The following is a 144,179-nucleotide window of genomic DNA, read 5'->3' as shown; positions in this document are numbered from 1 at the left end:
GCACGCGGCCGGCAGGTGGAGCTCTGGCGCCCCCAACTGGAGGCGGGAAGCAGAGGCCTCCAAGAGGCCGGAGGCTGGTGAAGGCATGCGCAGAAGAGCTAGGGACCAGATGGCCACGGGGCGACGGTGACGCGACGCCACGCATGCGGCCTTTGTGACACGGAGCCCTGAGTCACGCCCAGGCCGCTGGGCACGGAGCGTACTGAGGATGACAGGGCGGAGCGTGTGCCCGCCCAGACCCCCGCCCCTCGGCCCCCGAAGGCACCAGCCAGGGAGCCGGCCTGTGTGCCTCCTCCTCCGGGGTGGCCTCCGCATCTGGAACCTGGTCTATTCCCGGCTATCACCTGCCAGGCCATGAGCCGGAGGTCCCTCCTATCACACAGCCCGTGTTGCCTTTCCCGGCCGTCCAGGGGGACCAGGCTGCTGGCACTGGGGAATTCCAATGCAACGGCTCAAGAGGGTGACCCCCTGACCCCCGGAAGCCTCACCCGGCCCTTTCTTAGTGACCCTGAAGGAAAGCCCTGGAGCCATTACCTGGTGCTCCAACCACCGCCAGATCGCTGTGCCCATGGCCTTCCCGCATTTACCCGAACGGTGGCGAAGGGTGTCAGGGGGCCGCCCACCAGGATCCAGGATGCAGGGGCTGCCTCCCTCACCCCCTCCGCGCCCGGACTCTCCTCAAAAGAGAGGAAACACACACACATAACTGGCCTCAAATTAGCAAAGAGCCAAGGTCCCTGGCCACCCCACGGTGCCTACAGAGCTACTAACACAGCCCCAGGGAGGTCCGGGATTCGGACTCGGTGGCATGCCAATGGGCAGGCCATGTAGCCTACACAGTGACTCGGGGTAGTCTTTCATCAAAGCCGCTGGCAGGACTTGCTCCCGCTGTACTTTCCTCTGCCACACCCTTCTCTGTCTGGCTCTCTTCCCATCTTTGCTTTCTCCTTCCTTGGGGGACTCTCGTGTCCTCCTTCCCTCCTGCTCTAACTGCCAAGGATGTCAGAGCTCCAGCAGAATGGTCCACGGAGCCTGCTTTTATCCACCTTCCTGAGGAGCTGAGGCTGCTGGGCAGCTCCACTGCCTTTGGTCCCCCCACTGGCTGCATGTTCCTGCTGTGTCTGTCACCGAGTGGACCACCTGCCTGCGAGGGGATATGGCAGCGAGCATTGGCAGCACACGTGCCCTTTCTCCGGTACTCACCAGGTCCTTCGGGACAGTCCCACGCCTCATGGCGGTCCCCACCTTGGGTGAACATTGAGGTGCCCGAGGGATACCGCCTTGAGTGCCAGGAAGGCCGCGTGGGTGATGCCAAGGCCGCGAGGGTTAGTGTTGCATTGTGGGAGGGCCTCATTTAAAAGGAATGGGTCTGGGCGCCTGGAGGATTTCAACCGGAAAGGGGCAGGAGGGTCCCCCTTGGGGTAAAGTGCAGGGCTTTTGGCGGTAGCACGTTTCAGTGTTTCAAAATCTGCTTGTGGACGCAAACGAGGAAGGGAGCAAAACCAAAGGCCATATGGCGGGAGAAGCAAAATTTTCTAACACCGTCCCTGAGACAGCCCAGACGTTGGAGTTACCACTACAGTCCTAAGTACACTAGCTCTTGTCATGTTGCTCGAGCCCCTGAAGGAAGCTCCTGAGGCAATACTGCACCAGAAGCAGCACAGCCATGGAAATGGAGAAGGCTGGGGGCTCCAGGTGATGGGAGATGGGGAAGAGAGCAAGAGGGGGAAGAGAGGGAGAGTAGGACTGAGGAGGGAGGAAAAGGGAGGGAGGGGAAGGAAGAGAGAGGAGGGAGAGAGGGGGGAGAGGGACACAGAAGGGAGAGGGGGAGGAGAGGGAGAGGGTGAAGAGAGGGAAAGGAGGGGAGAAGTAGAGGAGGAGGGAGGGGGAAGAAGAGAGAGGAGGGAGAGAGGAGGGAGAGGGACACAGAAGGGTGAGGGAGAGAGGAGGGAGAGGGAGAGGAGGGATGGAGAGGAGAAGCGAGGGAAAGGGAGAGGGAGAGAGGAGGGAGAGACTCTGCAGGGAGAGAGGAAGGGAGAGAGGGAGAGGGAGGGAGAGGCGTCAGCTCATGCTGACCACCAGCAGGCACAAATGGGAATGCCAGGAAGAGGTGGGAGAGAGGAAGAGGCAGCCAGTGCATGAGGACCTAAGGTGATAAAGCTTTGCCACTTTGCGGACAATGCTGACTCTGCACATCCAAGGAGCCCAATGCAGTCCTAGGGGAAGGAAGGATCCAAAGGGATGCCCAGGCCAATGGGCTCTTGTGTTTGGTGCAAAGGCAAGGACAGGCCTCTCGGCAGCCCACAGAGGCGGGACTGACCCATCACACCCCGGGGTTCCTCAGTGGGAGGAAGAGCCAGCTTCCCCTTAGGATGGACGGTGGCCAGAAGGCAGTGGGTGATAACCTTCAACACGTTCAGGGAAAAAGAGTGTAACGTAAAGGTTATGGTCGCCAAGGACGCCCGAGAAAATATGCACCAGGCATCAGGAGAAGGAGTGAGAGGATGAGCCTAGGGTGGTAGGGAGAGGGCCGTGGGGTGGCGGTGGGGGTGTGTGGCTCTAAGATAAGCAGAGTCCTACCCGCTGAAAGGAAGCCGGTCACTAGACCCTTAAGTCAAAGGGCTAGCCTGAGATACAAGGCATCCCCGTAAAGTACTCGCAGAGGAAACAGGAGAGCAGGATTTGCCTATGGAACCACGCTGCGTTGCCTGTGTGGCCTGAAGGACAAGTGCATCCAAGCAGGGGCACGTGTAGGATCGTCGGCTCAGCATGCACAGAGCTGGGTCTTGTAAGCTGTGGGAACGTGAAGTGGAGTCACGACACCCAGCCGGGAGCAGGCCCCTCGCCCACTACGTCAACCAAGTCCACGTATGGGCAAACCTGGGTTCCCCCAGGCTGGGGTGTTCCCTGCAACTGTGAGTGGGGAGGGCCCCCAAGAAGGGGCGTTCAGCGTAGAATCGGTAAAGCACTGTCTACCGTGGAGGAAGCCAGCGCCTTCCCAGAAGGAAGCCTACGGGTGGGAGCACCCATGTGTAGGAAGCTAACAGAGCCAGAGGCGGGAAAGCAACCCCAGGGTAGAGCAGTGGTGACGGGGTGAACGGGGTCGGGGTGTGAACACTGAGTTCCGCCCGGCGCAGGAGTTCTACCGACCCAAGGTGCCCCGGGCCGGCAGGTGGCAATATTGGCTGCGTCCCTAGCGTTGGGATCAGCCAAGCGTTTGCAGAGGAATTTCAGAACGAAGGGGCAGGAAGGACCTCTTGGAGGTCCCCGCATGTCCCTGACGGTGCCTTGGGTACCTCGGTCACGCACAAGGTCTCGGAGGCCTAGCGGAGCTCGATCCAGTGGTGCCAGAGATGTCCGCCTGTCTCCCAGACACACGAAGCGGACAGCAAAGGAGGACGTAACGCAGGAATTGAGGATGGAAAGGGGCATGGGTTACACAGAAACCAAGTACTACAGTGGCGGACGTCAGTCGGTCCTGCTCAGGAGCAGGCTACGCGGCAACACAGCAAGATGGGGACGGCAGCAGGACGTTCTGCCTTTGAAAACCTGCCCACATCAACGCACTGTGCAAGAGACTGAGGCCACAAAGTAGTTGAAAGCGGGAAAAGGGAGAACGATGAGTGACCTTCGGCCCTAAGCGGGGCGGCTGAGGACCCTTTGGTGAGCCCCTCGCTGCCCGGCAGGAGGAGCTTGGCCCTTCCTCTGTTTCCAAGGAGGCGTCACTGCGCCACCCTACGGTCCAGGAAGTGAAGGACTTCTCAAGACTCACCAAAGATTCCTAACGCGCCCCCGTCGGAGGAGGAGAGGATTCTGACCCCAAAATGGATGAAACGGGGTCCAATTCACAGGTGGACAGACTCAGAGACAGGAACCCTTACGCCAACACATTGGCAGGCCAACGGCCCGGCAGCTGTAGCCAAGCAGAGACTCGCAAAGCCCAAAGCACTCCTAGAGGCACAGCTGTGCCTATCTGGGCTCAGCACGGATGCGAGATGGGAGACCTGACGGCACAGGCACAGCCGGGCCAAGACACGCCAAGGCATGTTCGGGAAGACAGACTAACACGGGCAAAGAGGGACGCTTTACACAGACAAGAACACGAAGATCCAGAAGGGCCAGGGACACACACGTGGTTCAGAGTCATGGAGCCAGAACGCTAGTGAACTCCTGATGTGGTCCTCTCCGATGAGACAGCAGTCTGGGATCCAGGACTGTGGGTCCCTCAGTGCCCGGGTTCTCGGTCATGCCGTGTCGTGGAAAGGAGATGTAGTCCAGAAGAGGAGTGGTGGGCAGCAGGGCAAAGTTTATTCAGCAAGTGTACAGAGCTCCCCAAAGGGTTGCTGCGTTCCTGTTCAAGTTTAGGGGGTTTGGGGCGCCTGGGTGGCTAGACGCTTAAGCGTCTTGCCTTCGGCTCAGGTCCTGCAGCCAGGCTCCTGGGATCGAGCCCCGCTTCGGGCTCCCTGCTCGACAGGAAGCCTGCCTCTCCCTCTCCCTGGGCTGTTTCCCTGCTTGTGCTCTCTCTCTCTCTCTCTCTGATAAATAAATAAATAAATAAATAAATAAATAAATAAATAAATAAGTTTAAATAAAATAAGTTTCAGGATCTTGGAAGCCATGGTAATGTACAAAACAAAAGTTTAGGGAGTTGGATAAGCTCTTTCCAACCTGGAGTGTGGGGCCCTGTGCAATCCCTGATAAGGTGTTGCAATCACGGCTTTGATCCTGCCCCTACCTATGGGGTTATTGTTCACGTGTGGAAGGGTCTTGTGGGCTGACACCTGGAGACTAACTGCCTCAGCTTGTGACAGGGACCAGTGATTCGTGCCTCTTGGTGGTGCTTACCTTGTGGGGTCTTCAGCGGAGAGAGGGCCTTGGGCAAACGCCTTAAGCCCATGTGGAAACAGGAATCTCAGCACCACAGTGGTCATGGGACAGACAGCACACCGCTGCGGGGACTGGGCCTTGCCAGTCCTGAGGAACCATACCACCCCTCCCGCACGCCTCCGCCTCTTTGTCGTCTGGGGGAGCCCAAACGAGGGCCCTAGGGAGTCAGGGCACTAGAGATGCCGGCAGAGCGTGGCTGTGTGAGCTTGTGTGTGCCAGGACAAGTGAGGGAGTGGAGTGTGGGGGGGGGTGGGTGACTGAGGGTGCACCTGAGTGAGTGTGTGTGTCAGCTTGTGGGTGCGGCTGTTTGAGTGTGTGTGTGAGGACGCAGTGTCTGTGCACCACTGTGTGTGAGCGTGCGTGTGTGTGTGTCCCCCTGCAATTTCTCCTTTCTCCTGGGCCCTTGTGCCGGAACGAGAGGGTCATGTTTCCTACCCTCCCAGCTCCCTCTGTCCCCTCTCCCACAGTCCCTCCATACAGCCTGGCCCTCACTCCTTAACGTGGTTGCTGGTCCTCAGAGCCTGACTGTGTCAGCAGGAGGCTGTGTGCGTTCCTAGACCTGGGGAGAGCAGTGGCACTGGGTTCGACAGAGTCATGGACCTTGAGTCCTCCCCCCATGGAATGTGCGGTGGGTGTGTCTGAGGCCATCCACCAGGGAGCATCCCTGGAGGCCACCATCGGCGTCCACCTAACCTGGCTACTGGACGTGTTTGTCCCTGGCTCGTTATTCCCTTTCCTTGAACTCCCTCATTTCCCCAGGGAAGAGATGAGCCCCGGTTGGCTGGCCTTTCGATCAGGTCTTCTCCCTGCCCAGCCCCCCTGGGCCTGGGGGAACGGTAACTCTGCCCCCTGGGATGCAGTCCCAGACCATGCGTGTCCTAGCCCTGTGGGCAAGCCTACAGGACAGGCCGATCCACAGACTGGGGAAGCCCAGGCTCAGAAGGAAAACACCGACATGCAGCCGCTGTGTTCAGTCAGTCCCCTGGAGCCCCTTCCAGGAGGAAGAGTGCGTGTGCCAGAGCACACAGACACACACACACACACACACACACACACAAACACACACACACACACACACGGAAACACACTTGACGTTGTTTATTTACATTTCGATATTTCTCCAGGGCTCCCGGGGCCTCAACAGGCCGTGTTTCACCCCGGCACCTGTCTTCAGTTATTTCCTGCAGAGAGGAAGCGGGTTGACCCTTCGGCTCCTTCTGAAGTTTCCGGACTGCTTTCCGTCAAGTGCGATGGTCCTCATCCTCACTTCAACATCATGAAGCTCCCTAGACGAGATGGCACACACACACACACGCACACGCACACGCACAAGCACGCACGCGGGGACACACGTGCACACGGACACAGGAGGACAGCAGTGGGTATCTTCACTGGGCCATACTTAAGGTTGCTTGAGGGTTTCAAGGTTCTCGTCGGGAATGGCGTTCATTCTCCCCTGGCCAAGCCCCTGCCCCCGACTGTGATCGCTTTATGTTTCCTCCAGCCACGTGTTACCGAGCCTGCTCCTTCATGACTGCCCGCGGGCCAGTGGGCTTGGCAAAGGAGATGCCTCCGGAATTTAAGGGGACAACTGTGGTGATCAACACAGAGAAGGGACGGGAAGGCGGGGTGCGGCTTTGCACCAGGACACCCAGACATTTGGGCCAAGGGTGCCTCTGGTCACCCTTGTAATGCGCTGCTCGCAGACCTGAGGCTGGGGTTCACGGGCCACAGAATGACAGTTGCCGCAAGTGCAGCCGCTGAGCCGGCTTTGCTTCTCCGGCTCTGCTCCATGACGCTACGTGGCCTCGCCTGCCTCAAGCTTCCCCAGGCACAACCCGTTTGGCACTGCACCTCCCCACGTTCCATGTCAGGGTGACGTGCTTTGTCCCGGGGTCGCTGTCTCGGAGTGTTCCTGTGAACCTCAGTGTCTCCCTTTGTGTAGCCCAGGGCCCAGGGATCCCGACAGCACACGTCTCGGCGCCCACGCCCTGGGCTCCTCACCTGTCGTCCTCTCAGTTCCCTCTCCTGCTGCCTTCTTGCTCACATAATACTGCAGGGGATTGGGCCACAGGTCGTCCATGAGGATCTGGCAGGAGAAACGGGGGCAGGGCTCAGGTGTCCATCCCAAGCAGCTGGAGAAGCCAGCAAGGTCATTTACGCTGTTTGTCACAGGGCCCCACCTCAGCTATCCTGCTAGCCCCGGCAAAGCTGTGGTCAGAGAACCAGTTGAAGAAGTTAAGGCTGCTGTTGTGGTGCCTGCGGCTGTGGGCCTCTCGTTCGAAATCCTGGTGCCACTGGATGGGAGGGGAATGAGATGGCCCGTACCCTGCAGGAAGACGAGTGTGTGAGAGGGTGCTGGGTAATGAGTCGGGGAAGGCAACCCGCCCTCCTCCACCTGCCACCGCCCATCCAGACAGCGGCCTCTTACCAGCAGCGCTGACGACATACTCCTTCACAACCACTTCATTCCGGAAGTAGGAGTTCTTGCGAAAGAAGAGCAGGATGTGGCGGCACTCACGGGGAAACCGCAGTTCCTCCACCTGCCCGGCGGGAAAGTGGGGCAGAGGCGTGAAAGCTCTGTCCAGCAGACCTTGACCCTCCTGACTTTGGGGAGGACTCACTTTGGCCACCCTCTCCTCTCCTGTCCCCCACCCCGGCCTCAGTCTCCCGGGCCAGACCTTCAAATCCGTCAGGTAGCCAAGTATGCCTTCATCTTGCTCACTGATCATGGCTGACATCTGCGAGTGGTTCACAAACTGCTTTCGGTCAAGGATCTCCGAGGGCTGGAGATGAAAGAGCTACAGCAACAGAGCGAGTCTGGACAGCAACCGGGCACTGTCTCCCCTCTCCGCCGCAGGGTCCCACTGCCTCCGCCCCGGCTGCCTCAAGGACCACGGCGCCCCGTGGTGCTACATATCTCAGCACGGACACAGGCAGCTGGCACCCTGAGAGACACCCCTCCCGCCCCACACCCCCTCCACAGCTCATCCTCGTGTGCTGATGGCTAGGCAGAACTAGCGCGTTTCCGGACAGCACACATTCCTGCCTCAGGCTGACCGGGTGGGCTCTCACCACCCCTTGCCTGCAGCATTCTACCCAGGGGAACCCGTGCTTGGTGTGAATGTGTTTTGGGTGAAGAGACCCTGCTGCTATTCCTGACTCTGACCCGAACCAGTGCTCCTAGATGCCCAGCGGAGTTTCAGTGCCTCGTGCGACACCCAGAGCACCCTGCGGCCCCCACGCCCAACCGGAACCAGGATTTCCAGGCTGTCTTGATCCCCACGGCATGAGCGTGTCCTCTGCAATGCTGCGGGGCGTGAGGGGGGTTCCCCCCCATGATGCATGTTGATAGTCAACAGCCCCCTCCCTCTCGTTCCTCACGCACTGGCCCAGATACATCGGAATCCCTCAGTGACAGCATGAAGGATACAGCCTTGGCCCAGAAGCCAGGGATGCCCCGGATAATGGCGCTTCGGTGTTCCAGGTGACGCTGCCGCCTCTGACATGACTTGAGCTTGAGCAGAGAGTAGGACCTGCTGGCTTGCTTATTCCCGGGCTCCAGCTCGGACTGCAGGGCCCCTAGAGCCTCGAGCGGGGACAGGGATGGACCCCGCCGTGCCTCTGGCTGTTCTTCCCCTTCCTGCTTCTCCTGCGCCTCTTCCTCCTTCTGGCCCTCCTCCCTGGCCTCCTCCTGCACAGCCACCTCCTCAGCCTCTTCAGCCTTCTCCCCTTCCTCAGGCTGCTCCCACTCCTCGGCCTCCTCTTCCTCAGCCACCTGCTCTTCACCTATAATTAGTTAAAAGTTCCTTCTGTCCCTCTCTCCTTTCCTAATTTTATGGATCCCCAATTATTATTGTCCCTATATGGTATCATTGATCTCTTGAATCCTCCCCTTATGATCCAGTAGTTGTTTTTCTCTCTTTTTTCAGCTTCCCTTACTTTCCATCATTTTATCTTCATATCACTGACTCTCTTCTGCCTCATTTACCCTGCAGTTAGAGCCTTCATTTTAGACCGCATCTCAGTAATAGCATTTTTAATTTCAGACTGACTAGGTTTTATTTCTTTTATTTCTCAAATAAGGGTATTCTAGTGTCTTTTATGCTTCTTTCAACCCTAGCTAATATCTTTATACTCTTTATTCTGAATTCTATCTCCAACATCTTACTTATATCCATATCGATTAAATCTATGGGAGATGGTTTTACTTCTGCTTATTTTGTTGTGAATTTCCCCTCTAGTCATTTTGTCCAGGAAGAAACAGGAGGGAAAAAAGAAGAAAAAGAAAGAAAGGAAAAAAAGACAAAAATGAGCAAAAATGATATCAAGAACAACAACCATATCTTCAGAAACTGTTTGTGGTATATACTGTGTACACTCTGCTGTTGTGTTTTGGCTGCTCTTTCCCACTGCTCCTTCCTCTACAGAGTTCCACCTTGCTTGAGGTGGGGAGTGTTTGGACCTTTAGGTAGGTGTGCTTTGATTCATTTGTGAAATTAAGCCTGGAAACTGATGTTTTGGAGGTTTCTTTAATCAGTAGACTTGATAATTGCTGTGGTTTATGTTTGTGAGAGTTGAGTATGTCCAGAGCTACAGAAATCCTGTATTATAGCTCTGGCCAGTGGTTGGGATTCAAAACTCCAAGGTTTAAAGGGCCTGGTAATGTGCATACCCACTCCCATCCCTAGTAGAGAAGCTTAGGGTGTGTCCAGCACCATTCTGTCTCTGAAAACCCTTCACACAGTGCCTGCACAGACTAGAATTTATTGTAATGCTCAACAAAATTCTGGAGCTATGCTATCAGCCATCTGCACTTGACTCATTCCCCTACTCTCAGCCCCATAAAAACCTTCACAGAGGCTTGAATCTTTTGTGGCTCAGAGCAGAAAGCACTGGCCATGTTATCAGGGATCCACTCCAGTCTCTGTGCTGTGCACAGCCAGTCCCAGAAAAGCAGCTGCAAAAGCACGTGCAGAGAGATTTAAGCCTATTGTGGCTCACACCCAAAATTTAAAAGGGTTTATCCCCTCTAGGTGCCCCTTTGGTCCCACTGAGTAGCTCCCCTCAATGGATTCCTGACTATCCCTGTGTCTCTGGAGAGGACAAATATGCTCCTAAAATGCCCTCCAGAAAGGAAAGTAATCTCTCCCTGAGCAACCTAGGGATCCACTCACCACAGCGTATTGAGGGGTTACAATTCTCTGCAATCTTTCCAACTTTCTCCCTCTTCCTGACTTTACTTGGTGAACCATGCTTCCTCCCACTCCTACTGCTGTGACTCCCCAGTCTCCCAGTTCAGGGCTCTGCTTAATTTATTGGCATGTAGTTGTTGATAATAGTTTCTGCTTTGCAGAAACAGCACACTAAGAAAAACAAGAAAGAGGCTGCAGAATATGGTAAACTTTTGACTAAGAGAATGATGAGGCCAAAGAAGAAAGCCAGGAACAAATTGCCAAGAGACAGAGGTTGTCCTCTCTGAGAGCTTCTGCTTCTGAGTCCAGTCAAAAATGAGATTTTCTGAGTGACAAATACATAAGATCAAACATTTTTTAAAAAGTTTCAATGTTTTCCTTCTATTTCTATCTCTTTGAAACAGCTTCAGTAGAATAGGTATGATTTCCTTCTTAAATATTTGGTAGAATTCCCCTAGGAAGCTATCTGGTCCTGGATTTTTGTGTTTTGGGAGGTTTTTGATGACTGCTTCAATTTCCTTGCTGGTTATTGTTCTGTTCAGATTGTCTATTTCTGGGGTGCCTGGGTGGTTCAGTTGTTAAGTGTCTGCCTTTGGCTTAGGGTGTGATCCCAGAGTCCTGGAATCAAGCCCTGCATCAGGCTCCCTGCTCTGGTGGGAAGCCTGCTTCTTCCTCTCCCACTCCCCTGTCTGTGTTCCCTCTCTCACGGGCTGTCTCTCTCTGTCAAACAAACAAATAAATACATAAATAAAATCTTAAAAAAAAAAAAAAGATTGTCTATTTCTTCTTGTTTCAGTCTTGGTAGTTTTAAAGTTTCCAGGAATGCACCCATTTCTTCCAGATTGCCTAATTTGTTGGCATATAGCTGCTGGTAATAAGTTCTAATAATTGTCTCAATTTCCTTGGTGTTAGTCATGATCTCTCCTCTTTCATTCATGATTTTATTAATTTAGGTCCTTTCCCTTTTCTTTTGGGTAAGTCTGGCTAGTGGTTTATCAATCTTTTTAATTCAAAGAACCAGCTTCTGGTTTCATTGATCTGTTCTCTTCTTCTAGTTTTTATTTCATTGATTTGTGTTGTAATCGTAATTATTTCTCTTCCCCTCCTTGGTTTAGACTTTACTTCCCATTCTTTCTCCAGGTCCTTTAGATATAAGGTTAACTTGTGCATTTGGGATTTTCTAATTTTTTAAGAGAGGCTTGGATGGCCATGTACTTCCCGCTTAGGACCACCTGTGCAGTATCCCATAGATATTGAACCAATGTGTTTTCATTTTCATTGGTTTGCATGAATTGTTTAAGTTCTTTTTAATTCCCTGGTTGACCCATTCATTCTTTAGCAGGATTCTCTTTAGCCTCCAAGTGTTTGAGGTCCATCCAAATTTCTTCTTGTGATTGAGTTCCAGTTACAAAGCATTATGCTCTGAAAACATGCAGGGGATAATCTCAATCTTTTGATATCAGTTGAGACCTGACTTGTGACCCCGTATGTGATCTATTCTGAAGAAAGTTCCATGTACACTTGAGAAGAATGAATATTCTGTTGTTTTAGGATGGAATGTTCTGTATATATCTATGAAGTCCATCTGGTCCAGTGTCATTCATTCATTCAAGGCCCTGTTACTTTGTTGATCTTCAGTTAGATAATGTGTCCATTGCTGTCTGTGGGGTGTTGAAATCTCTTACTATTAACATAGTATTATCAATATGTTTCTTTATTTTGGTAATTAATTGGTTTATATAATTGGCTGCTCCTATGTTGTGAGCATAGATAGTTACAGTTGTTAGATCTTGTTGGATAGACCCTTTAAGTGTGATGTAGTGTCCCTCTACATTTCTTACTACAGTCTTCGGCTTAAAATCAAATTTGTCTGATAAAAGGATTGCTACCACAGCTTTCATTTGTGGTCCATTAATGTGGTACATGTTTCTCCACCCCCACACTTTCAGTCTTTAGGTGTCTTTCGAACTAAAATGAATGTCTTGTAGATAGCATATGGATGATTCTTGCTGTTTTAACCAATCTGATGCCCTGTGTCTTTTGCTGGGAGCATGCAGAACATTTACGTTCAGAGTAGCTACTGAAAGATATACATTTAATGCCATTGTATTGCCCGTGAAGTCCCTGTTTCTGTAGATTCTCCCTATTTCCTTCTGGTCTATGTTATTCTTGGGGTCTATCTTCACTTACAGGATCCCCCTTAATATTTCTTGCAGGGCTGGTTTGGTGACTTATTCTTTCAATTTCTACCTGTTCTGGAAGCGCTTTATCTCTCCATTCATTAAAATGACAGCCTTATTAGATAAAGAATTCTTGGTGGCATGCCATTCTCATTTAGCATCCTGAACATGTCTTTCCAGCCCTTTCTAGCCTTGCAGGTTTCTGTAGATGTTACATTGATTTTATTCTAATGTTCCTCCCTCCATATGTTAGAACTTCCTGTACCTGGCTGGTAATACGATAGCTCCTTTGGCTCTAAGATTTGCAAGCTTCACTATTATAGCTTGGACTGTTGATCTGTTTTTATTGATTTGGGGAGGGATCCTCTCTGCCTCTTGGGCATGCTTGCTTGTTTCCTTCCCCAGTTTAGGGAAGTTTTCCATTATCATTTGCTCAAATATACCTTCTAGCCTTCTTTCTCTCTCTCCACCCCCTCTGGGATCCTAATAATTCTGAGATTGTTTTGTTTCCACGAATCATTAATTGTCAAAGCTTTTCTTTATGGCTATTAGTTGTTTTTCTCTCTTTTCCTCAACTTCCTTCCTTTCCATCAGCCTGTCCTCTAGATCATTTATTCTCTCTTCTGCCTTATGACCTAGCTGTTAGAGCATCCAATTTAGACTGCATCTCATTCATAGCGTATTAAAATTTGGCCTGATTAGATCATATATCTGTCTTTAGAGATTCTGTATTGTCATATATGCTCTAGCTAGGGACTTTATGATTGATATCCTGTATTCAATCTCTGAAATCCTCCTTATATCCATATTGATTAACTCTGTGTCTCACTGGGTGGACAAACAGGGTGACCTACTTGTTACTGATTGAATTTAGGGTGTGTGTTAGAAGACACTAAATCCCAGAGAAGGGACTTAAGATGGCAGAGGAGTAGGGGACCCCTTTTTCGGCCGGTGTCCTCGAGTTGGAAAGGTTCCAGACCAGCCTGAACATCCACGGAATCAGCCTGAGAAGCAGGAAGATACATCTGGATCTCTACAAATGAACACCTCCAGCACAAAGTATTGAGGTACAAAGTGGGGAGCCATGAAACTTCACACAGATATCGGAAGACAAATGGAAGGGGGAGGGAGCCGCCACATTCAGGCGCCGGGAAGCAGTAGCCACCTGCACAGGGGAGCGAGCGGACTCGTGGACCGGCACCCATGAGAGAGCAGACTGAGACTGTGAGCCAGGGAATGCACGCCACCAGAATTTTCACAGAGCTCCGACATGCTCACTGGAACCAGACTGAGACCAGGAGATCCAGGAGCTCATGGGGGCGGCTGGTGGCCGGAAGCTGGTGGCTGGCGATGTTAGAAATACAAAGGACAGAGATGCACCAGCCCTGGAAGTGAGGGCTGGGACACTGGATGTGGAGCGCATATAACGGGATGATGCAGGGTTGAGCAGCACCAACAGAAACAGAGTTAAAGTGGCCAGACCATCAGTGGAGAACGGTCAACGATCCCTCTGTTCTGAGACAGAGGCTGAGATTTGGCCACTGCTGCTCCGACTCTCAGAAGAGGCACAGCAAACTGCCAGGGAAAGCCACCAGAGAACAAAAGCCTGGAAATACCGGCTCACAGTGTGCCCATCACCATTCCCCCTTCACAGGTGACACAGAGACTCTACCCAAACAGGGTTGCCTGAGTATCGGCGTGGCAGACCCCTCCCCCAGAAGGCAGGCTGAAAAATCAAGAAGACCACATCCCTAAGATCCCTATAAAACAAGGGCTCAAGGCCTGGGTCTTGGTCAATAATTTGGGCTCTGGACAACCCCGCAGCCTCTACTCATCAGAAGGACAAGAAGGAGAAATCCCCCCAAGCAAAGAAAAGACAATGATTCTGTGGCTTCTGCCACAGAACTCATGGATATGGATATAACCAAATTATCAGAAATGGAATTCATAGTAACAATGGTCAAGATGATGTGTAGACTTGAAAAAAGTATTAAGGAAAATGTTAATGAGAATATAGAATTTCTAAGAGCAGAAATGAGAGCGAATCTGGCAGAAATTAAAAATTCTACGAGCCAAATGCAGTCAAAACTAGAGGCTCTGACGGCCAGGGTGAATGAGGCAGAAAAACATATCAGCACATTGGAGGATGGGTTAGTAGAAAAGAAAGCTAAAATAGAATCTGCACTCAAAAAAATCCATACTCAGGAATGTAGGTTACAGGAGATTACTGACTCAATGAAACGTTCCATGTCATAATCATCAGCATCCCCGAGGGGGTGGAGAAAAACAGAGGTCTAGAAGAGATATTCGAACAAATTGTAGTTGAAAACTTCCCTAATTTAGCAAAGGAAACAAACATTCATGTCCAAGAGGTAGAGAGGACCCCACCCAAGCTCAACCATGACAAACCTATGCCAACTCACGTCATAGTGCATTTCACAAATATTAGATCCAAGGATACAGTATTGAAAGCGGCCAGGGCAAGGAAATTTCTCACGTACCAAGGCAAAGGTATCAGAATTACGTCAGACCTGTCTACACAGACCTGGAATGAGACAAAGGGTTGGCGGGGGGGGGCATTTTTAAAGTTCTTTCAGAGAAAGACATGCAGCCAAGGATCCTTTATCCAGCAAGGCTGTCATTCAGAAATGATGGAGAAATAAAGACTTTCCAGAATTGCCAGTCATTGACCAATTTCATAACCACGAAACCAGCCCTACAGGAGATATTAAGGGGGCTTCTATAAAGGTAAAAAGGCCCCAAGAGTGATACAGAACAGAAAGTCACAATCTATAGAAACGAAGACATTACTGGCAACATGGCGTCATTAAAATCATATCTCTCAATACTCAGTCTCAACGTAAATGGCCGGAATGCTCCCATAAAACGCCACAGGGTTGCAGATTGGATAAAAAGAAATGACTCATCCATTTGCTGTCTCTAAGAGACTGATATCGAACCCAAAGATGCATTCAGACTGAGAGTAAGGGGATGGAGTACCATCTTTCATGCCAATGGACCTCAAAAGAACGCTGGGGTAGCAATTCTCATATCAGATAGATTGGATTTTAAACTACAGACTATAGTAGAGACGCAGAAAGGCACTATATTATTCTTAAAGGAAGTATCCAACAAGTGGATATGACAATTATAACTATCTATGCCTCCACCAGGGGAGCAGCAAGATACACAAGCCAACTCTTAACCAGAATAAAGACATATAGATAAAAATACGTTAATAGTAGGGAACCTCAACACTCCACTATCAGAAATAGACAAAACACCCATGCAAAATATCGACAAAGAAACAAGACCTTTGAATGCCATACTCAACGAGTTGGACCTCATAGATATATATAGAACACTACACCCCAGGACCAAAGAATACTCATTCTATTCTAATGCCCATGGAACATGGTCTATTCTTGAGAATGGACACAAAACAGGTCTCAAACAATACCAAAACAGGTCTCAAACAATACCAAAAGACTGAAATTATTCCCTCCATATTCTCAGACCACAACACTCTGAAATTGGAACTCAACCACAAGGAAAAATTTGGAAGAAACTCAAACACTTGGGGACTAAGAACCATCCTTCTCAGGAATGACTCAATAAACCAGGATATCAAAAATCAACTTAAACAATTTATGGAGACCAATGAGAATGAAAACACAATGGTCCAAAACCTATGGGATACTGCAAAAGCAGTCCTAAGGGGGAGATACATGGCCATCCAAACCTATTTCAAAAGAATAGAAAACTCTAAAATGCAGCTTTTATATTCTCACCTCAAGAAGCTGGAAGAGCAACAGAGGGACAGGCCTAATCCATGCACGATGAAGCAGTTGACCAAGATTAGAGCAGAAATTAATGAATTAGAAACCAGGAGTACAGTAGAGCAGATAAACAGAACTAGAAGCTGGTTCTTGGAGAGAATCAATAAAATTGACAGACCACTGGCAAGACTTATCCAAAGAATAGAGAAAGGACCCAAATTAATAAAATTATGAATGAAAAAGGAGAGGTCACAAACAAAACCAATGAAATTGGAAGGATTAATAGAAACTTCTATCAACAGCTATATGCCAATAAAGTAAGCAATCTGGAAGAGATGGAATCCTTCCTGGAAACCTATAAACTACCAAGATTGAAACAGGAAGAAATTGATTTTTTAAACAGGCCAAATAATTACGAAGAGATTGAGTCAGTGATAAACAACCTTCCAAATAAGAAAACTCCAGGCCCAGGCGATTTTCCTGGGGAATTCTAACCAAACATTCAAAGAAGAAATAATGCCTATTACTCTAAAGCTATTTCAAAAAATTGAAACGGAAGGAAAGCTACCAAACTCATTCTATGAGGCCAATATTACCTTGATCCCCAAACCAGGCAAAGACCCCATCAAAAAGGAGAATTACAGACCGATTTCCCTAATGAATATGGATGCCAAAATCCTCAACAAGATCCTGGCTAATAGAATCCAACAGAGGGAGGGAGTTAAGATGGCGGAGGAGTAGGGGACCCCTTTTTCAGCCGGTCCCCTGAGTCGAACTGGATAGGTACCAGACCAGCCTAAATAACCACAGAATCAGCGTGATACGCAGGAAGATACATCTAGATCTCTACAAATGAACATCTCCAGCACTGAGTATTGAGGTACAAAGAGGGGAGCCATAAAACCGTGCACAAATATCAGAAGATAAACGGAAGGGGGAGGGAGCCTCTGTGTTTGGGAGCCGGGAAGAGGCAGCCACCTGCACAGGGTAGCGGGCGGACTCATGGACGGCACCCGCAAGAGAGCAGACTGAGAATGGTGAGCCAGGAGCGCGTGCCACCAGGCATCTCGCGGAACACTGGAATCCCAGTGTGCTCACCGGATCCAGACTGAGACCAGGAGCTCCCGGAGCGCGCGGGCGGCTGGTGGCTGTAGGGCCACTTGCACGGGGGAGCGGGCAGACTCGCGGTCAGCACCCGCGAAACAGCAGACTGAGACCCTGAACCGGGTGCACACGCCACCAGGCTTCTCATGGAACTCCTGAATCCCGGTGTGCTCACTGGGCATAGAGTGAGACCTGGAGATCCGGGAGTGCGTGGGGCGGCTGGCGGCTGGCAGCGTTAGAAACACAAAGGACAGAGATGCGCTGGCCCTGTAAGTGAGGGCAGGGACGCCGGGTGTGGGGTGCAATCCCGGGACGCTGCAGGGTTGAGCAGCACCAACAGTAATGGAGTTAAAGTGGCCTGAACATCAGTGGAGAACGGGCCGCAATCCCTCTGTTCTGTGACAATTCAGCCTCTGCTGCTCTGAGTCTCAGAAGAGGCATAGCAGAACACCAGGGAAAGCCGCCAGAGAACAAAAGCCTGGAAATACCGACTCACAGTGTGCTCATCCCCATTCCCCTCACAGGAGACATGGAGACTCTACCCAAACAGGGTTGCCTGAGTATCGGTGCGGCAGGCCCCTCCCCCAGAACAGAGAAGGCAGGCTGAAAAATCAAGAAGCCCACAACCCGGGGTGCCTGGGTGGCGCAGTCATTGAGTGCCTGTCTCCGGCTTAGGGCGTGATCCCGGCGATCCGGAAAGGAGTCCCTCATCGGGCTCCTCCGCTGGGAGCCTGCTTCTTCCTCTCCCACTCCCCTGCTTCTGTTCCCGTTCTTGCTGACTGTCTGTCTCTATCTCTCAGATAAATAAATAAATAAAATCTTTAAAGAAGAAGCCCACATCCCTAAAATCCCTATAAAAAAAGGGGCATGACCTGGGACCCAGTCAATAATTTGGGCTCTGGACAACCCTTCAATCTCTCCTCATCAGAATGACAAGAAGGAGAAGCCCCCCCCAGCAAAGAAAAGACAGTGAGTCTGTGGCCTCTGCCACAGAAATAATGGATATGGATGTAACCAAATTATCAGAAATGGAATTCAGAGTAACGATGGTCAATATGATGAGTAGAATTGAAACAAGTATTAACGAAAAGGTTACTGAGAATATAGAATTCCTAAGTACAGAAATGAGAGTGAATCTAACAGAAATTAAAAATTCTATGAGCCAAATGCAGGCAAAACTAGAGGCTCTAACGGCCAGGGTGACAGAAGCAGAGGAAAGGGTTAGTGAATTGGAGGATGGGTTAATAGAGGAAAAAAATGAAAATAGAAGCTGGTCTTAAAAAAATCCACACCCACGAATGTAGGTTACGGGAGATTACTGACTCAATGAAACGATCCAATGTTAGAATCATCGGCATCCCCGAGGGGGTGGAGAAAAACAGAGGTCTAGAAGAGATATTTGAACAAATTGTAGCTGAAAACTTCCCTAATCTAGCAAGGGAAACAAACATTCGTGTCCAAGAGGCAGAGAGGACCCCTCCCAAGCTCAACCATGACAAACCTATGCCACGTCACGTCATAGTGCATTTCGCAAATATTAGAACCAAGGATACAGTATTGAAAGCGGCCAGGGCAAAGAAATTTCTCACGTACCAAGGCAAAGGCATCAGAATTATGTCAGACCTGTGTACACAGACCTGGAATGAGAGAAAGGGCTGGGGGGCGGGCATTTTTAAAGCTCTTTCAGAGAAAAACATGCAGCCAAGGATCCTTTATCCAGCAAGGCTGTCATTCAGAATTAATGGAGAAATAAAGACATTTGAGAATCATCAGTCATTAACCAATTTCGTAACCACAAAACCAGCCCTACAGGAGATATTACGGGGGGTTCTATAAAAGTAAAAAGGCCCCAAGAGTGATAGAGAACAGAAAGTCACAGCCAATACAAACAAAGACTTTACTGACAACATGGCAGAATTAAAAGCATATCTCTCAGTACTCAGTCTTAACATTAATGGATTAAATTCTTGCTTAAACGCCACAGGGTTGCAGATTGGATAAAAAGAAATGACCCATCCATTTGCTGTCTACAAGAGACTCATTTCGAACCCAAAGATGCATTCAGACTGATAGTAAGGGGATGGAGTACCATCTTTCACGCATATGGACCTCAAAAGAAAGCTGGGGTAGGAAGGGAGTTAAGATGGCAGAGGAGTAGGGGACCCCTTTTTTAGCCGGTCCCCTGAGTCGAGCTGGATAGGTACCAGACCAGCCTAAATAACCACGGAATCAGCCTGAGACGCAGGATGATGCATCTGGATCTCTACAAATGAACATCTCCAGCGCTGAGTATTGAGGTACCAAGAGGGGAGCTGTAAACCGTGCACAGATATCGGAAGATAAATGGAAGGGGGAGGGAGCCGCCGCGTTTGGGCGCCGGGAAGCGGCAGCCACCTGCACGGGGGAACGGCGGACTCACAGAGGGCACCCGCGAGTGAGGACTGAGACCGGTGATCCGTGAACTCGAGCCACCAGGCATCACCCGGAACACCGGAATCCCGGTGTGCTCACGGGATCCAGACTGAGACCGGGAGCTCCTGGAGCGGGCGGACTCACGGTCGGCACCCGCGAAACAGCAGACTGAGACCCTGAACTGGGTGCGCACGCCACCAGGCTTCTCACGAAACTCCGGAATCGAGGTGTGCTCACCGGGCATAGACTGAGACCGGGAGACCCGGGAGCGTGCGGGGTGGCCGGTGGCTGGCGGCATTAGAAACACAAAGGACAGAGACGCGCCGGCCCTGGAAGTGAGGGCAGGGACGCCGAGTTGGTGCGCACATCCCGGGACGCTGCAGGGTTGAGCAGCACCAACAGTAATAGAGTTAGAGTGGCCAGATCATCAGTGGAGAACGGGCCGCAATCCCTCTGTTCTGTGACAATGCAGCCTCTGCTGCTCTGACCCTCAGAAGAGGCATAGCCGGCCGCCAGGGAAAGCCGCCAGAGAACAAAAGCCTGGAAATACCGGCTCAGAGAGTGCCCATCCCCATCCTCCCTCGCAGGGGACACGGAGACTCTAACCAAACAGGGTTGCCTGAGTATTGGCGCGGCAGGCCCCTCCCCCAGAAGGCAGGCTGAAAAATCAAGAAGCCCACAACCCGAGGTGCCTGGGTGGCGCAGTCATTGAGCGCCTGTCTCCGGTTTAGGGCGTGATCCCAGTGTTCCGGAAAGGAGTCCCTCATCGGGCTCCTCCGCTGGAAACCTGCTTCTTCCTCTCTCACTCCCCTGCTTCTGTTCCGTTCTTGCTGACTGTCTGCCTCCCTCTCTCAGATAAGTAAATAAATAAAATCTTTGAAGAAGAAGCCCACATCTCTAAGATCCCTATAAAACAAGGGGCACGGCGTGGGACCCAGTCAATAATTTGGGCTCTGGACAACCCCGCAACCTCTCCTCATTAGAATGACAAGAAGGAGAAGCCCCCCCCAGCAAAGAAAAGACAGTGAGTTTGTGGCCTCTGCCACAGAAGTAACGGATATGGATGTAACCAAATTATCAGAAATGGAATTCAGAGTAACAATGGTCAAGATAATGAGTAAACTTGAAAAAAGTATTAAGGAAAATGTTACTGAGAATATAGAATCCCTAAGGGTGGAAATGAGAGCGAATTTGACAGAAATTAAAAATTCTATGAGCCAAATGCAGGCAAAACTAGAGGTCACGGAAGCAGAGGAAAGGGTTAGTGAATTGGAGGATGGGTTAATAGAGGAAAAAATAAAAATAGAAGATGGTCTTAAAAAAATCCAAGCCCACGAATGTTGGCTACGGGAGATTACTGACTCAATGAAACGATCCAATGTTAGAATCATCAGCATCCCCGAGGGGGTGGAGAAAAACAGAGGTCTAGAAGAGATATTTGAATAAATTGTAGCTGAAAACTTCCCTAATCTAGCAAGGGAAACAAACATTCGTGTCCAAGAGGCAGAGAGGACCCCTCCCAAGCTCAACCATGACAGACCTACACCACGTCACATCATAGTGCAATTTGCAAATATGAGATCCAAGGATACAGTATTGAAAGCGGCCAGGGCAAAGAAATTTCTCACGTACCAAGGCAAAGGCATCAGAATTATGTCAGACCTGTCTGCACAGGCATGGAATGAGAGAAAGGGTTGGAGGAGCATTTTTAAAGTTCTTTCAGAGAAAAACATGCAGCCAAGGATCCTTTATCCAGCAAGGCTGTCATTCAGAATTGATGGAGAAATAAAGACATTTGAGAATCACCAGTCATTAACCAATTTCGTAACCACGAAACCAGCCCTACAGGAGGTATTGCGGGGGGTTCTCTAAAAGTAAAAAGGCCCCAAGAGTGATAGAGAACAGAAAGTCACAGCCAATACAAACAAAGACTTTACTGACAACATGGCAGAATTAAAAGCATATCTCTCAGTACTCAGTCTTAACATTAATGGATTAAATTCTTGCTTAAACGCCACAGGGTTGCAGATTGGATAAAAAGAAATGACCCATCCATTTGCTGTCTACAAGAGACTCATTTCGAACCCAAAGATGCATTCAGACTGAGAGTAAGGGGATGGAGTATCATCTTTCACGCAAATGGACCTCAAAAGAAAGCTGGGGTAGCAATTCTCATATCAGATAAATTGGATTTTAAACTACAGACTATAGTTAGAGACGCAGAAGGGCACTATATTATTCTTAAAGGAAGTATTCAAAAAGTGGATATGACAATTATAAATATATATGCCCCCAAAGTGGAGCAGCAGGATACACAAGAAAACTCTTAACCAGAATAAAGAATTATATAGATAAAAATACACTAATAGTAGGGGACCTCAACACTCCACTCTCAGAAATAGACAGAACACCCTGGCAAAAAGTAAGCAAAGAATCAAAGGCTTTGAATGCCATACTCGATGAGTTGGACCTCATAGATAGAACATATAGAACACTACACCCCAGAACCAAAGAGTACTCATTCTATTCTAATGCCCATGGAACATTCTCAAGAATAGACCATGTTCGTGGACACAAAACAGGTCTCAACCAATACCAAAAGATTGAAATTATCCCCTGCATATTCTCAGACCACAACGCTCTGAAATTGGAACTCAACCACAAGGAAAAATTTGGAAGAAACTCAAACACTTGGAGACTAAGAACCATCCTGCTCAGGAATGACTCGATAAACCAGGAAATCAAAAATCAAATTAAACAATTTATGGAGACCAATGAGAATGAAAATACAACAGTCCAAAACCTATGGGATACTGCAAAGGCAGTCCTAGGGGGAAATACATAGCCATCCAAGCCTCACTCAAAAGAATAGAAAAATCTAAAATGCAGTTTTTATATTCTCACCTCAAGAAGCTGGAACAGCAACAGAGGGACAGGCCTAATCCACGCACGAGGAAGCAGTTGACTAAAATTAGAGCTGAAATCAATCAAGCAGAAACCAGAAGTACAGTAGAGCAGATCAACAGGACTAGAAGCTTGTTCTTGGAGAGAATCAATAAAATTGACAGACCACTGGCAACACTTATCCAAAAGAAAAGAGAAAGGACCCAGATTATTAAAATTATGAATGAAAAAGGAGAGGTCACGACGAACACCATTGAAATTGGAAGGATTACTAGAAATTTTTATCAACAGCTATATGCCAATAAACTAAGCAATCTGGAAGAGATGGAATCCTTCCTGGAAACCTATAAACTACCAAGATTGAAACAGGAGGAAATTGATTTCTTAAACAGGCCAATTAATTATGAAGAAATTGAGTCAGTGATAAACAACATTCCAAATAACAAAACTCCAGGCCCGGACGGTTTTCCTGCGGAATTCTAACCAAACATTCAAAGAAGAAATAATACCTATTCTCCTAAAGCTATTTCAAAAAATAGAAAACAGAAGGAAAGCTACCAAACTCATTCTATGAGGCCAATATTACCTTGACCCCCAAACCAGGCAAAGACCCCCTCAAAAAGGAGAATTACAGACCGATTTCCCTAATGAATATGGATGCCAAAATCCTCAACAAGATACTTGCTAATAAAATCCAACAGTAATTTAAAAGGATTATCCATCACGATCAAGTGGGATCCATACCTGGGGTGCAAGCGTGGTTCAATATTCGCAAATCATTCAGCGTGATACATCATATCAACAAGAAAAGACTCAGGAACCATATGATCCTCTCAAGCGATGCCGAAAAAGCATTTGACAAAATACAGCATAGTTTCCTGATTGAAACCCTTCAGAGTGTAGGAATAAAGGTACATTTCTCAATCTCATAAAAGCCATCTATGAAAAGCCTACTGCAAATATTATTCTCAATTTGGAAAAGCTGGAAGCCTTTCCCTTAATATCAGGAACTCGACAAGGATGCCCACTCTCGCCACTATTATTCAACATAGTACTAGAAGTCCTTGCAACAGCAATCAGATGACAAAAAGGGATCAAAGGTATTCAAAACAGCAAAGAAGAAGTCAAAATGTCTCTCTTCACAGATGACATGATACTCTATATGGAAAACCCAAAAGAAGCCACTCCTAAACCATTAGAAGCAATAGAGGAATTCAGTAACGTGGAGGGATACAAAATCAATGCTCAGAAATCAGTTGCATTTCTATACACGAATAACAAGACTGAAGAAAGAGAAATTAGGGAATCCATCCCATTTACAATAGCACCAAAAACCATATGCTACCTTGGAATTAACTTAACCAGAGACGTAAAGGACCTATATTCTAGAAACTATAAATCATTCTTGAAAGACATTGAGGGGGCGCCTGGGTGGCACAGCGGTTAAGTGTCTGCCTTCTGCTCAGGGCGTGATCCTGGCATTCTGAAATCGAGCCCCACATCAGGCTCCTCTGCTATGAGCCTGCTTCTTCCTCTCCCACTCCCCCTGCTTGTGTTCCCTCTCTCGCTGGCTGTCTCTATCTCTATCGAATAAATAAATAAAATCTTAAAAAAAAAAAAGACATTGAGGAAGACATAAAAAGATGGAAAGATATTCCATGCTCATGGATCGGAAGAATTAACATAGATAAAATGTCCATACTACCCAAAGCAATCTACACTTTCAATGCTATCCCGATCAAAATACCGAGGACATTTTTCAAAGAACTGGAACAAATAGTCCTTAAATTTGTATGGAACCAGAAAAGGCCCCAAATCTCCAAGCAACTCTTGAAAAGGAAAAACAAAGCTGGGGGCATTACATTGCCGGATTTCGAGCTGTACTACAAAGCTGTGATCACAAAGACAGCATGGTACTGGCACAAAAACAGACACATAGACCAATGGAACAGAATAGAGATCCCAGAAATGGACCCTCGGCTCTTTGGGCAACTAATATTTGATAAAGCAGGAAAAAACATCCAGTGGGAAAAAGACAGTCTCTTCAATAAATGGCGCTGGGAAAATTGGACAGCTACATGCAAAAGAATGAAACTTGACCACTATCTCACACCATACACAAAAATAAACTCCAAATGGATGAAAGACCTCGATGTGAGACAGGAATCCATCAAAATTCTAGAGGAGAACATAGGCAGCAACCTCTACGACATCGGCAAAAGCAACCTTTTTCATGATACATCCCCAAAGGCAAGAGAAACAAAAAATAAAATGAATTTATGGGACTTCATCAAGATTAAAAGCTTCTGCACAGCCAAGGAAACAGTCAAAAAAACTAAGAGGCAGCCCACAGAATGGGAGAAGATATTTGCAAATGACACTACAGATAAAGGACTGGTATCCAAGATCTACAAAGAACTTCTCAAACTCAATACACGAAAAACAAACAAATCAAAAAATGGGCAGAAGATATGAACAGACACTTTCCCAATGAAGACATACAAATGGCTGACAGACACATGAAAAAATGTTCAAAATCATTAGCCATCAAGGAAATTCAAATCAAAACCACACTGAGATATCTCCTTATGCCAGTTAGGATGGCAAAAATAGACAACGCAAGAGACAACAATTGTTGGAGAGGATGTGGAGAAAGGGGATCCCTCCTACATTGTTGGTGGGAATGCAAGTTGGTACAGCCACTCTGGAAAACAGTGTGGAGGTCCCTTAAGAAAGTTAAAAATTGAGGGGCGCCTGGGTGGCACAGCGGTTAAGCGCCTGCCTTCGGCTCAGGGCGTGATCCCGGCATTATGGGATCGAGCCCCACATGAGGCTCCTCTGCTATGAGCCTGCTTCTTCGTCTCCCACTCCCCCTTCTTGTGTTCCCTCTCTCGCAGGCTATCTCTGTCAAATAAATAAATAAAATCTTAAAAAAAAAGTTAAAAATTGAGCTGCCCCTGATCCAGCCATTGCACTACTGGGTATTTACCCCAAAGATACAGATGTAGTGAATAGAAGGGCCATATGCACCCCAATGTTCATAGCAGCAATGTCCACAATAGCTAAATCGTGGAAGGAGCCGAGATGCCCTTCAACAGATGACTGGATTAAGCACTTGTGGTCCATATACAATGCAATATTATTCAGCTATCAGAAAGAACTCTCACTCTTGAGAGACATTGAAGAAGACACAAAAAGATGGAAAAATATTCCATGCTCATTGATCGGAAGAATTAACATAGTTAAAATGTCCATGCTACCCAGAGCAATCTACACTTTCAATGCTATCCCGATCAAAATACCAATGACATTTTTCAAGGAACTCGAACAAGTAGTCCTTAAATGTGTATGGAAACAGAAAAGGTCCCGTATCGCCAAGGAACTGTTGAAAAGGAAAAACAAAGCTGGGGGCATTACATTGCCGGATTTTGAGCTGTACTACAAAGCTGTGATCACAAAGACAGCATGGTACTGGCACAAAAACAGACACATAGACCTATGGAACAGAATAGAGAACCCAGAAATGGACCCTCAACTCTTTGGGCAACTAATCTTTGATAAAGCAGGAAAAAAATTCTGGTGGAAAAAAGACAGTCTCTTCAATAAATGGTGCTGGGAAAATTGGAGAGCTACATGCAAAAGAATGAAACATGACCAATCTCTCACAACATACACAAAGATAAACTCCAAATGGATGAAAGACCTCGATGTGAGACAGGAATCCATCAAAATCCTAGAGGAGAACATAGGCAGCAACCTCTACGACATCGGCCACAGCAACATTTTCCATGACACATCTCCAAAGGCAAGAGAAACAAAAGATAAAATGAACCTGTGGCACTTCCTCAAGATAAAAAGCTTCTGCACAGCCAAGGAAACAGTCAAAAAAACTAAGAGGCAGCCCACGGAATGGGAGAATATATTTGCAAATGACACTACAGATAAACGACTAGTATCCAAGATCTACAAAGAACTTCTCAAACTCAATACACGAGAAACAAATAAATCATAAAATGGGCAGAAGATATGAACAGACAGTTTTCCGATGATGACATACAAATGGCTAACAGACTCATGAAAAAATGTTCAAAATCATTAGCCATCAGGGAAATTCAAATCAAAACCACACTAAGATACCACCTTACTCCAGTTAGAATGGCAAAAATTGACAAGGCAAGAGATAACAATTGCTGGAGAGGATGTGGACAAAGGGGATCCCTCCTACATTGTTGGTGGGAATGCAAGTTGGTACAGCCACTTTGGAGAACAGTGTGGAGGTCCCTTAAAAAGTTAAAAATTGAGCTACCCTATGACCCAGCCATTGCACTCCTGGGTATTTACCCCAAAGATACAGATGTAGTAAAGAGAAGCGCCATATGCACCCCAATGTAATAGCAGCGCTGTCCACAATAGCTAAATCATGGAAGGAGCGGAGTTGCCCTTCAACAGATGACTGGATTAAAAAGTTGTGGTCCATATACAATGCAATATTATTCAGCTATCAGAAAGAACGAGTTCTCAACATTTTCTTCAACATGGATGGCACTGGAGGAGATAATGCTTAGTGAAATAAGTCAAGCAGAGAAAGACAATTATATGATTTCTCTCATCTATGGAACATAAGAACTAGGAAGATTGGTAGGGGAAGAAATAAAGAAGGGGGGTAATCACAAGGGGGGATGAAGCATGAGAGACTATGGACAATGAGAAACAAACTGAGGGCTTCAGAGGGGAGGGGGGTGGGGTAATGGGATAGACTGGTGATGGGTAGTAAGGAGGGTCCGTATTGCATGGTGCACTGGGTTTTATATGTAACTAATGAGTCATCGAACTTTACATCAGAAGCCAGGGATGTTCTGTATGGTGACTAACATAATATATTAAAAAAAAATTTAAAAAAAGAAGAAATTAAATACCAAAATGCAAGGAAAATAATATTTATATCATATACACATATGTACATGATATGTAACATAATTTATATATAAATATAAAATTAAATTCAATAGAGTGAACATAGGACTAGGATTAATGAAGCATAAATCTATAGAATGTAAGTGTGAACACTTTTCCAAAGAATACATACAAATGGCTAATAGACACTTGAAAAAAATGCTCCATATCACTAACCATCAGGGAAATAAATTTGAAACCACAATGAGATACAACCACACACCAATTAGAATGGCCAAAATTAACAAGACAGGAAACAAGTGTTGGCAAGGATATGGAGAATTGGAAACAGTCTTATACTGTTGGTGGCAATGCAAGCTGGTACAGCCACTCTGAAAAACAGTATGGAGTTTCCTCAAGACATTAAAAATAAAGGTACTCTATGACCCAGCAACTGCAGTATTGATATTTACCCTAAAGATATAAACGTAGTGAAAAGAAGGGACACATGCACCTCAATGTCCATAGAAACAATGGCCACAATAGTCAAACTGTGGAAGGAGCCAAGATGCCCTTCAATAGATGACTGGATAAAGAAAGTGTGGTCCATATATATAATGGAATATTACTCAGCCATCACAAAGGATGAATACCCACCATTTACATTGACATGGATGGAACTGGAGGGGATATGGTAAGTGAAATAAATCAAGCAGAGAAAGACAATTATCATATGGTTTTACTCATATGTGGAACATAAGGAATAGTGCAGAGGACAATAGGGAAAGGGAGTGGAAACTGAATGGGAAGAAATCAGAGAGGGAACAAACCATGAAAGACCCTGGATTCTGTGAAACAAATTGAAGGTTTCAGAAGGGAGGGTCATGGGGAGATAGCACAGCTGGGTGATGGATATTAAGGAGGGCACGTGTTGTGATGAGCACTGAGTGTTATACACAGCAAATGAATTGTTGAATACTACCTCAAAAACTAATGATGTACTATATGGTGCCTAACCAAATATCTTTTAAAAATGTAGATGTGAAAGATAAAAAGAGACTTAAAAACTAAATGGTGAAATAAAAATTTAATTGCAACAGGATAAAGGTAAAAAAAATTTTTAAATAAACTGTAAAATTTTAGATTGAAGTGTAAATGAGTTGTGAGGGAACGCCTGGAGCTCCATGTATTATTTTCCCCAGGTGCTGGAGTTTTACAGTCTCCTGGGATCCATAAGCTTGTCATTCACCTGTTTTTACAGTGTCTTTTGGGGGAGGGGTCTACTGTGCTGCTTCTCAGGTGTCTTTGCTTGGGTAGAGTTGTCCCATCTCTTGTCAGGGGGATGGACTTAATGTGAGCTGCTTTTCTCAGTCTTTTTTTTTTTTTCCTAAAGATTTTATTTATTTATTTGACAGGGAGAGAGACAGCCAGTGAGAGAAGGAACACAAGGTGGGGGAGTGGGAAAGGAAGAAGCAGGCTCCCAGTGGAGCAAGGAGCCCGATGAGGAGCAATCCCATGACCCTGGGATCACACCCTGAGCTGAAGGCAGATGCTTAATGACTGAGCCATGCAAGCATCCTGGTTTTCTCTGTCTTTTGTTCCCTGGTGTCCTTTCAGGGGTCACACCGCCCTGAGAGCTGTTGTCCTGTTGTGGGCACAAATTGTTTTGTATCTCCTCTATGATGTTAAACAACCTACACCTTCTAGTCCTTTTCAGGGTGCTCAGGCAGAGAGCAGTTTCCCTACATACCTGGCTCGCAGTTTATGGTGACGAGAGCCTCTTCTAGGCTTGCAGACCATAATAATCATATTAACTGCTTCGTTCAGTTTTATGGTTCAGGCTCTCCCATTCTTTCTGCTTCTCCTGTGATCCTGAGACCACAATGATCCACCTAGAAATCTACCCTATTCATTCCCTGAGCCTTTTCAGAAAGGGATGTGTCTCACTGGAGCAGATATCTAAGGGTCCCGATTTTGTGCTCTGGTGTTATATCACTTTCCAGTGGCTGGATTACAGAAGCCCCCCCTTCCCATTTATTTTCTGATATTTCCCCACAACATTCAAAATTCTGCACCTCCTACTTGCAAAAAGTAGTCATTTCTCTGCTTGTAGAGATCCAGATAAATCTTACATCTCAGTCTGAATTCATATGTGTTCAGAATGGTTTGACAGATATCCAGCTAAACGTGAGGGACCAGGTGAAATGAGGTTCTCTACTCTACAGCCATCTTGCTCCCCTCAACTAACTGGAATTTAAATAAAAAACTTGAAATAAAAGGGAATCTAAACCTGCCACTACAGAAAATCATCATATCATAAAGGAAGACAGCAAGAGAAGAAAGGTATTGCTAGAGATTTACAACACAGCATGTTATTGCAATCAAAATATGTGTACTAAATTCTCCAATCTAAAGTCCTATAGAGTGGCTGAATGGAAGAAAACAAGACACATCTATTTGATGCCTATAAGAGACCCGCCTGAGTGAGAATGAAGTGATGAACAAGATATTCCATGCAACATAAAACCAGAATAAAGCTGGAATACCCACATTTATATCATAAAGTAGACTTTAAGGAAAAACATACAATATGAAAGCAAGGAAGGCATAATATGCTACAGATAGATTTATGTATCAAGCCCATGAACACCTGAATAAAAAGCAAAATGTAGAGACCAAAGAAACAGATGCAAAACATTAATAGTAGGGGACTTTAATACCCCACTTTCATTAATACATAAGCCACCCATGTAGAAAATCAATAATAAATAAAATAGAAAATAGAAAAATAAACAAACATTAGAAAAAATAGATTTAACAGATATATACAGAACAGTGTACCCAAAAGCAACAGCATACCTATTCTTCTCAAGTCCAATAGATCATTCCCCGTAATAAGTAAGTGGTAAGTCACAAAATAAGTCTTATAAATTTAATAATATTGACATGATATCAAACATATGTCCTCATAATAATGGTTTGAAATTAGAAATCGGTTACAAAAAGGAAACTGGAAAATTTTGAAATGTTATCATTGGACAATATGCAACTGAATATCTAGTGAGTCAAAGAAAGAAAAAAAAAAACTTGAGACAAATCAAAGTGGAACTATAACATACCACAAAATATGGGCTGAAGCAATAGCAGTTCTAAGAGGAAAGTGACAAATGCCAATATTAAGGCAGAAGAAAGATCTCTAATAAACAATGTATAAATGTATTTTTTAAAAAGATTTTATTTATTCGAGAGAGAGGGGCCATGAGCGGGGTGAGGGTGGGTGGGTGGGAGGCAGTGAGAAAGAGAAGCAGACTCCCCACTGAGCAAGGATCCCAATATGGGACTCCATCCTATGACCCTGCGATCATGACCCCAGCTGAAGGCAGATGCTTCACCAACAGAGCCACCCAGGTTCCCCTCAAATAAACAATCTAACTCAACCTAACCTTAAATAGAAAAACAAAGCAAAGAAGAACAAAAAAGTCCAAGCAATGGAAGGAAAGAAAAATCAGAGTAGAAATTAAGGCTATCAATACCAAATACAATAGAAATGTTAGGCAAGAAGTTAGGCATGAGTAACAAGAGGATGGACCTTAGATGTGATGAGAGCTCCAAGTGAGGACAGTCCACCTATTCCACTCATCTAGCAGTGAGTTTGTGGTTACAACATCAATAAATAACCCAATTATAAGTGGAAGATTTAGATACTTAATCAAAAAAGATCTACAGAGCAAATAAGTATATAATATGTTCAACATCATTAGTGATGAGGAGCATGCAAATTAAAACTACAAGGAGATGTTACGATATATCCACTAGGGTGGCTATAATAAAAAAGACAGTTATTTCCCAAGAATGTGGTACCATGTGCTGCAATGTCATGAGAATCCTTAGCAGCTCTCTGGAGAGGCCCATGTGGAGAGGAACTGAGGCTTCCTGCCAAGACGCGTATCAACTTGACAGTATGTGAAGAGTCATTGTGGAAGTGGATTCTCCAGCCCCAGTCAAACCTTCATGTAACTGCAGCTCCTGCTGACATCTTGACTGCCACTTCATGAGATACGCCAAGCCCTAACCACTCATCTAAACCACAATCAAATACCTCACTTGCAGAAACTGATAACAAATGTTTGCTGCTGTTTTAAAAAAAGACAGGATAAATACCTAAAACTATATAACATAACAGAATCATGATAAAACAATATACAAACACTAGGGAATAATAAAAATCTCCCAAAAAAGAAAAGTTCAGAACCAGATAGCATCACCGTTGAAATCTACCAACAACTGAAAGAATTAACACAAATGCTTCTCAAACATTCCCAAAAAATGAAAAAAGGAGACAATACTTTTAAACCATTTTACAAAGTCAGCATTACCGTAAAACCAGAACCACACAAGGTTGACACAAGATAAGAAAACTGAAGGAGCATATCCCTAAAGAACACAGATGAAAATATCCTCAAAAATATTAATAAAACTAATTCAACAACAATGAAAAAGATGATTAAGTGGAATTTATGATCAAGTGGAACTTATTCCAGGGACGCAATAATTGTTCAACATCTGCAAATCAAACAACATGATACACAACAAAATGAAGTATAAAAATTATATGACCTTGTGTAGTTGCAGAAAAAGCATTTGAATAGAATTCAGTGATGATTCATGATAAACACTCTCAACAAACTGGGTATAGAGAAAAGTACCTGAACACAGTAATGGCTATAATGATAACCCACAGCTAAAATCATACTCAATGGTGAAATACTGAAAGTATTTCCTTTAAAATCAGGAACACAACAAAAATGCCCACTTTCACCATTTTTGTTCAATATAATATTGGAAACCCTACCTTCAACAATCAGACAAGAGAAAGAAATAACTATGTCCAAATTGAAAAGGAGTAAACTATTACCATCAGCAGATGACATGACAGTATATGTAGAAAACCCTTAAAAAGTCAACAACAAAAACTTATCAGAACTAAGAAATGAATTGAGTAAAGTTGCAAAATAAAACTGCAAAATTAGTATACAGAAGTCTGTAAAAATGAACTATCAAAAAGAGAAATTAAGAAAACAGTCCCATTTACAATTGCATCTAAAAAAATATCTGAAATAACTGCATGAAAGACCCATTTTTTTAAAACTATAAGACACTGATGAATAAAACTGAAGACACTATAAATAGAACAATATACCATCTCATAGATGGGAAGAATTAATATTGTTAAATGGTTTATATCACCAAAACAATCTATAGATTCAGTGCAATCCTTATTAAAACACTAAAGGCATTTTTCACAGTACTAGAATCATTAAAAATTTTATATAAAACAACAAAAATCTCTGAATAGGCAAAGCAATATTGAGAAAGAACAAAATCGGAGACATCACATTTTCTGATTTCAAACTGTATCACAAAGTGAAAATAATACAACCAAAACCAAAATGAGATGCCAAGTTACACCACTCAGAATGGCCAAAATTAACAAGACAGGAAACAATAAATGTTGGAGAGGATGTAGAGAAAGGGGATCCCTTTTGCTGGTGCAGCCACTCTGGAAAACAGTATGGAAGTTCCTGAAGATATTAAAAATAGAGCTACCCTACAACCCAGCAATTGCACTATACCCAAAGATACAGATATAGTGAAAAGAAGGGCACCTGCACCCCAATGTTCATAGCAGCATTGTCCCCAATAGCCAAACTGTGGAAGGAGCCATGTTGCCCTTCAATAGATGACTTGATAAAGAAGACATGGTCCATATATACAATGGAATATTACTCAGCCATCAGAAAGACTGAATACCCACCAGTTGCATCAACATGGATGGAACTGAAGAGCAGATCATGCTAAGTGAAGTAAGTCAATCAGAGAAAGACAATCATCATATGGTTTCATTCATATGTGAACAAAAGCAATAGCAGGGAGGACCATAGGGCAAGAGAGGGACAACTGAATGGGAAGAAATCAGAGAGGGAAACAAACCATGAGAGACACTTGACTCCGGGAAACAAAGTGAGGGTTACAGAAGGGAGGGAATTGGGAGGATGGGGACCTGGGAGATGAGTATTAAGGAGGGGATGTGTTGTGATGAGCACTGGGTGTTACATGCAACTAATGAATCATTGAACACTACATCAAAAACTAAAAAGATGTACATGTTGGCTAACTGAACATAATAAAAAATTTAAAAAAATTTTTCCAATAAAAAAAGTTTAAAAAAATTAAAAAATTAGGGGCGCCTGGGTGGCACAGAGGTTAAGCGTCTACCTTCGGCTCAGGGCATGATCCCGGTGTTACAGGATCGAGCCCCACGTCAGGCTCCTCCACTATGAGCCTGCTTCTTCCTCTCCCACTCCCCCTGCTTGTGTTCCCTCTCTCGCTGCCTGTCTCTCTGTCAAATAAATAAATAAAATCTTTAAAAAAATTAAAAAATAAAAAAAAATATGAAAAATAGAGTAATCAAATCAGTATAATATTAAGGTAAAAACACATATAGACCATAAAACTATAGACAGCCCCCAAATAAACCCACATATATGTGTATGGTCAACAAAGAAGCCAAAAATATGCATTGGGGACAAAATAATCTCTTCAATAATGGTATTAGAAAAACTGAACAGCCACTTGCAAAATATATGTATAAATATGTTTAAAAATAAATGTACATTATATATACACATATAAATGTATATTATATATATTTATATTTTTATTTAAAAACATTTTTTTTACTCAGTTACAAAAAAGAAGGAAAACCTGCCTTTTGTGACAACAAAATGGATCATTAGTATATTGTGCTAAGTGAAACAGAGAAAACCAAATGCTGTGTTACCTAAATGGTACCTAAACTCTAAAAGGAAAAAGAAAAAAAAAAAACCCACAAACTCATAGAGAACAGTGGTTGCTGAATGTGCTATTTGGGGTGGGGAATGAAATAGGTGAAGGTGGTCAAAAGGTAAAAACTTCTAATGATAAAATCAGTAAGCCCTGTGGATCTAATATACAGCATGGTGATTACAGTTAGCAATACTTTACTATATACTAGAAAGTTGCTAAGATAGTAAATCTTAAAAGTTCTCATAACATAAAAACTGCCTTATATGTCATGGTGAATGTTACCTAGATACTGCAGTGATTGTTTCTTTTTTAATGTATGATTTTTTTAAATTAACCATACCATAAGATAGGTAACATTTCTGATCATTTCTAAGTAAACGTGTAAAAAAGAAAAATGAACTCAGAGTAAGAACTTCTGAAATAGAAAATACATCTGGATCTCTACAAATGAAAATCTCCAGCGCTGAGTATTGAGGTATGAAACGGGGAGCTGTGAAACTGCGCACAGATATCAGAAGATAAAAGGAAGGGGGGGAGAGCCGCCACATTCGGGCACCGGGAAGCAATAGCCACCTGCGTGGGGAACCCTGCGGACTCATGGACCAGCACCCACGAGAGAGCAGACTGAGACCGTGAGCTGGGGAACGCGTAGCACCAGACTCAAATGTGGCTCCAGTGAGCTCACTGGAACCAGACTGAGACCAGGAGCTCCAGGAGCGCACAGGGGCGGCTGGCAGTGTTAAAAACACAAAGGACAGAGATGTACCATCCCTGGAAGTGAGTGCTGGGACACCGGGTCTGGGGTGCACATCCCAGGACGCTGCAGGGTTGAGCAGCACCAACAGAAACAGAGTTAAAGTGGCCAGAACATCAGTGGAGAACAGTCCGTGATCCCACTGTTCTGAGACAGAGGCTGAGATTTGGCCACTGCTGCTCTGACTCTCAGAAGAGGCACAGCAAACTGCCAGGGAAAGCCACCAGAGAACAAAAGCCTGGAAATACCGGCTCACAGTGTTATATGCAACTCATGATTCATGGAACTTTACACAAAAACCAGGGATGTACTGTATGGTGATTAACATAATAAAAATTATAATAATAATAAAAAAACAAGCAAAAGACTGCTGGGAATCTGTCACTATATTGCTATTGTACAATGGATGTAAGTTACATCCTAACAACTCTGAGTCACCCAATCAATGAGATTTAGATATCTCATCATTTGTTTAGATATTTAAAGTTTTCTCTCAGAAATGGGACTGGAGGAGATTATGCGAAGTGAAATAACTCAAGCAAAGAAAGACAATTATCATATGCTTTCACTCATTTGTGGAACATAAGGAATAGCAGGGCAATTGGTAGGAGGAAGGGAATAATGAAAGGGGGTAAACAGAAGGGAAAATGAACCACGAGAGACTATGGACTCTGGGAAACAAACCAAGGGTTTTACAGGGAAGGGGGTTGGGGGTATGGGTTAGCCCAGCGATGGGTATTAAGAAGGGCATGTATTGCATGGAACACTGGGTGTTACATGCAAACAATCAATCATGGAGCACTATATCAAAAACTAATGATTACTATATGGCGACTAGCTTATCATAAAAAAAAAAAAAAGAATGGCAAAAATTGACAAGGCAGGAAACAATTGTTGGAGAGGATGTGGAGAAAGGGGATCCCTCTTACACTGTTGGTGGGAATGCAAGTTGGTAATGCCACTCTGGAAAGCAGTGTGGAGGTCCCTTAAAAAGTTAAAAATTGAGCTACCCCATGACCCAGCCATTGCACTACTGGGTATTTACCCCAAGGATACAGACGTAGTGAAGAGAAGGGCCATATGTACCCCAATGTTCATAGCAGCATTGTCCACAATATCTAAATTGTGGAAGGAGCTGAGATGCCCCACAACAGACGAATGGCTAAAGAAGGTGTGGTCCATATACACAATGGAATATTACTCAGCTATCAAAAAGAAAGATTTCTCAACATTTGCTGCAACATGGACAGGACTGGAGGAGATTATGCTAAGTGAAATAAGTCAAGCAGGGAAAGACAATTATCATATGGTTTCACTCATTTATGCAACATAAGTAGGAAGATCGGTAGGAGAAGGAAGGGAAGAATGAAGGGGGGATAAATGGGGGGGAATGAACCCTGAGAGACTGTGGACTCTGGGAAAGAAAATGAAGGTTTCAGTGGGGAGGGGGGTAGGGGAATGGGATAGGCTGGTGATAGGTAGTAAGGAGGGCATGCATTAATTGCATGGTGCACCGGGTGTTACATGCAACTAATGAATCATGGAACTTTACATAAAAAACCAGGGATGTACTGTATGGTGACTAACATACATAATTATTTTAAAAAAGTGAAGTATTTGAAGCTATGGGCAAAGAGTCCCCAAATATGAGAGAAACGGACATGAAAATTCAAAATCTCACACACCTATACTAATATATATCATAAGCAACCTGTGAAAAGACACACACAAGACAGAGACATTATCTTGAAAGGTGCAAGAGAAAATCTACTTATTTCATACAAGCATACTACTCTTAGGATATTAGCAGCCTGCTGAACAGAAATCATGTAGTTTAGGGGGAGTGAGATGATATATTAAGGTGGTGATAGAAAAATGCTAACTACTAAGAACAGTATATCTGGCAAAGTGTTTCTTTAAAATTCAGAAGTTAAGGCATTCTCAGATGAACAAAAGTTGAGAAAATTCACCTCCTGACATGGGGTACAAAATGCTAATGGGAGTTAACATTTAAAATGAAAGGAAAATAAACAGTAAGCAAAAGGTTTTGAATATATGCTGAAAAAGAAATGAGAAGGGAATGAAAATATTCTACTACAAAAAAAATCTGTGAAAACACAAGAGAAAGCTGAAAGGGAAGAAAGGAAGGAGAATAAAGTAAATAGCAATAGTAATTATTTTACATCTATAATTACTTCAGATGCATATGACTTAAAATCCTTAATTAAAAGATAATTTCCAACTATATACTATCCAGAAGAGACTCATTTTTTTATCTTTTTTTTTTTTTTTAAAGATTTTATTTATTTGACAGAGAGAGAGCCAGCGAGAGAGGGAACACAAGCAGGGGGAGTGGGAGAGGAAGAAGCAGGCTCATAGCGGAGGAGCCTGATGTGGGGCTCGATCCCACAACGCCGGGATCACGCCCTGAGCCGAAGGCAGACGCTTAACCGCTGTGCCACCCAGGCGCCCCGAGACTCATTTTTTTAAATCTAAGGACACACACAGGCTAAAAAGCAAAAGATAGAAAACATATTCCATGCAAATGAGAACTGAAAAGAATAGTGATAGTCATATCTGTTGTCACACAAAATAAAAAAGAAGCCAAAAACTGTAATGAAATAAGTGGTTAAAATGGTAAATTTCAAATTATATTTTACCACAATTTTATATGTGTATATATATATGTGTGTGTGTATTTGTGTGTGTCTGTATCTGAAATAAATTGTTAAAAGATGTCTAAAATGATTTTTTCATATTACAGGTAAATTTTAACATTGATTATATGCTTAATATTAAATATTTTGCATTATTCCATGACTAATTTTACCAGAAAAACCAACATAAGGACAAATAAGTGGCATTTGCTCCTAAATTCAAATAGAATTTAAATAATTCAAATATATAATTAATTTTGCATTTTACATTTAATGTGTTTGGGATATATGTTGCTTTATATGAGACTTGTTCTTTATGAAACTAATGAACACTTACGTAATAAACATGAACTACACTGGAATGAAGGATAGACTGCAAACGGTATGAAGTATTCCAGAAAGTTTTAGATCATTAAATACACTGTAAAAGTGACATTTAAAAAACTGTCATTCAGAAAATTGTATACTTTAATGGAGAATGTTGGTGAAAATTGTAATTCTGCATTTGTATTTTTAATGCATTGCTTTTATTCAAATATCAGTGGAATATTTTAATCAATTAACAGGACCGTGAGGCACCTACTGAAAGTAGGTATCATGTCAGATATTCAAATTAAAGCCAGAGCTTCATGCAATATACTTGTACTGGTTTGGATTTTCTTTATCTCTTTCCATGTAGTCTCTGTCAATTAAGGATTCTATTCTCTTCTTCAGATCAGAAGGCTACGAAATAAAGTAAATTATTAGGGTTAATAAAAATGAAATTACAATATTTCCCATCAGATCTCCCGTCAAATACAAAAAAAAAAAAAAAAGAAATGATCACATTTTTATATATTTTTATTATTCATATTTTTCAGGAACAATACATTTCTTAACTAAGAGAAATTACTACTATGAAATCTAGACTAAATAAGAATAAAGCACAATTAGTACATAAGGAATGGAATAAAAGTGCATCTGGACTGCATCTTGTTTAAAAAAAATCATACTTTCAATTTTTTAATAACTTTGCAGAGACAAAGAAGTCACCACTGCCACATAAAAAAGGCTCTAGAATGCAGAAGATAGCTAATACCCTCAGCACAACTGTTTCTATTAGGCACACGTTTAGTTAGGATGTAGAGACTGCTCTCACTGTAAGCATATTAGGGAAAGTAATTCCATAATTTACTAAAGTACAACAAGCACCCAATAGGGCCATGGGTAGAGAACCCAGAGAGACTTCAAGAGTAAGGAATTTTTACCTCAGAGAAGAAACAGCTTTCAAATTTCAAAATTTTAAATTTTATTTTTTTAATAAAGATTTTATTTATTTATTGGACAGAGAGACAGGCAGCGAGAGAGGAAACACAAGCAGGGGAGTGGGAGAGGAAGAAGCAGGCTCATAGTGGAGGAGCCTGATGTGGGGCTCGATCCCATAACGCCGGGATCACGCCCTGAGCCGAAGGCAGACGCTTAACCGCTGTGCCACCCAGGCGCCCCTCACTTCATTTTAAAGACAAAATGCTGACAAATTGCTTGAAAATTTTTTTGACATTTTAAGGTTATTTTTGTTTATTATATTTTTATTATAATTATGTTCAATTAGCCAACATACAGTACATCATTAGTTTTTGATGTGGTTTTCAATGATTCATTAGTTGCTTGAAATTTTTAATAATTATTACCTCAGAAAATTTATTAAAAAACTTAAGCTATAAGAACCAATCAAAATAGAGGTAACTATTTTTTTTTAAGTCTCAATTTTTAAAAATGATAAGAAATAATTTGCCATATATTGCTATATGATTTTCTAGATCATAACATTTAATACATCATCAAGATGAATCCTTATAAGAGGCAAAAACAGAGAAAGGACTATCATAATGAGATCAAAGGCCTCTCTGCTAGTAACTGTGAAGTATTCAGTTACAAGCAGTAGAGAAAAAAGACAACTCTTGTATTCTATAAAGGAGATCTATCATGCAGAAGCATCTAAATTATGGAGGTAGAGTGAAAATACTTAAAATTGGATCATGAGGTTAATTTTTCCTTTTTTTCTGTTGTTACTTTTCAAAATGTCACAATTTATTGTTTCTGCCTGTAAAATTGATACAGCTAAAATTTAATAGGGTAGACTATAACAAAAAAGGGAGATGAGTCCTGTATTCTACTCACTGTGATAACCATACTAACACACAGTATTTTACTTATTTTATTTATTTATTTATTTATTTATTTATTTATTTATTTATTTATTTATTAAAGGAATTTTTTTAAAAGATTTTATTTATTTATTGGACAGAGATAGAGACAGCCAGTGAGAGAGGGAACACAAGCAGGGGGAGTGGGAGAGAAAGAAGCAGGCTCATAGCAGAAGAGCCCGATATGGGGCTCAATCCCGTAACACTGGGATCATGCCCTGAGCCGAAGGCAGACGCTTAACCGCTGTGCCACCCAGGCGCCCCTACTTATTTTATTTAAAAGTACTCAATGTTACGGAATTTTTGATAGATCTGTTTACCTTTAGTGTAAATTTTAGCTGGTTATACAATTCTGACAGAAGTACATTGTGGTTAAGTGTTTTCCTTATCTTCATAATACGAACAATGGCAGCATCAATCTGATATTGTCGGTCTTGGAAAACTCTCTGTGTGGTGATGGTATGCTCCTCTACCTAGTAAAAATAATTAAAAGATAAAACAATATATAAAATTTCAATTTATTCAAACCATTATGCAAAATAAAGGTTTTAAAGGATAATATTTTTTAGAGAGAACAGTCACAGAAACATATATATAATTCGTTATTACTTTTAATGGAAATCTTTTACATAGTATCCTTTTTAGATTTAAGTCTGCATTAAGTCAGCCTCAATTTTTAGTCAGTCCCCTTTTAACCAGGAAAACTAAAATGAAAGCATAGCCATGATCTGAGTTTCCAGATCTTTTAAGATAACTTTGTCTTCTTTGGTCATGAACACTTTCTTGTGATTTTATATTATTACATGATTCAAGATATTGTGTTTAAATATCATATTAAAGGGGTGCCTGGGTGGCTCAGTTAAGCGTCTGCCTTCGGCTCAGGGCGTGATCCCGGTGTTCTGGGATCAAGCCCCACATCAGGTTCCCTGCTCTGCTGGGAGCCTGCTTCTTCCTCTCCCACTCCCCCTGCTTGTGTTCCCTCTCTCGCTGGCTGTCTCTCTCTGTCAAATAAATAAACAAAATCTTTAAAATAAAAAATAAATATCATATCAAATAAAATAACCCCATCAATAATTTATACAAGTTAAAATTTTATTTTTCTATTCTACGTTACATTAAATCATTTATTTTCAGAGACTTTCTCATTTTAGCCTTTCACAAATTAAAAGGACATGTACAATTTATTTTTTAACTTCATAGTGTATTTTTAAAAATGTTCAAACTTCTAACTTCAAACATTTTCCATCTTTTCTTATGTCCTAAAACTTCAACAGTAATCTTCCAAATCATCTCAGTTTCCAGTTAAGAATATATATGATCTTTTTCACTGCCTCCTGGGATGCAAATTCCAAATAAAGCCTCCAAATCCTCAAAGTAAGAGTGCCTTCCTTTTAATTTTTCAATACTTTCTATATTTTTACTACTTCATGGTCTGTGTGTGCTTTCATCAGTACTATTTTTGCTTAAATGCTCTTTCTACTTTTCTCTTTTTAAAGATTATCTCAACGCTGTGTTTTTCCAGTAAGCCTTTAAATATACTATCTCTAATAAAAATACCTTCATTTATCTGCTATTCTTCAGACAAATTTTTCTATCGAAGTGAAATCACAAAGTGTACAATTAACCATTTTAAAATTGTATAAGTGGTTTAAAATTTTAAAATATACAGTTGGTAGCATTTAAACATACTCACAATGTTGTGTGACTACCATCTTTCTCTAGTTTCAAACCATTTTCACCATCCAGAGAACAACATGTACACATTAAGTAATCATTGTTCATTCCCCATTCCTTATGACGTGGTTACCACCACTCTTCTACTTTATCTGTGGATTTACCTACTTTTCAAATATAACATGGAAAGAATCACACAATAACTGACCTATTATGTCTGGCTTCTTTCACTTAGCATAATGTTTTTGTATACAAAATATCTAATACACAATAATAAATTTCTTTTACCCATAATGTATGAAAGATCAAACTTATATCAAATATTTTCTCCAAGGATCAAGCTAGGAATCAATAAGGAAAGAAAATACATGGATATAAATAATGGAGTCCTAAATAACCAATATATTAAGAACAAATCACTAGAAGGTGCCTGGATGGCTCAGTCCATTAAAAGCGTCCAACTCTTGATTTCAGCTCAGGTCACAATCTCTGGGTCATGGAATCAAACCCAGCATCTGGCTCCACGCTCAGCAGGGAGTCTGCTGAGGATTTCTTTCCCTCTCCCTCTGCCCTTCCCCTCGCACATATTCTCTCTCTCTCTTTCTGTAAAATAAATAAATTTAAAAAATAAATCACTAGGAAAAGTAAATACTTAGAAATGAGTAAGAAAGACTACAACTAAAAAGAAAACTATGGAATAGTGTACAGCAGTGCTCAAAGGAAAATTTCAATGCACACATTCAAAAAGGAAAGAGACGTCAAATCAATAAAAGAACGAACTGAAAAAGAAGAGAAAACTGAACTGATGCCACTGAAAGGAAAAAAATAATAAAGATAAGAGCAGAGGCAAACAAAATAGAGGATAAAATAGAGAAAATCAGCAAAATAAGTTGGTTCTTTGAAAAGATTAACAGAATAGGCAAACCTTGTTATTATCAAGAGAAGAGATGGATTTACCAAAGTCTTGCACAACTGGGGAAGCTGAGCAATCCCTCACCAGGCTCCCTTTCCACCACGGTAGGGACTGTCAGCTTCCTCCACCTATCAGCTTGAGTGATTGTGTGATGATGCTACTAAGTTTGTTTTAAACATTTCATTGCGTTCAAACTTGCATTCTTTCGTTTGTTTCGCTCTACTATGGTGGTGGAACTAACTTATTGTTTGAAAACCCTGACTTCTACCAAGGCTCTTTTATTCTTGGGTATCTCTTTCGATTATTTTGCTTTTCCTCCAGCAGCAGCATCTGTCATTTGTGGTACTCTTGACTTGCGAGGGGGTAGTGGTGGGACTAGAGGGAATGTTCTCTTTTTTTTTCCAATTCATCTTCAATCTTAAATTAGTGCCTTTGTCTTGCAGGTGGCCACTTTGTTGCAATCTTATCCCACTTTCATTGGTAAATATCTTCAAAGTCTAAGTGTATGATGGTTTCCTACTTCTATAAAGTTACAGGAATTTTCTCTTACACTTCCCTTCCAAGTGGTTTTTCAGCATGTCAAAGGTTTAAATGTCGGTTTCTCCTTCACTAGATTTATGATTTTATTTTTAAAAGAAGAGTCCAGAGAAGAGGAGTTAAGATGGCAGAGGAGTAGGGGTCCCCCCTTTTTCAGCTGGTCCCGAGTTGAGCTGCACAGGAACCAGACCATCCTGAGACAAAGGAAGATACATCTGGATCTCTACAAACGAACATCTCCAGTGCTGAGTATTGAGGTAGGAAGCGGGGAGCCGTGAATCCCCGCACAGATACTGGAAGATAAATTGAAGGAGGAGGGAGCCGCCGCATTTGGGCACTGGGAAGAGGATTCCACCTGCACTGGGGAGTGGCTGGATTCACGAACCAGCACCCATGAGAGAGCAGACTGAACCCAAGAGCCCGGAACGCACGCGACCAGTCTGAAAAGCAGAGCTCCGGAATGCGCGTGAACCACACTGAAACAGAGCTCTGGAGCACGTGGGCATGGCTGGCGGTGTGAGAAACACAAAGGACATGGCTCTGGAAGTGAGGGCTGGGACGATGGCTGAGGGGCACACATCTCGGGATGCTGTAGGGATTAACAGCACCAACAGAAACAGTTAAAGTGGCCACGAGAGCTCAGGGGAGAGCGGTCTGCTATCTCTCTCTTCTGAGAGAGGCTGGGATTAGGCCACTGCTGTTATGACTCTCAGAAGACGCACAGCAAACTGCCAGGGAAAGCTGCCAGAGAACAAAAGCCTGGAAATACCGGCTCACACTGTGCCCATCCCCATCCCCCCTTGCAGGGGACAGGGAGACTCCACCCAAACAGGATAGCCTGAGTATCAGTACAGCAGCGCCCTCCCCCAGAAGGCAGGCTGAAAAATCAAGAAGCCCACATCCCTAAGGTCCCTATAAAACAAGTGAGCACTGCATGGGCCCTGGTCAATAATTTGGGCTCTGAACAACCCCGAAACCTCTCCTCATCAGAATGACGAGAAATCCCCCCCCCCAGCAAAGAAAAGAAAATGAGTCTGTGGCCTCTGCAACAGAAATAATGGATATGGATATAACCAAATTATCAGAAATGGAGTTCAGAGTAACAATGGTCAAGATGATATGTAGACTTGAAAAAAATATTAATGAAAATATTAGCGAGAATATAGAATCTCTAAGGGCAAAAATGAGGGCAAATCTGGCAGAAATTAAAAATGCTATGAATCAAATGCAGGCAAAACCAGAGGCTCTAACGGCCAGGGTCACCGAGGCAGAGAAACGTATTAGCGAATTGGAGGATGGGTTAGTAGAAGAAAAAACGAAAATAGAAGCTGAACTTAAAAAACATCTACGCCCACAAATGTAGGTTACGGGAGATTACCGACGCAATGAAACGATCCAATGTAAGAATCATCGGCATCCACGAGGGGGTGGAGAAAAACAGAGCTCTAGAAGAGATATCTGAACTTCCCTAATCTACCAAAGGAAAAAAGCATTCGTGTCCAAGAGGCAGAGAGGACCCCACCCAAGCTCAACCACGACAAACCTATGCCACGTCACGTCATAGTGCAATTTGCAAATATTAGATCCAAGGATACAGTATTGAAAGCAGCCAGGGCAAAGAAATTTCTCATGTACCAAGGCAAAGGTATCAGATTATGTCAGACCTGTCTACACAGAACTGGAATGACAGAAAGGGTGGGGGGGCATTTTTAAAGCTCTTTCAGAGAAAAACATGTAGCCAAGGATCCTCTATCCAGCAAGGCTTTCATTCAAAATTGATGGAGACATAAAGACCTTCCAGATTCGCCAGTCATTGACCAATTTCGTAACCACAAAACCAGTGATACAGGAGATATTAAGGGTGCTCTATGAATGGAAAAAGGCCCCAAGAGTGATACAGAACAGAAAGTGGCAATCATTAGAAACAAAGACTTTACTGGCAACATGGCATCATTAAAATCATATCTCTCAATAGTCAGTCTAAATGTAGATGGCCTAAATGCTCCCATAAAACATCACAGGGCTGCAGATTGGATAAAAAGACATGACCCATCCATTTGCTGTCTACAAGAGACTCATTTTGAACCTAAAGATACATCACACTGAAAGTAAAGGGATGGAATACCATCTTTCCTGCCAATAGACCTCCAATAAAGCCAGGAGTAGCAATTCTCATATCAGACAAAATGGAATTTAAAGACTACAGTTAGAGACACAGAAGGGCACTATATTAATCTTAAAGGATGTATCGAACAAGTGGATATGACAATTAAAAATATATATGCCCCAAGAGGGGAGCAGCAAGATACACAAGCCAACACTTAATCAGAATAATGAGACATATAGATAAAAATACGTCAATAGTAGGGGGCCTCAACACTCCACTCTCAGCAATAGACAGAGCACTGGAGAGGAAACCAACATAGAAACAAAAGCTTTGAATGCCACACTCGACGAATTGGACCTCATAGATATATGTAGAACACTACACCCCACCAAAGAATACTCATTCTATTCTAATGCCCATGGAACATTCTCAAGAATAGACCATGTTCTGAGACACAAAACAGGTCTCAACCAATACCAAAACTGAAATTATTCCCTGCATATTCTCAGACCAAAACGCTCTGAAATTGGAAATCAACTACAAGGAAAAATTTGGAAGAAACTCAAACACTTGGAGAATAAGAACCATCCTGCTCAGGAATGATTCAATAAACCAGGAAATCAAAAATCAATTTAAACAATTTATGGAGACCAATGAGAATGAAAACACAACAGTCCAAAACCTATGGGATACTGCAAAGGCAGTCCTAAGGAGGAAATACATAGCCATCCTAGCCTCACTCAAAAGAATAGAAAAATCTAAAATGCAGTCTTTATATTCTCACCTCAAGAAGCTGGAACAGCAACAGAGGGACAGCCTATTCCACTCACTAGGAAGCAGTTGACCAAGATTAGAGCAGAAGTCAATGAATTAGAAACTACAAGTACAGTAGAGCAGATCAACAGACTAGAAGCTGGTTCTTTGAGAGAATCAATAAAATTGACAGACCGCGGGCAAGACTTATCCAAAAGAATAAAGGACACAAATTAATAAAATTATGAATGAAAAAGGAGGGGTCACAATCAACACCAATGATATTGGAAGGATTATTAGAAACTTTTATCAACAGCTTTATGCCACTAAATTAAGCAATCTGGAAGAGATGGAGGCCTTCCTGGAAACCCATAAACTACCAAGACTGAAACAGGAAGACATTGATTTTTTAAACAGGTCAATTAATTATGAAGAGATTGAGTCACTGATAAACAACCTCCAAAAACCAACACTCCAAGCCCGGATGGTTTTCCTGGGGAATGCTACCAAACATTCAAAGAAGAAATAATACCTATTCTCCTAAAGCTATTTCAAAAAATAGAAACAGAAGGAAAGCTACCAAACTCATTCTATGAGGCCAATATTACCTTGATCCCCAAACCAGGCAAAGACCCCCTCAAAAAGGAGAAATATAGACCGATTTCCCTAATGAATATGGACGCCAAGATCCTCAACAAGATCCTGGCTAATAGAATTCAACAGTACATTAAAAGGATTATCCATCATGATCAAGTGGGATTCATACCTGGGATGCGAGCGTGGTTCAATATTTGCAAATCAATCAGCGTGATACATCATATCAACAAGAAGAGACTCAGGAACCATACGATCCTCTCAATCGATGCTGAAAAAGCATTTGACAAAATACAGCATCCTTTCCTGATTAAAACCCTTCACAGTGTAGGGATAAGGCGTACATCTCTCAATCTCATAAAAACCATCTATGAAAAGCCTACACAAGTATCATTCTCAATGGGAAAAAGCTGGAAGTCTTTTTCTTAAGATCAGGAACACGACAAGGATGCCCACTCTCGCCACTATTATTCAACATAGTACTAGAAGTCCTTGCAACAGCAATCAGACGACAAAAAGGGATAAAAGGTATCCTAATCGGCAAAGAAGATTTCAAAATGTCTCTCTTCGCAGATGACATGATACTTTATATGGAAAACCCAAAAGAAGCCACTCCCAAACTATTAGAAGCGATAGAGGAATTCAGTAATGTGGCGGGATACAAAATCAATGCTCAGAAATCAGTTGCATTTCTGTACACGAATAACGAGAACGAAGAAAGAGAAATTAGGGAATCCATCCCATTTACAATAGCACCAAAAACCATACGTTACCTTGGAATTAACTTAACCAGAGACGTAAAGGACCTATATTCTAGAAACTATAAATCACTCTTAAAAGACATTGAGGAAGACATAAAAAGATGGAAAGATATTCCACGCTCAGGGATCGGAAGAATTAACATAGTTAAAATGTCAATGCTACCCAGAGCAATCTACACTTTCAATGCTATCCCGATCAAAATACCGAGGACATTTTTCAAAGAACTGGAACAAATAGTCCTTAAATTTGTATGGAACCAGAAAAGACCCCGAATCTCCAAGGAACTGTTGAAAAGGAAAAACAAAGCTGGGTGCATCACAATGGCGGATTTCGAGCTGTACTACAAAGCTGTGATCACAAAGACAGCATGGTACTGGCACAAAAACAGACACATAGACCAATGGAACAGAATAGAGAGCCCAGAAATGGACCCTCAGCTCTTTGGGCAACTAATATTTGATAAAGCAGGAAAAAACATCCGGTGGGAAAAAGACAGTCTCTTCAATAAATGGTGCTGGGAAATTGGACAGCTACATGCAAAAGAATGAAACTTGACCACTATCTCACATCATACACAAAAATAAACTCCAAATGGATGAAAGACCTCGATGTGAGACAGGAATCCATCAAAATTCTAGAGGAGAACATAGGCAGCAACCTCTACGACATCGGCCAAAGCAACCTTTTTCATGATACATCCCCTAAGGCAAGAGAAACAAAAGATAAAATGAACTTATGGGACTTCATCATGATTAAGAGTTTCTGCACAGCCAAGGAAACAGTCAGAAAAACTAAGAGGCAGCCCACGGAATGGGAGAATATATTTGCAAATGACACTACAGATAAAGGACTGGTATCCAAGATCTACAAAGAACTTCTCAAACTCAATACACGAGAAACAAATAAACAAATAAAAAAATGGTCAGAAGATATGAACAGACACTTTTCCAATGAAGACATACAAATGGCTAACAGACACATGAAAAAATGTTCAAAATCATTAGCCATCAAGGAAATTCAAATCAAAACCACACTGAGATACCACCTTACGCCAGTTAGAATGGCAAAAATAGACAAGACAAGAAACAACAATTGTTGGAGAGGATGTGGAGAAAGGGGATCCCTCCTCCATTGTTGGTGGGAATGCAAGTTGGTACAGCCACTCTGGAAAACAGTGTGGAGGTCCCTCAAAAAGTTAAAAATTGAGCTACCCTATGATCCAACCATTGCAATACTGGGTGTTTACCCCAAGGATACAGACGTAGTGAAGAGAAGGGCCATATGCACCCCAATGTTCATAGCAGCAATGTCCACAATAGCTAAATCGTGGAAGGAGCCGAGATGCCCTTCAACAGACGACTGGATTAAGAAGTTGTGGTCCACATATACAATGGAATATTACTCAGCTATCAGAAAGAACGAGTTCTCAACATTTGCTACAACATGGACAGCACTGTAGGAGATAATGCTAAATGAAATAAGTCAAGCAGAGAGAGACAACTATCATATGATTTCTCTCATCTATGGAACATAAGAACTAGAATGATCGGTAGGGGAAGAAAGGGATAAAGAAAGGGGGGGTAATCAGAAGGGGGAATGAAACATGAGAGACTATTGACTATGAGAAACAAACTGAGGGCTACAGAGGGGAGGGGGGTGGGGGAATGGGATAGGCCGGTGATGGGTAGTAAGAAGGGCACATATTGCATGGTGCACTGGGTGTTATACACAACTAATGAATCATCGAGCCTTGCATCGAAAACCGGGGATGTACTGTATGGTGACTAACATAATATAATAAAAAATCATTATTAAAAAAAAAAGTTAAAAATTGAGCTACCCTATGACCCAGCCATTGCACTCCTGGGTATTTACTCCAAAGGTACAGACGTAGTGAAGAGAAGGGCCATATGCACCCCAATGTTTATAGCAGCATTGTCCACATTAGCTAAATCGTGGAAGGAACCGAGATGCCCTTCAACAGATGACTGGATTAAGAAGTTGTGGTCCATATATACAATGGAATATTAGCTATGAGAAAGAACGAGTTCTCAACATTTGCTGCAACATGGACAGCACTGGCGGAGAATGCTAAGCGAAATAAGTCAAGCAGAGAAAGACAATTATCATATGATTTCTCTCATCTATGGAACATAAGAACTAGGAAGATCGGTAGGGGATGAAATGGATAAAGAAAGGGGGTAATTAGAAGGGGGAATGAAACATGAGAGACTATGCACTATGAGAAACAAACTGAGGGCTTCAGAGGGGAGGAGGTTGGGGGAATGGGATAGGCTGGTGATGGGTAGTAAGGAGGGCACGTATTGCATGGTGCACTCGGTGTTATATGCAACTAATGAATCATCGAACATTACATCAGAAACCAGGGATGTACTGTATGGTAACTAACATAATAAAAAAAATTAAAATAATAAAAAATAGAAATCAGGATAGTGTCACTATTCAGGGAGGATTGAGAGGGATGTATGGACCTGGTCTAGGTATATATATGGCTTAGATGATACAGTTCATGTTCTATTTGTATATCTAGAACTGTGCCCTTATAATTTGTTCACTTTTCTGTAATGTTAAACTATTCAAAATTTAACAATTAAAAAAACAAGGGAGAATAAAAGTATTGCTATATGAGCTTTCTTTAGACATCATTAGCATGTTTGATAATTCTCCTCTCACTTTTTTCCCTTTATATTTATATTTCAATTATGATTTACATTTATATTTAGTGTACATTTATTTTTTTTATATTTTAAATAAATTAGCCAAGGAAGTTAGAGAAATTGAATAATACACAGACACAAATGAAAATGAAAACATGACAGAGAAAACCTTGGGGATGCAGAAAAGGCAGTTCTAAGAGAGAAATATATAGCAATACAGGCCTACCTCAAGACACAAGAAAAGTCTCAAATACACAACCTAACCTTAAGGTGTAAGTAAAGGACCTAGAATAAGAACAGCAAATAAAGCGTAAAAGCAGCAGAAGGGAAATAATAATAATTAGAGCAGAAATAAGCGATATAGAAAGAATAAAAAACCAGTAGAAGATTTTGATGAAACTTAGAGCTGGTTCTTCAAATGAATTAATAAAACTGATAAACCCCTAGCTGGACTTAACAAAGAAAAGAGAAAGGACGGAAAAAATTAAATCACAAATGAAAAAAAGAGGAATAATAACTAGTATCATAGAACTACAAACAATTAAAAGAATACTATGAAAAATTACATGCCAACACACTGCTCATCTAGAATGGACAAATTCTTAGAAATGTACAAACTACCAAAATGGAAACCGAAAGAAATAGAAAATTTGAACAGACCCATAACCAGCAGAGAAATGGAATCAGCAATAAAAAATCTCCCAACAAACAAAAATTCAGGGACAGATGGCTTCCCAGGGGAATTCTGCCAGACATTTAAAGAATAATTAATACCTATTCTTCTCAAACTGTTCCAACATCCTTCCTTGAAAAGAACGATCAACAAAGTAGGGATAGATGGAACATACCTCAAGATTATAAGGACCAAAAACAGAAGACCCAGAGCTAATTTCTACCTCAATGTGGAGAAATGGAGATCCTTTCTTCTACATTCAGGAATAAGAGAAGGATGTCCACTTTCACCATTAGTATTTAACATAGTACTGAAGTCTTAGCCTCGGCAATCCGATAACGAAAAGAAATAATATGCCTCCAAATCAGCAAGGAAGAAGACAAAGTTTCACTGTTTGCAGCTGACTTGACACTCTAGGTAGAAAACCCAAAAGTACTCCACCAAAAAACTGCTAGAACTTATAAATCCAGCAAAGCTACAGGTACAAAATCAATGTGCAGAAATCTGTTCCCTTTTTCTACAGCAATAACAAAACAGCAGAAAAAGGAATCAAGGAATTGATCCCATTTGCAATCGCAACAACAACAACAAAAACAAAAAAACAACCCAAAACAAAAAACAAATCTAGAATTAAACCTACATAAAAGGGTAAACGATCTATACTCTGCTAACTATAGATCATGTGTGGAAGAAATTTAAAAGGACAGAAATAAATAGAAAAACATTCCATGGTCATGGACTGGAAGAACAAACATTGTTAAAATGTCTGTACTTCCCAAAGCAATCTACACATTTAACACAATCCCTATCAAAATGCCATCAGCATTTCACAGACCTAGAACAATCCTAAATTTTATGAAACCACAAAAGATCCCAAATAGCCAAAGCAATCCTGAGAAAGAAAAAAAAAACAAAACTAAACTAAAGGCATCAGAATTCTAGATATCAAGTTGTATTACAAAGCTGTAATCATCAAGACAGCTTGTTACTGGCACAATCTCGGATACACAGATCAACAGAACAGAAATAGAGACCCCAGAAATGGACCCTCAACTCTATGGTCAATGAATCTTCACAAAGCAGGAAAGACTATCCAATGGAAAAAGACAGTCTCTTTGACAAATGGTGCTGGGAAAACTGGACAGCAATATGCAGAAGACGACACTGGACCATTCCTTTACACCATACACAAAGATAAACACAAAATGGATCAAAGACCTCAATGTGAGACAGGAATCTATCAAAATCCTAGAGGAGAACATAGACAGTAACTTCTCTGACATCAGTTGTACCAACTTATTAGACATGTGCTGAGAAAAGGGAAATAAAACCAAAAATGAACTATTGGAACTTCATCAGAATAAAAAGCTTCTGTACAGTGAAGGAAACAATTAACAAAGCAATCTATGAAATGGAAAAAGATATTTGCAAATGATGTATCAAATAAAGGGCTAGTATCCAAAATATATAAAGATCTTATCAGGCTCACCACCCCAAAAACAAATAATCCAATTAAGAAATGAGCAGACACACGAACAGACACTTTTCCAAAGAAGACATATGAATGGCTAACAGACACATGAAAAATTGTTCAACATCAGTTGTCATCAGGGAAATAGAAGTCAAAACCCCATGAGATACCACCTCACACCAGTCATAATGGCCAAAATAAACAGAACAAGAAACAACAAATGGTGAGGATGTGTAGAAAGGGGATCCCTCTTACACTGTTGGTGGGAATGCAAGTTGGTGGAGCCACTCTGGAAAACTGTATGGAAGTTTCTCAAGAAGTTAAAAATAGAGCTACCCTACAACCCAGCAATTGCACTCTTTGGTATTTACCCAAAAGATTAAAAATACAGATTTGAAGGGTTACATGCACCCTGATGTTTAGAGCAGCATTATCAACAATAGCCAAGCTATGGAGAGAGCTGAGATGCCCTTCAACAGATGACTGGATAAAGAAGATGTGTCCATATATACAATGGAATATTACTCAGCCATTAAAAAAATGAAATCTTCCAATCTGCCAGAATGTGGATGGAGCTCAAATGTATTACACTAAGCAACATAAGTTAGAGAAACACAAATGCCATATGATCTCACTAATATGTGGAATTTAAGAAAGAAAAGAGATGAATATATGGGAGGCGGGGGGAAACAGAAAGAGGGAAACACACCAAAAGAGACCCTTAAGTATAGAGAACAAACTAAGGGTTGATGGAGGGAGGTGGGTGGGGGATGAGCTAGATAGGTGATGGGTATTAAAGGGGGCATTTGGGGGCACCTGGTTGGTTTGGTCAGTTATCTGTCTGCCTTCAGCTCAGGTCAAGACCTCAGGGTCCTGGGAATGAGCCCTCACCCAGCCTCCCCAGGGTCACTAGGGAATCTGCTTCACCTCTTCCTTTGCCCCTCCCTCAAGTGGTGTGGGTGTGCTTTCTCTTTTAAAAAAAAGGGGGGGAGGAGGGCACATGTGGTGAGTAGGGGGTGTGAATATAAGTGATGAATCAGCCAACTCTATTCCCAAAACCAATACTGCACCTTATGGTAACTAAAATTTAAATGAAAAAAAGTAGTCAATGTCATTAATCTGTATAGAATGCAAATCAAAATAATGAGATATCACCTCTTCCTAGTAGAATGTCTGCTATAATAATAACAGTAATAATAACACATATAGAAAATAACAAGTTTTCCTAATATATGAAGAAACTAGAACACTTCTGCAATGGTGGCAGTCTGTAAAATTGCACAACTCCTATGGAAAATAGTATAGTGGTTCCTCAAAATAAATTAAAATAAAATTACCATATGATCCAACACAGCCACTTTTGGACATATATGCAAAGAATTGAAAGGAGAGTCTCAAAGAGATACTTGTATACACTTGTACACTCAGATTCATAGCATTAGTATTCAAAATAGCCAAATGACCATGAATGGATGAAAGGATAAACAAATGTGACATATTCAAATAATGGAACATTTATTTGCTATAAATAGAAATAAATCCTGTTACATGCTATCACATGTGTGAAATTTTAGGACACTATGCTAAGCGAATTAGGCCAGACACAAAAAGACAAATACTGTATAGTTCTACTTATATAAATTACCAAAATTAGTGACATTCATAGAAAAAAAAAAAAGCAAAACTGTTGTTTACCAGGACTGGGGATAACAAGAAAAGAGGAGCATTGTTAAAGGCAGATTTTTTGTTTTTTAAAATTAATGAGTTCTGGTCTTCACTGCACTACAGTGTAGATATACTTAACACTACTGAACTATCCACTTGAAAATGGTCATGATGGCAAATTTTATGTGTTTTTACCACAATAAAAAGTGTATTATTATAATTATTACTGATCCAAAAGATAAAAGACTTCTAAAAGGTGTCAGAAAATTTAAAACAGATATTAAAATAAAGAGGAAAAAATACCGTTTCTTTCATCTGGATTTGATTGATCTTTATCTTGAAGAGTTTGTGTTTGAATTCCTCATTACAAAAAAATCTGTCACCATCTTCCACATCTTTGCCCTTGGGATTTTTAATGAGAACTCTAGCTCTGCCACAAGCTAATGACTGTAGAGTTCTTCTTAGTTCTCTATCCTCTGAATGAGAAAAAAAATTGTTTAGAATCTTTTTAAAACACAGATTTAAACAATTACAATCAATACTCACCTACTCCAGTAGCCACCTTAATTTCTTCTAAGCTGAACTGATCTCCTTCATTAAACATCAACAGAACCAATGTTTGGAAAAGGGTCACCTGAAGTTCTTTTTTACCCTGTCAGAAGCAATATTACATTAACTTATAGAAAAATAGCACTTTATTAATGGCTCAGGTAGGATTTTAGGTACGTAAAATACTCTATTTGTTGTATTTAAAATATTAATACAATTTGAAGGATAATTCCTGTGGAAATAAAAATAGAGTAAAAGTACATGAATATTACTAGAAAATGATGGAATTTACAATTTCCACAAATAAAACACACTTTCCATTAAACGTCACAACACACTGAATATCAAAAAACCAGAAAAAATATTTGTATAATTATCTACTCATCATCAGGTATTCACATTAACATAACTCTGGCTAAATAATTTCCCAATTGTTTCTTTCAGTTACCATTCACTGATACTAATTATGAAGATTACAAAATCATACTCCTATTTTAGACCATGAAAATATTAAACTGAAACCAATCAAAAACTTAAATGTGAGACTTGAAGCTTTAAGCATAATGGAAAAACTCCTTGACACTGGTCTTGAAAACAACTTTTTGGATATGATACCAAAAAGATAAATAAGCAAATGGAACTATGTCATACTAAATAAGTCATAATATGTCATAATAAAAGATTTTTTCACAGGAAAGGAAATAAAACAGATTTACTCATTGTTCATTTCAACAAAAGGAAATGCATTCTGTAAAATGGGAGGCAATATATACAAACCATCTATCTGATGAGGGATAATATCCAAATATATAAAGTACTCACACTACTCAACAGAAAAAAAAAAAAAGCCAAAATAAAAGCTGACTAAAAACACGCAATGGGGAAGCCTGGGTGGTTCAGTTGGTTAAGTGTCTACCTTTGGGAGCGTCCAGAAGAAGAAACAACTCCACAGGATGATCCAGATTAAGACAGAAAGTGGTGCGGAACATTGTCCACAATAGCTAAATCGTGGAAGGAACCGAGATGCCCTTCAACAGATGACTGGATTAAGAAGTTGTGGTCCATATATACAATGGAATATTACTCAGCTATCAGAAAGAACGAGTTCTCAACATTTGTACAACATGGACGGCACTGGAGGAGATAATGCTAAGTGAAATAAGTCAAGCAGAGAAAGACAATTATCATATGATGTCTCTCATCTATGGAACATAAGAACTAGGAAGATCGGTAGGGGAAGAAAGGGATAAAGAAAGGGGGGTAATCAGAAGGGGGAATGAAACATGAGAGACTATCGACTCTGAGAAACAAACTGAGGACCTCAGAGGGGAGGGGAGTGGGGGAATGGGATAGACCGGTGATGGGTAGTAAGGAGGGCACGTATTGCATGGTGCACTGAGTGTTATACGCAAGTAATGAATCATGGAACTTTACCTCAGAAACCAGGGATTTACTGTATGGTGACTAACATAAAAAAAAAAAAAAAAAAAAAAGTGGTGCTGAAAACACATGGAATCAGCTTGAGATGCAGGAAGATACATCTGGATCTCTACAAACGAATATCCAGCACTGATTATTGAGGTATGAAGCGGGAAGCCGTGAATCCATGCACAGATATTGGAATATAAATGGAAGGGGGAGGGAGGTGCTGTGCTTGGGTGCAGGGAAGCAGTAGCCACCTGCACTAGGGAGCGGGCCGGACTCGCAGACCGACACCTGCGAGAAAGCAGACTGAGACCGTGAGCCTAGGAACACGTGTGCAAACAGACTGAAATGAGGAGATCTGGAGCGCACACTCGAACTAGACTGAAACCAAGAGCTCGGGAGCGGTCGCAGGACCTGACTGAAAAACTGAGCTCCGGAGCGCTCACTGGAACTGGACTGATACTGGGAGCTCAGAGCGCTCATGTGACCAGTCTGAAAATCGGTGCTCCAGAGTGCACGAACCACACTGAAACAGAGAGCTCAGGAGTGCGTGCGGGAACCGGGGGCTGCGGGCGGTGTTAGAAACACAAAGGCCAGAGACGTGAGGGCCCTGGTAGTGAGTGCTGGGAGAGCGGCTGTGGGGCACACAACCCGGGATGCTGCAGGTTTTTAGCAGCACCGACGGAAACAGAGTTAAAGAGGCCAAGAGAGCTCAGTGGAGAGTGGACTGCAATCTCTCTGTTCTGAGACAGAGGCTAGGATTCGGCCACTGCTGCTCTGACTCTAAGAAGAGCCACAAAAAACCATCAGAAATACCAGCTCACATTGTGCGAATCCCCATTCCCCCTCTCAAGGGACAGGAGACTCTACCCAAACAAGGTTGCCTGAGTATCAGCGCGGCAGGCCCCTCCCCCAGAAGGCAGGCTGAAAAATCAAGAAGCCCACATCCTTAAGGTCCTAAAACAAGTGCACACTGCATGGGGTCCAGGTCAATAACTTGGTCTCTAGGCAACCCCACAAACTCATCACAATGATGAGAAAGAGAAATCCCACCCAGCAAAGAAAAGATAATTAGTCTGTGGACTCTGCCACAAAACTGATGGATATGGATATAACCAAATTATCAGAAATGGAGTCCAGAGTAAGAATGGTCAAGATGATGTGTAGTTTGAAAAAAATATTAACAAAAATCTTAATGAGAAAACAGAATCTCCAAGGGCAGAAATGAGAGCGAATCTGGCAGAAATTAAAAATGCTATCATGCAAATGAAGTCAAAACTAGACGCTCTAACGCCCAAGGTAAATGAGGCAGAAGAAAAATTAGTGAATTAGAGGATGGGATGATAGAAGAGAAAGCTAAAACAGAAACATGGATCAAAAAAATCCAATCTCAAGAATGTAGATTTGGGGGGATTACTGACTCAATGAAAAGTTCCAATGTCAGAGTCATCAGCATCCCCAAGGGGGAGGAGAAAGAGGACAAGAAGAGATATTTGAACCAACTGTAGCAGAAAATTTCCCTAATCTACCAAAGGAAACAAGCATTCATGTCTAAGAGACAGAGAGGACACCTCCCAAGCTCAACCATGACAAACCTATACCACGTCATGTCATAGTGCAATTCGCAAATATTAGATCCAAGGATATAGTATTGAAAGCGGCCAGGGTGAAAACATTTCTCACGTACAGAAGCAAAAATATCAGAATTATGTAAGACCTGTGTAGACAGACCTGGAATGAGAAGAAGGGTTGGGACGGCATTTTAAAAGCTCTTTCAGAAAAAAACATGCAGCCAAGGATCCTTTATCCAGCAAGGCTGTCATTCAGAATTGATGGAGAGATAAGGACATTACACAATCGCCAGACACTGACCAATTATGTAACAATGAAATCAGCCCTACAGGAGATATTAAGGGGGGTTCTATAAAAGTAAAAAGGCCCCAAGAGTGACACAGAACAGAAATTTACAATCTATAGAAACGAAGACTTCACAGGCAAAATGACATCATTAAAAGCATATCTCTCAATAATCACTCTCAATGTGAATGGCCTATATGCTCTCATAAAACACCACAGGGTTGCAGATAACCACATAACCCTTCCATTTGCTGTCTGCAAGAGACACATTTTGAACCTAAAGATACATCCAGACTGAAAGTGAAGGGATGGAATACCATCTTTCACGCCAATGGACCTCAAAAGAAAGCTGAGGTAGCAATTCTCATATCAGATAGATTGGATTTTAAACTAAAGACTGTAGTTAAAGATACAGAAGGGCACTATATTATTCTTGAAGAATGTATCCAACAAGTGGATATGACAATTATAACTATCTACCCAACAGGGGTGCACCAAGATAGACAAGCTAACTCTTAACCACAATAAAGAGACATACAGATAAAAATACATTAATTGTAGGGGACCTCAACACTCCACCATCAGCAATAGACAGATAACCTAAGCAGAAAATCAACAAAGAAAAAAGAACACTAAATGCCATACTCGACGAGCTGGACCTCATAGACAGAACATATAGAACACTACACCCCAGAACCGAAGAATACTAATTCTATTCCAATGCCCATGGAACATTCTCAAGAATAGACCATGTTCTGGGACACAGAACAGGTCTCTACCAATACCAAAAGACTGAAATTATTCCCTCCATATTCTCAGACCACAATGCTCTGAAATTGGAACTCAACCACAAGGAAAAATTTGGAAGAAACTCAAAACTTGGAGAATAAGAACCATCCTGCTCAGGAATGAATCGAGAAACCAGGAAATCAAAAATCAATTTAAACAATTTATGCAGACCAACGAGAATGAAAACACAACGGTCCAAATCCTACGGGAAATTGCAAAGGCAGTCCTAAGGGGGGAATACATGGCCATCCAAGCCTCACTCAAAAGAACAGAAAAATCTAAAATGCAGTTTTTATATTCTCACCTCAAGAAGCTAGAAAAGCAACAGAGGGACAGGCCTAATCCACGCACGAGGAAGCAGTTGACCAAGATTAAAGCAGAAATCAAAGAATTAGAAACCAGGAGTACAGTAGAGCAGATCAACAGAACTAGAAGCTGGTTCCTTGAGAGAATCAATAAAATTGACAGTCCGCGACCAAATTAATAAAATTATGAATGAAAAAGGAGAGGTCACAACCAACACCAATGAAATTGGAAAGATTATTAGAAACTTTTATCAACAGCTATATGCCAATAAATTAAGCAAACTGGAAGATGGAGGCCTTCCTGCAAACAAATAAACTACCAAGACTGAAACAGGAAGACATTGATTTTTTAAACAGACCAATTAATTATGAAGAGATTCAGTCAGTGATAACCTCTAAAAACCAAAACTCTAGGCCCGGATGGTTTTCCTGGGGAATTCTACCAAACATTCAAAGAAGAAATAATACCTATTCTCCTAAAGCTATTTCAAAAAATAGAAACAGAAGGAAAGCTACCAAACTCATTCTATGAGGCCAATATTACCTTGATCCCCAAACCAGGCAAAGACCCCATCAAAAAGGAGAATTACAGACCGATTTCCCTAATGAATATGGATGCCAAAATCCTCAACAAGATCCTGGCTAATAGATTCCAACAATACATTAAAAAGATTATCCATCATGACCAAGTGGGATTCATCCCTGGGATGCAAGTGTGGTTCAACATTCGCCAATCGATCAGGGTCTTAGATTTTATCCATAAAGAAAAATTCAAAAATCATATAATTCTCTCAATAGTTGCAGAAAAAGCATTTGACAAAATATAGCATCCTTTCCTGATTAAAACCCTATGAGTGTAGGGATAGAGGGATTTTGCCTCAATCTCATAAAAACCATCTATGAAAAGCCTACAGCAAATATCATTCTCAATGGGGAAAAGCTGGAAGCCTTTCCCTTAAGATCAGGAACTCGACAAGTATGCCCACTCTCGCCACTATTATTCAACATAGTACTAGAAGTCCTTGCAACAGCAATCAGACAACAAAAAGGGATAAAAGGTATCCAAATCGGCAAAGAAGAAGTCAAAATATCTCTCTTCACAGATGACATGATACTCTATATGGAAAACCCAAAAGAATCCACTCCCAAACTATTAGAAGTTATAGAGCAATTCAGTAACGTGGCGGGATACAAAATCAATGCTCAGAAATCAGTTGCATTTCTATACACGAATAATGAGACCGAAGAAAGAGAAATTAGGGAATCCATCCCATTTACAATAGCACCAAAAACCATATGCTACCTTGGAATTAACTTAACCAGAGACATAAAGGACCTATATTCTAGAAACTATAAATCACTCTTGAAAGACATTGAGGAAGACATAAAAAGATGGAAAGATATTCCATGCTCATGGATCGGAAGAATTAACATAGTTAAAATGTCCATGCTACCCAAAGCAATCTACACCTTCAATGCTATCCCGATCAAAATACCGAGGACATTTTTCAAAGAACTGGAACAAATAGTCCTTAAATTTGTTTGGAAACAGAAAAGGCCCCGAATCCCCAAGGAACTGTTGAAAAGGAAAAACAAAGCTGGGGGCATCACAATGCCGGATTTCGAGCTGTACTACAAAGCTGTGATCACAAAGACAGCATGGTACTGGCACAAAAACAGACACACAGACCAATGGAACAGAATAGAGAACCCAGAATTGGACCCTTGGCTCATTGGGCAACTAATCTTCGATAAAGCAGGAAAAAACCTCCGGTGGAAAAAAGACATTCTCTTCAATAAATGGTGCTGGGAAAATTGGACAGCTACATGCAAAAGAATGAAACTTGACCACTCTCTCCCAACATACACAAAGATAGACTCCAAATGGATGAAAGACCTCAATGTGATACAGGAATCTGTCAAAATCCTAGAGGTTAGAGCACAGGCAGCAACTTCTATGACATCGGCCACAGCAACCTTTTTCATGACACATCTCCAAACGCAAGAGAAACAAAAAGAAAAAATGAACTTGTGGGAGTTCATCAAGATAAAAAGCTTCTACACAGCCAAGGAAACAGTCAGAAAAACTAAGAGGCAGCCCACAGAATGGGAGAATATATTTGCAAATGACATTACAGATAAAGGACTGGTATCCAAGATCTACAAAGAACTTCTCAAACTCAATACATAAGAAACAAATAAACAAATCATAAAATTGGCAGAAGATATGAACAGACACTTTTCCAATGAAGACACACAAATGGCTAACAGACACATGAAAAAATGTTCAAAATCATTAGCCATCAGGGAAATTCAAATCAAAACTACACTAAGATACCACCTTACCCCAGTTAGAATGGCAAAAATTGAGAAGGCAAGAAACAACAATTGTTGGAGAGGATGTGGAGAAAGGGGATCCCTCCTACATTGTTGGTGTGAATGCAAGTTGGTACAGCCACTCTGGAAAATGCAACTAATGAATCATCGAACTTTACATAAAAAAAATTAAAATTAAAAAATAAAAAAGAGAGAAAGTTAAATGAAAATGGAAGCCAAGAAGAAGTCACTTTGCTTCCTTGTGGAGAAAATATAGGGTAATGGAAGGAGGTCAAAACAACAACCAGCAGGACGAACCCTGTAATTTGTTCTGGAAAGAGCGGCTTGTTTTCTGAAATAACTTTTGGAGTAGAAATACATCATCTGAAGTCAGGTCATCTGAGTTTTTTTTTTTTTAACTGAAGGAGTCAAGTTTTTAATATTTGAAAAATTGCTACTGTGTGGTACATAGAATCATATAATACTCCTACCTAAATCAACATCATCACAAACTCCATAATAAAGATTTATGAGATAACAATAACATAAATAAATAAATAATAAATAAATAAATAAATAAATAAATAAAATTAAAATGGTATCTTCCTATATGAATTAGTATGCTCATGGTGAATCTACAGTGGCATAAAAAGAAGTGCAACATGTACAGTAGAACCTCCAGTATTAGTAAAATAGACAAATTAGTAAAACTAAGTGTTGTATTTTTGCATCAACACAGAAAACAACATGGCTGGATACAAACTTCTTTATTCATTTCAGGCTTCTGAAGTGAAAGGAATAAGATTAAATTCGTCATTTTAAATCATATCTCTGTACTATCTGACTTGTTCTCGTAGGCACAGACTTAGTTTTCCTTGTGTGTAAGAGCCAAGCATAATAACTCATTCCTACATATGCATGAAAAAATTTGGTATGATTATTCATCCTTCAGTAATATTAAATATTTAGATGTAACCTGAGGATTTACCTTATCTGGGTCCAACTTTACCTTGGGAGATCAAGAGAATCTCACATTACCCTGAGAACATTAAGCATATGACTGGCATCACTCCTGGAATGTAAACATGTTCTTTTTTTTCTGCTCAGATCAAATATGAGTTATTACCCTTCAGCCAAGCCTTCCTTAAACAGGCAGAGGCAGAATTAAAAAGAAAGCGTGTCTTCTCATCCCTTAATACTTTGATCACTGAGTCACCATACTCAATTAATATACTTAAGGAATAGGTTCAGTCTCTTTGAAGGCTGACAGAAATATGTTGGACATATTTATCTATGGATTGTCAATGTCTGGGACTTCAATGAAAAGACAAAAAGTGTCCTACAGTAAAGTGCTTTGGAGGATAGATATATAACTTCTTGTGGCTGCTGTAGTGACTTACAACAAAAAGTGCCTTAAGGTGACACAAATGTGTATTGTCTCACAGTTCTGAAGGTCAGGAATTCACATGAGTATCCCTGGGCAAAAGACAAGGTGTGGCAGGGCTATATTCTCTTCAGAGGGTTTATAGTATCTTCTAGCCTCTAGTTCCATCTTCACATAATGTCTCTTTCTCCATTTCTTCTCTCTCTCTCTGTCTCTCTGTCTCTCTGTCTCTCTGTCTGTGTGTGTGTGTGTGTGTGTGTGTGTGTGTGTGTGTGTGTATTTGACATTGGGGGTGGTGGTGAAAGAGGGATTGTGTGTGTGGGTTTGTGTGTAAGTTTCCTGAGCCTCTCTGATAAGGAAAGTTGGTATGCCATTTAGATAACCCAGTGACTTCCTCATCTCAAGGTCTCTTATCACATCTGCAAAGAACTTTTTCATATAAAGAACTGTTAGAGTTCTGGAGAATAGGAAGTTGATTATCTTAGGGGCCCAATTTTCATCCTACCACCCAGGATAAGAGTTAAAGGTATTGGATAAGAAGAGAGAGCTAGTCAACTCCTTTGTCATTATTTCAGAAGTTCAGGCAATGAATTGCACTAAACAAACAGGCAGTTCATTGCCTATTTTGTCCTAAACAGCTCCTAAGTCCTAGGTATCAAGAAGTGATCTCTGGGAGTTCAGTCTACATTTTTCCTCTTTGCTTCATTTATATGTCACTGCATCAGAAGCTAATGTATTACTCTATTCCACATAATCCAAGGAGCTGGCCTTTTTTTTTTCTTTAATCTTGAGAGAGACTTTCAATAAAATAGTTCATGCAACTATCATGACTTAATTTTACACTGTGGTAAGTAAGCTTAGTTCAGGCTTCTGTCAGTCTTGTGAGGCCAGGATAATAAATGGCCATGGCTCTGATGATGACCGACAGTGATTTTGAGACATCAGAGAGCAAAGGCTCTTGCTTGCTCTCACAGAGATAGAAATGTAGATAAATGGCAAGGAATGTTTTAGAAATTGATTTATACAAAAATGATTCATAAGTCAACATATTCAAAATTCAAACACTCCATTCATTAAATAATGAGCTTTCTTCATAAAGAAAGCATATATTAAAAATATTCTTTATCAAGGTAAAATTGCAATTTAAAGTAAAAGTAAATGCTATTTTAAAAATTATTTGCTTGCCTTTTTAAATTCAGCTTTAAGAACACAGTGTCCAAGAGTTGACTGCCACTGAAGTTTTCGGCCACTGTGTTTGCTTAAGTAGAAATTTTTGAAATTTTCCTGAAGTCTTTCCATCTGGAGGAAAGAAGTAAAGAAACATTATTGATAAACTTATATGTGAGTAAAGTCACAGTTGCAGCCCTAGTATTTAAAATTACATACAATTTTTAAGAGGAATATTCAAATGAAATCATGTAATAGATGTCACAACCTTTAAACAGATTTAAAGCCACTATTTAACAGTGGAATATATTTAGAATGTATTGCTAAGTTTAAAATATCAGGATAAAAGTTATATTATCACTATAGTTCCAATTTTATATATATAACTAGACATAGCAAACATCTTCTTGGCATTAGGTGTGATGCTGTTATTTTATCCTGTACTTTTCTGGTTCCCAAGTTTTCTGTATTCAGTACAATTGTCTTTGAAGTGAAAAAAAAATCAATAAATTATCAAATTAAAAAAAAAGAATTCCTGGGGCGACTGGGTGGCGCAGTCGTTAAGCGTCTGCCTTCGGCTCAGGGCGTGATCCCAGCGTTACGGGATCGAGCCGCACATCAGGCTCTTCTGCTATGAGCCTGCTTCTTCCTTTCCCACTCCCCCTGCTTGTGTTCCCTCTCTCGCTGGCTGTCTCTATCTCTTCAAATAAATAAAAATAAATAAATAAATAAAAAAAGAATTCCTACTTCTTAGGCTTATCTAACTGAGTACACGGAAGACAATTTTACTGGTTCTTCATAACTTGTTGTCATCATTAATTATTTTGCTGTCCTATAAAAATGAGATGTTCTCAAATACTAAGACAGTGGCCTTCTACTAAATGGAACAGACTGACTGAGTTTGGGAATATGATTTGCTTTCATTTTATCTGTCTTTCCTTGCTGTTAATTATCACTTTTTGTTAAGGAACTTTCCTATAAATATATTAGCTTGTTATGTGGAATATTTAGTAATATTTTACAGATGCTCAAATGCAATGTTGGTGTAAATGTTTATCTTATACATGTTTTAAATAATGTAAAATTAGAGGTGAGACCTTTACAAAATATAGTCAACCACATGGTTCTCATACCCTACCACTTCCAACCTGAGAGAACTATAATTCTAAATTTATTTCATCATGATTTTGCTTTCCTTTTTGTACAGTTTACTGTATCTGTAGACATTTCTTTTCTTAATATTATTGGTTTTAAATTTTAAAAGTGCATTATGCCAGCTTTTAATCTCTGAAGTTTATTTTTTCACTTAATATTCAGTTAATAATATTATGTCAATGTTGGGTCATCAACTGTGATAAACTGATGCAATAAATTATAAGTTATATCTGATACACTATATTAATAACAGGTAAAAATGCAAAGATGCAGGGAAAGCTCTTTGTACTTTCTGCTCATTTTTTCTATAAAACCTAAAACTGTACTAAAAATAAAGTCAATTAATTAAAAATTAAAAAAATAAAATAAAATTGTATACCACCACCATCATAGGAGTATGTGCTGAAAATACTGGGTGAGAAAAATGTAGTTCTGAAACAAGAAAACAAACTACAGTCATTTTTCTTCTAGTTTAGTATGGTGTGTTCAATAATTTACATATGCTCCTGAGAAAACTCACCAACATGGCAATATAATTACAAAAATTAAATACATGGAGACAGAAAGTAAACTAATACAAATGAGCTGCCAACATTAGTAAGAGAGACAATAGATGATGGGTAATTGATTTAGCAAAGAAGAAAAAGCTAAAACCAAAGGTGCAAGCTGAAACAGGTGACACCTGTAGACAAGTTTCCATGATTACAAAGTAGAACAATGAGTAGAACAATGATGTGTTGATGACTTTTTCCATCATATATTTATGTGATACATGAATAAATAGTTTATATTAAAACATAGTAAGAAAAATATAAGCCAATACTGGTAAATGCACAGCCTAAAAGCAAAAGAAAGCCAGGCTGGGAGATTCAAAATCTACGTCTGATGAGAAGAGTTAAAGATGGCGGAGGAGTAGGGGACCCCTTTTTCAGCCGGTCCCCTGAGTCAAGGTAGATAGGTACCAGACCAGCCTGAACATCCATAGAATCAGCCTGAGACACAGGAAGATACATCTGGATCTATACAAATGAACATCTCCAGCACTGAGTATTGAGGTACGAAGTGGGGAGCCCTGAAACCATGCACAGATATCGGAAGATAAACGGAAGGGAGAGGGAGCCACTGCATTCTGGCACTGGAAGGCGGTAACCACCAGCACGGGGGAGCGGATGGACTTGCGGACCGGCACCCGCAACACAGCAGACTGAGACCGTGAGCCGGGAAATGCATGCCTCCAGACTGAAATGGAGCTCTGGTGTGCTCACTGGAACCAGACTGAGACCGGGAGCTCCGGGAGTGGGCAGGGGCAGCTGGAAGCTGGCGGTGTTAGAAACACAAAGGACAGAGACTCGCCAGCCTGGGAGTGAGGGCTGTGACACTCGGTGTGGAGTGGACATCCCTGGATGCTGCAGGGTTGAGCAGCACCAACAGAAACAGAGTTAAAGTGGCCAGAACATCAGTGGAGAACGGTCCACGATCCATCTGTTCTGAGACATAGGCTGAGATTCGGCCACTGCTGCTCTGACTCTCAGAAGAGGAACAGCAAACCGCCAGGTAAAACTTCCAGACAACAAAAGCCTGGAAATACCGGCTCACAGTGTGCCCACTCCCATCCCCCCTCGCAAGGGGACACGGAGACTCTACCCAAACAGGGTTGCCTGAGTATCAGTGCAGCAGGCCCCTCCCCCAGAAGGCAGGCTGAAAAATCAAGAAGCCCACATCCCTAAGATCCCTATAAAACAAGGGCTCAAGGCCTGGATCCCGTCCAATAATTTGGGCTCTAGACAACCCCGGAACCTCTCCTCATCAGAATGACGAGAAGGAGAAATCGCCCCCAGGAAAAGAAAGACAATGTGTATGTGGCCTTTGCCACAGAACTCATGGATACGGATATAACCAAATTATCAGAAATGGAATTCAGAGTAACAATGGTCAAGATGATGTGTAGACTTGAAAAAAGTATAAACAAAAATGTTAATGAAAATATAGAATCTCTAAGGGCGGAAAAGAGAGTGAATCTAGAAGAAATTAAAAATTCTATGAGCCAGGTGCACTCAAAACTAGAGGCTCTGATGGCCAGGGTAAATGAGGCAGAAGATGTATCAGAAATTGGAGGATGGGTTAGTAGAAGAGAAAGCTAAAATAGAATCTGGGCTCAAAAAAAATCCACACTCAGGAATGTACGTTACGGGAGATTACTGACTCAATGAAATGTTCCAATGTCAGAATCATCGGCATCCCCAAGGGGGTGGAGAAAAACAGAGGTCTAGAAGAGATATTTGAAAAAATTGTAGCTGAAAACTTCCCTAATCTAGCAAGGGAAACAAACATTCATGTCCAAGGGGCAGAGAGGACCCCTCCTAAGCTCAAACATGCCAAACCTACACCACGTCACGTCATAGTGCATTTCGCAAATATTAGATCCAAGGATACAGATTTGAAAGCAGCCAGGGCAAAGAAATTTCTCATGTACCAAGGCAAAGGTATCAGAATTATGACAGACCTGTCTACACAGACCTGGAGTGAGAGAGAGGGTTAGGGTGGCATTTAAAAGCTCTTTCAGAGAAAAACATGCAGCCAAGGATCCTTTATTGAGCAAGGCTGTCATTCAGAATGGATGAAGAAATAAAGACCCTCCAGAATCACCAGTCATTGACCAATTTCGTAAACATGAAACCGGCCCTACAGGAGATATTAAAGGGGGTTCTATAAAAGTAAAAAGGCCCCAACAGTGATACAGAACAGAATGACACAATCGATACAAACAAAGACTTTACTGGCAACACAGCATCATTAAAATCGTATCTCTCAATATTCAGTCTCAATGTAAATGGCCTAAAACTCCCATAAACTCCACACGGTTGCAGATTGAATAAAAAGAAATGACCCATTCATTTCCTGTCTACAAGAGACTCATTTTGAACCTAAAGATACATTCAGACTGAAAGTAAAGGGATGGAATACCATCTTTCACGCCAATGGACCTCAAAAGAAAGCTGGGGTAGCAATTCTCACAACAGAGGGATTGGATTTTGAACTGAAGACTACAGTTAGAGACACAGGAGGGCACTAGATTATTCTTAAAGGATGTATCCAACAAGTGGATATGACAATTATAAATATATATGCCCCCACCAGGGGAGCACCTAGATACACAAGCCAGGTTTAACCACAATAAAGAGACATATAGATAAAAAACACTAATATTAGGAAACCTCAAACTCCACTATCAGCAATAGGCAGATCATCTAAGCAAGAAATCAGCAAAGAAACAAGAGCTTTGAATGCCATACTCGACGAGTTGGACCTCATAGATATATATAGAATACTACACCCCAGAACCAAAGAATACTCATTCTATTCTAATGCCCATGGAACATTCTCAAGAATAGACCATGTTCTGGGACACAAAACAGGTCTCAACCAATACCAAAAGACTGAAATTATTCCCTGCATATTCTCAGACCACAACGCTTTGAAATTGGAACGCAACCACAAGGAAAATATTGGACTAAGAACCATCCTGCTCAGGAATGACTCAATAAACCAGGAAATCAAAATCAATTTAAACAATTTATGGACACCAACGAGAATGAAAACACAATGGTCCCAAACCTATGAGATACTGCAAAAGCAGTCCTAAGGGGAAATACATGGCCATCAAAGCCTCACTCAAAAGAATAGAAAAATCTAAAATGCAGTTTGTATATTCTCACCTCAAGAAGCTGGAACAGCAACAGAGGGACAGACCTAATCCACGCACGAGGAAGCAGCTGACCAAGATTAGAGAAGAAATCAATGATTTAGAAACCAGGAGTACAGTAGAGCAGACCAACAGAACTAGAAGCTGGTTCTTTGAGAGAATCAATAAAATTGACAGACCTCTGGCAAGACTTATCCAAAAGAACAGAGAGAGGACCCGAATTAATAAAATTATCAATGAAGAAGGAGAGGTCACAACCAAAACCAATGAAATTGGAAGGCTACATGCCAATAAATTATGAACAGCTATATGGCAATAAATTAAGCAATCTGGAAGAGATGGAGGCCTTCCTGGAAACGTATAAACTACCAAGACTGAAACAGGAAGAAACTGATTTTTTAAACAGGCGAATTCATTTTGAAAAGATTGAGTCAGTGATAAACAACCTTCCAAATAACAGAACTCCAGTCCGGATGGATTACCTGGGGGGAATTCTACCAAACATTCAAAGAAGAAATAATACCTATTCTCCTAAAGCTATTTCAAAAAATAGAAACAGAAGGAAAGCTACCAAACTCATTCTATGAGGCCAACATTACCTTGGTCCACAAACCAGGCAAAGACCCCATCAAAAAGGAGAATTACAGACCGATTTCCCTAATGAATATGGATGCCAAAATCCTCAACAAGATCCTGGCTAATAGAATTCAACAGGACATTAAAAGAATTATCTATCATGACCAAGTGGGATTCATACCTGGGATGCAAGCGTGGTTCAACATTCCCAAATTGATCAGCGTGATACATCATATAACAAGAAGAGACTCAGGATACATATGATCCTCTCAATTGATGCAGAAAAAGCATTTGACAAAATACAGCATCCTTTCCTGATGAAAACCCTTCAGAGTGTAGGGATAGAGGGTACATTCCTCAATCTCATAAAAACCATCTATGAAAAGCCTACGGCAAATATCCTTCTCAATGGGGAAAAGCTGGAAGCCTTTCCCCTAAGATCAGGAACACGACAAGGATGCCCACTCTCACCATTATTCTTCAACATAGTCCTAGAAGTCCTTGCAACAGCAATCAGACAACAAAAAGGGATAAAAGTTATCCAAATGGGCAAAGAAGTCAAAATGTCTCTCTTCCGAGAGGACATGATACTCTATATGGAAAACCCAAAAGAATCCATGCCCAAACTATTAGAAGTTATAGAGCAATTCAGTAATGTGGTGGGATACAAAATCAATGCTCAGAATACAGTTGCATTTCTATACATGATTAATGAGACTGAAGAAGGAGAAATTAGGGAATCCATCCCATTTACAATAGCACCAAAAACCATACGTAGCCTTGGAATTAACTTAACCAGAGACGTGAAGGACCTATATTCTAGAAACTATAAATCACTCTTGAAAGACAATGAGGAAGACACGAAAAGATGGAAAAATACTCCATGCTCATGGATCAGAAGAATTAACATAGTTAAAATGTCCATGCTACCCAGAGCAATCTACACTTTCAATGGTATCCCGATCAAAATACCGAGGACATTTTTCAAGGAAGTGGAACAAATAGACCTTAAATTTGTATGGAACCAGAAAAGGCACCCAATTGCCAAGGAACTGTTGAAAAGGAAAAACAACGCTGGGGGCATCACAATGCCGGATTTCGAGCTGTACTACAAAGCTGTGATCACAAAGACAGCATGGTACTGGCACAAAAACAGACACATAGACCAGTGGAACAGAATAGAGAACCCAGAAATTGACCCTTGGCACTTTGGGCATCCAGTCTTCGATAAAGCAGGAAAAAACATCCGGTGGAAAAACGACAGTCTCCACAATAAATGGTGCTGGGAAAATTGGACAGCTACATGCAAAAGAATGAAACTTGACCACTCTCTCACACTATAAACAAAGATAAACTCCAAATGGATGAAAGACCTCGATGTGAGACAGGAATCCATCAAAATTCTAGAGGAGAACATAGGCAGCAACCTCTACGACATTGGAAAAAGCAACCTTTTTCATGACACATCTCCAAAGGCAAGAGAAACAAAAGATAAAATGAACTTATGGGACTTCATCAAGATAAAAAGCTTCTGCACAGCCAAGGAAACAGTCAAAAAAACTAAGAGGCAGCCCACGGAATGGGGGAATATATTTGCAAATGACACTACAGATAAAGGACTGGTATCCAAGATCTACAAAGAACTTCTCAAACTTAATACACGAGAAACAAATAAACAAATCAAAAAATGGGCAGAAGATATGAACAGACACTTTTCCAATGATGACATACAAATGGCTAACAGACACATGTAACAATGATCAAAATCATTAACCATCAGAGAAACTCACATCAAAACCACACTGAGATATCACTTTATGCCAGTTAGAATGGCAAAAATAGACAAGGCAAGAAACAACAATTGTTGGAGAGGATGTGGAGAAAGGGGATCCCTCCTACATTGCTGGTGGGAATGCAAGTTGGTACAGCCACTCTGGAAAACAGTGTGGAGGTCCCTTAAAAGTTAAAAATTGAGCTACCCTATGATCCAGCCATTGCACTACTGGGTGTTTACCCCAAAGATACAGACGTAGTGAAGAGAAGGGCCATATGCACCCCAATGTTCATAGCAGCATTGTCCACAATAGCTAAATCATGGAAGGAGCCGAGATGCCCTTCAACAGATGACTGGATTAAGAAGTTGTGGTCCATATATACAATGGAATATTACTCAGCTATCAGAAAGAACGAATTCTCAACATTTGCTGCAACATGGACGGCACTGGAGGAGATAATGCTTCGTGAAATAAGTCAAGCAGAGAAAGACAACTATCAAATGATTTCTCTCATCTATGGAACATAACTAGGATGATCGGTAGGGGCAGAAAGGGATAAAGAAAGGGGGGGTAATCAGAAGGGGGAATGAAGCATGAGACACTATGGACTATGAGAAACAAACTGAGGGCTTCAGAGGGGAGGGGGATGGGGGAATGGGACAGACTACTGATGGGTAGTAAGGAGGGCACGTATTGCATGGTGCACTGGGTGTTATACGCAAGTAATGAATCACGAACTTTACATCAGAACCCAGGGATGTAGTGTATGGTGACTAACATAATATAATAAAAAAACATTAAAAACAAATCTACATCTGACTGCATAACAAGACTATTTAAACAACTGAATTACTTGAACACTGAACTATTTAATCTGGTTGCCCTCCATTCTAAAACCTGAATAACTACGTTTCAAAATGAATAACATTAAGGTGATATTTACATCAGCATTAAACATGGCATAGTAACTTAAAAGGTCACATTAAAACCAAACTGCTTTAGCATATACTAGAGTCTTAAAACAGTGAATTTCTTACCTCTGGGGGTAACTGTATCTCCTTAGGGATATAGGCTGGCCAAAAACTTGTTGTTAGAATATTCACAGTTAATTCAATGTTTCGTGGTATATTTTGGTTCTGCATATACTGCAAAATATAAGGATGCAATGAAGTAATAAGAATTTTAAAACTCTTTCATGGTTATAACTGTATAATAGAAATTCATTACTAAAAATTATCTTAATGATAAATTTCTCACTGAGATAATAACATATCTTGAAAACGAAATGGACATTTGTATTCTAAGAAAATGCTCTTAAGAACCATAACAATGGAGCCTGGCTGCCTAAATTTTAAAAAGTTACAATTAACATTCCATTGTATTTTTTTAAATCCATCTTACATTAAAAAGGATCTGAGGCAAGTTATGAAAAAAATACATATGCACTGCCAAAAAAAACTTAAATATATGTAGGAAAGCAATGGAAAGCCAAATAAGGGTAGGAAAATAAATTAAAAATAGTTATTCAAAATATGTTGTATAGTTCTTTAAATACATAAGTGTCATTGATTTTCCTTTCAAAAAACACAAAGTTGGAGTCATAACTGAAATGTGATTTGCTTTGCCAGTTTGTCTCCCTCTCTATTTTTATCTTATTTTATATTTCCTTCCCTTCCCCTATGTTTATCAATTTTGTTTCCTAAATTCCATATATGAGTAAAACTATAAGAGACTGTTAACTCTAGGAACAAATTGAGTGTTGCTAGAGTGAAGGTGGTTGGGAGGATTTGGTAACAGAGTGATGGACATTGCGGAGGGCACATGATGTAATGAGCACTGGGTGTTGTATAAGACTGATGAATCACAGACCTCGACCTCTGAAATTGATAATACTGTATATGTTAATTAAATTGAATTTGAATAAAAATTTAAAAAATAAATGTGATTTAATATGTCTTAATTGTAAATCTAAAAGAACTAAACCATTCAAACACTTAATATTAAAAACAAAACTCTTTTGGATTAGAAATACCTGTTTAAACTGAATCATGATATCTTTGGAAAGCTCCATGTCTTTAAACATTCCTTGAAGTTTGTTAGTGAAAGCAGTTCCACATTCTGTAAGATATTTTAAAACAACCAATATAGGTATATCAGAGAATAGAACAGGCAGGGAAATCTAGAAGTCCATGTCCCTGAAATAAACACTAAGAAACTTTATACAAGTGTCAGAATCTGTCTTACGAAAATTTTGAGAGACAGTCGAAGGTTCTCTTAAACCAAGTGAACACCTAACCAGTATAAAGGCAACATAAATATAAATATGCAGTATTTTTACCTCAAATTCTATTTTCCTGTATAAGTGGATTTTGTTTGTACATGACAGTTCATGCTCCCAGTGTATCTAGTTCCCAAGAAACTATTTGGACTGAATTCAGGTTTTCCAGAGTAACTGGAAATACGGTGTGTTTTACCATATTTCAATCAGTACAGAGCATCTACACAAAGTTCCCCCAAACATTCAAAGACAAGTAAGCTTTTTCTGCCTAAAACACAAATAACAAGAGAAAAAAAAAAAAAAAAAAGATGTGTCAACAGACTGGGAGGAGAAGCCACAGGGTACATTATTCAGGAATAAGAAATTGGAAAAGCACAGGCAACGTAGGGAATCCAGTACGCCAATTAGGGTTACTTGTAGGCCCAAGTCAGGAAGCATGTTAGAAAAAATGGGTCAAAACTTTAAATTATCACCCATTTAAACTTAGGTTCAGTGGGGGAAAAAATGCAAAGACCAGTAAGACAGCACTGTACATATCCTTAGAGTAAAGGAAAATGGGGGGTGCCTGGGTGGCACAGTCGTTGAGTGTCTGCCTTCGGCTCAGGGCATGATCCGGCGTTATGGGATCAAGCCCCACATCAGGCTCCTGCTCTGGGAGCCTGCTTCTCCCTCTCCCACTCCCCCTGCTTGTGTTCCCTCTCTTGCTGGCTGTCTCTCTCTGTCAAATAAATAAATAAAATCTTCAAAAAAAAAAAAAAAAAGAGTAAAGGAAAATGACCTAACACAGAACCGATTTTAAAAGATCAACAGAAATTTTCTTTTTCTTTATTTCCTTCTGTGTGTGTGTGTTGTGCTTACTTATTTTTCTCATTCCAAGAGTTTCAGAAAATCTGTCAGGCACAGGTACTACTGAGGTAATGCAAAGGAGACTTTATTACGATACACAAGAGGAAATACACTCTGAAAGAATAGTTGGAAAAAGTCCCAAAACAAGTGAACAACTTCAGCTCACAAGCAGCAACAACAAATGCTAGACAGAGAAAATATCCACTTTCCAGAGTTACCTTTTATTAATAAAAATGTAAAATGGCTAGAATAAGCTAAAGGAATAGAGACTTCAGGGATCACACACTAAAAAGAATACTGTTTTCATTAAAATAGGCAGAATGATCCATTTTTTAAGATTTTATTTTTATTTATTTGACAGAGAGAGCAAGCATAAGGAGGGGGAGCATCAGGCAGAGGGAGAGGGAGAAGAAGGCTCCCTGCCAAGCAGAGAGCCCGGCGCGAGCAGGGAGACCCATGTGGGGCTTGATCCCAAGACCCTGGGATCATGACCTGAGCCAAAAGGAGACGCTTAATGACTGAGCTACACAGGTGCCCCTAGAATGGCCAGTTTTTAATAAAAGTTACAAGACGTTAAAAAAAAAAAGTATGAAGATATGGCAATTCATAAGAAAAAGAGAAATTACCAGAAACTGCCTGTGAGGGAGCATAGATGTTAGACTTACTTAAAAATGGCTTTAAATCAACTACCTTTATATGCTCATGAAAACAACTCAAATAAAAAAGTATTCGATCTGAAGAGAAGAAAGAAAACCAATAAAGAAAAATAAGCAGAAACTACAATATGTTGGGACATGGGCAATTGTGCCAACATATAGTTCATGAATCTCTGAGACAATGTAGTGACAAATGGGAAGAAATAATATTTGATATACTACATTAAATGATAAACAATATTCTACACATAAGAGAAGCTCAATGAACTCCAAGAAGATTAAATTCAAACAGTTCTACATCAAGGGACATTGTAATAAAACTGTCTAAAGACAAAGTTGGAATCTTGAAAACAGATACAAGAGCTTTGTCCATAAAAGAAACTCTCGATAAGATTAGGGGTATCTTCAAAAAAGAGGGACAGTGGAACAATATATATACAAAGTGTTGAAATGGAAAAAAGCTCAAATACAAAATCTATATTCACCAAAGCAATATTTCAAAAATGAAAGAGACATTAAGGCAAAAAATGATGAGGGAGTTACATACAATTACCTCCATCCCACAAGAAAGCTTAACAGACAGTAAATCAAAGCTCTACGAAGAAATAAAGAACACTGATAAAGGATATATTTTATATTATATTTATCTATTAATTATAATATAAAATATATATTATATAATATATATTATATGTATAATATAAATTTATCTATATAAATACATTATATTTATATAGATAAATACAGATATATATATTTATATAGATAAATATAGATAAATATAAACCCAGCTATAGTATATTTTCGGTTTGGAAGTTCTCTATTTCCTATGATTCATTGACAAAAGCAATATACAATATCTAAAATGTTACATATATACAAAATTGTACATATAATGTATATATGTGTACATGTTTATATTATATGTAAATTATATGTACAATGTATATTATACACATGTATATGCATATTATATATTGTACATATAATAAAAGCATGTACATACACATATACATACACAAAACTGTACCTATCATATATTAGTATATACAGATATTTTAGATAAGTTATAACACATATAAATATGTATATTTTATACATACTATGCTATATTACATGCATACATATATATTTTATATTACACATATGTATATATACACATGTACTTTATATTATAATTTGTCTATTTAAATATATGTTTACATATTTATATATATGTTTACATATCTATGCATGTTTACTTATTAATATATTATTAAATTTAAATATTATAAACTATAAATTATAAGTCCATATATTTATAAGAGTTATTATATGTTTTATATATATATATATATATTTTGGCCACACAATGTATGAACATAACATTTTTTAAGTAGGCTCCACACTCAGCAAGGAGCCCAATGCAGGGCTCCAACGTATTACTCTGAGATCATGACCTGAGCCAGGATCAAGAGTGGGACACTTGGGGGAGGGAAAAAATGGTGGAGGAGTAGGGGTCCCCTTTTTAAGCCGATCCCGAGTCGAGCTGGATACATACCAGACCATCCTGAACATTCACAGAATCAGCCCGAGACGCAAGAAGATACATCTGGATCTCTACAAACAAACATCTCCAGCACTGAGTATTGAGGTACGAAGCGGGGACCTGTGAATCTACACACAGATATTGGAAGATAAACGGAAGGGGGAGGGAGCTGCCCTGCTCGGGTGCCGGAAAGCAGTAGCCACCTGCACTGGGGAGCTAACCTCACTTGCACCCCCGAGAGAACAGACTGAGATGGTGAGCCCGGGAATGCATGAGACCAGACGAACACCAGAGCTCTGGAGTACTAACTGGAACCAGACTAAATCTGGGAGCTCAGAAGCGGGCGCATGTCCAGATTGACAACCAGAGCTCATGAGCACACACTAGAACTAGACTGAAACCGAGAACTTGAGAGCACGCTCACTACTTAACTGCAAACCGGCTCTCCGGAGCAAGCGTGAACCATACTGAAACAGGGATCGGGAGCACATGGGAACTGGGGGTGGCTGGCGATGTTAGAAACACAAAAGACAGAGATGAGCCAGTCCTGGAGGTGATGGCTGGGAGAATGGCTCTAGGGCGCACAACCCAGAACAGGGTTTTCAGCAGCACTGACAGAAAGAGAGTTAAAGAGGCCAGAAGACCTCAGTGAAGAGCGGACTGCCATCTCTCTGTTTTGAGACTGAGGCTATATGGCCACTGCTGCTCTGACTCTCAGAAGACCACAGAAAACCGCAAGGGAAAGCCAACAGAGAACAAAAGCCCAGAAATACCAGCTCACATTATGCCAAACCCCATCCACCCTCACAAGGGACAGGAAGACTCTACTCAAACAGGGCTGCCTGAGTAACAGCATGGCAGGCCCCTCCCCCAGAAGGCAGGCTGAAAAATCAAGAAACCCACATCCCTAAGGTCCCTATAAAAAAAGTGCACACTGCCTGGGTCCTGGTCAATAATTTGGCCTCTGTGCAACCCGAAACCTCTCCTCCTCAGAATGACGAGAAGGAGAAATCTCACCCAGCAAAGAAAAGATAATGAGTCTGTGGACTCTGCCACAGAACTGATGGATATGGATATAACCAAATTATCAGAAATGGAGTCCAGAGTAAAAATGGTCAAGATGATGTGTAGACTTGAAAAAAATATTAACAAGAAAATAGAATCTCCAAGGGCAGAAATGAGAGCAAATCTGGCAGGAATTAAAAATGCTATCAATCAAATGCAGTCAAAACTAGGTGCTCTGATGCCCAGGGTAATGTGGCAGAAGAAAAAAATCAGTGAATTTCAGGATGGGATGGTAGAACAGAAAGATAAAACAGAAACTTAGCTCAAAAAATCCAATCTCAAGAAATGTAGGTTACGGGAGATTACTGACTCAATGCAAGTTCCAATGTCAGAATCATCGGCATCCCCGAGGGGGTGAAGAAAGAGAGGGGAGAAGAAGAGATATTTGAAGAAATTGTAGCTGAAAACTTCCCTAATCTACCAAAGGAAACAAACATTCGTGTCCAAGAGGGAGAAAGGACCCCTCCCAAGTTCAAACATGACAAACCTATACCACGTCACGTCATACTCCAATTTGCAAATATTAGATCCAAGGATACAGTATTGAAAGCGTCCAGGGCAAAGAAATTTCTCACGTACCAAGGCAAAGGTATCAGAATTACGTCAGACCTGACTACACAGACCTGGAATGAGAGAAAGGGCTGGGGGGCGGGCATTTTTAAAGCTCTTTCAGAGAAAAACATGCAGCCAAGGATCCTTTATCCAGCAAGGCTGTCATTCAGAATGTTTGGAGAAATAAAGACCCTTCAGAATCGCCAGTCATTGACCAATTTCGTAACCACGAAACCAGCCCTATAGGAGATAATAAGGGGGGTTCTATAAAGGTAAAAAGGCTCAAAGAGTTAAACAGAACAGAAAGTCACAATCGATAGAAACAAAGACTGTACTGGCACATGGCATCTTAATATCATATCTCTCAATATTCGGTCTCACTATAAATGGCCTAAATGCTCCCATAAATACCACAGGGTTGCAGATTAGATAAAAAGACATGACCCATTCATTTCCTGTCTACAAGAGACTCATTTTGAACCTAAAGATACATTCAGACTGAAAGTAAAGGGATAGAATACCATCTTTCACGCCAATGGACCTCAAAAGAAAGCTGGGGTAGCAGTTCTCATAGCAGACAGATTGGATTTTAAACTACAGACTATAGTTAGAGACACAGAGGGCACTATATTATTCTTGAAGGATGTATCCAACAAGTGGATATGACAATTATAAATATATATGCCCCCACCAGGGAAGCAGCTAGATACACAAGCCAACTCTTAACCAGAATAAAGAGACATATAGATAAAAATACGTTAATAGTAGGGGACCTCAACACTCCACTATCAAATAGACAGAACACCCATCCAAAAAATAGACAAAGAAATAAGGGTTTTGAATGCCATACTCGACCAGCTGGACCTCATAGATATATGTAGAACACTACACCAGACCCCAGAACCAAAGAATACTCATTCTATTCTAATGCCCATGGAGCATTCTCAAGAATAGATCATGTTCTGGGACACAAAACAGGTCTCAATTGATACCAAAAGACTGAAATTATTCACCGCATATTCTCAGACCAAAACCCTTTGAAATTGGAACTCAACCACAAGGAAAAATTTGGAAGAAACACTTGGAGACTAAGAACCATCCTGCTCAGGAATGACTCAATAAACCAAGAAATCAAAAATCAATTTACGCAATTTATGGAGACCAATGAGAATTAAAACACAACGGTCCAAAACCTATGGGATACTGCGGTCCTAAGGGGGAAATACATAGCCATCCAAGCCTCACTCAAAAGAATAGAAAAATTCTCACCTCAAGAAGCTGGAACAGCAAGAGAGGAACAGACCTAATCCACACAGGAGGAAGCAGCTGACCAAGATTAGAGCAGAAATCAACGAATTAGAAACGAGGAGTACAGTAGAGCAGATCAACAGAACTAGAAGCTGGTTCTTTGAATCAATAAAATTGACAGACCGCTGGCAAGATTTATCCAAAAGAATAGAGAAAGGACACAAATTAATAAAATTATGAATGAAAAAGGAGGGGTCACAACCAACACCAATGAAATTGGAAGGATTATTAGAAACTTTTATCAACAGCTTTATGCCACTAAATTAAGCAATCTGGAAGAGATGGAGGCCTTCCTGGAAATGTATAAACTACCAAGACTGAAACAGGAAGAAACTGATTTTTTAAACAGATGAATTCATATTGAAAAGATTGAGTCAGTGATAAACAACCTTCCATGTAACAGAACTCCAGTCCGGATGGTTTTCCTGGGGAATTCTACCAAACATTCAAAGAAGAAATAATACCTATTCTCCTAAAGCTATTTCAAAAAATAGAAACAGAAGGAAAGCTACCAAACTCATTCTATGAGGTCAATATTACCTTGATCCACAAACCAGGCAAAGACCCCCTCAAAAAGGAGAATTACAGACCGATCTCCCTAATGAATATGGATGCCAAAATCCTCAACAAGATCCTGGCTAATAGAATCCAACAGGACATTAAAAGAATTATCTATCATGACCAAGTGGGATTCACACCTGGGATGCAAGCATGGTTCAACATTCCCAAATCAATCAGCGTGATACACCATATCAACAGGAAAAGACTCAGGAACCATATGATCCTCTCAATTGATGCCGAAAAAGCATCTGACAAAATACAGCATCCTTTCCTGATTAAAACCCTTCATAGTGTAGGGATAGAAGGTACATCTCTCGATCTCATAAAAGCCATCTATGAAAAGCCTACTGAAAATATTATTCTCAATGGGGAAAAGCTGGAAGCCTTTCCCTTAAGGTCAGGAACACGACAGGATGCCCACTCTCACTATTATTCTTCAACATAGTACTAGAAGTCCTTGCAACAGCAATCAGACAATAAAAAGGGATCAAAGGTATCCAAATCGGCAAAGAAGAAGTCAAAATGTCTCTCTTCGCAGATGACATGATACTCTATATGGAAAACCCAAAAGAATCCACGCCCAAACTATTGGAAGTTATAGAGCAATTCATTAATGTGGCGGGATACAAAATCAATGCTCAGAAATCAGTTGCATTTCTATACACAAATAATGAGACCGAAGAAAGAGAAATTAGGGAATCCGTCCCATTTACAATAGCACCAATAATCATACGTTATTTTGGAATTAACTTAACCAGAGACGTAAAGGGCCTATATTCTAGAAACTATAAATCACTCTTGAAAGACATTGAGGAAAACACAAAAAGATGGGAAAATATTCCATGCTCATGGATCGGAAGAATTAACATAGTTAAAATGTCCATGCTACCCAGAGCAATCTACACTTTCAATGCTATCCTGATCAAAATACCGAGAATGTTTTTCAAAGAACTGGAACAAACAGTCCTTAAATTTGTATGGAAACAGAAAAGGCCCCGAATCTCCAAGCAACTCTTGAAAAGGAAAAACAAAGCTGGGGGCATCACAATGCCGGATTTCAAGCTGTACTACAAAGCTTTGACCACAAAGACAGCATGGTACTGGCACAAAAACAGACACATAGACCAATGGAACAGAATAGAGATCCCAGAAATGGACCCTTGGCTCTTTGGGCAACTAATCTTTGATAAAGCGGGAAAAACATCCGGTGGAAAAACGACAATCTCCTCAATAAATGGTGCTGGAGAAATTGGACAGCTACATGCAAAAGCATGAAACATGACCACTCTCTCACACCATACACAAAGATAAACTCCAAATGGATGAAAGACCTCAATGTGAGACAGGAATCCATCAAAATCCTAGGGGAGAAGATAGGCAGCAACCTCTACGACATCGGCCAAAGCAACCTTTTTCATGACACACCTCCAAAGGCAAGAGAAACAAAAGATAAAATGAACTTGTGGCACTTCCTCAAGATAAAAAGCTCTGCACAGCCAAGGAAACAGTCAAAAAAACTAAGAGGCAGCCCACGGAATGAGAGAATATATTTGCAAATGATGCTATAGAGAAAAGACTGGTATCCAAGATCTACAAAGAACTTCTCAAACTCAATACACGAGAAACAAACAAATCAAAAAAATGGGCAGAAGATATGAACAGACAGTTTTCCAATGAAGACATACAAATGGCTAACAGACACATGAAAAAATGTTCAAAATCATTAGCCATCAGGGAAATTCAAATCAAAACCACACTGAGATACCACCTTACGCCAGTTAGAATGGCAAAAATTGACTAGGCAAGAAACAATTGCTGGAGAGCATGTGGAGAAAGGGTTCCCTCCTACATTGTTGGTGGGAATGCAAGTTGGTACAGCCACTCTGGAAAACAGTGTGGAGGTCCTTTAAAAAGTTAAAAATTGAGCTACCCTATGACCCAGCCATTGCACTCCTGGATATTTACCCCAAAGATACAGACGTAGTGAAGAGAAGGCCCATATGTACCCCAATGTTCATAGCAGCATTGTCCACAATAGCTAAATCGTGGAAGGAGCTGAGTTGCCCTTCAACCCCTTACTGGATTTAGAAGCTGTGGTCCATATATACAATGGAATATTACTCAGTTATCAGAAAGAACGAGTTCTCAACATTTGCTGCAACATGGACGGCACTGGAGGAGATAATGCTAAGTGAGATAATTCAAGCAGAGAAAGACTATTATCATATGATTTCTCTCATGTATGGAACACAATAACTAGGAAGATCAGTAGGGGAAGAAAGGGATAAAGAAGGGGGGTAATCACAAGGGGGGATGAAGCATGAGAGACTATGGACTCTGAGAAACAAACTGAGGGGCTCAAGGGGAGGGGGCTGGGGAAATGGGATAGACCGGTGATGGGTAGTAAGGAGGGCACGTATTGCATGGTGCACTGGGTGTTATACGCAAATAATGAATCATGAACTTTACATCTTAAACCAGGGATGCAGTGTATGGTGACTAACATAATATAATGAAAAAACATTTAAAAAAAAATGGCCACACCGAAACCTCTGTCCCAGGGCAAAGAAATCACAGTATGCTCTCTTCACTAAATCCTCCAGGACACACAGTCTGTTTCTCTATTTGCTGATGAAAACCACAGCCTCCAGACGTGTGCACCTGCCATGACTCTCTCAGAGGTCAATTCAGTGGCCCAGGCTTGTCCGTGCCCTTTGTGGTTTTAAAACTGCAAGTTCAGGTAGTAAGGAGGGCACGTGTTGTATGGTGCACTGGGTGTTATACGCAACTAATGAAGCATCGAGCTTTACAACGGAAACCAGGGATGTACTGTATGGTGACTAACATAATATAATAAAAAAATTAAAAAAAAATTGCAAGTAGCTGTGGTCTCATGCATGCATCCACAGCGACTCGGTCCTGTTTGGGTGCTGCTTTCCGGCTGTATCACTGCCTGGTCTCCAGTGCAGGTCACTTTTGTGCTCTGGAGTTATATCACTTTCCAGGAACCAGCTTATGGAGGATCCCCCCCACCTTCTGTTTCTCTTTCAATATCTCCCCACAGATTATGACTCTTCCCTTCCTACCTTCAAACAGGCAGTGATTTTCTGCTTGGATATCCAGATATATATTCTTACATCTCTGGCTGATTTTGTGGGTGTTCAGAATGGTTGGTAGCTATTCAGTAAAATCAGGGGACCTGTTGAAACAGGTTCCCCTACACTTCTGCCATCTTGCGAAGAATCAAAATTTGACTTCTTGCCACGTGAGTGCCTTTTATTTCTTTTTGTTGTCTGACTGCTGAGACCAGGATTTCCAGTATTTGAACAAAAGTAGTCAGAGTACAAACATCACTGTCATGTTCCTATCATTTTCCTTAGAGGAAGAGCTCTTGGTTATACTTCACTGAGGATATTAGCTGTGTGTGTTTTGTATATGGTCTTTATGATGCTGAGGTATGTTCCCTCTATCCCAACATTCTTAATGGTTTTTATCAAGGGTGTTCTATTTTGTCAGATGTTTATTCTGCATCTATTGAGAGGATCATATGGTTCTTGTTCTTTCTTTCATTAATGTGGTGTATCACATTGATTGATTTGCAGATGTTGAACCAAACTTGCAGCCCAGGAATAAATTCCATGTGGTTGTGATAAACAGTTCTTTTACTGTACTTGTGCATCTGTTTAGCTAATACGTTTTGAGAATTTTTCCATCCATCTCATTGAGGATATTAGTCTGTAATTCTCTGGGACCGGCTTTTTGATATTTACCATAAACTGAACCAGTGTCAGGTCTTAAGACTACTTTTCTGGGATAAAGTGGTACTAGCTGCAGCATGCCATTACCCTCTCCCAGAGAGTCACTGCAGGTCCACACTGTGCCAGGTCCATAAATTTTGTAGTTTTGAAACACTGGCCCACGCTGAAATAAAACACAAGAGGAAAGTGCTGCCTGGAAGGCATATAGCTTGTCACAGGGTGAAGGCAGGGATCTGATAAAAATCTGGGACACAAGAGGGGACACTGTTTCCTCTTCTGGAAGGGCTTCCTGAGGAATGGCAGGTAGGAACTCTCTGCTCCAAGGATGACAGAGTGCAGTGACACCCCCCAAAGCTGACTTACTTCACTGAGCAGCACAGCACCCCCAGTGCAGGCTAGAGCCACAAGGCCCACCACCTTGTGCTCTACAGGTGCATCTTTCCTAGGACTGTCCACATGAGAACCAACACAGCAGGCCCCACCCCAGAAGACCAGCACAAACCCTTCACAAGCACTAAGTCTACTGATCATGGAGTACTACAAAGCTTCAGCTCTATGGGAAACAGCATCTACCTTCTTTTAACAACCAGACCAAAACACACCTAGTTAAAACTGCCACATGCTGGACAAGGCCCAAGCACTCCACACTGTAGGTGAAGAGAAACTCTGCAGAGGAATGATCTGAAGGAAATGGCAGCCAATATACAACAGCAGAATGTGTATGAAACACTTCCTGAATTACCAGGTCCAAGACAATATAGGGCTCTTCCTAATATGTTATTATTAATTATTAATGAATTATTGCTATTAATATTAACTTAATATATTACTATTAATATATAGTAGGAGAAGCAATATAACAGGCTTCCCTAACACACACACACACACACAGTGACCTAGACAAAATGCCAAGATGGAGGAATTCACCCCAAAACAAAGAACAGGAAGAGGCAATGGCCAAGGATGTAAACAAAACAGATATAAGTAACATACCTGAATCAGAATTTAAAATACAATCATAAGGATATTTGCTGGGCTTGCGAAAAAAACATAGAAGACATGAGAGAATCCCTTATTACAGAGATAAAACAATGAAAAACTCGTCAGACTAAAATAAAAAATGCTGTCACTAAGTCCAAAACTGACTGGATGCCATAACAAAAAGTATAGATGAAGAAGAGGAATCAATCAGTGACATAGAAGAATAATTATGGAAAATCATGAAGGTGAAAAGAAGAGGGAAAGAAAAGTACTGGATCACAATGTACACTTATGAACTCATCATCTACTTAAAACACAAACACTATTATAGGAGTCCCAGAAGAAAAAGAGAGAGAAAAGCAGCAACAGCTTAGTTTAATCAATTTATAGATTCCCCCCTAATCTGGGGGAGGAAACAGATGCTCAAATCCCAGAAGCACAGAGAAGTCCCACCAAAATCAACAAAAGCTGGTCAACACCAACACTTTCTATAGTAAACTTTGCAAAATACAGAGATAATCCTGAAAGCAAAAGGAAAAAGAAATCCCTAACCTACAAGAGAACACAAATCAGATTCACAGGAGATCAGTTTACAGAAACCAGACAGATCAGAAAAAAGTAGCAAGATATACACAACATGCTAAAGGTGAAAAATATGAAACTTTTTCCAGCGAGGCTGTCATTCGGACTAGAAGAAGAGATGAAAAGTTTCTCAGACAAAAAAACCTAACAAAACTAAAGTCCATATCCACTAAACCAGCCCTGCAAGAAATTTACAGGGGGAGCAGAGTTAAGATGGCGGAGGAGCAGGGGACCCCTTTTTCAGACGGTCCCCTGGGTCGAGCTGGATAGGTACCAGACCAGCCTAAACAATCACAGAATCAGCCTGAGACACAGGAAGATACATCTGGATCTCTACAAATGAACATCTCCAGCGCTGAGTATTGAGGTAGGAAGCGGGGAACAAAGAAACCGCACACAGATATCGGAAGATAAACGGAAGGGGGAGGGAGCCGCCACGTTCGGGCGCCGGGAAGCGGTAGCCACCTGCACGGGGGAGCCGGCGGACTCTTCGATGGCACCCGCGAGAGAGCGGACTGAGACCAGTGAGAGGGAGCACGCGCCACCAGGCTTCTCGTGGAACACCGGAATTCCGGTGTGCTCAGGAGATCCAGCCTGAGACCGGGAGCTCCTGGAGCGCGCGCGGGGCGGCTGGCGGCTGGCGGGCCACCTGCACAGGGGAGCAGGAGGACTTGTGGTCGGCACCCGCGAAACAACAGACTGAGACCCTGAACCGGGTGCGCATGCCACCAGGCTTCTCACGGAACTCCGGAACCCCGGTGTGGTCACCAGAAATAGACTGAGACCCGGAGATCCGGGAGCGTGCGGGGGCGGCTGGTGGCTGGCAGCCTTAGAAACACAAAGGACAGAGAGGCGCCGGCCCTGGAAGTGAGGGCAGGGACGCCGGGTGTGGGGCGCACATCCCGGGACGCTGCAGGGTTGAGCAGCACCAACAGTAACAGAGTTAAAGTGGTCAGAACATCAGTGGAGAACGGGCCGCAATCCCTCTGTTCTGTGACAATTCGGCCTCTGCTGCTCTGACTCTCAGAAGAGGCATAACAGACCACCAGGGAAAGCTGCCAGAGAACAAAAGCCTGGAAATACCGGCTCAGAGAGTGCCCATCCCCATCCCCCCTCGCAGGGGACACAGAAACTCAATCCGGTTGCCTGAGTATCGGCGCGGCAGCTGCTCCCCCAGAACACAAAAGGCAGGCTGAAAAATCAAGAAGCCCACAACCCGGGGCGCCTGGCTGGTGCAGTCATTGAGTGCCTGTCTTAAAGGAATCCGTCATCGGGTTCCTCCGCTGGGAGCCTGCTTCTTCCCACTCCGACTCCCCTGCTTCTGTTCCTGTTCTTGCTGACTGTCTCTCTCAGATAAATAAATAAAATCTTTAAAGAAGAAGCCCACATCCCTAAGATCCCTATAAAACAAGGGGCACGGCCTGGGACCCAGTCAATAATTTGGGCTCTGGACAACCCCGCAGCCTATCCTCATCAGAATGACAAGAAGGAGAAGCCCCCCTCCAGGAAAGAAAAGACAGTGAGTCTGTGGCCTCTGCCACAGAAATAATGGATATGGATGTAACCAAATTATCAGAAATGGAATTCAGAGTAATGATGGTCAAAATGATGAGTAGAATTGAAACAAGTATTAACGAAAAGGTTACTGAGAATATAGAATCCCTAAGGACAGAAATGAGAGCAAATCTGACAGAAATTAAAAATTCTATGAGCCAAATGGAGGCAAAACTAGAGGCTTTGACGGCCAGGGTCACCAAAGCAGAGGAACGTGTTAGTGAATTGGAGGATGGGTTAATAGAGGAAAAAACGAAAATAGAAGCTGGTCTGAAAAAAATGCACCCCCACGAATGTAGGTTATGGGAGATTACTGACTCAATGAAACGATCCAATGTCAGAATCATTGGCATCCCCGAGGGGGTGGAGAAAAACAGGTCTAGAAGAGATATTTGAACAAATTGTAGCTGAAAACTTCCCTAATCTAGCGAGGGAAACAAACGTTCGTGTCCAAGAGGCGGGGAGGACCCTCCCAAGCTAAACCACGACAAACCTACACCACGTCACGTCATAGTGCATTTCGCAAATATTAGATCCAAGGATACAGTATTGAAAGCGGCCAGGGCAAAGAAATTTCTCACGTACCAAGGCAAAGGCATCAGAATTACATCGGACCTGTCTACACAGACCTGGAATGAGAGAAAAGAATGGGGGAGCATTTTTAAAGCTCTTTCTGAGAAAAACATGCAGCCAAGGATCCTTTATCCAGCAAGGCTGTCATTCAGAATTGATGGAGAAATAAAGACATTTCAGAATCGACAGTCACTAACCAATTCCGTAACCATGAAACCAGCCCTACAGGAGATATTAAGGGGGTTCTATAAAGGTAAAAAGGCCCCAAGAGTGATACAGAACAGAAAGTCACAGCCAATACAAACAAAGACTTTACTGGCAACATGGCATCATTAAATCATAACTCTCAGTATTCAGTCTCAATGTGAATGGCTTAAATGCTCCCATAATGCCACATGGTTGAAGATTGATTAAAAGAAATGACCCATCCATTTGCTGTCTACAAGAGACTCATTTTGAACCCAAAGACACATTCAGACTGAGAGTAAGGGGATGGAGTACCATCTTTCACGCAAATGGACCTCAAAAGAAAGCTGGGGTAGCAATTCTCATATCAGATAGATTGGATTTTAAACTAGAGACTATAGTTAGAGACGCAGAAGGGCACTATATTATTCTTAAAGGAAGTATTCAACAAGTGGATATGACAATTATAAATACATAAGACCCCAACAGGGGAGCAGCAAGATACACAAGCCAACTCTTAACCAGAATAAAGAGACATATAGATAAAAATACACTAATAGTAGGGGACCTCAACACTCCACTATCAGAAATAGACAGAACACCCTGGCAAAAACTAAGCAAAGAATCAAAGGCTTTGAATGCCATACTCGACGAGTTGGACCTCATAGATATATATAGAACACTACACTCCAGAACCAAAGAATACTCATTCTATTCTAATGCCCATGGAACATTCTCAAGAATAGACCATGTTCTGGGACACAAAACAGGTCTCAACTGATACCAAAAGACTGAAATTATCCCCTGCATATTCTCAGACCACAACGCTCTGAAATTGGAACTCAATCACAAGGAAAAATTTGGAAGAAACTCAGACACTTGGAAACTAAGAACCATCCTGCTCAAGAATGATTCGATAAACCAGAAAATCAAAATATCAATTTAAACAATTTATGGAGACCAACGAGAATGAAAACACAATGGTCCAAAACCTATGGGATACTGCAAAGGCAGTCCTAGGGGGAAATACATAGCCATCCAAGCCTCACTCAAAAGAATAGAAAAATCTAAAATGCAGTTTTTATATTCTCACCTCAAGAAGCTGAAACAGCAACAGAGGGACAGGCCTAATCCACTCATGAGGAAGCAGCTGACAAAAATTAGAAGAGAAATCTATCAATCAGAAACCAGAAGTACAGTAGAGCAGATCAACAGGACTAGAAGCTGGTTCTTGGAGAGAATCAATAAAATTGACACACCACTGGCAAGACTTATCCAAAAGAAAAGAGAAAGGACCTACATTATTAAAATTATGAATGAAAAAGGAGAGGTCACGACCAACACCATTCAAATTAGAAGGACTATTAGAAATTTTTATCAACAGCTATATGCCAATAAACTAAGCAATCTGGAAGAGATGGAATCCTTCCTGGAAACCTATAAACTACCAAGATTGAAACAGGAAGAAATTGATTTCTTAAACAGGCCAATTAATTATGAAGAAATTGAGTCAGTGATAAACAACCTTCCAAATAACAAAACTCCAGGCCCGGACGGTTTTCCTGCGGAATTCTAACCAAACATTCAAAGAAGAAATAATACCTATTCTCCTAAAGCTATTTCAAAAAATAGAAACAGAAGGAAAGCTACCAAACTCATTCTATGAGGCCAATATTACCTTGATCCCCAAACCAGGCAAAGACCCCCTCAAAAAGGAGAAATACAGACCGATTTCCCTAATGCATATGGACGCCAAAATCCTCAACAAGATACTTGCTAATAGAATCCAACAGTACATTAAAAGGATTATCCATCATGATCAAATGGGATTCATACCTGGGATGCAAGCGTGGTTGAATATTCGCAAATCAATCAACGTGAATCATCATATCAACAAGAAAGGACTCAGGAACCATATGATCCTCTCAATTGATGCCGAAAAAGCTTTTGACAAAATACAGCATGCTTTCCTGATGAAAATCTTCAGAGTGTAGGAATAGAGAATACATTTCTCAATCTCATAAAAGCCATCTATGAAAAGCCTACTGCAAATATTATTCTCAATGGGGAAAAGCTGGAAGCCTTTCCCTTAAGTTCAGGAACACGACAAGGATGCCCACTCTCGCCACTATTATTCAACATAGTACTAGAAGTCCTTGCAACAGCAATCACACGACAAAAAGGGATCAAAGGTATTCAAATCGGCAAAGGAGAAGTCAAAATGTCTCTCTTCGCAGATGACACGATACTCTATGTGGAAATCCCAAAAGAAGCCACTCCCAAACTATTAGAAGTTATGGAGCAATTCAGTAATGTGGCAGGATACAAAATCAATGCTCAGAAATCAGTTGCATTTCTATACACGAATAATGAGACCGAAGAAAGAGAAATTAGGGAATCCATCCCATTTACAATAGCACGAAAAACCATACGTTACCTTGGAATTAACTTAACCAGAGATGAAAAGGACCAATATTCTAGAAACTATAAATCACTCTTGAAAGACATTGAGGAAGACATAAAAAGATGGAAGGATATTCCATGCTCAGGGATCGGAAGAATTAACATAGTTAAAATGTCCATGCTACCCAGAGCAATCTACACTTTCAATGCTGTCCCGATCAAAATACCAAGGACATATTTCAAAGAACTGGAACAAATAGTCCTTAAATTTGTATGGAAACAGAAAAGGCCTCGAATCTCCAAGGAACTCTTGAAAGGGAAAAACAAAGCTGGGGGCATCACAATGCCGGATTTCGAGCTGTACTACAAAGCTGTGATCACAAAGACAGCATGGTACTGGCACAAAAACAGACACATAGACCAATGGAACAGAATAGAGAGCCCAGAAATGGACCCTCGGCTCTTTGGGCAACTAATATTTGATAAAGCAGGAAAAAACTTCCGGTGGGAAAAAGACAGTCTCTTCAATAAATGGTGCTGGGAAAATTGGACAGCTACATGCAAAAGAATGAAACTTGCCCACTATCTCACACCATACACAAAAATAAACTCCAAATGGATGAAAGACCTCGATGTGAGGCAGGAATCCATCAAAATGCTAGAGAAGAACATAGGCAGCAACCTCTACAACATCGGCCAAAGCAAACTTTTTCACGACACATCTCCACAGACAAGAGAAACAAAAGATAAAATTAACTTATGGGACTTCATCAAGATTAAAAGCTTCTGCACAGCCAAGGAAACTGTCAAAAAAACTAAGAGGCAGCCCACGGAATGGGAGAATATATTTGCAAATGACACTACAGATAAAGGACTGGCATCCAAGATCTACAAAGAACTTCTCAAACTCAATACACGAGAAACAAATAAATCAAATAATGGGCAGAAGATATGAACAGACACTTTTCCAACGATGACATACAAATGGCTGACAGACACATGAAAAAATGTTCAAAATCATTAGCCATCAGGGAAATTCAAATCAAAACCACACTGAGATACCACCTTATGCCAGTTAGAATGGCAAAAATAGACAAGGCAAGACACAAATATTGTTGGAGAGGATGTGGAGAAAGGGGATCCCTCCTTCATTGTTGGTGGGAATGCAAGTTGGTACAGCCACTCTGATAAAGTGTGGAGGTCCCTTAAAAAGTTAAAAATTGAGCTACCCTATGATCCAGCCATTGCACTACTGGGTGTTTACCCCAAAAATACAGACGTAGTGAAGAGAAGGGCCATATGCACCCCAATGTTCATAGTAGCAATGTCCACAATAACTAAAGCATGGAAGGAGCCGAGATGCCCTTCATCCTATGACTGGATTAAGAAGTTGTGGTCCATATATACAATGGAATATTACTCAGCTATCCGAAAGAACGAGTTTTCAACATTTGCTGCAACATGGACGGCACTGGAGGAGATAATGCTAAGTGAAATTAGTCAAGCAGAGAAAGACAACCATCATATGATTTCTCTCATCTATGGAACATAAGAACTAGGATGATCAGTAGGTGAAGAAAGGGATAAAGAAAGGGGGGGTATCAGAAGGGGGAATGAAACATGAGAGACTATGGACTATGAGAAACAAACTGAGGGCCTCAGAGGGGAGGGGGGTGGGGGAATGGTTTAGACCAGTGATGGGTAGTAAGGAGGGCACGTATTGCATGATGCACTTGGTGTTATATGCACCTAATGAATCATCGAGCCTTACATCGGAAACCGGGGATGTACTGTATGGTGACTAACATAATATAATAAAAAATCATTAAAAAAGAAAAAAAAAGAAAGAAATTTACAGGGGACTCTCAGTGGCCAAAAAAAAAAAAAAAAAAAAAAAAAAAGCAACAGAGACTAGAAAGGACCAGGGAATATCACCACAATACCAACACCCCAGGTAACACAATGTACTAAACTCAAATCAATAATTACCCTGAATGTAAATGGGCTAAATATTCCAATCATATGATAAAAGGTATCAGAATGGATTAAAAAGAAAACAAACAAGACCCATCTGTATGCTGCCTACAAGAGACTTATTTTAGACCTAAAGATACCTGAAGACTGAAAGCTAGAGGATGGATAAACACCTATCACGCTAATGGATGTCAAAAGAAAACTGAAGCAGCCATCCTAATATCAAACTAGATTTTAAAACAGACTATGACAAGAGATGAAGAACAGTACTACATCTTAATTAAGGGGTCTATGCATCAAGAAGATCTAACATAAATAATATTTATGACCCAACATGGAAGCACCCAAATATATAAATCAATTAATCACAAACATAAAGACACTCATTGATAATAATACAATAATAATAAGGAACTTTATACCACACTCAAAAAAATGGGCAAATTATCAAAACAGAAGATCAACAAGGAAACGAGGGCTCTGAATGACACACTCATCTGGAAATACTCAACAGATATATTCAGATCATTCATCCTAAAACAACCAGTACAAAAAGACTGAGATCATACCATGCATACCTTCAGACCACAATGCTAGGAAACCTGGAGTCAACCACAAGAAAAAATTTGGAAAGACAACAAATACATGGAAGCTAATGAATATCCTCCTAAAGAATGAATAGGTGACATTAAAGAAGAAATTGAAAAATACATAGAAGCAAATGAAAATGAAAACAGAATAGTCCAAAATATCTGGGATGCAGCAAAGGTGGTCCTAAGACAGAAGTATATTGTAATACAGGCCTTCCTGCAGAAGCAAGAAAAGTCTCCAATACACAACCTAACATTACACTTAAAGGAGCTGGAAAAAGAACAGCAAATGAAGCCCAAAGCCAGCAGAAGAAGGGAAATAATAAATATTAGAGCAGAAATAAATGATATAGAAACGAAGGGTAAAAAGGAACAACAAAACTAAGAGCTGATTCTTTGGGAAAAAAATGAAATTGATAATCTTCTAGCCAAACTTATCAAAAAAAAAGAGAAAGGACCCAAATAAATGAAATCATGAATGAAAAAGGAGAGGTCATAACCAGCATGACAGAATATATAAACAATTATAAGAAGTTACTATGAAAAATTATATACCGACACACTGGGCAATCTGGAAGAAATGGACAAATTACTAGAAACAAACAAACAAACAAAGAAACAAACAAACAAAAAGCCCTATCAATACTAAAACAGAAACAAATTTTTTTTTTTAATAATGATTTTTTATTATATTATGTTAGTCACCATACAGTACATCCCCGGTTTTCGATGTAAGGCTCGATGATTCATTAGTTGTGTATAACACCCAGTGCACCATGCAATATGTGCCCTCCTTACTACCCATCACCGGTCTATCCCATTCCCCCACCCCCCTCCCCTCTGTAGCCCTCAGTTTGTTTCTCATAGTCCATAGTCTCTCATGAGAAACAAAAAATTTAAACAGACCTATAACCAGCAACGAAATTGAATCAGTAGTCAAAAATCTCCCAATAAACAAAAATCCAGGCCCAGAAGCCTTCCCAGGGGAATTTTACAAGACATTTAAAGAAGAGTTAATACCTATTTTTTCAAACTTCCAAAAAAATAGAAATAGACGGAAAACTTCCAAACTCATTCTGTGAAGCCAGTCATACCTTGATTCCAAAACTGTACAATAACCCTACTAAATAGAACTACAGGCCAGTATCTCCGATAAGCATGGTTGCAAAAATCCTCAACAAGATATCAGCAAATTGAATCCAATAGTACATTAAGAGAATTAGTTACTATAATTAATTTATTCCTGGGCTGCAGAAATGTTTCGATATTTGCACACAAATCAATGTGATATACCATATTAGTAAAAGAAAGGATAAGAACCAGAAGATCCTTTCAACAGGCACAGAAAAAGGCATTTGACAAAGTACAGCAACAATTTTTGATTATAAAAACCCTCAAAAAGTCAGGTTTAGGGGGAACATACCTCAACATGATAAAGTCCAAATGAACAACCCACAGCTAATACCATCCTCAATGGGGAAAAACTGAAAGCTCGTTCTTCAGACTCAGGAACACGACAGGGATATTCACTGTTATTTAAAACAGTACTAGAAATTCTAGACTCAGCAATCAGACAATAAAAAAAATAAAAAGCATCCAAATCAGCAAGGAATTAAGTCAAATTTTCACTGTTCTCAGGCGACATGATACTCTACAAAGAAATCCAAAAGACTCCACCCAAATATTGCTAGAACTGATAAATGAATTCAGTAAATCCTCAGCATACAAGATCAGTGTACAGAAATCTGTTGTATTTCTATATAGCAAAAATGAAGCAGCAGACAGAGAAATCAAGGAATCAATCCCATTTACAACTGCACCAAAAAAAGATACCTAGTAATAAGCCTAACTAAAGAGGTAAAAGATGTGCTCTCCAAAAACTATAGAACCCTGATGAAAGAAATTGAAGAGGACAAAATGACATGAAAAAGCATTCTATGATCAGGGACTGGAAGAACACTGTTGAAATGTCTGTACTACCCAAAGAAATCCACATATTCAGTGCAATCCCTATCAAAGTAACAGCAGTATTTTTTCACAGTGCTAGATCAAACAATCCTAAATTTGTATGGAACCACAAAAGATCCCAAATAATCAACATAAAGCTGAAAAGAAAAGACAAAAGTGGAGGCATCATTATTCCAGACTTTAAGCTCTCTTACAAAGCTGTGATCATCAAGACAGCATGGATTGGCACAAAAACAGACAAATCGATCCATGAAACAGAAGAGAAAACCAAAATGGACCCACAGCTATCCAGTCAACTAATCTTCAAAAAAGAATATCCAATGGAAAAAAGTATATTCAACAAATGGTGTTGGGAAAATTGGACAGCCACAGTGTCCGAAATGCCACTAGACCATTTTCTTACACCATACACAAAGATAAAGTCAATGGATCAGAATAGAAAACCCAAAATGGACCCAGGATGATCTGGTTAACTAATCTTCGACAAAGCAAGAAAAAACATCCAATGGAAAAAGGACGGTGTCTTCAATAACTGGTCTTGGGAAAACTGGACACCCACATGCAGAAGAATGAAACTGGACCATTCTCTTACACTATACATAAAGATAGACACTAAATGGATGAAAGAGTAAGACAGGAACGCATCAAAATCCTAGAGGAGAACACAGGCAGCAACCTCTCTGACATCAACTATAGCAACTACTTAGTAGACATATCACCAGAGCCAAGGAAAACAAAAGCAAAAAGGAACTATTGGGACTTAATCAAGATTAAAAACTTTGGCACAGCAAAAGAAACAAACAACAAATCTAAAATGTAATCTATGGAATGGGAGAAAATATTTGCAAGTGTCATATCTCATAAAGTGTTAGTATCCAAAATGTATATAGAACTTAGAAAATTCAATACTCGAAAAAGCTAATAATCCAGTTAAGAAATGGGCAGAACACCTGAATAGACAATTTTCCAAAGAAGACATACAGATGGCTAACAGACACATGGAAAGATGCTCAACATTATTCATCATCAGGGAAATACAAATCAAAACTACAATGAGATATCACTTCATACCTGTCAGATTGTCTAAAATTAACAACACTGGAAATAACATACCGGTGAGTATGTGGAGAAAGGGGAAGTGTCTTATACTGCTGGTGGGAATGAAAATTGGTGCAGCCATTCTGGAAAACAGTATGGAGTTTCCTCAAAAACTTAAAAATAGAGCTACCGTATGAGCCAGGAATTGCACTCCTAGGTATTTACACAAAGGATATAAAAATACAGATTCAAAAGGATTATGTGTATCCGGATGTTTATAGCCACATTATCAACAACAGCTAAACTATGGAGTAATTCCTAATGTTCATGGACTAATGAATGGATAAAAAAGATATGGTATACATATAATGGCCATCAGGCCATCAAGCATCAAAAAGAATGCAATCTTATAATTTGCAACTTGACTAGAGCTTGAGAGTATTATGCTAAGCAAGGTAAGTTTGTCAGAGAAAGACAAATATATGAATATGCTCATATGTGGAATTTAAGAAACAAAATAGATGAACATAAGGGGAAAGAGAGCTAAACTGTAAAACCTATTTTTAGGTCTAGAAAACTGATGGTTTCCAGAAGGGAGATGGGTAGGAGGATGTGTTAAATGGGTGATAGGCATTAGGGAAAGCACTTATTGTGATGAGCACTTGGTGTTGTACATAAATGATGAGTCACTAAAAGCTACTCCTGAAACAAATATTATCCTTTATATTAATTAACTAGAATTTTTTTAAACTTGAAAAAAGGAAAAAAGATGAGTATTTTTAATCTTGTTTCAAACTCCTAAAATAATTTTTCTGCTCCTAGTATATAAAACAATATCACAGACAAGGTCTCCAAGGTCAAGCAAAATCTGATTTTGGTTAACTTCTTACTTCAGCTTTTAGGACAGCTACTATATGTTCCTCCTCTGTGATTACTCTGACTTCCCAGGTTTTCAAACTCTTTGTAGCATGAACTATACCTGAGCCTTCATGATTAGAATTTCGGTATCTTTATATGTTTCATTTCAATTATGCTTCCTTAGAGAAACTGTCCTCAATTTCTTGAGTTGGTTAAGTGTTCATGCTTTTTTTTACTTATATTCACTACTGATTGCAGCTTACATGTACAGAGTTTAGCACATATGCTAAATTTGTAAATATAAAATTAAAGTATTTTGCCTGCTGGAACACATAAATATGAGGAAGTTGCAAAATATATGCATATACTTTTGGATGATCACATTAATTTGGTAGCTTTGAAGATACTAAGTAAACTGATATGTAAAACAAGCTGATGCACAAAGACAGTGAAACACTGAAATGAAATAATTTTCCATGCAGATTCATGAAGCACAGAACCCCAAAAATGACTGAAATAAACACTATACAAAGACACACACCTTGTTTAAGTTTGGACAGCATTGATTTTTCTGCATCAACTGAAGCACTCTTACCAAGTAAAAGACGTTTGGCTAAATCTTTTTTGTAGAAGGCTTCAAAAACATCTTTCCCTGTAATATTTAAAGAAAAATACCTTAAAGTCAGAATTGGAAAATACAAAATGATAATACCAGATGCCAACTAAATGATATACTATATCCTATAATATTTGAAAATCATGTAAACAGAAACTGAAACACAAGTTTCTCACATTACCTGACTGCATCTATATAAAATATCTCAAAATACATAAATCCAAATAGAACAAATTACTGGTTGCCAGAAGCTGAAGGCAACATGGAAATGAGGAATGACTGCTTAATTTGTACGGAGTTTATGATGAAAAAGTTTAAAACTAGGTAATGAGATGGTATGGTGATGGCTGCCCAACAATGTGAATATACTTATTGTCACTAAATTGCAAATTTTTTTAAATTAACAGTTTTACTACCATAAAAAATTGAGTTCAATTTATATTGGGATTTGCACATAACTTCTTTAGACTTCTTCCACAAATGGTATTATTGTTTTAAACATTTTTTTTTTAAGATTTTATTTATTTATTTGACAGAGAGAGACAGCCAGCGAGAGAGGGAACACAAGCAGGGGGAGTGGGAGAGGAAGAAGCAGGCTCACAGCAGAAGAGCCTGATGTGGGACTCGATCCTGCAACGCCGGGATCACACCCTGAGCCGAAGGCAGACGCCCAACCGCTGTGCCACCCAGGCGCCCCTAAACATTTATTTTTTAATTGATTTTATATATTTAAGAGACAGAGTGATAGCGAGATCACAAGCAGGGGGAGAGGGAGAAGCAGGCTGTGCACTGAGCAGGGAGCCCAATGTGGTTAAGACACTCAAGCGACTGTGCTACCTAGGTGCCCTGTTTTAAAGTTTTAAATAGACATTTTAAACCAAACTACTCACCATTAATGAACCTAAATAAAATTATTACTTTATCTAATAATTCTTCAAGTTCTTCGTCTGTAGCTTCCTTGTTACCTGCACGAAGTTTTGAATCCACATACTTTGCTAAAATGTAAAAAAAATAATTTTTCTAAGTAATGCCATATTTTCAAACATGTACTATGAACAAAAACTATTTCTTCAAACAAATACTTTCTTCCTGAGCCAGATGCATCAATTTTGAAAAAACAGAAATGAATAAATGAGTTGATGGATAGAAGAATGAAAGGAAAATAAAAGACAGATTACTTTAAGTGCTTTTAATATTTCTATAAACTCAATGTCCAAATGTTACAATACAGTCATTTCCTTAACCCCTTGCCCCCAATCTTTGTTACAATCCCCCCAAATTGTAAAATATTATGTAAAATTGAGATATGAATCCCAAAATCTTAAAGATTTATTAAGTGTTGATTATATTCATTTTAAGGAACAAAAGAATATCAATTTGCTATTTTGTTTCAACTTTTAGAAACCATGTCAATAAAAAGAAATACCTTAAAATATAAAATCATTAGGTTTTGTGGGAATAAGGAAAGCTTTCAGTTATTTAAAAAAATAAGAATAAGTATTGGTCCTATCTATAATTTTTTAGTTTTATCTACTGATTAAAATACTGCTAAATTTATAAGAAGCTAAAGGAATTGAAGTTTCCAAAGTGCTGTGTTACAACTAAACAACAGAGGAACAATGTCTTGTGAACACTAAACTTGAGGGAAATAGTTTATTACAATCACTGATAATTACTCTTGCAATATTATGATAAATTAGGAGGTCAAACTGGTCTTATTACATAACTTAAATGAAATGAAACAAAAAATAAAATACGTATTTCATAAAATTGAAAACGCATACCTAGAAGCTCAGCTGGCTTGTTAGGTCTTTTATTTATAAATGTTTCAAAAGCATCTTTCATGGCAACAATAAACTTTTCATTTTTCAGAAAAGATGTTTCAATAATAAAATCAATCTTATCTTTAAAATCCAGAAGCTCTTGCACCATTGTCTTATCTTTCACAGGATTGATCACTATGCTGTTACCAAACTTCTGAAAAATACAATTACCTTAAAATATTATTATTACATACAAAGTAAAACACCATAAATTTAATAGAAAAGTTAACTTCATTTGCAAGAAAATCTCAGAATAGTAAATATGCAGAAAACATCAAAAGAAAAAGGTATTGCTAGATAAGGACAAGGTAGTCTGGAAATGAAGCCAACAGAAATAAGTGTAAACTAACTCACTATCTGAGTGGAGAACTACCTAGTAACATATCAAAATGCAACTCTCTGATGCCTAAACAGTAAGTCAAAAAAGAATCATAAATATATTCGACTCACAGGAATAAATAGATGAAAAGTATCTGAAAAAGGGGAAAGTGAAAGGGCTTACTACAAAGGGGCTTACTTTATTTCTGTTCATTAATGAAATGATAAAGCTACCAAAATTGTCAGTATCAAATTTTTAGAATGCTGGAATTTTTTAAATTATTATATTATGTTAGTCACCATACAGTATATCCCTAGTTTTTGATGTAACATTCCATGCAGAATGCTGGAATAAAATCACAAACCTACAAAAGCCAAGGTGATATTTAATGAAGAAAGAAGCTATGAAAGTCAAAAGGCAATAGGATAACCTATTTTGAAAGCTGGGTGAAAAAACTGTCACCAGATATCCTATATCCAGAAAAACCATTCTTTCACAGTGAAGGAAAATTAGGAAATTATGAGATAAGCAAATGCTGAGCTAGTTGTGTGCTAGCAGACCTACCCTATAAGAAATACAAAAGAAGATCTAGCAGGAGTCCAATATGGCAGAGGAGTAGAAAACCTCATTTCGTCTGGTCCCAGGAATTCAGCTGGATAGCTATCAAGTCATTCTGAACATGCATGAACTCAACCAGACATCAAAGAAAAGAATAGCTGCAACTCGACCACTTTCTGCAAGGCAGGAGGTGGAGAGAACTGAATCCAAAGTGATATAAGGAAAGATAGAACGCGGCAGCCAGTGAGGCTCCATCAGCTGGCTACGGGAAAGTGATGAAGCATCTGAGCCCAAAATTTAAACCTTTAGAGGCTGTCCGGTGAGGGATGTCCCTGCCTGAAAGGTGCTCAGGCGGCCAAACAGGGCATAATTTCTGGTGGGGCAGTGTCGTCTCGGGATCCCTGGGGTCTCAGGAACAATGAGCGTGCCTGAGTGTATGCTGCAGGAGTCTTCAGGGTTTGGAGACTTGAAACGGGGTCGTGTGCCCGAGAGAGAAACGCTCGGTCGCAGGCTGGGTGAGCATGGAGTGCAGACAGAGACCAGGCAGACAGGAGAGACTGACTCCTTCTCTTGGAGGGCGCACTGAGGAGTGGGGCCTGAGCTTTCAGCTCTAGGGCTGGAGGAAGTTGCCATTTTCATTCTCATCCTCTAAAGGGCACTGAAAGCCCTAAGGAACAAAAGCCACATAGAGCGATCTGGAGCTGCTTACACTTAGCCTGGCTACCTGGCAAGGGGGGTGCAATTCCACCCTGGGGCAAGGACACTTGAGAATCAAAGCAACAGGCCCCTCCCGCAGAAGAGCTGCAAGAACATCCAGCAAAGACCAAGTTGGCTGCTGATCACACAGAACTGCAAAGCTCCAGTGCTAGGGGAAAATGCTATATAGAATTCATGTTTTTTTCCTCAAAATCCTTCAGTCTTTCAATTTCAATTTTTTATCCTCTTTCCTTTCTCAACCAATCTTCTCCTTTATCAACTCTTTTTTAAATTTTCATTTTTACACTTACATTGTATCCTTTCATTGTGTGTGTATACACACATATGTATATATGCATAAGGTTTTCCTTCTTTTTTACAATTTCGAGATCAAGTTTCTTCTAAAAAAGGAGACCAAAATACAGCGAGAATCCAGTGTATGGCTATTTTCTTCAACTGTCTGATCATATTCTTTTTTTGTTGTTAAAGCTATTTTAAATTTTCATCATTACACTTAGATGCCATCCTTCAAGTTTTATTATTATATACAGTTTTCCTTTCTTTACAATTTTGGGATGTAGTTTTTTCTAAAAAAAAACAACCAAATTACACTCAGAATCTAGTGTATTGCTCTGTTTTGTTCACCTGTCTATTTAGAGTCTTAATTATTTTTTCTTTTTTTTTTCCGGTCTTTTAATTTTCATTTTCGGAGTTACATTCATGCATTCATTATATTTAATTTTATTTTGTAATATATAAGTTTTTATTTATTTACAATTTTGGGATCTACTTTTCTAACAAACAGACCAAAATACACACAGGAACCAGTGTATTGCTCTGTTCTATTCACCTGCCTGATTACATTCTCTTTGTTTTTTAATTATTTTTTCTTAGGATTCAGGTCTCTTCTGATTTGTTTAGTGTATATTTTTCTGGGTCTTGTTGTTATTTAGCATTTTTGTTCTCTTCTTCATCTATTCTCCAGACAGAACGACAAGACAGAAAAACTCACCTCAAAGAAGAGAACAAAAGGCAATACTGACTGCCAGGGACTGAAGCAGTATGGTTATACGCAAGATGTCAAAACTAGAGCTTAGAAAAACGATTATAAACATACTAGCCGGGCTAGAAAAGAGTATAAAAGACACTAGGGAATCCCTTTCTGGAGAAATAAAAGAACTAAAATCTAATCAATTAGAAATCGAAAAGTTTATTAATGAGATGCAATAAAAAATGGAGACTCTAACTGCTAGAATAAATGAGGCAGATAGATGAGAAAAGACAGAATTAGTGATACCAAAGAAAAAATGATGGAGAATAAAGAACCCAAGAAAAAGAGAGAGAAACAACTAGAGGATAACAAGGGGAGAATTTGACAGATAAGTGATATCATACAGTGAAACAATATTAGAAAAATTGGGAGGCAAGATGGTGGAGGAGTACAGGACCTTATTTCAACCAGTCCGCTGAATTTAGCTGGATATCTACCAAACTGTTCTGAACACCCACAAAATCAGCCTGAGACATAAGAATATATATCTGGATCTAACAAGCATAAAAACTCTGGCAGGTGTGAGGTGTGAGCCGTGAATTTATAAGGAAATACTGGAAGATAAACAGGAGGAGGAAGGAACCACCATAAGCTGGAAACAGGAAAGTGATATAACAACCAGAGCACAACAGAAGAGGGGGGAGGAGTTAAGATGGCAGAGGAGTAGGGGACCCCTTTTTCAGCCGGTCCCCTGAGTCTCATTGGATAGGTAAAAGACCAGCCTGAACATCCATGGAATCAGCCTGATATGCAGGAAGATACATTTGGATCTCTACAAATGAACATCTCCAGCGCTGAGTATTGAGGTACCAAGTGGGGAGCTGTGAAACCGTGCACAGATCTCAAGAGATGAACGGAAGGGGGAGGGAGCCGCCGCATTCAGGCGCCGGGAAGCGGTAGCCACCTGCACAGGGGAGTGGGTGGACTCGCAGACCAGTACCCCTGAGAGAAAAGACTGGGACCGTGAGCGGGGAGCGTGTGCCACCAAACTTTACACGGAGCTCCAGTGTGCTCACTGGAACCAGATTGAGACTGGGAACCCCGGGACCACACGGGGGCGGCTGATGGTTGGCAGCGTTAGAAACTCAAAGGACAGGGCTCCTGGGTGGGACAACAGTTAAGCGTCTGCCTTCGGCTCAGGGCATGATCCCGGGATATGGGATCGAGCCCCACATCAGGCTCCTCTGCTGGGAGCCTGCTTCTTCCTCTCTCACTCCCCCTGCTTGTGTTCCCTCTCTTGCTGGCTATCTCTATCTATGTCAAATAAATAAATAAAATCGTAAAAATAAAAACCAAAAAACTCAAAGGACAGAGATGCGCCGGCACTGCAATTGAGTGCTGGGAAGCCGGGTGTGGGCCGCACATCCCGGAACGCTGCAGGGTTGAGCAGCACCAACAGAAACAGAGTTAAAGTGGCCAGAACATCAGTGGAGAATGGTCCGCGATCCCTCTGTTCTGAAACTGAGGCTGATATTCAGCCACTGCTGCTATGACTCTCAGAAGAGGCACAACAAACCGCCAGGGAAAGCCACTAGAGAACAAAAGCCTGGAAATACGGGCTCACAGTGTGCCCATCCCCACTCCCCCTCGCAGGGGACATGGAGACTCTACCCAAACAGGGTTGCCTGAGTATTGGCGCGGCAGGCCCCTCCCAGAGAACACAGGCTGAAAAATCAAGACCACATCCCTAAGATCCCTATAAAACAAGGAAGCATGGCCTGGGTCCCGGCCAATAATTTGGGCTCTGTACAACCCCTCAACCTCTCAACAGAATGACGAGAAGGAGAAATCCCCCCCAGCATAGAAAAGACAATGAGTCTGTGGCCTTTGCCACAGAACTAATGGATATGGATATAACCAACTTATCAGAAATGGAATTCAGTGTAACAATGGTCAAGATGATGTGTAGACTTGAAAAAAGTATTAACGAAAATGTTAATGAGAATATAGAATCTCTAAGGGCAGAAAGGAGAGCGAATCTGGCAGAAATTAACAATTCTACGGGCCAAATGCAGTCAAAACTAGAGGTCAGACAGCCAGGGTCACTGAGGCAGAAGAACGTATTAGCAAATTGGAGGATGGGTTAGTAGAAGAAAAAGCGAAGAAAGAATCTGGACTCAAAAAAATCCACACTCAGGAATGTAAGTTACGGGAGATTATTGACTCAATGAAACGTTCCAATGTCATAATCATCGGCATCCCCGAGGGAGTGGAGAAAAACAGAGGTCTAGAAGAGATATTTGAAAACATTGTAGCTAAAAACTTGCCTAATCTAGCAAGGGAAACAAACATTCGTATCTAAGAGGCAGAGAGGACCCCTCCCAAGCTCAACCACGACAAACATACACCACGTCACGTCATACTGCAATTTGCAAATGCTAGATCCAAGGATACAGTATTGAAAGTGGCTAGGGCAAAGAATTTTCTCACGTACCAAGGCCAAGGTATCAGAATTGCATCAGACCTGTCTACACAGACCTGGAATGAGAGAAAGGGCTGGGGGGGGGGGGCATTTTTAGAACTCTTTAAGAGAAAAACATGCAGCCAAGGATCCTTTATCCATCAAGGCTTTCATTCAGAATTTATGGAGAAATAAACACCTTCCAGAATTGCTGTCATTGACCAATTTCGTAACCACAAAACCAGGCCTACAGGAGATATTAAGGGGGGTTCTATAAAAGTAAAAAGGCCCCAACAGTGATACAGAACAGAAAGTCACAATCTATAGACAAAGACTTTACTGGCAACATGGCGTCATTAAATTCATCCCTCTCAATACTCAGTCTCAATGTAAATGGCCTAAATGCTCCAATAAATGCCACAGGGTTGCAGATTGAATAAAAAGAAATGACCCACCATTTGCTGTCTACAAGAGACTCATTTTGAACCTAAAGATATATTCAGACTGATGGTAAAGGGATGGAATACCATCTTTCACGCCAATGGACCTCAAAAGAAAGCTGGGCTAGCAATTCTCATAGCAGACAGATTGGATTTTAAACTAAAAACTATAGTTAGAGTCACAGATGGGCACTATATTATTCTTAAAGGATATATCCATTAGGTAGATATGACAATTATAAATACATATGCCCCCACCAGCGGAGCAGCGAGATACACAAGCCAACTCTTAATCACAATAAAGAGTCATATAGATAAAAATACACTAATAGTACAAGACCTCAAACTCCACTATCAGCAATAGGCACATCATCTAAGCAAGAAATCAGCAAAGAAACAAGAGCTTTGAATGCCATGCTTGACGGGTTGGACCTCATAGATATATATAGAACACTACACCCAGAACCAAAGAATACTCACACTAATTTAATGCCCATGGAACATTCTCAAGAATAGACCGTGTTTTGGGACACAAAACAGGTCTCAACCAATAGCAAAAGACTGAAATTATTCCCTGCATATTCTCAGAACACAACGCTCTGAAATTGTAACTCAACCACAAGGAAAATTTGGAAGAAAGTCAAACATTTGGAGACTAAGAACCATCCTGCTCAGGAAAGATTTGATAAACCAGGAAATCAAAAATCAATTTTTCACAATTTATGGAGACCAACAGAATGAAAACATAATGGTCCAAAACCTATGGGATACTGCAAAGGCAGTCCTAAGGAGGAAATAGATAGCCATCCAGCCTCACTCAAAAGAATAGAAAAATATAAAATGCAGGATTTTTTTAAAAGATTTTATTTATTCAACAGAGATAGAGACACCCAGAGAGAGAGGGAACACAAATAGGGGGAGTGGGAGAGGAAGAAGCAGGCTCATAGCAGAAGAGCCTGATGTGGGGCTCGATCGCATAACGCCAGGATCACGCCCCGAGCCGAAGGCGGACGCTCAACCGCTGTGCCACCCAGGTGCCCCTAAAATGCAGTTTTTATATTCTCACCTCAAGAAGCTGGAACAGCAACAGAGGGACAGACCTAATCCACGCACGAGGAAGCAGCTGACCGAGATTAGAGCAAAAATAAATGAATTAGAAACCAGAAGTACAGAAGAGCAGATCAACAGACCTAGAAGCTGCTTCTTTTAAAGAATCAATAAAATTGACAGACCGCTGGCAAGACTTATCCGAAGGAATAGAGAAAGGCCCCAATTAATAAAATTATGAATGAAAAAGGAAAGGTCACAACCAACACCAATGAAATTGGAAGGATTATTAGAAATTTTTATCAACAGCTTTATGCCACTAAATTAAGCAATCTGGAAGAGATGGAGGCCTTCCTGGAAACCCATAAACTACCAAGACTGAAACAGCAAGACATTGATTTTTTAAACAGGCCAATTAATTATGAAGAGATTGAGTCAGTGATACACAACCTTCCAAAAAACAAAACTCCAGGACCGGACAGTTTTCCTGGGGAATTCTACCAAACATTCAAAGAACAAATAATACCTATTCTCCTAAAGCTATTTCAAAAAATAGAAACAGAAGGAAAGCTACCAAACTCATTCTATGAGGCCAATATTACCTTGATCCCCAAACCAGGCAAAGACCCCATCAAAAAGGAGAATTACAGACCGATTTCCCTAATGAACATGGACGCCAAAATCCTCAACAAGATCTTGGCTATAGAATCCAACAGTACATTAAAAGGATTATCCATCATGACCAAGTGGGATTCATACCTTGGATGCAAGTGAGGTTCAACATTCCCTAATCAATCAGCGTGATACATCATATCAACAAGAAAAGACTCAGGAACCATATGATCCTCTCAATTGATGCCGAAAAAGCATTTGACAAAATACAGCATCCTTTCCTGATTAAAACCCTTTAGAGTGTAGAGATAGAGGGTACATTCCTCAATCTCATAAAAACCATCTATGAAAAGCCTATAGCAAATATCATTCTCAATGGGAAAAAGCTGGAAGCCTTTCCCTTAAGATCAGGAACACGACAAGGATGCCCACTCTTGCCACTATTATTCAACATAGTCCTAGAAATCCTTGCAACAGCAATCAGACAAAAAGGGCACAAAGGTATTCAAATAGGCAAAGAAGAAGTCAAAATGTCTCTCTTCGCAGATGACATGATACTCTATATGGAAAACCCAAAAGAAGCCACTCCCAAACTATTAGAAGTTATAGAGCAATTCATTAATGTGGCAGGATACAAAATCAATGCTCAGAAATCAGTTGCATTTCTATACACGAATAACCAGACTGAAGAAAGAGAAATTAGGGAATCCATCCCATTTACAATAGCACCAAAAACCATACGTTACCTTGGAATTAACTTAACCAGAGACGTAAAGGACCTATATTCTAGAAACTATAAATCACTCTTGAAAGACACTGAGGAAGACATAAAAAGATGGAAAGATATTCCATGCTCACGGATCGGAAGAATTAACATAGTTAAAATGTCCATGCTACCCAGAGCAATCTACACTTTCAATGCTATCCCGATCAAAATACCGAGGACATTTTTCAAAGAACTGGAACAAATAGTCCTTAAATTTGTATGGAAACAGAAAAGGCCCCGAATCTCCAAGGAACTGTTGAAAAGGAAAAACAAAGCTGGGGGCATTACATTGCCGGATTTCGAGCTGTACTACAAAGCTGTGATCACAAAGACAGCATGGTACTGGCACAAAAACAGAATCATAGACCAATGGAACAGAATAGAGAACCCAGAAATGGACCCTCTCTCTTTGGGCATCTAATATTTGATAAAGCAGGAAAAAACATCCGGTGGGAAAAAGACAGTCTCTTCAATAAATGGTGCTGGGAAATTGGACAGCTGCATGCAAAAGAATGAAACTTGCCCACTCTCTCACACCAGACACAAAGATAAACTCCAAATGGATGAAAGACCTCGATGTGAGGCAGGAATCCATCAAAATTCTAGAGGAGAACATAGGCAGCAACCTCTACGACATCGGCCAAAGCAACCTTTTTCATGACACATCCCCAAAGGCAAGAGAAACAAAAGATAAAATGAACTTATGGGACTTCATCAAGATAAAAACCTTCTGCACAGCCATGGAAACAGTCAAAAAAACTAAGAGGCAGCCCACGGAATGGGAGAATATATTTGCAAATGACACTACAGATAAAGGACTGGTATCCAAGATCTACAAAGAACTTCTCAAACTTAATACACGAGAAACAAATAAACAAATCAAAAAATGGGCAGAAGATATGAACAGACACTTTTCCAATGAAGACATACAAATGGCTGACAGACACATGAAAAAATGTTCAAAATCATTAGCCATCAGGGAAATTCAAATCAAAACACACTGAAATACCACCTTACGCCAGTTAGAATGGCAAAAATAGACAAACCAAGAAACAACAATTGTTGGAGAGGATGTGGAGAAAGGGGTCCCTCCTACACTGCTGGTGGGAATGCAAGTTGGTACAGCCACTCTGGAAAACAGTGTGGAGGTCCCTTAAAAAGTTAAAAATTGAGCTACCCTATGATCCAGCCATTGCACTACTGGGTGTTTACCCCAAAGATACAGACGTAGTGAAGAGAAGGGCCATATGCACCCCGATGTTCTTAGCAGCATTGTCCACAAGAGCTAAATGGTGGAAAGAACCGAGATGCCCTTCAACGATGACTGGATTTAGAAGCTGTGGTCCATATATACAATGGAATAGTACTCAGCTATCCGAAAGAACGAGTTCTCAACATTTGCTGCAACATGGACGGCACTGGAGGAGATAATGCTAAGTGAAATAAGTCAAGCAGAGAAAGACAACTATCATATGATTTCTCTCACATGGAACATAAGAACTAGGATGATAGTAGGGGAAAAAAGGGATAAAGAAAGGGGGGGTAATCAGAAGGGAGAATGAAGCATGAGAGACTATGGACTCTGAGAAACAAACTGAGGACCTCAGAGGGGAGGGGGGTGGGGGAATGGGATAGGCTGGTGATGGGTAGTAAGGAGGGCACTTATTGCATGGTGCACTGGGTGTTATACGCAACTAATGAATCATCAAGCCTTACATCGGAAACCGGGGATGTACTGTATGGTGACTAACATAATAAAAAATCATTAAAAAAAAAAGGTGGGGTCGACAAATAAACTAAAGAACTTAAACAATGTTAAATAATGGGAACAAAGGAGAATGAAATAATAGGAACAAAGGAGAATGAAAGAACACAGGTCCAAAACCTATGGGATACTGCAAAGGTGTGCCTAAGGGGGATATACATAGCCATTCAAGCCTCACCCAAAAACTTAGAATATCCCAAATACACAAGCTAACCTTAACATAAAGAAGCTGGAAAAGAACAGCAAATAAAACCTAAACCAAGCAGGGAAAGAGAAATAATTAAGATTAGAGCAGAGATCAATGAAATAGTAATCAGAAAAACAGTAGAACAGATCCGCAAAACTAGAAGCTGGTTCTCTGAAAGAATGAATGAGATCAATAAACCACAGTCCAGTCTTATCCAAAAGAAAAGAGAAAGGACCCAAATTAATAAAATCACAAATGAGAGAAGAGAAATAACAGGCAACACCACAGAAACACTAACAATTATGGAGAATATTAGAAAAACACATTGGACAACCCGGAAGAAAAGGACATATAAACCACCAACACTAAAAGAGGAAAAAAAACGGAAAACTTGAGCAGCCTGATAACCAGCAAATAAACCGAATCAGCAATCAAAACATGCTTCTAGGAAACAAAACATCCAAGAACACATGATTTCATAGGTAAATTTCTATCACACACGTAAAGAAGAGTTAATACCAATTTTTTTCAGACTATTCTAAAAAATAGAAAAGGAAAAAATCTCTCTAAATTCATTCTCTGAGGCCAGCACTACCCTGATTTCAAAAACAGATAAAGTTTCCACTCAAGAAGAGAATTATAGGCCATATCCCTCATGAAAAGGGATGCATAAATTCTCAATAAAATACTAGAGGGGGCGCCTGGCTGGCACAGCAGTTAAGCGCCTGCCTTCAGCTCAGGGCGTGATCCCGGTGTTATGGGATCGAGCCCCACATCAGGCTCTTCAGCTATGAGCCTGCTTCTTCCTCTCCCGCTCCCCTTGCTTGTGTTCCCTCTCTCGCTGGCTGTCTCTATCTCTGTCAAATAAATAAATAAAATCTTAATAAAATAAAACAAAATAAAATAAATAAAATAAAATAAAATAAAATAAAATAAAATAAAATAAAATACTAGAAAACTGAATCCAACAGTACACTAAAAGAATCATTCATCACGATCAAGTGGGATTTATTCCTGAGCTGCAGGGGTGGTTCAATATCACAAATCAATCAACATGATACACCACATCAATAAAGGATAAAAACCATACGATCAGTTCACTAGATACAGAAAAAGCATTTGACAAAGTGCAACATCCATTCATGATAAAAACAACCAACCAAAGTAGGTTTTTACATGAAACATACCTCATCATAATAAAGGCCAATTATGAAAAACCCACAGCTAATATCCTCAATGGGGAAAACCTGGCAGCTTTTCCTCAACAAGACTGGGACGTCCACTCTCACCATGTTATTTAGGAGAGTGCTGGAAGTCCTAGCTACAACAATAACACAAACAAAGAAATAAAAGGCAATAAAATTGGCAAGGAAGAAGTCAAACTTTCACTCTTTGCAGATGATATAATACTCCATCTACAAAACCCAAAGATTCCACCAAAAAACTGCTAGAAAGGATACACAAATTCAGTAAGGTGGTAGGATACAAAATCAATATACAGAAATCTGTTGCATTCTATACACTAATAATGAAGCAACATAAAGAGAAATTAAGGAATCACTGCCATTTATAATTGTACTCAAAATAGTAAGGTACCTAGAAATAACCTCACCAAAGAGGGAGAAGATCTGTACTCTGAAAGCTATAAAACACTGATGAAAGAAACTGAAGAGGACACAATGAAATGGAAAAACATTCCATGCTCATGGATTGGAAAAACAAATATTGTTAAAATGTCTATACTAACTAAAGCAATCTACACATTCAGTGCTATCACTATCAATATACCACTAGTATTTTCCACAGAACTGGGACAAACGTAAAGTTTGTATGAAATCACAAAAGACTCCCACTGGCCAAAGCAGGCTTGAAAAGAAAAGCTTGAGGCACCATGGTTCTGGGCTTCAAACTGTATTAAAAAGCTGTAATGATTAATACAGTGTGGTACTGGCACAAAAATAGATACACAGGTCAATGGAACAGAATAGAAAACCCAGAAATGAAGTCACAATTATATGGTGAATTAACCTTCAACAAAGAAGGAAAGAATATTGAATTAGACAGTGTCTTCAACAAATGGGTATTGAGAAAACTGGACAACCATATGGAAAAGAATTAAACTGGACCACTTTCCTATACCATACACAAGAATATAACCAAAATGGATGAAAGACCTAAATGTGAGACATGAAATCATTAAGATCCTGGAAGAAAACACAGGCAGTACTTCTTTGACATCAGCCTTAGCAACTGTCTTCTAGCTATGTCTCCTGAGGCAACAAACGAAAAGCAAAAATAAATTATTTGACTTCATCAAAATAAAAAGCTTCTGCATAGCAAAGGGAACAATCAACAAAACTAAGAAGCAACCTACTGAATGGGAGAAGATATCTGCAAATGACATATCTGGATAATGGGTTAGTATCCACAGCATATAAGAAATTAAAACTGCACATCAAAAAAATGAATAATTCAATCAAAAATGGACTCTTTCTCTGTCAAATAAATAAATAAAATCTTTTAAAAAAATGGACAGAAAACATGAATAGACATTTCCCCAGAGATCCAGATGGCCAACAGATACATGAAAATACACTCAACTCACTCATATCAGGGAAATACAAATCAAAACCAGAATGAAATACCACTTTACACTCGTCAGAATGGCTAAGATTATGAAGTCAGGAAACAACAGATGTTGGAGAGGATGCAGAGAAAGGAGACCCCTCTTACATTGTTGGTGGGAATGCAAGTTGGTGCAGCCACTCTGGAAAACAGTGTGGAGGTTCCTCAAAAAGTTAAAAATAGAGCTACCCTTACAACCCAGGAATTGCACTACCAGGTACTTACCCAAATAATACAACACTCAGTGAAAGTGATACATGCACCCTGATATTTATAGCAGCATTGTTTACAATAGCCAAACTATGGAAACAACCCACACGTTCACTGATTTTGAATTGATAAATGTGGGGTGGGATATATATATATATACGATGGAATATTAGTGAGCCATAAAAAGCATGTTATCTTGCCATTTGCAATGACATCTATGGAGTTAGAGCAAAATAATTCAGAGAAAAGGAAATACCATATTATTTCACTCATATATAGAATTTAAGAAACAAAACGAATGAGCAAAAGGCAAAAATGAGAGAAAGAGGTAAACCTGGAAAAGATTCTAACTCTAGAGAACAAACAAGATGGCAACCTGAAGAGTGGTGGGTGGAGGATGAGTTGAATAGGAGATGGGGATTAAGGAGTGTACTTGTGATGAGCACAAAGTGTTGTATGGAAGTGTTGAATGACTAAATTGTGCACCTGAAACTAATATTACACTATATGTTAACTGACCGGAATTTAAGTTAAAATTTTAAAACAAGAATTATTCCCAAAACCTGTCCCCAAAAAGCTGGGAACCAAGAGGTGGGAAAATCCAAATGTGTGTCCACTCATAAGTGGACAAGCATAATGTGGTGCAGTATACAACGGAATATTAATCAGTCACTAAAAATAATGAAAGTGTCACAACATGATGAACATCCTAAGTAAAGGAATCCAGAAAGCAAGCCAACATATTGTATGATTCAATTTCTAGGAAATACCCAGAATGGACAAATCAGAATAAACAGAAAGTTGATGAGTAGTTGCCAGGGGATCTGGGAAGAAGATAAAGAGAGCGAATTCCAACGGGTACTAGATTTCTGTAGCAGATAATGAACATAGTCCAGAGGCAGACACTGATAGTTTTGAAAATCAGCACCCATTAAGGCAGCTATTCCTTTTATCTTTCCGACCCAGTCTCTGACATCTCGCAAGCTATTTTCTTTCTGTCTCTATGTGTATGCTATATGTATGTACTAAATGCCACTAAACTGCATACTTTAAATGGCTAAAATAGTAAATTTTATGTTAAGTGTTATTCATCACTTACAAAAATTTATTAATTATTCATTGAAAAACACTGAACTGCAAGAACATTGAGCTGGTGAAGGACTCCCTCTGATCCTTAGGATAGGAAAGTTGCCTTCCTCTCTGCTTCCCTGAGACAATTTAAGTTTACAGTATCTTTCAATAATTGTTATTAAACAAAAGACTAAAAATGTGACATAGTAAAAGAAATGTAAGCTAAGAAACAAAATAAAATGCTACACCAATAAATAATGTTCCCATCTTTCCCTTCAAAAAGCAAATATTATTTGGGGCAGGGTGGGGCTTTATAAACAGAGAAAAAAGAGTTTTAAGAAATTTTAAAATACAGATATGTTATGGAATTTCAAGTTAATAAACATTTCTTAAATAAGAAAAAGTTCTAGAGTAAAAAGTACAATACATTATTAAGGTGGGGAAATAAGCCATAAATAATCTAAATTATTTTTCAATTATATCTTCTTTAAATTAATACCTTTATATAATCAATCCAATGTTGGAGAAGAGCTTGAACTCCACAGTCTACCCTACTAAACAGTTGGTAAAGTAGAGACAAATCCTCAATTCTGTTTTCATCAAGAAGATAGCTTAAGCCTGAATATTAGAAACATGAAGGCAACATCATCAATAAAAATACTGACCTCAAGATATACATTAAATCATTATTTTGAGATTATTACATTAAGATTAATTAAAAATGGAACAGTCCTAAACTTTACAAGTGAAAGTAATATCAATAAGTGTTTATTAAGCAATAATCAGATGGAAAATGAAAAAAATAATATATGCCTCTGGACTTTTTGTTTTTTCATTCTCATAACTGCTGTCTTTGTAAACCACTGTATATTTCCAATTATTGTTTCAAATGTATATTATACGAAAAAATAATACAATAAACAAATTTGTAGTACAGACATTAGTATGCAGGAAAAATGAGAAATTTAATTTCTAATTAAAAAATTAGTAATGAGAAACATTAAATATCTGGTTAAGTATCAGATACTGATTTTTACATGAGAAGAGAAATAGGAAAGTTAGAGATGACCAAGTCCAAATATATGAATAAATCTATCACTGAATAAATAAACATAAAAACCCCAAATTGCAAAGGATATACAGAAATATACTTGTTTCTAAGAAGTCATTTGTTCAGCATCAGAATACATTAATAACCTACAGCTTTTTTCTATTCATCATTAACTGAACAAATTCTCACTGTCCAAAGAAACTTTCTGCCAACTCTGCTTCTTGGAACTCTATGTACCATACTTAACATATAGTATCAGTAAAGTAAGTTCGATAACATAAGGCTTTAGAATTTTTTCAGCATTCCTCAACTTCAAAGATCTAAAAATCTATTTTACTTTAGTTCATTTCTCACTTTCTACTGTACTGTTGATAAACTCCTACCTTTTTAATCAATCCACACTATCAGGTTAGTATTTTAGTATGGTTTGTGTGAAGTATAAATGTTTTTTGTATTTTAAATTTAAATTTATTTAAAAAACATGAAAAAAGATACAATGATGGATTTTCACTGACTTTTCCAATTATCAAAATAAACACTAATGGTCAACTGAAAATTGTCAATCATTAAAAAGCCATTGGTTGCTCTAAAATGCATAGGGTGATGACTGCCTAATTTTGTTAACATATAATATGTGTTAAAATAGATTAATTTTATGGTAAAAAATTATATCTCAATTTTTAAAAAAAGAAGTAGAACCTTGGCAGTGAAATAATTTTTGAATCTTGAAGTAGGACTTAAAACCCTTAAAAATAGGAATTCCTTAAAAATCCTTAAAATAGGAAAAAAATTTAAATGTTCTACATTTGGGGCCTCAATTTACTTTTACAAACCTTATTCAATTTGCATCATAAAGAATATTAATGTTCACTGCTTTTACAAAGGGAACATAGTGTATAAGCAATTTATTCCATAAACTAAACAGTAATCTGGTAAATTGATTCTTTTAAACAAAACCAAATAAAGCTAAAGAAAATAAGGCTTTTTTTTTTTTTTAAGGTAATAAATTTCTGGTTTATTTCAAATGTACACATATACTCAACACTTCTCTGGTTTTATTCTCTTCTCATCCTATAAACAAAGACCCCTTTTTTACTAGAAATCTACCTGTTTTTTCCTGTGGTTTCTTCAAACTGAGATTTAAAAACATTGGTATGTAATTCTATAAAACTGTTTGAATATTTTTTAAAGTTGCTGGATTTTTTTTTTTTAAAGAATTTATTTATTCGACAGAGAGAGAGACAGCCAGCGAGAGAGGGAACACAAGCAGGGGGAGTGGGAGAGGAAGAAGCAGGCTCATAGCGGAGGAGCCTGATGTAGGACTCAATCCCTTAATGCTGGGGATCACATCCTGAGCCGAAGGCAGACGCTCAACCGCTGTGCCACCCAGTCGCCCGTAAAGTTGCTGGATTTTTATTCTAAAAGTGGGCAAATATTATATATTTGACTGGAAAAAATAAGATAAGTCCTCCTGTTTTGGTAATCTAAGATTTAAGGAGCAAAATCGTTGTAAGGCTGGTAAACGATCCATGGTATCAGCTTCTCGTGCTAATACTGTTAGGAAAGTTAATTTATTTTATTCACAGAACACAAAGCATTAGTGCAAAACAAGAAAAAGCACCAATTAAAAGCCAATTAACAGAAAAATGCTAATAGCAGCTCATATAGTTGTATATTTGTGTGTATAAAGGTTAAAAGTATATTTATTCAGTGCTAATAACCTTGGGTATTTTTCTGTTTACAAATTCATTATAAGATCTAGTCAATCCTTTATGTAGTTTTTTACCTTATGCTTTAAAATAAACCTGAACACCTTAACAGGCTTTAAATAATTGTGACTTCGGTAAAGTGCAAAAGTTGATGATGAATGAAATAGCGTTTTCATAGCGTGTACAAAGGGCTGAGTCTCAGGATTGTCACAACTGATAAATATGCTTAGATTATGGTCAAGTTGCTTAGGAAAATGAATGCTAAAACTTTTATCTGTTTTACTGAAACTATTTTTTAATTTCAGGAGAAGGCTTCCAAGCCCCTTTTTATAAAGACAATCAAATTAACTCTTCCAAGGGTAATTCTGAAGTCAAATCAAATTTGACTTACAAACTAAGTTTTCCAAATCCATTTACGGCCAGACCTCAAAGCTGCCCAACATCACTGCACCTGGGGTCCCTGCAGTAACAGCGTGAGGCGCCAAGCAGCTTGTACGCAGTCCCGCTGATACTGCCATGAAAAGCTCCAGCTGAAGCCACGCAGCCTGAGCCAGTCTGCAGGCTCTAAGTTCCGAGGAGGTTTAGAAAGGTGTTTACTGGCACTGCCCAATGTGGAGGGCTAAAGATGCCCCTGAGACGTATCAAGCAGTTCAAGTAGGTTGTTTATTTTTAATAAATCTCTTTTTGATGATATGAATGTACTTCTAACACAGAAAAAAAACAGTATTTGTGTTTTCTCCCTTCTCTATTTTATATATCTCTTGTCAAAAAAAAAGTTAAATTTTAGTTTATCTGTTTACAAATCACTTCAAGTGATAATAAGTAAACATAATAGCCAAATATGTACCATAGTTAAGAGTAAAACTTAAAATTATAGAACAGTTTGGATTAACACACGAAATCAAATCCTTGCCCAACAATAAAATTACCTTAATTAATGAAACATTCTCCCTTCTTAACCATAAGGCCAGGGCCCACTCTCTCTGCAAAGTTAACTAAAATATTCTCCTATGTGTTCTTTCTGCTCAAAAATATTTCAATCATATCTACAATCACCCAACTGCTCAAGAGGCCAATGTGATCAACTACATCTACTCTCTCCAGCTTAAAACCAACATTCATCATTCTCTAATAAAATTTTGTTCAATATAGTTCAGTAACACCAGCCCTCCCATTTTACCCTAATTATGCCTGAATCTTTTTGTTGCTCGAAGGTCACTAGAGGTACAGACTCTCCTTTTTTTTCTTTAAAAGATTTATTTATTTGTTTGAGCAACAGAATGCCTGTGCATGACTGCGGGAGGAGCAGAGGGAAATACTCTTCAGCCACACTCCCTGCTGAGCCTGGAAGTACAAAGTGGAGGGTGGAACCGGGCGGAGACGACAATCTCAGTACCCTGAAATCACAAACTGAGCCAAATCAAGAGTCCCACAATACTTAACCAATTAAGCCACCCAGGCACTCATAGACTCTCCTTCTTTCAAAGATCTCCTTCTTTTCAACTTTAGGTTTTAGTTTACATGTACCCACTTAATAAGGCTTTCTAAACTGTATCAAGTCCACCTATTTTGCGCCAAGAAGAAAATACTCAATACATATTTGTTGAACAAATGTTAACGTTATGTGAAGAATGGGAAAATACCAAAAGAAAATCAAAACATGTATTTAAGAGAATCTATAATCTAAAGTTTTAAAACACCAGAAAAATGTTATACATTTAATAATGTAATACATTTTTAAAATGTCAACCAAAAAAAAAAAAAAACCCTTCGCCACATTACTATTTTGGAGTATATATATAACTCTCATTTAGTATAAACTTTTAAAAACCCTGAATATACTTATATGACATAAGCTACCTTTGCAAATGAGAAAAAAATTATATTTCATTTCATATATATCACTTTAAAAGAAAACATATCACAGAGGGAACAATAATCAAATTTAAAAATTGAAAAAATCAAAATTATTCTTCCTTAATACTGTTTTGTTAAACATATCTGTTCTTGTTTACCTTTCTGAAGAACTTCTGATAAATGTTCACCTAGAAGCTGCTTTTCTACAATAGCTATCAGGAGCTTTCTGTTTAAAAACAAAGTTTAGATTACTAAAAGATTCTCATACTAGAGAGTTAAAACTGCTTCCCAAAAGGTTAGTGCCTTTGTTACCAATTCTGATTCTTGTTTTATTCTTTATTTTTTTAAGATTTTACTTATTTGAGAGAGCGCGAGAGAGAGAACATAAGCAGGGGGAGTGGGAGAGGGAGAAGCATACTGAGCAGGGAGCCCGATGCAGGGCTGGATCCCAGGACCCTTCTTGGGATCATGACGTGAGCTGAAGGCAGATGCTTAACGACTGAGCCCCCCCCACTGACTTCTCGTTTTAAATTGTTACTTATGTATCAGGGCCATAAAATTGCTATTTTTGATGCTCTTAATGGTCTTCAGTAAGACTGAATTTCATTGCATGAAGTTCTCCTGATTTGAAAAATGACATAATTATCATTACTTAATTGGAGGAAATTAGGTAATAACAGACATTGAGTTTACATAAAAAATATTCTTTCATCTGTAATTCAGTAAAATCAAGAACAAATTTTCCAAACTTAATTTTCCTACTTTGGCTCACCAAAAACTTGAAAAATGAACTTTTGAAGAAATTTCTATTTGTTAGGCATTCCCATTACTTTGATACAAATGAAGAAAGAAGGGAGGGAAGAACTAAGCAAAAAAAGGAAAGAAATTTATGATTTCATCTTACCATATAATTATTAATCTGTTTAAATAGTAGCAATCTCAAAATGTAAATAAATATATAATCATATATATAATTACATAATATATAATTCTTACTGTGTGTTAAGGCGTAGGTAGGTTCTAACTCTGTCTACTTCTTCTTCTAGGAGCTTCTTGATATGGTAAAGACACCCAGGGATCTGAAAGCATATTTTAAGCTTCCTATTTCTAAGAATCATAAGACTTAAAGCACAAAAGTAACAAACAGAACAAGGAAGCGAACAAAAACATCCCTGTATCAAGTCAGCTTAGTTTCATAAAGACACAACTATATGCTCAGTTCATTTCTACATAGCCAGAATACCAAGAATTATAAAACAGTATAATTTATAATTGGAAACAATATGGTTTGAAATTTAATATAACTACAACAAAACTATACAATACTTGAAGCAAAGAGCTGTCAGAAATGAAAAGAGAAACTGAAAATTCAACAAAGCAGGTGACATCAATAGCTGGTGACATATATGTATATGACATATAGTATACACAGAATATACATATGTGATAAATAAAATGATATAGATGGTATATAAGATAAATAATGGATAGAACACCAAGATAAAAACCAGCAAAGAAACAGAAAACTTTAACAACACTAAACAAGAACTGACAGGCATTTGCAAAACACCACCCAACAGAATACACATTCTACTTAAGCACACATAGAACATTCTGCAAGACAGACCCCTGCAAACCAAAAAACAAGTGAATGTATTTTAAAAGAATGAAATCATACAAAATGTACGCATTCATCACAATGGAGGAAAAATGGGAAAAAAGAAAGCTTGAAAAATTCACAAATATGTGGATATTAAACAAGACATTTCTCAACTAATATGTCTAAGAAGAAATCAAGAGGGAAACTAGGAAATACTTTAACGTGATTGAAAATGAAGCTAAAACATACCAAAATTTACGGATTACAGCTGACCTATTACAGCGAGATTTATAGTTGTAAATAATTACAACAGAAAAAGAAAGCTCTCAAAACAATAACTTTTTTTAACCTAATTTTCTACCTAAAGACACTAGAAAAAGCTCAAATTAAACCTGAAGCAAGAAAGACGTAATAGTGTGGAATTTAATGAAACAGAAATGAGAAAATCAATAGGAAAAAAAAAAAACAAGCAAAAGCTGGTTCTTTGAAAAGGTCAACAAAACTGACAAACTTTAGCAAGACTGACCAAGAAGAGAAGAAAAAAATGTAAGTGTCAGCAAGAAAAGTATGTCAAAATATATACAGGAGTTATAAACATGGTTCTCCACAAGGATTTAAGAATCTGTTCTACAGATAACAAAAGCGTTTATAATTGTCATCTTGATTTCAAATACCTCCTTTTTTTGCACTATCTTCTTTCCCTCTGCTGCATAGAACCGGCTTGTTTCTTCTAAGAATTTATTCTCAAATGATTCTTGGTAAATCTAAGATGCAGTATATTAAAAAACTCAGTTAAAACTGATCTTTAAAATATTAGATTAGAAATTAGTTTCAATCTAACTAAAATTAGAAAATTACTTACCTGCAAATCAGAAAGCATAGTTAAAAGTCTTTGAATCAGACATCGATCAATCATTTCACCATTTCTTTCTTTTTCAATCAACAGAAGAATTCCATCTATGATCCTGCTGTGAACATCCTGATCACAAATTATATATGACTTAAATAATTCAAGGCCCATGTCCCTGAAACAACATTAACAACAAAAAACCTGTCTAAATAAATAATATTTTTAAAACCCTGTAAATTTTGGCTTTTTTTTTTTTTTGCCATCAGTTATACTTTCATGTATATAACGCATTACCCACAGGCAAGACAAAACATACTTTGATGTTAAGTTCATTCTATCTACACTTGGCTAAATTCTTCTGTTTTGTTTTTAGATGGGTGGATATCAATTGAAATATATAAGATTTCAGAGTATGTAAAGTATACTGGAGGTCATGCATAATTCCATAATTAAAAAAAAATAAAGTAAAATTTAAGATGACTCCAAGGCTGCTACTTTACTTATTTTAGATTTTTAGCCTTCATTAGCACAATTTACTATCAATTTACTGATTTTCTAATGTTTTAATAATAAAGTGTGTGAAATGTGATTCATTATCCTAGAATATATCTTAGAATTGGTATGTTTCCTGAATTAGTTTATTAACACTGAGATAAATTAAAAATTAACACTTAAAGTTGTGCTACTGTGCGATCAAACATAATTTTAAAACATTTTTGTTTCATGATAAATGTAGAGAAATAGGGATTTTCAAACTTATTTTGGCAATTTGTAAATTTATCTTATGTCTTCTTTCAGTTAGGGGATAGAAGAGTGATCATAAATTACATACAATAATTTTTCAAATAATTATTTGTATTCTTACCAAATGGAAGACAGCATCGAAATTTGAAAAACATAAGTTCTATCTAGGAACAAAAATATGTTCCTAATCATGCTCTGTCAGAAATAAAACAAAGGTAAAACATTATATCTGAAAGATTTTTGGGTTAAATTATTATCCATCTAATGAAACCTTAATTCTTTAGAAAAGCACATTATTTATAAACATCCCTATTAATCTGTAAATCAAACATGGGCAATAACATACTTAGTTTATCTTGGAAACAGAACCTTTCAAACTTTTCACTCCTTCTCTAAGATTAATGGAGATATAAAAATAAAATTTATTCACATAACTTATTCTTATCTAAAAACTGCTGATATATATCAGTATCAGTGATAAATACAGTTTGCCTAACAAATCTTTGAAGAAACAATAGGAAATTAGATGACTAAAAATAAAAGACAGCTAGAGTTGGACATAATAAAACAAGAAATATGAAGAATTAACAGCAATACCTACTAGGACGAAAGCTATGTACAAGTATAAAATCTTATGCTTTATATTTGAAGACACACAGAGTAACAAGAGAATTCTAGCTTTGAATATAATGGTTATGTACAAATTAACTGCAATGTGAGCATGTACAAGAATACCAGTTCTCAAACATTCTTGTCTCAAGTCCCCTTTATATTTTTAAAAAGTATTGATGAAAACAAAGAATTTTCACTGTGTGTTATCCACAAATATTTGCTGTGCTAGAAAACCAAAATGAGAAAACTCTAAGTATTAAATTCAAGTTACACTAAATTAGTAATAAAAATTTAATTTGTTAAGAAATAAGTTTTTAATCATTTTAATTTTAAAACAGTAACTGCCAAAGGATATGTGCTTTTACATATATTATGGATAAATTTTAGAGACCTAATGTGACACATGGTGATGAAAATTAAACACCCTGTATACTTGGAAACACTTGAAAGTTACAGAGATCCTTAAATGTTCCAATAATTTTGTGAGATCATGAAGGTCTTAGCTAATGCTACTGTGGTAATCATTTTGTAGTATATAAATGTATTAAATTATCACACTGTACATCTTAAACTTGCACAATATTATCTCAATTATATCTCAGAAAATTGTAAAGAATTCATCATCTTAAAAAGAAATAGAGCATTAATAATTAAATACACTTTTGTGTATAATACAAGCTTGCTTATATAAACAGATGGAAGAAACTAAAAGAGAAACAAGAGAAAACCAGAGTGGTGTAAAGAGATAAGAACCTAGAAAGTTTGAAAGAAGTGGTAACCTGTGAACTGTACCTTAAATAATAAGATTATGTGAGATTAAGGAGATTGATAGTTGCATGGTTCACAGCCTTGATTTTGAGCCAAGACTCATGATCACTTTTTTAAATAAATGTGAAAACTAGAAAGCTGTGATGTGGTAGCCATCTATGACTACAGGATATGAGTGAGAATTGGAAATGAGTGAGAATGGGTCTTAACTCCAAACATACATTTAAACAAAGTTCACATCCCCCTCCCTTTGAACTCCTATAAGATAAGCTACACAAGAGGCATACAGGGTTAGCTTTTTCTTCTCCTTATGGAGGCAACCAAAGATTTTGCTGTCAGAGTGAGAGGACCCATGTCCAACTCTTGTTCTGTCTCAGGGACAGGGACAACCAAGGGTAAGAGGAACTTCTGGAGATAATGGATATGTTCACTATTGATTGTGGTGACGGCTACCCAGGGGTATAAATATATCGAAACTTATAAACTCTATGCTCATGTATCTGTGGCTTATCATGTATCAGTTATACCCCAATAAAGATGTTTTTAAAAAGAACCATAAAAAAACCAACCAGATAAATAATTTCATATCATAATTCATGTGGGCCCCCTCCCTTTTATGTTTTAAAAATATAAATTCCTATCACTATTTTAAAGAATATGAAGAGTTTAGACTATTCTAGTTTTTAGTCTCTATGTAAGAACCTGAGAAAAATGCTTTCCATTAATGATTTGGATTCATAGTTTTGTTTTCACACATTAAATATTTAAAACTTATAGTAATAGTATTAACACATTATATTATCTCATACTTTATTATGCCAAAATTGAAAAGCAACCACAATTTGCATCATATTTTCATCTTCAAAATGCAGAAATATCTTGTGTTGAAAAATTTATAACAGTCTATTTACCTAACTTCATAAATTCCCTTTGCTACAGCTTCAATTCCTTTACAATACATTCCCTTGTATAATCAAACCTCAGATGATAAATTACTAATTTCAGATCTGGCATATACTTTGTGACTCTCATTTAATCTCAAATTAATGTTAAACACAACTATATCTAAGATATAATTATCTCTTTGGAAAAAAGCTTTCCAAATTGTAGGCAAGCCAGTAAATTACAATTGAAATTTTAAAGAACTAAGAATAGACTTCTACCATAAAAGCATTTCCAAATATGTTTTTAAATAAAGCATGAGTCACTACATTTTGGATTTTTTTCTTTTATAGACCACTTAACACATTCCATAATAATTCTCTTAACTAAATATATAATTTCTATAAACTACCATTTGTCTGCCATGATTTTGCCAGCATTTATCCATTTTCTTTAGAAAAGGGCCAGTATCCAAAGAATACATGAAGTAATGTTAAGAAAAAGTTTGTTCTAAAACTAACATTCTGCAAATGGAAAATACAACTTCTATAAGACACTAAAACTGATAAATGCTAACCACAAGTTCAAGCATCTCTAAGTCTTAAACAAAGATATCAAAAACAAAATTAATTCCAAATGCCAAGTTAATTATTCCACTCAACAGATACTGGCATGGCAATTGGACAAAGGAGGAAAAACAACTCAAGAGAAAAGAAAAGGATACTCTTTGAACTGATGAATTTCTGCTTTGATGTGCTGTTCACAAAGATGCTTCAACTGTTTATATAAGTTTGCAGATAAATTGTAGGAGCAAAGGTTTTCAACACTCTGGAAAATTAAAAATTAAAAATGTATATGTGTAAGTTGAAAAAAACAAAATATAGTTTAAATTACTTCTTCCACATTTATTGATGATATTGACCACTGATTATGAACTTCTTTCATATTAATTAATAAATGAATAGGAAAGCTGTTAACATATTAATGACTATTAAATGATAAATACAGATTTCAAAATTTATAATTCAGGAAGCCTAAGAAAATGTATTTACAATCTTCCATCCAAATTAGTATGTACAAACCCATTCTTAAGCAGTAATTCTAAGTATCCAGACATTCACCATAATTAACTTTTTAAAATTTAAAATAATTTCCTGAAATTAGTTGGTTAAACCATAAGTTAAACAATGTCTTCCCATTCAGAATGTTTAAAAGGTTATAATCTGTTTAAAATTTAAAAATTAAGAAATGAATTTACCATATTGTGTAAAATAATTATAACCATACACAAGTTTATCAAGTGTGGCTTAAAATATCTGTAAAAACAATAAAACAAACTACTTTGTTTTTATTAAAATACACCCACTGACCACTGGAGTGATGTCATCAAAACTGGTGAAAAACTCTCCATTAAATAAAATATTAGGCCAGCAAAACTATCAGAATCAATTTTTTCAGAGCTCTGGAATCTCACCAAAATCCTTACAATCAAAGGAACATTTAATGAAGAAAAAACCTGCTACATTTCAGCAATAGAGCTTTTTGGTATTACCTTACCCACCTACCATGGTAAAAACCTATTGCCGTATGGTTTACTGGTTATAGTAAGGGAGAAATATAGACTTTGTTCTCAAAGAACTGTAAATGTATTTTGACTCTGGAGTTTGTCTCTATGCTTTCTGCCTTGAATCTTCAGGCAGAAGGACCAAACTGGGGGACTTTATCAAAAAGTTTAAAGGCAAATATACTGACTAAGGCAGAGATAACAGGATAAGTAGCACACAAGAAAATCCTAGAAAGAATCAGAGGTTGGAAAAGAAATACAAAAAAAATTAGTGCTTTGGGAGTTCCTGTGTATGCCAGAAAAAAGAAGGCCACACATGGGGCACCTGGGTGGCTCAGTCGTTAAGCATTTGCCTTCGGTTCAGGGCGTGATCTCAGAGTCCAGGGATTGAGCCCTACATCAGGCTCCTCCGCTGGCAGCCTGCTTTCTCTCCTACTTCCCCTGCTTGTGTTCCCTCTCTTGCTGGCTGTCTCTCTGTCAAATAAATAAATAAAATCTTAAAAAAAAAAAAAAAAAAAAGAAGGCGGCCACACGTATCCTAGAACATTCCTAGAAAAGAGCTGAAGAGACCCTAATTTCACTTTAGGCTTACATTTAGGATATACCCAAATATAATGAAATAAGTCTAAGAGTTGTAAATAGTAGGGCGAACCAATGAATGAATGCCCCAATACAAAAGTAATCTTCAAAAGCAGTGAAAAATTTGTTTTGTTTTGTTTGGCTGTAAAATTTAACTATATCTCAATAAAAAAAAGTAGCTAACCACTAAGCTAATGGAACAGGAGCATCCAATGACCATACATCACAAAGAAATACAGTCTTTACAAAAACAGTTTAGAAAAGTGACTAAAACAAACAAAAACAAAACAAAACAAAACATTTGTCTCCCAAAGCAGTAGCAACAAACTGTGGGAAGGGCAGAAGCTGATCTCCAGAGTTGTCATAATACAACTGGAAATTTTGAATTCAAAACAAAAACAAAACCTCTGAAGGGAGGGATTAGATGGCAGAGGAGTAGGGCATCCTAACTAGCCTCCTCCCTCAAACACAGCTAGATAAATTTCAACTCTTTCTGAAACCTAAGAACTCAACTGGAAGTCTTCAAGAACAAAGCCGCATATCTCCAAACAGAGGAAACGACCCTTGGAAGCTTCTTGTAACAAGCAGACCAAAACATGTATGATCTAGTTTTTTTTATTTTTCAAATTTTTAAAAATTTTAATTACATTTTACTTTTTTTTCCCCTCCAAAAAGACAAGATGGAAGAATTCAGCCCAAAACAAAGAACTGGAAGAAATGTAGGCCAGGGATTTAATCAATACAGATATAAGTAAAATATCTAAATTAGAATTTAAAACAATTATAAGGATACTAGCTGGGCTTCAGAAAGGCAGAGAAAACACTAGAGAATCCCTCACTGTAGAGATAAAAGAGCTAAAATCTAGTCAGGCCAAAATTAAAAATGCTAGAACTGGGATGCAATCCCAAATGGATGCCATCACAATTATGGATGAAGCAGAGGAATGAATCAGTGATACAGAGGATAAAATTATGAAATATAAAGTGAAAAGAAGATGGAAACGAAGAATCATGAAAGTAGATGTACAGAACGAACTCAGCAACTTATTAAAATGGAATAACAGTCATATTATAGGTATCTTAAAAGATGCAAAAGACTAAAAGGGGCAGAAGGTTTATTTGAGCAAAAAAATTTTTTTGAGAGAGCAGACAGAGTGCTCAGACTAGTGGGGGCAGGGAGGCAGGAAGTGGGGTAGAGGGAAAAGGAGAGAGAGAGAATCTTAGGTAGGCTAAACATACCAGTGCAGAGTCCACTGTGGGGCTTGATCTCATTACCATTAGATTATCACCTGGGCCAAAATCAACAGTCAGACCCTTAACCAATTGAGCCTCTATATGAGCAAATTACAGCTGAAAACTTTCCTAATCTGGGGAAGGACACAGACATCAAGATCCAAGAAGCACAGTGAACTCACATTAAATTCTACAAAGCCAACCGTTGCCATGGCAATCATAGTCAAATTCACAATATACACAGATAAGGAAAGAATCCTGAGGGCAGCAAGGGAAACAGTCCTCAATTTACAAGGGAAGACAGATCAGATTCATAGCAGATCTGTCCTCAGAAACATGGCAGGTTAGAAGACAATGGCATGGGAATGGGAAAGCATGCAACCAAGAATATTTTATCCAGTAAGGCTGTCATTTAGAACAGAAGGAGAGAAAAACTTTCCTGAAAAACAAAAACTAAAGTTTGTGAACCCTAAAGGCAGCGCCACAAGGAATATTAAAGGGGAACTGTTTGAGTGGAGAAAAAAAGAGCAAAAACAACAAAGACTAGCTAAAAAGGACCAGACCATCACCAGAAACAACTCTACAGGTAACACAAAACACTAAATTCATATCTTTCAAGAATTTCTCTGAATGTAAATGGACTAAATGCTCCCATTGAAAGACAAAGAGTATCAGAATGGAGAAAAAAACAAAATTCATCTATATGCTGTCTACAAGAGAGTAACTTTAGACCTAAAGACACCTGTAGATAGAAAGTGAGGGGATGGAGAACCACTTATGATGCAAATGGACTTCAAAAGAAAGCCAGAATAGCCATATTCATATCAAACTAGATTTTAAAGATTATAACAGGAAATGAAGATGGGTATTATATCATAATTAAGGGGTCTATCCATTAAAAAGATAAAACAATGGTAAATAGTATGCTCCATCTTGGGAACATCCAAATATATAAATCAATTAACAAAGATAAACAAATGCATTGATAATAATACCATCATAGTAGGGGACTTGAACATCTCACTAACAGCAATGGATAGGTCATCTAAGCAGAAAGTCAACAAGGAAACAATGGTTTTTTTTCTGTTTAAGTATAATGTGGGGCTTGAACTCATGACTCTGGAGATCATGACCTGAACTGAGATCAAGAGTCGACACTTAACCAACTGAGCCAACCAGGCGCCTGCCCCAACAATGGCTTTGTAGGACACACAGGACCAGAAGAACTTAATATACATTTAAAGCATTTAATCCTTGCGCAGAAGATACACATTCTTTTCCTGTGTACATGGAACATTCTCCAGGGGATATCACATACTGAGTCACAAATCAGCCCTTAAAAAGTACAAAAAGACTGAAATCATACGAGGCATATTTTCAAAACACAATGCTATGGAACTTGAAGTAAACCATAAGAAAAAATCTGGAAAGACCATGAATACATGGAGGTTAAAGAACATCCTACTGAAGAACGAATGGGTCAATCAGGAAATTCAAGAAGAAATAAAAAAGTACATAGAGCGAATGAAAATGAAAACATGACAGTACAAAACCTTTGGAATGCAGCAAAGGCAGTACTAAAAGAGAAACGTATGGCAATACAGACCTACCTCAAATGCAGAACCTAACCTTACACTGAAAGGAACTAGAAAAGGAAGAGAAAATAAAGCCTATATAGGCAGCAGCAGAAGGGAAATTAAATTAGAGCAGAAATAAAGGACACAGAAACAACAACAAAAAACAGAACAGGTTAATGAAACTAAGAACTGATTCTATGAAAGAATAAAATTGATAAACCTCTAGCCAGATTTATTAAAAAGAAAAGAGAAAGGACTCAAAAAAATAAAATAAAATCATGAATGAAACGGGAGAGAACACAACCACACCACTAAAATACAAAAATTATAAGAGATTATAAGTATTATACGCCAACAAATTGGGCAACTTGGAAGAAATGAACAAGTTCCTAGAAACAAACTACCAAAACTGAAACAGAAAGAGAAAATTAGAACAGGTCCATAGCCAGCAAAGAAATTGAATCAGTAATCAAAAATCTCCCAAAAAACAAAAGTCCAGAGCCAGATGGCCTGTAAGGGAATTCTACCAGATATTTAAAGAAAAACTAATACTTATACTTCTGAAACTGTTCCAAAAAAATAGAAATGGAAGGAAAACCTCCAAATTCCTTCCAATAGGCCAGCATTACTTTGATTCCCAAATCAAAGACCTCAAGAAAAAGGAGAATTACAAATCAATATCCCTGATGAACATGGATGCAAAAATTCTAAACAAGATACAAGCAAACTGAATTCAACAGTAGATTAAAAGAATTATTCACTATTACCAAGTGGGATTTATTCCTGGGCTGAAGGAGTGGTTCGATATTAGTAAATCAATCATCAGTATACACACCTTCAGGAAGGAAAGCATTAGAACCATATGGTTCTCTCAATTGATGCAGAAAAATCATTTGACAAAATACAGCACCCATTCTTTAAAAAACCCTCAACAAAATAAGTGCAGATGGAACATATCTCGACATCATAAGGGCATATACAAAAGACCCACAACTATTATCATTATCAATGGGGAAAACTTAGAGCCTTTCCTCTATAGTTAAGGACAAGACAAGGATGTAACATAGTACTGGAAGACTTAGCTTTAGCAATAAGGTGGGGGGAAAAAAAGAAAAGAAAGAAAAAAGCAGCAAGGAAAAAGTTAAAGTTTCATTATCTGTAGGTGACATGGTATTCTATGCGAAAAACCAAAAGACTCCACTCAAAAGATGCCAGAACTAGTACTTGAATTCAGCAAAGTCACTAGATAAAAAAATCAATGCACAGAAATCTGCTGCATTTACCTACACCAATAATGAAGCAGCAGAAAAAGAAATCAAGGAATGGATTCCATCTGCAATTGCACCAAAACCAGTAAGATATACTAACAAAGAGGTAAAAGAAGTAAAACTACAGAACATCTATGACAGAAATTGGAGAAGACACAATAAGTGGAAAAGCATCCCAGGCTCATGGATTGAAAAAATAAACATTGTTAAAACATCTATAGTATTCAAAGCAATCTACGCATTTAATGCAATCCCTATCAAAACACCACCAGCATTTTTCACAGAGCTAGAACAATCCTAAAATTTATATGGAACCACAAAAGATCCTGAATAGCTAAAGCAATCCTGAAAAACAGAAAGAAAACTGGAGGCATCATGATTCCAGTTTTCAAGCTCTATTACAAAGCTGTAATCATCAAGACAGAAGTGTACTAAAAAAACAAAAAACCAGTATGGTATTGTCAAAAAAAAAAAAAAAAGATCAATGGAACAGAAGACAAAACCTAGAAATGGTCCCATAATTCTGTGGTCAACTAATCTTCAACAAAGCAGGAGAGAATATCCAGTGGAAGAAAGTCCCTTTCACAAATGGTGGTGGGAAAACTGGATAGCCATGTGCAGAAGAATGATACAGAAATACTTTCTTATACCATAAACAAAAATAAATTAAAAAATTATGAAAGACCTAAATGTGAAACAGGAAACCAATCAAAAACAGGCAGCAACCTCTTTGACCCCAGCCACAGCAACTTCTTATTACACATGTCTCCAGAGGCAAAGGAAATAAAAGCAAAAATGAACTATTAGGACTTCACCAAGATAAAAAGCTTTTGCCCAGCAAAGCAAACAATCAACAAAACTAAGAGGCAATGTACAGAATAGGACAAGAAATTTGCAAATGAGATGTCTAATAAAGGGCTAGTATCCAAAATCTATAAAGGACTTAAACTCAAAACCCAAAAAACAAATAATCCAGTTAAGAAATGAGAAGACACGAATAGACACTTTTTCTACGAAGACATCAGATGGCTAACAGACACATGAAAAAATGCTGAACATCACTTATTATCAGGGAAATACAGATCAAAATCACAATGAGATACCACCTCACACCTGTCAGAATGGTTAAAATTAATATAAGAAACAACAGGGGTTGGTGAGGATGTGGAGAAAGGGGAATCCTCTTGTATTGTTGGTGGGAATGCAAGCTGGTACAACCATTCTGGAAGACAGTGTGGAGGTCCCTTAAAAAGTTAAAAATAGAACTAACTTATGATCTAGCAACTGTATTCTTAGGTATTTACAGATACAAAAATACAGATTCAAAAGAGGTACATGCACTCTGATGTTTATAGCACTTATCAAAAGCCTAACTATGGAAAGAGTCCAAATGTGCATTGACAGATGAATGGATAAAGAAGTAGTATATTTACAACAGAATATTACTCAGTCATCAAAAAAATTGAAATCTTGCCATGTGCAACGATGTGGATGGAGCTACAGTGTATCATGCTAAGTGAAGTAAGTCAGGCAGAGAAAGACATACACCACATGATCTCATTTATACGTGGAATTTAGGAAAGAAAACATGAACATACGGGAAAAGAGGGAAAAATAAATAAACTATATTTTCTCTCCAATTTTAACAAAGAGCCATTCCAGACTCCTTTTAAAATAAGAAAAACATATACAAGACCCTGCTAAACTAAACTGAATTAAAATAATTTGAAGAATGAGAATATATTCATAAAAGCAGAGTGTATACAGCATAATTGTAGCTAGAGAAATGCATCAAATATAAATGCAGAAACTGAACTGCATGATTGTGAACTATGATGGATTCCATAATTACAATGCATGATAATAAGGCATATCCAAGCAAATATAATACAATTATTAATATAAATTCTAACTCCATTATGATTAATGAGTAGTTATACCCCAAAATAACACATACCTGATAGAGTTCTTCCAAGCTGTATTTAACAGAGATATTGTTTTGGATAGCCCGTACAGCTTCTTTTAATTTTTGCCATGTTTCTTCAGTGTAGTTTTCCAGTATCAGAGGTTTAACTAATAAATAAACAAAGATTATGGAGCATATGTCTGGAACACAATGTCAAAATACTACAAAATATAACATCATACATTTAAGACAAATTTATTTTAAACAGGTATGTTGAGACCACTCAGTGGGTAAAAATAATCTCTTCAACAAATGGTACTGGGACAACAGGATACCCACATTCAAAAGAATGAAGACAAACTGCTATCCTATTAAACTAAAAAAAAAAAAAAAAATCAAAATAAAAGGCCTAAATATAAATATGAAAGCTTAACCAATAAAGCTTTTGGTAGAAAACACAGGAATAAATCTTCATGACCTTGGATTTGCAATAGATTCATACATGACATCTAAGTAATAAGGAACATTAAATAATTTATTGGAGAGCTCATTAAATTAAAATGTAAAATTTTTGTGCATCAAAGGAAAATCAAGAAACCTAAAACACAACCTTCATGATACAAGAAAATATTTGCTAATCATATAACTGATAAGTATCAAGTACCTAGAATAAAAAACTCTTGCAACTCAACTATAAAAATGATAAACCCAATTAATAGGCAAAGGATTTGAACAGACATTTTCAAGAATATATACAAATGGCCAAGTAACTTATGAAAGCAGCTCAACATAATAAGTAGATAAATACAAGTCAAAACCATGACATACCACTTCACACCTACTAAGAAGGATATAGCAAATTTTTGAGAGGATGCAGAGAAACTGGAAACCCTGTACATTTCTGGTGGGAATATAAAAATCTGTGGACGATGTGGTAAAGTTTGGCAGTTCTTCAACTAATTAAACTTAAAATTACCATCTGACCCACAATTCCCTTCTTGGTATATATCCAAAAGAACCAAAAACAGGCATTCATACAAATTGTTATACATAAATGTTCAAAGCACCATGTATGTCCATACAATGGAATTTTATTTAAGTCATAAAAATGAAGCATTCATACATGCCACAACATGAATGAACTTGAAAGAAGCCAGACAGAAAAGGTCACTTGCAGAATGATTCATTCTATGAAATCATTTATATGAAACATCCAAAATATGTAAATCCACAGCGACAGAAAGCAAACTGCTGACTGCCTGGTAGAGGTTAAGAAGGAAGGGAAAAGAGATGAACAGGGAAATGACAATGCTATGAATATGGGGTTTCATTTTAAGGTGGTTAAAATGAAGAGATTAAATGAAAATGATTAAAATTATTTAGTTCAGAATTGGGGGAATGTAGGTGGCTCAGTCAGATAAGCATTTGACTAACTATATTGGCTCAGGTCATGATCTCAGATCAAGGACCAAGTCAAGTTTTGTGCTCAGTATGGAAGCTTGCCCATTTCCCTCTGCCCCTCCCCCCACTGTATCTCTCTCAAATACTAAATAAATACATAATAAATAAATAAATAATAAAATCTTTAAAAACTATTTCAGGACTAGACTGAGGTGGTAGTTGCCAAATATTGTCATTTACTAAGCGTACAATTGTATACTTTAAAGCAGTTAATGTCTAATTTTATGCTATGTGAATTTCACCTCAGTAAAAATATAAGCACAGAATTAATAAAACAGAGTCTCATCAAAAACTAAGAAACTCTCATGCTTAAATTACTAAAGAAAATAATGTTCCAATTAAATGATAGGATTCTACTTAAGAAGTTGTAAAGCCTAATAAAGTGAGTCTACAATAAGAAAAACAGTAACACAAAATTAAACATAAAATGAGCCAGAAAACAACCAAAATTCAACTTTTGGAAGGGAATTTATATATACACATAGTTAAGTGTTATATTACATGTTTACATTACATATGTGTAACATATATAATTATAATTCATAATACATGTATTTATCACATGTGTATATATTTATATAAATTAGGCCACCTAAAAGGCAAAACATCAAATCAGAAATATAATCTTTAAGAAAAATTGATATTTTTATTTCAAAATTCTTTGGTAGTTTGTTAGGCAAAGAATAGCAACTTCAAAATTGGATTTGTTTTTTTTTTTTTTTTAGTAGGCTCCACACAGCATGGAGCCCAGTGCAAGGCCTGAACTGAAGACCCTGAAATCAAGACCTGAGCTGAGATCAAGAGCTGCACGCCCATCTGACTGAGCCACCCAGGCACCTCATGTTTCTTTTTTATATCACATTCACTCCCTTACTCGCAATAAATTTACTATTATACAATTTTTTCCCTGAAAGAATGAGATATTTTCAAAGCCTGAAAAACATTATTAATTATGCCATGAAAAAAGGAATATGAGGTGTTTCTTCAAATCTACAAGTTTATATAAAAAAGTCAGCAAAAAAAATTGAAAGTCATGTATTTGGTTATGATGATCAAGAGAAATATCTCAGTGTTCCATCTCAGTGCACCAGAATATTTTCTAAATTTGTTTTTACTGTTTTAAAATCTGGTATATTTTTTATGTACTTCATATAAGAATATGAAATTAGTCAAAATTATTTAAATTGTTTAAATAACTGTAAGAGATATTTACTATAGCTAAGCTGTAAGTATGAAAATACAAATTAAATAAATTACTAATATTGAATAAAAAATGAAAACAATATGCATAGACCAGGGCATTCCAGTTGCTGAAATTTATCCTATAAATATGAAAAGATACCAAAAAATATTGGATTTTCAAATATTCATTCATTCAAAATGCATGACTGTACCTTGAATTCCAAAAATTAATGTTATTTGAAATATTATTTAGTTCCTAAAGATCGCTATTTTACACTTCAACAATCTGTAGCCAAACTTCTGCATAATAAATCCAGCAAGCATTAGGTTCCGGAAAGAACAAAGGAAAAAACCAGGGGGCAAAATGTTAAAAATATTTAGTTTTGAAAAGTTCTAGAAAATGCAGCATGTTAAGTTTTGTAATATTCGAAATTTTACTTAAAACGAAGAGCTTTACTTTGTAAGCAGAAAAGAACTGAATACGAGTTATTTAATAATACGAATTAAAATAGAAAAAGTTAAATTTTCTCCTGATAAAGACAGCAACAAGGTTGGCATATGTTCTTTAAACTCTGTAAACTAAAATTGAGCACTGTGACAAGATACCAAAAATGTTGGTTTTTAAAATTCAAAAATACCCATATAATGATTTCATTTTATAAATTTGACATGAAAAAACTGTTTCAAAAATTCTGTTGAGTTTCTAATTTGTTTATATTAATATTTCCTCAGAATTTTATAAATGCTAAAATGCATCTACTCTGAGTAATGGATCTTATGATGATTTCAATGTTTATATTTTTACTACCTGTGTAAGACCACTTTTCAGTGATATTATAGATCCACTCACTTAGAAGATGGGAGAGAATGTAATCTACAAAGGTGTGGCAGTCGAGAACGGCATTTCACAAAGAGAAAACTTAAAATGTAGTTTAGAGGGAAACAAAGAAGTGAAGCATGGAGTGATTTTCCAAAGGTCAAAAATCACTCCATGTTTATATCATGGCCAGGATTCAGGTCTTCAGAGTGCAAAAGCAATGTTCCTAAATCTTTTAAAAATTAACGATGCCTCAAAAAATATAACTGCATCTCTCCGAATTTTAAATAAAATTGCAGCAATAGGGTATGAAGAGCTAAAACTGAAATCTTAATAAAATGATCATTATGTTACCTTTAAAGTTTTTGATTACTAATTTTTTGACAGAGCCGGTACCAAGCTTGATACTGGCAAAACTAGATAGAGTTTCGGGGGCTTCAGTTGAGTCTTCTGTGTGATGGTCTGCAGCCACAGAGAAAACTATCAAGTTTCTGTTTTTAAGTTGTTCTTGTTCCTGAGAGGCAGTAGCAGATGAAGGTGATGATGAGTCCTCCTCAGCCATTTTCACATTAAGTCCTATAAAATAAAATTTTCTTAAAAATCCAATTTTTTAAAAGATTTTATTTATTTATTTATTTGACAGAGATAGAGACAGCCAGCGAGAGAGGGAACACAAGCAGGGGGAGTGGGAGAGGAAGAAGCAGGCTCATAGCGGAGGAGCCTGACGTGGGGCTCGATCCCATAACGCCGGGATCACGCCCTGAGCCGAAGGCAGACGCTTAACCGCTGTGCCACCCAGGCGCCCCTTAAAAATCCAATTTTTAAATTGGTTTACTAGATTTAAGAAGTTGGATAAAAGGAGGAAGATAAGGATCAGAAAGAGATAAACAAGGGGCACCTGAGTGGCTCAGTCAGTTAAGTATCTGCCTTTGGCTTAGGTGATAATTCCAAGGTCCTGCTCAGCGAGGAGTCAGCTTCTCCCTCTGTTTGCCCCCCCCCCCAGGTATAAATAAATGAAATTTTTAAAAAAAGAGAGAGAGAGAAAGAGAAATAAATAAGAAAAACATTTACAATACTCCTGAACCCTTCTGGTATATTTTAATCTTTTTTTCCTTAATAGCACACAGAAGCAGATGAAGACAGACAATCACCAAGCATATATAATCTCTAGAGAAATGGACACTAACTCTTGAAATATTTTGAAAACATGAAAGTAAACTGAATGAAAAAAATGAACAACTATCAAAACAAAAATAGGAAAATAACCCAGAGCATAGGGGAAAAAAACAAAACAAAAGTGAAACAAGAAGTGAGTTTCAGTGATAACTTAGTAGCAAATGAGAAAATTATCTTGAAAAACTTTTTAGAATAATGTGAAGAGGGTAGATATGGGAAGGAAACACCAAAGATTAGAGAACAAACAACAAACAAAAGGGAAGCAGAGAGAAAAGAAAAAGACATAGAAGAGTAACTCAGAGACAGAAAATGGAAGTAGAGAGTGAAAGAAAAAGAACATACAAGACACCTATCATTAGTACATTTCACAACGTGTTGCAATATGCTAGTATGAGGAAAAAACAGACAAATAGGAAGCACAGAAATAGGTAAAAGAAATATCAATCAGACATGAAGAAATGAAATACAGAAAGTTAGAAAAGGCAGAACATAATGCATTTGTTTCCTGTGTACCTGTCTGGTGTTAGGGTATACAACAGTAAACAAAAGAATCTGTGGACTCTTATGAAACATCCATTATAAAGCTACAGAAAATCTAGGAAGCCTAAAACTGAAGATGCAAAATGAGAAAATAAATCAGTAAAAACTGATGCAGATGCAGAAAGAATTAAGTTTAATTAGAGTGTAAAGGGGGAAAAATAGAGGCAATAAGAGGGAAAGGATATATATAAGAAAAGGAAGGGGAAAACCAGATAAAAAACAAAAGAAAGAGCAAGGCAAATAATATTTACTCACATAATAAGAAAGGCATAAATAAACTATGAAAGAAATGAATATATGGTAAACATGAGAGAGATTTAAGGGAAGAGACAGTAGCAACACTAGACAGAAACAAATATAATGGACAACAGAAACCATACAAGTCATTTTTTAAAAAGTATTCAAGAAGAAATAAACATGTCATCACAAAGAATAATGAAAACACAAAATACTCAGAAAAAGAAAAGAAAGAGAGGCAGAGAAGAAATTAGTGGCAGGAAGGGAGCATTGTGGCAGAGAGGATATAAACAAATTATATTAACTAGGGATAAAAAAATGAAAGATTCAGAAATAGAGATAAAAGAGTCAGAGACACAAGGCAAAATCTCTATCTGTGGAGAACTCTTTCCTTAAAGACAAAACTAGGGAAAGAATTAGTGAAAAGAAAACAAAGAAACAAAAAACTTCAAGAATTGGAGAGGATAAGTTTATGAAAAGATTAAATGACTTTAACGGAAAGAAGCAAGGATCGATAGTACAATTTTGAAGTATTTAAAAAACAACAAACAAACATAAACCCAAGACACAGAAAATGGGAACAGATGAACATAAAAAATGGGTACACAAAAAGTCAGAGATTCAAAATTAGATTAATAGAAAAACAAAGCATAGAAACAAAGGTCAAAAGTAACAAGCCGATAAACAAGAGAGAAATCACAAGAAAAGGTGGAAAAGAAGAAATATATTGAGAAATATCTTAGAAGAGTTCAAGTTACAGCACTAAGCCACAGAATAGACGAACAAATGTTAAGAGTCAAAGAGAAAGTCAAATTAGATATAATGAAAAAGAAACAAAGAAATATTTACAATATATAAAGGAAATATATAAAAACTTAAAAGGCTGACAAAAATAGCATGTTAAGTCGAAAACGAAAAGGAAACCTGAAGTAGGGTCAATAGCGAAAATGTTCACACACACCATCGGTTACGAAATTAACGACAGAAGCCTGTTAACTGCTGACAACTAAAACAGCAACACGGTACTCTTGATATTAAGGCACAATGAACTAGTAATAATTTACACAGTTTTTTCTTTTTGGGTTACAAAGTACTTACCTCTCTAGAAGATGTAAAAGTACCTCAGAAACGACCGTTGACTACCCCACGGCCTCACGGTCTCGCGAGGCGAGACTTCAACTTACCTCCACCGGAAATGACGGTCCAAAATTCCCATTATGACGAACAGTTGGCAAGCAAAGTTATTCCCTGACTTCAGCAAGGAGGAAAAGGAAAGGAGCTAGGTCCATGTCAATGGAAATATGTTGTACGATTACAAGATCATTAACACTTTGGGGAAAAAAAGGAAAAAAAAAAAAGAAAAAAAGGAGACTGCGTCCATCTTTGAACCCCCAAATGCATGCAGTTATTTAAATGACCTAAACATCGAACTTAAATGTATCAATTCTGCATATCCTTTCCTTAGGGGAAGGAGGGTTAAGCCTCTCCATCTACTATGTTTTTAAGCAATATGTAAAACCTGCCAAAAGTCATCAGTGATGATATACGGGAAAATCACCTCCAAGCAGCTTAATTAAAGTTCTTCATCATTTTATAAAAAGAACAATTATTCTGATTAGCTTTTATGTTTGTGGTGTAAATCCTGGTAATTTTATTATTTAAATTAACCGCTATGTGGACCAAAATAAATAGTATGGTTAAACTGAACAATGTAAATTTTGGTGTAGATGTGAAGATAAAAACAAATTTCACTTCTATTCTTAATCTCATTTTGCTACATGTCATAGTTAATGGGTTGCTAATTCCATTAAATCACTGTAAATATATTTAAAGAAATTGTATATAGTTCATGTCCATTTATGACATCTATCAAAAAATATTTGAATCAGTATATCATACACCTGAAACTAATACTACACTGTCATGTTAATGAACTAGAATTTTAATAACTCAAAAAATATTTGACTACCTCTTTTTCAGATAACAGGGGAAACACTCCTTTGTCCTTTTTTTAACCTTAAAAATTCTACAAATTATTTGCATTCCTTAAGAGTTTGTCTCCTTTTTAGTTGCAGAAATAGTAAAAAAAGGACAATAATAACAGAGTGCCAAGTACTTCATTACAGTTATTTCATTTAATTCTATTACCAATCTTAGGAGATGTACAAACATTAATTATTCCATTCTTCGAAAGGAAAGAAATTCAAGAGAGCTGAGTAGGTTACAATTGTTTAAAGCTAAGGAAAGAGATATTACTATTCTTATGGTACTGCAGGAACCCTTTATTATTTTTCCCCCATAGTGATGAACGGTTGTGACACCAAAGGCATTATCAAAAATGTGAGATTCATAAGGGTCAGAACTTTTGTCTCTTTTATTCCCATCTATAATCCCATCCCTTAGAATCCTACTTAGCACAATAAATATTTCCTAGATGAAGTGAATCATGTTTTCAGCTTTGAGGAAGATGATATAAAATACTGATCCCCATGATTCACAAAGAGTAAAAAAGGGTCAGATTGAAAACCTTTTGACTTTTGCACTAAGTCTACTTCAACTCCGACTACTGAATCTCTAAATCATTGCTATTAATGTCCACTAACAAGGACCCATTGGTCTTCTTTATGCCTTGGATAAACAGAAATGTACTCCAGAAGGAAGAATTTAGCCTGTGAAAATAAAGGTTGCAGTGACTCAATTGAGTATTCTGGGGTCAGTAGTACACCTGTTTCTATTCTTGGACAATTATGTCTATATTTTCAACAATTTACCTTAACAATATATTGCACTAATGAGTTAAATTCATTTCTCCACTTCAATCCTGGTCAAAGAGTGACTAAAATTTCAGCACTGTCAATACAACCTAAACCCTCTCCTTCCTCAGAATCTAAACAAACAAACAAACAAACAAACAAACAAACAAGACACTACCACCTTCCTCTTCTTTTCTCAATAATTTGTATAAATGTTAAAACTCTCTCTTTCCCAGTGGGGTAGAAGGTCCCAAAGAAGGGTAAAAACAAATACAAAACCTATAAGAAAATCCAAAATATGTATTTTTTTCATCTTCTAAGTTTAACAGATGTTGGTAAGATATGAAATGATTTTGAACATACAAATGGAGTTTATTGTCCTAATGAGCTAAATTAGGGAGAAAGTTGATTTTTTTTCCTTCTATATAACCCAACACTCTCCCTAAACCCTACAATTGATTTTTTTAATCCTTTGAGAATCTTACCAGAATTCTTGTATCCAATATATACTGCTACAATTACATAACCTTGATTTGTGACATCAGGAAAATATCTTCCCTCCATGCTCTGTCAGATGAACTGAAACTGAATTATTTGCCAGTCTGGTAATAGGATATTTTGATCCAAGCTTTACTAAAAGTCCCTCACAAACACTCATTCATTAATCTGTCTCCACTCTTGAAGTGTTGAACTGTTGGGCCACAAAAGAATCTGATTTAACAATACTAATACGGTTCTCAGTTTTACTTAGCCAAGTCCTATTTTGGACTATCAGCTTCTTATAGGTTGTTAACGACTCCAGAGTAGGCTGTCTTTGTAGTCTTTATAAATGTTGCTTTGTAAATGGTCATTGGGTATCTCTATCAAGGGTATCTTCAAAATAGTTTTACTTTCTTTCCAATTTGAAGAATTATTTTTAATAGGTATTGAGTTTTTGTGATGATGAAATAACTTTGGAAATGCACAGTGGTACCTATTGTGAAATATTGTGGATGCACTTAATGCTATGGGATTTTATGTTTAAAAATGGTGATATCAATATCCTTGTCTTGTCGTCCTTCATATTAAGAACAAATTGGCATCCACTCATGCACACAAGTGCTTCTGTAGGAGATGTGGGATCTAGCACCAAATGCCAAGAGACCCAAATGGAGTTTTACCCACCTCGGTGTCAGGTAATATGTACATATCTGCGAATAGACCCTACCCTGTGAACTGCTTCAGCTACAGTTCAGATTAAAACACAGTCTTAGACAATCACCCACAAACAAAAGAACATTTGTAGAAGTCCAGAAAAGAAGTTTCACCACATAATTCAAACAAACAAACAAACAAACAAAATACAAGCTTGGATGCATGGGAGAGGGTAAAGGGAACAGATTGACTATTCATATCCCTTCTCCACCAAGACAACTCAGCTTAGGGACAAGAAAGATCTTACCATCCTGTGGTTTCTCCTGCAGAAAAATGAGACAATGTAAATGAACACTCAGCTTCCCCAACTGTATGGGATGTTGCCAAAGAGGCTCATTTCTCTCTCATCCAGTCAAGAGTATTGATTCATGAGCTGCATAATGAGAGTGGGAAAGGATTGGTAGAGTGACAGAACTCTGAAGGCATTGGAAACGTGAAAATTCTATTAACTACATCATAGACTCCATCAAGAAGACATGTTCAGGGTGATGACTCAGCCACAAATCCCCCAGTGGGACTGATTGATGGGAACCATCAAGGCTCTACATGCCTCCCTCACCCCCAATACATACACACACCACTCTGTGACCAGCTTCTTTTGTGTGCTCATGACAATAGTAATATAATTTTCAGAGAGCAGGTGAGTATATGCAGAAAGCTGGTCTGATTTTACAGACCTTAGAGAGACCACTAAATTGAATTTAGCACAATACTTTTGGGAAAGCCAAAGGAAGGCTGTCAGCCTAAGGCCTGATGAAAGGCAGTATAAAGAAAAGGCATATAACCTTAAGAATTCTAACAGGAGATTGGGGGTGGCAAGATGGTAGCAGAGTAGGGAACGTCATTTCATCTGGTCCCTCAAATTTAGCTGTATATCTATCAAACCATTCTCAACACACACGAATTCAACCTGAGATGTAAGAAGATTTATCTGGATCTCTCCAAGCAGAAAAACAACTACTTTTTACAAGATAATCCCTGGGGGAAATTATCGGAAGATAAACGGGGTGGGGGGAGAACCTCCATAATCCAGCCACTGGAAAGTGATATAACACTGGAGAAAAAATCAAAACCCTTGGAAATCTGCGCCAGTGAAAGACACCCCTTTCTGAAAAGGGCACAGGGTGTGAATAGGGCAGAATTCTAGGTGGATCATTGTGGTCTCAGAATCACAGGAAACACAGAAAGAATGGGGAGCCTAAAAAATGGAGTGTCCAAGCCGTGGAGCAAGGAGACTGGTTATGGTCAGTGAGCCCAGAGGGGACTGTCAGCTCTGACCACCATAAACCATGAACTGGCCAGTAGGGAAACAACTCTCTGCCTGGGCACCCTGAAAAAGACTAGAAGGTGCGGGCTGTTTAATATCCCAGGGAAGATATAAATGGCTTTCATAGATGACAGGGCAAGAGCTCTCATGGCGATGTGGCCCACAACACTGGGGTGGCATCCAGCTGTGAACTGAAATCTAAGGAAGACGGTGCATGTGTGAGCCCATGGCCACTTGCAATTGCAAAGTCAGAAAGCACAGAGTTGCTCATGGGTCCCCATAACTCCATTGGGAGAGATGCAGTGGGATGGAACCATGTGATTCAGCAGTTTGGCACACAAATATGCCACACCCATTACTGGGCAACAGCTCTCAGGGCAGTGTGACCCCTGAAAGTGGCCCCCAGTGTGACCTAGGAGATGCAAAGAGAGTGAACACTAGAGCCCACAGCTGGTAGCAATTGCAAAGTCACAAAGCACAGAGATGCTTGCAGGTCCCCGGAATGCCCCTGGAGGAGCAGTGTCAGGGATGAATAGTGCAAGTCTGTGGAGTATCAACACCTAGTTTTATATATTTATGCCCAAGGTTAGCCCATTTTTTATTCTTTTCAATTTTATCTTTATATATGTATATATATATACGTGTGTGTGTGTGTGTGTGTGTGTGTGTGTGTGTCTATCTTTACAATTCTGGGATATAGTACCTTCTAACACATAGACCAAAACTCAATCAGGAACAGGCAGATCACCCTGCTTTGTCCATCCTGAGAAATTACAATCTCTCCCACCTCCACCTTTTTTAAAAATTGTTTTGGATCATCTTGACTTTGGCTGTATATCTGTTGGACTTCCAACCACTTCAGATTCTTTTTAGGGTGCATTTTATGGGGTCAAGGTTGATATTTTGGACTCTGTTCATTTCCTCAACCATACCTTGACAGAATGACCAGGAAGAGGAACTCTAAACAAAAAAAGAACCTCAAACAATGTCCTCAGCCACAAAAGAGACGGATACGTATATAAGCAAGATGTTGAGACAGAATTCAGGATAGCATTCATAAAGTTAATAGCTAGGATTGGAAAGAGCATTAGTAACAATATAGAATCTCTAAGGGCAGAAATGAGATCTAATACGACCAAACTTAAAAATCCTATGAATGAGATGGGGAGTTAAGATGGTGGAGGAGTAGGGGACCCCTTTTTCACCTGGTCCCCTGAGTTGAGTTGAATATGTACCAGACCAGCCTGAACATTCACAGAATCAGCATAAGATGCAGAAAAATACATCTGGATCTCTACGAATGAACATCTCCAGCACTGAGTATTGAGGTACAAAGTGGAAGCCATGAAACCGCAAACAGATAATGGTAGAAGGGGGAGGGAGCCTCTGACTTCGGGCATCCAGAAGTGGTAGCCACCTGCACGGGGGAGCAAGAGGACTCGCAGACCAGCAACTGTGAGAGAGCAGACTGAGACTGTGGGCCAGGGGACATGCACTACCAGACTGAAACAGAGCTCCGGTGTGCTCAGTGGAAACAGACTGAGACCAGGAGCTTCAGGAGCACACGGGGACGGCTGGCAGCTAGCGGCTGGTGGTGTTAGGAACACAAAAGAGAGAGACACACCTGCCCTGGAAGTGAGGGTTGGGACAACAGGTGTGGGGCGCACATCCGAGAACACTGCAGAGTTGAGCAGCACCAACAGAAACAGAGTTAAAGTGGCCAGAACATCAGTGGAAAATGGTCCGCGATCCCTCTGTTCTGAGACTGAGGCTGGGATTCAGCCACTGTGGTCTGACTCTCAGAAGAGGCAAAGCAAACCACCAGGGAAAGCCACCAGAGAACAAAAGCCTGGAAAGACAGGTTCACAGTGTACCCATCCCCATCACCCCTCGCAGGGGACACAGAGACTCTACCCAAAAAGGGTAGCTTGAGTATCGCCATGGCAGGCCTCTACCACAGAAGGCAGGCTGAAACATCAAGAAGACCTCATCCCTAAGATCCCTATAAAACAAGGGCGCATGGCCTGGTACTGGTCAATAACTTAGGCTCTGGACAACCTCACAACCTCTCCTCATCAGAATGATGAGAAGGAGAAATCCGTCCCCCCAGCAAAGAAAACACAATGAGTCTGTGGCCTCTGCCACAGAACTCATGGATATGGATATAACCAACTTATCAGAAATAGAATTCAGAGTAACAATGGACAAGATGATGTGTAGACTTGAAAAAAGTATTAACGAAAATGTTAATGAGAACATAGAATCTCTAAGGGCAGAAATGGGAGTGAATCTGGCAGAAATTAAAATTCTATGACCCAAATGCACTCAAAACTACAGACTCTGATGGCCAGGGTAAATGAGGCAGAAGAACGTATTGGAAAATTGGAGGATGGGTTAGTAGAAGAGAAAACTAAAATAGAATCTGGACTTAAAAAAATCCACGCCCACGAATGTAGGTTACGGGATATTACTGACTCAATGAAACGATCCAATGTCAGAATCATCGGCATCCCCGAGGGGGTGAAGAGAAAGAGAGGTCTAGAAGAGATATTTGAACAAATTGTAGCTGAAAACTTCCCTATCTAGCAAGGGAAACAAACATTCCTGTCCAAGAGGCAGAAAGGACCCCTCCCAAGCTCAACCACGACAAACCTACGCCACATCACGTCATAGTGCATTTTGCAAATATGAGATCCAAGGATACAGTATTGAAAGCGGCCAGGGCAAAGAAATTTCTCATGTACCAAGGCAAAGGTATCAGAATTACGTCAGAACTGTCTACGCAGACCTGGAATGAGAGAAAGGGTGGGGGGGGGGGGCGTTTTTAAAGCTCTTTCAGAGAAAAACATGCAGCCAAGGATCCTTTATCCAGCAAGGCTGTCATTCAGAATTGATGGAGTAATAAAGACCTTCCAGAATCGCCAGTCATTGACCAATTTTGTAACCACGAAACCAGCCCTATAGGAGATATTAACGGGAGTTCTATAAAGGTAAAAAGGCCCCAAGAGTGATACAGAACAGAAAGTCACAATCATTAGAAACAAAGACTTTACTGGTATCATTAAAATCATCTCTCTCAATAATCACTCTCAATGTAAATGGCCTAAATGCTCCCATAATGCCACAGGATTGAAGATTGGATAAAAAGACATGACCCATCAATTTGCTCTCCACAACAGACTCATATTGAACCCAAAGATGCAGTCGGGCTGAAAGTAAAGGGATAGAATACCATCTTTCAGGCCTATGGACCTCAAAAGAAAGCTGGGGTAGCAATTCTC

General features: G+C 39.2%; 1 protein-coding gene across 1 annotated transcript; it reads right to left on the bottom strand.

Annotated features, from left to right (window-relative positions):
* Positions 1 to 38,238: 38,238 nt before the first annotated feature.
* On the bottom strand, positions 38,239 to 134,308 carry LOC113249012 (cullin-4B-like). The gene is made up of 20 exons (XM_026490592.1): positions 134,086 to 134,308; positions 130,323 to 130,438; positions 122,869 to 122,972; positions 122,557 to 122,626; positions 120,004 to 120,077; positions 119,151 to 119,313; positions 118,963 to 119,052; positions 117,685 to 117,767; positions 116,847 to 116,914; positions 112,571 to 112,689; positions 98,285 to 98,477; positions 97,391 to 97,495; positions 96,426 to 96,536; positions 72,658 to 72,743; positions 71,663 to 71,770; positions 63,435 to 63,548; positions 54,171 to 54,276; positions 53,928 to 54,100; positions 40,118 to 40,270; positions 38,239 to 38,334 (listed from the first exon to the last, which is right to left on the bottom strand). Exons 1-20 carry the CDS (start codon positions 134,291 to 134,293, stop codon positions 38,239 to 38,241), a joined length of 2,340 nt encoding a protein of 779 aa, XP_026346377.1. The 5' UTR covers positions 134,294 to 134,308.
* Positions 134,309 to 144,179: the final 9,871 nt, after the last annotated feature.

Source organism: Ursus arctos, chromosome Y (assembly GCF_023065955.2).
Source record: "Ursus arctos isolate Adak ecotype North America chromosome Y, UrsArc2.0, whole genome shotgun sequence".
In the NCBI taxonomy this organism is placed as follows: Eukaryota; Metazoa; Chordata; class Mammalia; order Carnivora; family Ursidae; genus Ursus; species Ursus arctos.
The sequence above is the reverse complement of the archived record's forward strand: the minus strand, read 5'-3'. Positions and strand labels throughout refer to the sequence as shown.

Excerpts from the sequence above, each read along its gene's own strand:
- LOC113249012 (XM_026490592.1), bottom strand. The coding sequence starts at position 134,293 with ATGGCTGAGGAGGACTCATCATCACCTTCATCTGCTACTGCCTCTCAG. Across the intron at positions 119,314-120,003 it reads TCGATGCTGTCTTCCATTTG|GGACATGGGCCTTGAATTAT; the intron begins GTAAGAATACAA and ends ATGTTGTTTCAG. Across the intron at positions 96,537-97,390 it reads TTTATTTAGGTTCATTAATG|GGAAAGATGTTTTTGAAGCC; the intron begins GTGAGTAGTTTG and ends TAAATATTACAG.